Raw genomic sequence first — 120,305 nt, 5'->3', positions numbered from 1 at the left:
GGTGCTGGGCTGCCCCGGGCTGGGGGTGGCCTCTTAGCCTCCTTCTCGGACTGCCGCCCTCTCTCCTCCAGACTGTGAACCATCCCCACTGCCCTTGGGAGCCATCTAGTTAAAGCCGCAGACACACAGCCCGGCGGCGATCGAGCGCGCGCACCGCTTCGCTCCTCCCTGCGCCAGCGCGAAGGATGGGCCCCGGGGCTGCCCCAAGCCAGGTCAGCCATTCACCGGGTCTTCTCGGCCTCTCCCCACTCTCCAACGCACGCACGTGTGCCCAGAGGGAGATCTGAGCAAGGACTGGTTCCCTGAGTGTCTTCAGGCAAGCTAATTGCACCTTCTTAAAGTGTCAGTAATACCCATCAAGAGGCAGCACCCACCTGACGTGGAGTAGGCACTCGAATCGTTACAGCTGTTCTTGACAAGCTGGTTCACAAATCTGACCCCTCCAATCCTCTTTCAAGTGCTGCTGGTTAAGTGTGTTCGAGCTGGACCCTCTCAAGTTGCTCCCTGACCTCAACTGGGTGTATTTCTCTGGCCTCACCTGCCAACAATGCTGGACAAAACCCGATTGCTGGCAGCCCCCGACCAGCCACCAAGCAGCTTCAAGCCAGCATGCTTTTTGCAACCTGGGGCTGTTTTGCACCAGGCTGGTCCCTTTGCTTGGGATCCTCCCACCCCCAGCCCAGCCTGGTTTATCCTCCTTATCCTTGAAGGCATTGTGCTGATGTCGCATGCTCCAGGGAGCCTCCTTGACCTCCTAGCGCGCTGGATTATGTTATGCGTACCCCTGGGGCATGTTTTTTTTCATGTAGTTTGCCACATTGATTTGAAATGATCTGTTTAGGGGTCTCTTCCCCGTTGGACTGTGAACCCCAAGGACAGACATAGTCTAGCACATCTTTTGATCCCCAGCACCTACCTCAGTGCCTAGCACGTAGCAGGTGCTCAATAAACGTGTGGTTGACCCAAATGGGATTGCCACATCGCCTCCCTGAGCCTCAGCATTCTCATCTGTAAACAGACGCATACACCACCAACTCTGAGTGACCATGGGAGCAGCTGGGACTGGATGTGGACGGGCTGTGGACACCAAGTGCTCACTGCCACTGGGCGAGCCACAGACACCACTCGGTCACCTTGCCCAGTCATCTGAGATCTGCTCTGCACGGGTCAGGAGCTCAGAGAGGCTGCCTCCTGGATTCGAGAGCTCTGTGGCAGGAGACCCAGTTTGGTTGGGGTACCCAGGTTGTGCCCTGTGGACCTGAGTTACTCCAGCAGGCTGGAAAACACGGGCTCAGAGAGCAGCCTGTGACACCACCCATTAGAAGGTTGGGGTAGGGAATATGCACCCCACTGTGGGGGGTGGCTGACACAGCCTCCTAGAGAAGGAGACCCTGGCCCAGAGGCAACAATGCCACAGACCCCACTGGGCTCAGCAGCCCCTTCCTCTCCTCATTCCAGACCCTTTTAAAAATGACTAGGGAGACTTCCCTGGCGGTCCAGTAATTAAGACTCCAAGCTTCAAATGCTGGGGGTTCGATCCCTGGTCGGGGAACTAAGATCCCACGTGCCCATGTGGTGTGGCCAAAAAATGAAAAGTTAAAAAAAATTTTTTTAATTAAAAAAAAAATGACTAGGGCGGCTGAAGTCTGGTATCTGCTGAGATGAGACATGCACCCCTGGGAGGCCCATAGAAGAGAAGCCGTGAGTTTCTTTCTTTCTTTAAAAAAATTAATCAATTTATTTATTTTTGGCTGCGTTGGGCTTTTGTTGCTACATGTGGGCTTTCTCTAGTTGCGGCGAGCAGGGGCTACTCTTTGCTGCGGTGCGTGGGCTTCCCATTGCAGTGGCTTCTCTTGTTGGAGAGCACGGGCTTTAGGCACGCGGTCTTCCGTAGTTGTGGCACACGGACTTCCGTAGTTGTGGCTCACGGGCTCTAGAGCACAGGCTCAGTAGTTGTGGCGCATGGGCTTACTTGCTCCGCGGCATGTGGGATCTTCCCGGACCAGGGATCAAACCTGTGTCCCCTGCATTGGCAGGCGGATTCTTTTTTTTTTTAAGATGTTGGGGGTAGGAGTTTATTAATTTATTCATTTTTGCTGTGTTGGGTCTTTGTTTCTGTGCGAGGGCTTTCTCTAGTTGTGGCAAGCGGGGGCCACTCTTCATCGCGGTGCGCGGGCCTCTCACTATCGCGGCCTCTCTTATTGCGGAGCACAGGCTCCAGACGCACAGGCTCAGTAGTTGTGGCTCACGGGCCTAGTTGCTCCGCGGCATGTGGGATCTTCCCAGACCAGGGCTCAGAACCCGTGTCCCCTGCATGAGCAGGCAGACTCCCAACCACTGCACCACCAGGGAAGCCCCGGCAGGTGGATTCTTAACCACTGCACAACCGGGGAAGTCCAAGCTGTGAGTTTCTTCAGGTTTCTTTGAGTCTGGAGTTTCATTACCTGGAACCCGTGTGTGGACCTTGGGGGTCCATGAACCATTTGAGATCATGTGCAAAACTCAAGGTGTATCTGACATTGGAATGTGGATTTGCTGGCCAGAGGATCCTTCCCTTACACTGAATTCCCAAATGGGTACTGGCCCCCAAAGGGTTAAGGAGCATTGTACTACATATTAATTTTATAAAAAAATAAAACAAAAAACCCCATTGTCTCATTCTGCAGCCTTAGGGCCAGAGTGAGCCCGGTATGTAGTGGAGTTTCCTTCTGCAGGCTTTGCCAAATAGCTGAGGTTCCTGGAACAGGATGGAGAAGCCCAAGAACCTCAGACTGCACCTCCTACCTGCCTGTCTCATCCTGTGGCCTCTGGCAGGCCAGACTTGCTCCCTCATTAGTTCAATCGTTTATTCATTTAACAAGCATTTAATGGGCTCTTATGCCAGGTGCGGGGATCCCCAGAGGAATGATACACACCACCTGCTTGCTTCACGGAGCTCAGTTTAAACCATGGACCTCCAAAGCAGGCTGCATATTCTCCAGGGATATGCCACGTGATCCACTATATTTGCTTGACAATGTACATCACTTATTGGCAGAGTGGTACCCATTTCTATAAATAAACAACTTAAATGATAAATAGACAGTGGATGTGTGACCAGAACAGTTTGGTGAGCTGTCTAGAGACCTTGTATCAACCCCCACTACATCTGATTGTTTTATCTTTCTTACTCCTAAAACAGTCTTTCCCCGACCCACCCACCCCCCAAAAAATTGACCTTTTATTTTTTAAAAATTAATTAATTTATTTTTTTGGCTGCGTTGAGTCTTCATTGCTGCACGCGGGCTTTCTCTAGTTGCGGCGAGCGGGCGCTACTCTTCATTGCAGTGCGTGGGCTTCTCATTGTGGTGGCTTCTTTTGTTGTGGAGCACGGGCTCTAGGTACGCAGGCTTCACTAGTTGTGGCTCGCAGGCTCTAGAGCACAGGCTCAGTAGCTGTGGTGCACGGGCTTAATTGCTCTGCAGCATGTGGGATCTTCGCAGACCAGGGCACGAACCCGTGTCCCCTGCATCGGCAGGCGGACTCTCAACCACTGTGCCACCAGGGAAGCCCTGGACTTGATTTTTTAGCCTCCTGTAAACTGGAAGTTAAGTCTAAAAGCCTGATTAGATTCAGTTTAAACTTTTTTGTCAAGGATGGTCAGAGGTGGTGCTGTGTTTCATTGGGTGGCGTGTGATGTCAGCTGCCCCCTATTAGTGATGATTGAGGAAGTGACCACCATCTCTCTCCACTGTAAAAATACATTTTCACTTTATGATTAAGAAGTAATTAAGAGGGCTTCCCTGGTGGTGCAGTGGTTGAGAGTCTGCCTGCCGATGCAGGGGACACGGGTTCGTGCCCTGGTCCAGGAAGATGCCACATGCCACAGAGCGGCTGGGCCCGTAAGCCATGGCCGCTGAGCCTGCGCGTCCGGAGCCTGTGCTCCGCAACGGGAGAGGCCAAAACAGTGAGAGACCCGCGTACCGAAAAAAAAAAAAAAAGTAATTAAGAGGGGGTAATGATGTTTTGTCACCCCGCCCGTTTCCCAACAGACTTTCAACTGAATGGGTTTTAGCATCCATTGTTGATCCTTGCTTGAATCAATTATTCTTTGGGGGTTGAAGAGTAGTGATATTCCATTTCTACGTTTAATAGAAGGTATCCTTCTAATTTAAAAAAAAAATAGGGCTTCCCTAGTGGTGCAGTGGTTGAGAGTCCGCCTGCCAATGCAGGGGACATGGGTTCGTGCCCCGGTCTGGGAAGATCCCACATGCCGCGGAGCGGCTGGTTCAGTGAGCCATGGCCACTGAGCCTGCGCGTCCAGAGCCTGTGCTCCACAGCGGGAGAGGCCACAGCAGTGAGAGGGCCGCGTACCGCAAAAAAAAAAAATAGAGGTTTCCTTCATCAACTGGGAATGAATTATGTGCCTCCAAATACACATACACAAAGGGTAAATGCTTCTTTTCTTTTTGAGTTACACAACTTTAAAAAATTACAATGATTGCTACAAAGCAACCCCAAGGGACTTCTTCCCTGGTGGCGCAGTGGTTAAGAATCTGCCTGCCAGTGCAGGGGACACAGATTTGAGCCCTGGTCCTGGAAGATCCCACATGCCGCGGAGCTACCAAGCCCGTGCTCCACAACTACTGAGCTTGTGCTCTAGAGCCCGCGAGCCACAACTATTGAGCCCGTGTGCCACAACTACTGAAGCCCACACACCTAGAGCCCATGCTCCGCAACAAGAGGAGCCACCACAATGAGAAGCCCACGCACGGCAACGAAGAGTAGCCCCCATTCACTGCAATTAGAGAAAGCCTGCATGCAGCAATGAAGACCCAACACAGCCAAAAATAAATAAATAAACTTAAAAAAAAAAAAGCAACCCCCAGAAATGTTTTTACATTGTGCTAAAAACATAACATATGGACTTCCCTGGCAGTCCAGTGGTTAAAACTCTGTGCTTCCACCACAGGGTACACGGGTTCAGCCTCTGGTCGGGGAACTAAGATCCCGCATACCGAGCGGCACGGCCAAAAACCCCAAAACAAAACAAAAAAACCCACCATTACATAAATGTTACCATCTTAATTAGTTTTCTTTCTTTCTTTCTTTCTTTTTTTTTAATGTTTTGGCTTGCGGGATCTTTGTTCCCTGACCAGGGATGGAATTCAGGCCACCACAGTGAAAGCGCGGAGTCCTAACCACTGGACCACCAGGGAATTCCCTTAATCTGTTTTAAGTGTATAGTTCAATAGTGTTAAATATGTACACATTGTTGGGCAACAGATTTCCAGAACTTTTTCATCTTGCACACTGAAACTCTATACCCATTAAATAGCTCCCCATTTCCCCCTCCCCCCAGCCCCTGATTAATTATCATTCTATTTTCTGTCTCAGTGATCTTGGCTACTCTAAGTGTCTCATGTGAGTGGAATCATATACTATGTCTTTTTGTGTTTGGCTTATTTCACTTAGCATAATGCCCACAAGGTTCGTCTGTGTTGTAGCATGTGGCAGGATTTCCTTCCTTTTTAAGGCTGAATAATATTTCATTGTACGTATAGACCACATTTTGTTTATCCACTCATCTGTTGGTGGACATTGGGTAGCTTCTGTCTCTTGGTTATTGTAAATAATGCTGCTATGAACATGGGTGTGCACCATACCTTCCAGACCCTGCTTTCAGTTTTATCGGACATAAACCCAGAAGTGGTGGATCACACGGTAGTCCTATTTTTAATTTTTTGAGGACCACCATGCTGTTTTCCATAGCAATTGCATAATTTTATAATCCCATCAACAGTGTGCAAGGCTTAATTCTTTTAACTATGAATTTCAGAGTAGAGTTGATATATTCAACTCAAATGGTGGCAAATACATTTTTTCCTTTCTTTTTTCAAATACGATGCATGCATGGATTTTCATTTATTCAATAGTTTGCAATTGTGATGTTGCGATATAATAAGTAATACCTATTTGGTCTTCGTCCACGGTTTTTTCCAACAGCTCCGGAGCAATAAAGGTGAAAGGAGAGTCTTTGTTATTCATAACAAGCCCCTTTCAACCACACCAGAGTTTATGTTAATGAGGTGACTTTTGGAAAGCCACTAAGGTTGGGGGGCACTGGTTGTCAGGGGAACCAACCACGTGATTAGAGAGTTGAAACTTTCAGCCTCAACACCGCCCCACTCTCACCCCAACCTCCACCCACCTCCAGAGAAGGGGGATGGGCTAGAGATGGCGTTTCATCGCCAATGGCCAACGATTTAATGAATCATGCCTAGTAATGAAGCCTCCATAAAAATCCTAATCAAAGTGGGTTCAGATTGCTTCTAGATTGCTAATACATGGAGTGCTGGGAGGGTAGTGTGCCCAGAGAGAGCACGGAAGCTCCACACCCCTTACCCCATCCTGTTCCCTATGCATCTCTTCCTTCTGGCTGACCCTGAGTTGTATCCTGCTGTAATGAACCAGTAATCTAGTAAGTAAACGGTTTTCCTGAGTTCTGGGAGCCATTCGAGCAAATTATTGAGCCCAAGGAGGAGTCATGGGAACCTCCAATTTATAACCAGTTGGTCAGGAGTCGGGGAGGCCCAGACAGGCAGTTGTCCTCTGAGTAGGGAGCAGTCTTGTGGGACAGACCTGTGGGGTCTGGGCTAACTCCAGGCAGCTGGTGTCAGAACTGCTTGGTTGTGGAAAACCCATACATTTGGTGTCAGAAGCGTTTTATGATGTTGTGAGTAGCAGTGTATAGGAAGCAAGGGAGTTTTTCCTTTTTCACAATAATTGGCCAGTGGGAGATCTCTTCAAACCTGCTCCTTTGACCTTTGAAACACTCCTTGCAGTCCTCCCTGCTTTCTGGGACAAACTGGCCCAGTCCCACTTAGATTTCTAGATCGGCCATTTCTCTCCAAGGAGCCCTGGCTCCTTTTAGTGGGGAATGGTATTAGATATCAAGATTTGGGTGCTACATGTGCTCATTCCTACTGGCGGCCATTGCTTCTGGGTCCTTTCAAAGGACATAGCTGGGACTTTTTTCTTATTTTTGAATCGTGAGTTCATCATCTTTTTTTTTAAAAAAATATACTTATTTAATTTATTTATTTTTGGCTGCATTGGGTCTCCATTGCTGCGCATGGGTTTTTCTCTAGTTGCGGTGAGCGGGGGCTACTCTTCGTTGTGGTGCACGGGCTTTTCATTGCGGTGGCTTTTCTTGTTACGGAGCACGGGCTCTAGGCACGCGGGCTTCAGTAATTGTGGCATGTGGGCTCAGTAGTTGTGGCTCGCAGGCTCTAGAGCGTAGGCTCAGCAGTTGTGGTGCACGGGCTTAGTTGCTCCGCGGCATGTGGGATCTTCCCGGACCAGGGCTTGAACATGTGTCCCCTGCATTGGCAGGCGGATTCTTAGCTCCTGCCAAGATACTTAGTCCCTGAATCATGAGTTCATACTGATGTTTCCAATTCAAATTTAAAATGAAAGATTTTTCTTGTGTTTCTTTCCTCTATTTTTTGTTTTGTATTTCTTCCCTTTCTTACACAGAAGCATATTCTATGTACTGTTCGGCACATTGCCCTTTTCATTTTCTCTCTCCTGAATATCACGCCAAATTTGGCCACAGAGATCTTCCTCATTCTTTTTTTTTTTTTCTAATTTTTTAATTTATTTATTTTTGCCGTGTTGGGTCGTTTCTGTGCGAGGGCTTTCTCTAGTTGCGGTGAGTGGGGGCCACTCTTCATCGCGGTGCGCGGCCCTCACACTGTCGCGGCCTCTCCCGTTGCGGAGCACAGGCTCCAGACGCGCAGGCTCAGAGGTTGTGGCTCACGGGCCCAGTTGCTCCGCGGCATGTGGGATCTTCCCGGACCAGGGCTCGAACCCTTGTCCCCTGCATTAGCAGGCAGATTCTCAACCACTGAGCCACCAGGGAAGCCCCTTCCTCATTCTTTATGGTTCAAAGGGCCTTACTTTTTTAAATTTTTTATTATAGAGATTTTAAACATACATAAAGGCGCTCCTCCTCATTAGGGAGGACGCCCACACCCTTTCTCTCTGGGTGTGTATCTCTGCCTTGTTTCTGTCTTAAAAAAACAGTTTCTCTGTGTGCTCTCCAAAACAAAAAAACCCACAAAATTAGACAGTACCCATCACTGAGCCTTATCAACTGCCAACATGTGGCCAATGTGCAGCGGGATGCTGTGAGGTTGGCACATGGGTTTGGAATTTTCAGTCCAGTGGCCATGGGGGCAGGGACCACTGCTCCCTCCATCCCTCCAAACACCTGGGCACTTATCTCACACCAAGCACTTGGGACACAGCTTTGTTGGATTGTGTTGTTTCCGCTCATAAGAGAACCGTGTCTCAGCCCAATGTGTGGACAGAAGAGTTAAGGCAGTAGTGTTATCAGAGATGTGGGAGCCCTGAGAAAGGAGCAACTAACGCCCAGGAGAGTCAGGAAGGGGTTAAGAAAATCTGAGCTGCATCTTGAAGGTATCTGTGCACAGGTAGGGAGTGATACAAGGGCAATGGTGAGAAAGTTGGGAGAAGCCAAGGATGGGGGCGTGGGCAGGGTCAGCGGTGGGAGGGGTGTGGAGGGGGGAGACTGGCGAGGTGATGAGAATGCTGGTGGCCTTGCCTGCCAGGCTGAAGTGGAATCTCCTGAGGACAGCGGGAGGGCACATGACGTGGCCAGAGCTGGGGTGCAGGAAGATGCTCCCCAGAGCCGGACTGGAGCTCGGATGGGAGTGGGAGAGTGAGAAAGACAGCAGATGAGGCTGAAGCAATCAGTGAACTGAGGCAGCAATAACAATGGTGGGGGAGGGGTTTCTGAAGTGACCCATTGGTTGTGGGGTAGAGCACAGGGGTCCAGGATGCAGCTGTGAGCCCTGGATGATCATGATGACATCACCCAAGATGAGGACCACAGGAGGAGGGTAGGGGATGTATCGGTGGGTGGGAGTAGGGTTCAGCTTGGACAGGCGGTTTGCAAGCAGGGACAGAGGACTTTGGACCCGCGTGCTGGGGACACACAGTCCCTAGGGAAAGCTGATAACCCGCCCCTGTGGCGCCCTCAGGGGAACTAAGGTGGGCAGGCACCAATCCTGTTTTACAAAGACCTTCACCCCACTCACAAGGCTTGTAAGTGCAACAACTGCCAACTCTGGGCTGACCAACCCCAGACTGCGTTCATTCCCCAGGGCCCCAGCGGCTGGGCCCCGCGGGGGAAACAGTCATTACTGATCCCACCGGACAGCTTGACGGCCAGGATGGGGGTGCCCAGAGCACAGTCAAAGGCCAGGAGCCTGGCCAGTTTTATCACCTCTCGAGTTTGCTTCCCTCCTTGGTCTAAAACAAGAGGAACTGGGTTGGCCAACAACAGACACGTGTGGAGTACTTTATAGTTAATACAACTTTTGCATAAATCATGTCATTGATTCTCCACAACCACCTTAAGAAGCTTTATTACCGTGATCTGACAAAGAAGGCTTACAGAAGTAAGGGCCCAAGACGACTCAAACTCGTTTTAAACTGGGATCCAGAGCAGAGGTGCTGACCCCGCTCCTGCTGTCTCCACGGTCCCACGCTGCCGCCCACACAAGCTCCACGGGGCCCTTGTGGAATGAGGGGCCCCTGTCGGAGGAGGCTGCAGGGCAGGAAGCCCCTTCTGACCCGGGGCACAGCAGCCCCTCTCTTCAGGGTTGCGAAGTCTTCACAAAGGAGGAGAGGGGGAGAACCAACCTCTTCTGGCGCCGAGTGTTTGTGGGGAGGGGGCGAGTGTGACTCGATCTCTATTTTGGGGACCACAGGGCAGGGTTGTCACACCCCTCTGGTCATGCAACAGTATCGGGCACAACTTCGGGACCACCTTTCTAACCCCCCGCCCGCCCCAGGGAAGCAACCCTGCGCTTCACAGCCCCGCTTCCTTCTCTGAACGCGAAGCCCTCCCGCTGGAGGAGGGAGCTGCCAAAGCGCAGGAAAGGCAGACCTGTTCTCTCCGGCCTCGGCCTCCAGGCCTGGCAGCGGCTAGGAAATCTGTTTTGGCCCCAGAAGGAGCCCGGCGGCCACTGGCGCTGCCCGGGTGCTGCTGTGGGGCAGAGATAACCGGCACAGGAAGGGTGGGGTGGCGGGAGCCTCCCAGGAGCCGGGTTTCACGTAAACAATGAGCGGCTGCCCAGCCGTGCCAGGAGGTGACTCATCTCCCCACACTGGGCCTGCTCACACCTCGCCCCCTCCCTGCATGGGCTGGGGGTCAACCCCCGCCCTCCTGGTCACTGGCTTGACTTCAAAAGCTGGGGTGTGTCCAAGAAGTGATCTGAGGAGGGCTCAACTGCGCCCAAGGGAGTAAAGGCCTGGGCTCCTGCCTGAGGACTGGCTGAGTTGCAGGGTCAGGGTAGCAGACAGTGGGAACCGGGGCCTCCTCGCTCTCGGGACCCTGCCCGCCCACGCCAAGAGGCGTTCACTGGGAATGACCTCAGTGACTTCCTGGGCCACCTCCTCTGAGCAGCGCCGCGGGCTTTGCTCATCCCCGTCAACGCTGACAATCCCGGCCAAGAAGGTGGGGAGGACGCTTGAGCTTTCACGTTCGCCTGAAAACAGACTGTAGAAGAGGCCAGCGCATCCGAGATGCTGAGACGTAAGGATACGGTGCTTTTAACAGGGGGCAGACCCCACAGCATGGAGGACACTGTCCACAGTGCCCCGCTCTGCTGCAGCAACGTCTCTTCCAGCTGGAAGGCTGCATGGAGTCTCCTCTCGGGGTGGCACCCGGGGAGCAGGTCCCAGTCCTGAAATATACAAAGTGGCGCCTCCCAGTGGGCATAGGTCACCGGGCTGCACAGTCTCGTCAAGCCCCAGAGTGGCTCCTCCCCTTGAGGGAAAGGAGAATGTCCGAGCCACCCCGAGCTGGTCCCTCAGGTCACTGCTTGGCCTTCTTCACGATGGTGCCCACGGCAGAGATAACGGTGGTCTTGGAGCCACTGGCACTGGTGGTCACTGTGACGACAGCGGGCAGGGTGGCCGTAGTGGTGAGGATGGTGGGCTGGGCTATCGTCGTCACCGGGATGGCCGAGTCCCACTTGCTCTTTCTCTTCTGGGCGTCTGGGGTAAGGCAAGAGAGAAGCCAGATCAACTCCAACCACAAAGCAATGGCCCTTCCCAGTAGGCCGGCAGTCAGAGCCCAGGAGGCAGACACTGCAGGGCCCCTAGCCTCAGAAAGCCAAGGGGGAGCCAGTGAACGGGGACCCCACCCCAGGCTCCAAAGCGGCTCAGCACAAACCACAGCGAGGCCAGGCCCTGTTCCCCAAAACAAGGGAGGGAAGCCCTCGCTCGGTCTGTGGAGCAGCCGGGAAGCGGAGCCGCCGTCTACCTGCAACAGCTGTGCTGGCCGTGGCGGTGGTGGCGGCTGCGGCGTTGGTCGTGGTCCCTTTCTTGGTGCCCGTCACAAACTCTATCTGGAGGGCGAGAGAGAGACAAGCGTTAAAACTCGTGTAAAGCTGTGTGTCCACACCATTCTGCCACCTGTCTGCTCCCAGGGGACAGGAGATTGGCACCACACAGGAGGCACTGAGAGTCAGCTCTGCTCTGACTGTCCAAGGGTAGGAGAGGTGCAGGGGAGGCACTCGAACGGGGTTTAATCCCCTGAAGAGAGCTTCCCCAACAGACATCGGGCCCCTCCCAGCACCACTGTGTCTCTGCGCTCGGGCACCCCTGCCCGCCGCCCCACCTCAGGCCCAGGCCCCCGCCCTCACACTCCGTGGGAGGCGGTGCTGCTTGGGAAGCAGTGTACTCAGGATCCTAAAAGGAGGGGTTGCCAGGCCATGAGACATGGGACCTACAGGGAAGCACTAAGGCAGGCTGCAGAGGTCAGCTCTGGAAGCCAAGAAAGGCACAGCAGAGCGCCCTGGGAAGGAAATCTCTGCCTTCGTTCAGGCCAAGAACACCTAACCTATGACGACAAAGGGAGAAAGCCCCCAGGGGTCTATGGCTGTAACGTGTGTGTGCGTGTGTGTGTGTGTAATGCAACTAACAGAAGATGCCAAGAAACCAAACGGAAGCAACTGGAAAGCGTCTTCAAGCTGACTTAGGGAGGCTTCAAATCCAGCACAGGGCACACCTAAGGCTGCTCAGCGCATCGTCAGGCGATGAACCAGTGGTTGTGGGGAGAGCAGCCTGGACGTCCCAGGGCTTAGCCAGCAGGACCCGTGCGCTCCAAACAGCTGCTCTCTTCATCAGGACTGCCGGCCACCACTTACTTTGGTTCGCTCCTTTTTGGCCTTTTCCAATTTGTCCATTTCAATCTTCTGGGCTTTGGCTATGAAGACAAGACGGGCAGTTACACAAGCAGCCGAAACAACTCCCACACGAGGAGGTACTTCAGGCTGAAGGACTAGCACCTGCTGCTTCCCTGGGGCTCTTGTCTGAAGCATCCCTTTGTGATGGGCACAGTCAAGCGCCGGCCAGCAGGAAGCAGGGGCCTCAGCCTTAAAGGCCCCGAGGCTGGGGCTGTGCATGGCCGTCTGGAGGGGTCAGCCGTTCCCAGCTTCGGCTGGCTGGGAGTGCTGGCCTAGCGTGACTACCTTCTCAGCGACCAAGAGCAGCCAGAACCTTGGATTTTTATTTTTTAATGTATGCATTTTTTATGCATGTATTTTTAAAAATAAATTTATTTATTTTTAATGTATTTTTAGCTGCGTTGGTTCTTTGTTGCTGCGCACGGGCTTTCTCTAGTTGCGGCGAGCAGGGGCTACTCTGTTGTGGTGCGCGGGCTTCTCATTGCGGTGGCTTCTCTTGTTGCGGAGCATGGGCTCTAGGCATGCGGGCTTCAGGAGTTGTGGCACGTGGGCTCAGTAGTTGTGGCTCGCGGGCTCTAGAGTGCAGGCTCGGTAGTTGTGGCGCATGGGCTTAGTTGCTCCGCGGCATGTGGGATCTTCCCGGACCAGGGCTCGAACCCATGTCCCCTGCATTGGCAGGTGGATGCTTAACCACCGCGCCACCAGGGAAGTCCCTTAATGTTTTTTTTAATATACGTATGTATGTATTTATTTGCTGCACCACGCAGCCCATGGGACCTTAGTTTCCTGACCAGGGATTGAACCCACGCCCCCTGCATTGGAAGCTCGGAGTCTTAACCACTGGACCACCAGGGAAGTCCCTAGATTTTTAGATAAAACGTTGTCAACTAATTCAAATTAAAGCAAGACAAAACTCATATGGGCCAAACAAAATACACCTACAGGCCAGATCTGGCTCACAGGCTGCTGGTTTGGGACCAGGCATCCGAGGAAATGGGCCCTTTGAAATTCCTCCCAGTTCTCCCAGATGCGCCCCTTCCGAGATTGCTGCACTCCCACTGGCCCCTGCCTGGGACACTGTCTACACCTGCTCGGCCAGTCTCTGCACCTTCAAACCTCACCTCAGACCTGGTTTCCTCAGTGAAGCCGCCCCACCCCTGGCCCAATTAGGTGGCCCTGCCTGCACGCCCACCATCCCCACACCTGTCATCACTGGATCACTCCTTTAATCCTGTCTTCTGTGCTGTACTGTAAGCCTCATAAGTCAGGGATGGGGTCTGGACCTTTCAAGGCTGTATACCCAGCTCCTCAGACATGGCCGGACATGGAGGAGACCCTGAAATCTCTGCTGCCTGATGACTGGATGGATATACAGACGGATGGGTGAGCAGGCAGACGGACAGCTACGCACCTAATGCCTCATAGTAGGAGTCTTCAGACCAGCCATGGGGGTCAAACATATCCTGAAAAAGAAAAGGTTAAAGCTGCAGCAAAGGTTAAAGTGCCTTCCCTGGTCTTTCCATGGATCTTCCTGGCCTGGAGTCTCCTGCCTTCAAGGGCACAGGGGCTCAGCTGTTATCCCTGGTCTCTGGCCAGTCCTCCTTAGGATTATGAGGGCAAAGATGCATTTGTGCACAGGCTGTTCTACAGGGCACAGCGAGTCCATGCTCAGGCCCTAGCCAATCAGAGGCCCCGGGACTCAAACAAGAGAGACGGGGACTGCGCTCCTCAGCTGGCAGTGCTGCAGTGTGGACCTTTCAGTGGTGCCAGGCTGGATCCAGCGGGATGAGCACAGGGCCCTGGGTACCCTCTCTCACCCTCAGCCTCTGCGGGTGTGACATACCTTCGGGTAGTTGGTGCCGAGCTCATCAATCGCACAGAACTGGATGAGTTTCTCATAGATGCTGAAAGAGGAAAACCACAAGGCGCTGAGCAGGCCTGAGACCCGGGGCCCTGTGTGGCACCAGATTTCAAGAGATCAGAACCATTTGGTGCCTGGGCTCAGGTGAAGCCTTTAAATCCGGCCGAACTGTTCTAAGCAAGCTTCTGGATGGAAGGGGAAATGTCCACTGGCTTGACATTAAAAGTCACTTCTGGCCCTCCAGCCTCCCAGAGAGATGGACTGGGGCCAGTGGCCAGGAAGAATCTGGTGTCGAGGTGAGGGCTGCAGTTTCTGTTCTTAACCAGACATCTGACCTTCAGTGTGTGTGGTTTGGTCGGGGCCACCCCACTTAGGCCCACAGGGGCCAGGGCAGGTCTCGGCTATCCGCACACGAGGCTCTTTGCTGGGTGTGTCACTTGCTTGAGCACTGGACGGAGTAAGACCCAGACACAGTTCTGTTTCTCAAACCTCTCGCCTGCGCACAGAATCAACCACTTTCTAGAGGTGGGAGGACCTGGGGTGATCATCTGGTCCAATCCCCTCATCGAGCAGCAGCGGACACGGAGGCCTTGAGAGGCCACATGCTCTAGGAGCAGCGTGGGAGCGAGAACCCAGCCAGGCGCCCCCGCCCAGCCCAGGCCTCTCGGCTTCCATTCTGCTTTGCGTGTTCGATCTGGCTCTTCCACGGTAAACGGTAAGCCTCGGCGAGGGGAATGCCGAGTGGGTGATGGCGCTTTTGGGCTCAGGTGTGATCTGAGCTGGGCCTCTCCCTGCCACCTCCATGGTGGCACCCCCGTCCCCCGTCCAATATCAACCACCCAACTGACCCTGCAGGCTCGTGGGAAACTCACCTGGGATTCCGAAATTCCTTCTTCCTTTGGATAATGTAGTTCATATCCATTCCCTCCTTTATCTTCCGCTCATAAAGCTTCTGGATCTTGTCCTGTGGAAGAGAAACAGAAGGATGACTATGACAGAACCCCACCGCCTAATGATCCCAGTTTGTGGTCACACGTGCTGTGTGGACATGAGGACCCAGGAGAGCCACAGAGCCACGTGAAGCCCTGCTCTGGCCATACGGTCTTTCACCACCCAGCCTGTGACCAGCACCGAGCACAGATAAGATAGATGGAGACCAGTCTGCTTTTGCTTTGCTCTCTTCTGACCCCCTTTGGGTGGTTAGTAGAGGGAAGAATAAGAAGCTCAAGGCAGAGAAGCCACAGCGAAGACAGTGAGCAAATCCCCACTTGGTTAATCAGTTCCTGAATCACCTGAAGAGGTTTCAGGCTTCAGTGCTGATGGGCAGGGCTGAAGGCTGGTATTTAATTTTACCATGGGGATGAGTCCTCAGCAGGAGATCCAGGAAGGCGGGAGTAGAGGTGTCACAAGCCTCCCCAGTGTCCTTTGAGGGGCAGCTCACAGATGGCCGGTCCCCACCACTCTATCAAGAGGCACCGTCAGGGGTCAAGAGGTCGTTTTTCATCCAAACTCCCCTCCAGGCCCCTACCCTGGCTCAATGGGAAACAGAAGAACCACCTGGCAGTGATCTGGGCCAGTGCCACAAGTGTCCCCAGGCCCACAGAGATGAAGTCCACAACAGATGGCATCAGGGCTGTCTGGCGCGTGAAGAGGCCCCAGGAACCCGGGTCTCAGGGCAGAGCCACCTCTGAGGAGCAGTCTTACCCAGGAAGGCTGGCGCTGGCCCAGGTAAGGGTCACTCGGCCGCCTCCCCCACTAGCAGCAGCTAAACACAGACCGTCCAGGAGGAAAACATTTGGGGCACTCTTCACCTGCAAGAGGAGGCGGGCAGGCTGGGAGGGCCTGAGCGAGGCCCTTTGGGCACATCAGGAGAGGTGACCCACTCCTTCTGTCGGAAGCCAAGAATGGCTGGAGGAAGCACTGAATTGCAGAGAGAAGTTCGTGACACATTTACCAGGGCAGGGAGAAGCCGGGTGCGCCACGCCTCCACATTATGTCTTTAAGGGTGACGGAGGGCAGCCTATCCAGAAGGCTTGGCAGATGGAGGAAGATCTGTATTTTACACAAGACTTTTCTGTGTCTCCTGGGCCGTCAGACGGGTCCTCCTGTTTCAGATGAACTAAGACGTTTGCTCAGTGTCATGGTTTCTACCACTAGGAGGATCGAAAAAGGAGAAATACTCTGGTCTTGAAGGCTGGGCCGCCTGTCTCCGCCTGGTGGACTGCTGGAGAGTTCTTACAGGCTGTGGACTGTTGCCTGGCGCAGGGGTGACTCGATGCTGGGCGGGTGGTAGGTGGTGGTGGTGGGGGACGACCTCAGCAAAGGCAGGAGACTTCCGGGAGGAGAAGACACAGTGAGCCGCATCTCCAGCCCCAGGTTCCTTTAGTCACCCGTCCATCAGCGTGCTGCGGGGGCTTGGGGTGTGGCCAGAGGCACCAGTAGAACCTACAGGATCAAAGGTAGAGCAGGTGGACCGGGCACCACTCTGGGGGCAGCCGTGCATGTCTGCCCTACTGTCACAAAGTCTCCTTCACAGCGGAACGTGCAGAGGGACAGGGAGAAACAACCACCGAGGCTGACCAGGAGGTGTAATCCCGCTGTCCCCTGAGGTCCTGCTCCCAAGGGAGTGACCGCACTCAACGTTCCATCTCCTCAGGTCAGGTCTGCACCAGGTTTCGTCAAACAAGAAGCCAGTGAACTGGCATTTTAGGAAAACGAGGACTGAAGTTTATGCATATCCGTGCTTGTGCTTTTGCACTTCTATTTGTTTATTTTACATTCTGACAATCCCTCAGTTTCTTAGCAAAGTTCCTTCCGAGACGGTCCCATTGGCTCAGGGTTGCCCAGAAGAGGCATGTTGTTTTCTCTGGTAAGGACATCACTTAGGGCAGCTAGCGGCCCCGGCTGAAGCAGCAGAGGGTGGCGTTGTGTACAGTGCAAACTCCTGAGAGCAGCCTAAGGGAGGTCACCAGGACTGCAGGCTCCTTCCCACTCGGGCCATCCAGAAGCTTCTTAAAGTCAGACCGAGCCAGACACCTGTCCCAGGCCTCCTGGGCTACATGGGCCTCAGCAGTCGAGCACTGTGCTTACCTGTAAGTGATTTGAGCATCTGCCGGGGGGCTCGGGCGGGATCTTGATTTCATCAGGTGACATGTTCCGGACTCTTTCAGAAAAGGAGGCTGTGGAAAGAACAGAGAAGAATTCTGTGGGTGGGTGGGAGGGTTAGGGTGGGGGACAGACATGGACAATACCCCCCCACCGCAAAAAAAAGGCCGATAAAACATTTTCAAGGAGGGATACACACTATGAAACAGTAGAACAGGGTGTTTGGAGTAGCACTCCGAGGGGGTGCATGTGAGTTGAGATCAATTGACCAGAAGGAGCCGGCACGTGCCAACCCAGGGGAAGAGAAGGTCAGGCAGAGGGCACGAGCATAAAGATGGCGTGTGGCCAAAGGCTATGTCCTGGGGTGCGCTGGTGGATGTTTAACACCCAGCTGGGAGGTGGGGAGGGGCACAGCCACGACCTGCAGCATCTGCCCATTTCTGTGGTGTAAATTCTCCCCACGGCTAATGTCAAGCTACCAATGTGAAGTCGCTGAACTTGAGGCTGGGAAGAGATGTGCACACCGCTGGCTCATAACGTGACCAGGTCCAGCCCCCCAGGGGCTCTGCCCCTGAAACACCCTCCCAGAATTCCGGAAACTCAGAGTTGCTTGGCACCATCCTTCTCACCTCAGGCTCTCCTACCGACGCTACAGGAGCAGTTCAGGGTTCCCTAGGCTTCGGGACTCAAAGCACTCAATACTGCCTTGTGCATAAATGACATTTACAAAAGGACCTGTTGGTTATTAGCTTAGGGCCCTTTAATGTTTTCTTAAATTAATTAATTTTTGGCTGCAATGGGTCTTCGTTGCTGCACAGGCTTTCTCTAGTTGTGGCGAGCAGGGGCTACTCTTCGTCCCGGTGCGCGGGCTTCTCATTGTGGTGGCTTCTCTTGTTGCGGAGCTCGGGCTCTAGGCACACGGGCTCAGTAGTTGTGGCACGTGGGCTCTAGAGCGCAGGCTCAGTAGTTGTGGCGCACGGGCTTAGCTGCTCTGCGGCATGTGGGATCTTCCTGGACCAGGGCTCGAACCCATGTCCGCTGCACTGGCCGGCGGATTCTTAACCACTGCGCCACCTGGGCAGTCCATGGCCCTTTAATGGTAAAACCAATCAACCCGCTCTTGGTCCACTTCGTTCTTGGGAACAAAAGGTCTGATTCTGAAGTGAAGAACCACAACTCCCAGGGGGCAATTCCCTTGGAGATCCGCCCCTGCCCACCCAAGCTTCTCTCTCTCTCCACTCCCCGCCGTGCTGCCTCTGGCCACCCTTGCGACTGCAGAGCTGTGCTCTGGATCACTCAGACAATGCGCTGTTTGTTGTAAGATTCTGTATGTGCTTTTAAAACGTTCTCTCATGAAAAGGACTATACAGTGAGCAAACAGCAGGCGGAGTGGGGTGGGGCAGGATGAAAGCAAAGAATGCAGAATCCAGCACCAGTGACACCCGCAAGTACTGACTGGGTACCCCGTGTGCCTGGCCCCAGGCGAGACTTCTAAGCCCCAAGTGGCTGCCTGGACTGCCTGGGGATGGCCTAGCGAGCCTTCCCATTCTCTCCCAAAGCTGGGTTAATATTTTCTTAGCAGATAAGGTGCTTTGATTTCTGCTTTGAGCTTCACTAGCCTCAGCTGCTGCCCAAGGAGCCTGCACACACTGTAAACACTGAGGCTGGGGCCCAAGCCCAGGGACAGTCTCCTAACCTGGATACACGTTTCGATTCTCACTGTTGGTGGATTCTCACTGGACGTGCCCCAGGAACAGAGTACTAGATCTGCCATTTTGAGTGAAGGGAAGAGGACAGAGACTGGGTGACATATCCTGCTGCGGACTGAGACACCAGTGCAGCCCGGGAGCAGTTTTCACCACAGAACCATGCGCTTCTCTTTGCCCAGCACCCTCCTCCTGTCTCCTGTCTCCTGAAGCAAGGGACACCCAGATCTGGCAGGAGTTCAATCTCATCCTCACTTCCTCCTTCCTCCCAGCTCTGGGAGAGGCAGGAGGTCAAAGCCTGAGGCTCAAGCAGGCTGCAGAGGCCGGCGGAGAGCGGAACCAGCTGGGGTGTGCTGGTTCTCGCATTTCTTAAGCATCAGCAACAGAAGCAAGGGGGGCTGGGGCAGGCTTTGGGCCGCAGCAAAGAGGGTTAAGGCTTCCCTGGGGCGGAGAGTGTGTGTGCATGTGACAGAGAAGACAAAGAGTGCCCTCTGGCATTTGCCAGGAAAGCCTTTTGGAAAAACAGGGTGTGGCACTGTTGCCATTAGCAACCCAGCCACACTTGGGCTCAAATGGTATACAGTGTGACAGGGAGAGGGAGAGCCCCTCCTGAGCTTGTGGGCTTGGAACTGGGCTAGGAATGAGAAAATTCCTCGGGAGTAGCCGGCAAATGAAGAGATACTTTCAGGAAACTCGGTACAAGTTTACCTCACAGATTTCAGAAGCAATCTTTCTGTGATTCTGCCTCTCCTAAGTCTCAAAATGAGTCGAAAGCAGAAGACATCAGACCCACATATATGGCGACTGAGCAGCCAGCCTCAAACCACCTTCCCTGGAAACACACCGAGACGTGTATCCAGGCACATGGGGGCAGCTCGCGTCTGCGGCTGCTCCAGGTCCGCCTGGGGTGTTCTCGGCAGGCAGCCACACTCAGGATCCGAGGAGCCTGCCGTCAGCACGCTTCACCCCAGGTGCGTGCGTGCCCAAGTCCCAGAACAGTGCTGGTATCCAGAGTTGCCAGGTATAAATCTGCGAAGGAGCAGCTAGTCAGCTGGGCTTCTGGAATGGCAGGAGTGAAGGGACGCCTGGAGGTATTGTGGGGCTGGAAGCAGGAGGCAGCGGAGTGTCTCTGGCTCACTAGAGACCCAACTGGCTTACCACCCACGGCCACTGTTCCAGGCCCACCCACGGGGCACCAGTGGGGCAACTGGAGGGGATGGCAGGACGCCCACGCTCAGCTCTGTCAGGCAGCTACAGCGCTGGGGAGCCCTGGGCCAGCTTCTCTGCTTTCCTTTGCTCCATTAAACCTGGGGCTGTCTATACATATGAAAACGCTGCCCACACCAGCACAGCAACCCAAGTCCCACATCCAGAGGCATGAATAAAAGGAGCTGGGAAAAAAAAAAAAAAAAAAGGAATAGCTGAGGGGCCTCCCTGGTGGTGCAGTGGTTGGGAGTCTGCCTGCCAACGCAGGGGACACGGGTTCGAGCCCTGGTCCGGGAAGATCCCACATGCTACAGAGCAACTAAGCCCGTGAGCCACAACTACTGAGCCTGTGTGCCACGACTACTGAAGCCCGCGCACCTAGAACCCGTGCTCCGCAACAAGAGAAACCACTGTGATGAGGAGCCCGCAAGCAGCAACGAAGACCCAACGCAGCCAAAAATAAATAAATAAATAAAATTTAAAGGAAGAAAAAAAAAGGAGCTGAGTTCAGGCAGAGGGGCTGACAATGACGGTCCCATGAGCAGAAGCCACTCTGCACAGGTCAACTACTACCTCCTCAGTGAGAAATGGGAAGAGGAATCCAAACTCTGAGGCTTAGAGCTCCACCTGTGTCCTCTGTGGGTGACTGGATTCAAGAAACTGCGGTGGAACTCTACAACGAGATAATATTAGCAAAAAAAAAAAAAAACTATGGATATTCTCAAGGACGTGGATGGGTCTCAAAAACACTATGGGAGGGACTTCCCTGGTGGCGCAGTGGTTGAGAATCTGCCTGCCAATGCAGGGGACGTGGGTTCAAGCCCTGGTCTGGGAGGATCCCACATGCCGCGGAGCAACTAGGCCTGTGCACCACAACTACTGAGCCTGCGTGTCTGGAGCCTGTGTTCCGCAACAGGGGGCCGCGACTGTGAGAGGCCCGCGCACCGCGATGAAGAGTGGCCCCCGCTCGCCGCAACTGGAGAGAGCCCTCGCACAGAAACGAAGACCCAACACAGCCAAAAATAAATAAATAAAAAGGTAATGTGAAGTTCTTTAAAAAAAAAAAAAAGGTCTAAGAAGTTTATAAAAAAAACACAGAACACTATGGGAAGTGTAAGAAACTAGAAAAAACAAGCAAACAAACAAAAAAGCAACAGAAACCCCCCCAACAAACTGTGATTCCATTTGTATCAATGGTTCTCAACCAGGGGCAATTCTGCCCCCCAAGGCAATATCTGGCAGTGTCTGGAAACATTTTTCGTTGTCATATCTGGCAGGACGAGGGGGTTGCGATTGGCACCTAGTGGGCAGAGACCAGGGATGCTGCTAAAACACAGTACAGTGCACCGGCCAGGCCCCCACTGCAAAGAATTATCCAGCCCGAAATGTCAATCGTGCCAAGGCCAACAAATCCTGATTTATAAGAAATCCTAAAAAAGACAAAACTACAGTGAAGAAAGTAGATCACTGCTTGCCTGAGGCTGAGGGAGGAAACGTCTGCAAGGGGAGGGGTACGGGGGAGCACTCTGGAGTCATGGAAATGCGCTACGTCACGACTGTGGTGGGAGTTAACACTAAAAGCTGACGAATCTTACTCTATGCAAGTTACACCTCAACAAAGCTATTTTCAAAAAGTGACAAGGAGAGGAAAAGTGAAAGCTGGTTGTGGAAGAAGTCGGGGCTGAGATGGCTGGTGCCCACACACATTCCACCGCTCGCCAAGCGCCGCCTGCAAGAGTGGAGGGCGCTGCCTTGTTGGGCTCCTGGGCCGGCGCCCCTGACCCCACGCTCCACCCCCAGCGTCCTGGTGGTGAACGGCAGGGACTGGAGGCGAGAGGAGGCCGAGGCTCCAGTCCATCACCCACTTGGAAAAGGCCACGGGCTGCCTGGTGAGGCTGTGCTCTGTTCTCTCTGCCCGTGAAGCCAATTGGGCCACCCCTACAGCGCCATTTTCCAAGAGCAAACTCTAAGGTTTTAGGAAAATTTGGGTTTTTATAGGGTAGGCAAGACTCATACCCCACTCATCAGAAAACTCGGAGATAAAGGCAGGATCCCACAGAGCACTTGGGCTGCTCAGTGTGGTCACGCTGCTACCCAATCCTTCCTCAGAAGACAAATATAATGAACAATTTTCAGTTCTTTCAGTCCGGAAAACCAGAATGGGTCCCTATCTCCCATCACCGGTGAAGGGATCCTATCCGGAGAAAGGTCAGGTTGGAGGGGCTGCAGGAAGCAGCATTTCCAGGCGGAGTCCAGGGCTTCCCAGGGCAGAGTAAGCACGTCTCAAAGGCTCCGTCTGGAAGCAGAGGAGCGGGCTCTGCAGGCCGCCTGAGAAGCAGGAACCTGCTTTGTGAAGACAAGTGGAGCAGGTGGAGAGAGGCGGGCACAGTCGCCACAGAGAGGGAGGGCCAATGCCCTCGCCGTGAGGCCGGGCCAGGCCCTGGGAGAGCCCCTCACAAAGTCTGCCGCCAAACTGAAGGGGCTGAGAGGCTTCCTAAAAGGATTAAGAGGCTGAGGTTAACACGGAACCTGGGATGACACGTGTGTCATTTTCCAGAAATGTAACTGCCCTGGCCAGTCCCACAAAGGGCCCCAGACCCCAGGGCTGTGAGGCATGTTCCCTCCTGGGGACAGAGCAGGGTGCCAGCAGAGGCCACATGTTTGCTCCTTGAGCCCGTGAATATGCCAGCAGAGGGGGATGTGGGGGGGCAAGGCCGGAGGACGGACGCAGGGCACAAGGGGAACGAGCTCCCAGCTGAAGGGGGCCCTGAATCCCTCTTGACAACGCTGGCAACTGACCAAAGCCCAGTGAAACGCACCGTGAATCTGACTGTCAAAGAAGAATTGTTCCCTGGGTGTCTCATCCAGACGTCTTAGAAAATGCCAAAGGCCCTGTGAGAGCAGCAGAGCAGCTGCCTTGGCCGAAGCAGAGAGAAGCCACCTGCGTGGCTGGAAGCCGGTTGGCTCTGCGTGAGGCTCCCCGCCCCCCGCACCAGGATACTCACCAACTAATTCCTGGGGATCTCGCTTTTCTACTTCTGGGTTATCCTGCAAAAGAAAAACAGAAACACAAGGAGTAAGCCCGGGCCTCCTGACCCACAGTCACTCTCCTCACTGACACCACTCAGGACTTTTAAGGAAGGAGAAAAGGTGAAAGCACCGTGAAGAGCCCCAAGAGTGAGCGGACACTTCGGGGAATCCTGGGACCCCTGAACCTCCGAATACCCCTTCTTCCTTTATCAGAGCAGCTGGGGTGCTCCACACACCTGCTTCAGTCTCTCCTCCACGGCCTCCAGCAGTGACCGGTACCCCTAACGCTGAGGAGAGCAAACACCAGCCATGCGACAGCTGCCCATCTGGATGGACCCTGCTCGCTGCTCTCCCGGGCCGGCCAGCCGCCCCAGAGCACCAGCGCCTCCAGCTGGTGCCCAGGAAGCAAGAGGCGGCTACTTTACAACACGAGAATCCAAGACCAAAACGCAAAAGACTGCCTGCTCCCAAGAGATTTTCTTACTCTCAGTTTCAGCAAAAAAAGAGAGGCTTTATCGCAAGGGGGTAGCTCGTGGAACCCGGGGGCAGGCAGGCAGCGAGACTTCAACAAGTCACGGCACTGGCCCCAGGAAGGCCCGGCTTGGAGGCAGCCTCGCTCTGGCTCTCGCTGGCCCACCTGTCAGCCCTCCTTACGCTGGCTCACGGTCCTGCCAAAGAAAAGCTTTCACTGACCCTTCCTGCAAACTCCGGTCCCCAGCACCCACTCCCACACGTCCTTCAGTTCTGGCGGCGTGCAGAGCCCTAGGAGCAGATGTTTCTCATCGGACTGCTCTGGACTTGCTCTGGATTTCACCGCTCAGAGCAAATGCTTCATCTAAACCAAATCAGCCCGGAGAAGGCACCGTCCCAGCCGTGGTCACACACCCGGGCACCGTGGGCAGGAAGGCCTTTCCTTGCTTCTGCTGCCCCAAATGCAATGGCAGGAACGTACCTGTTTTCCCCATTTCTGGGGAAACCGAGCCCCTCAAACACAGTTAGGTCAGGGGTCTCAACTGCCATAACACGGTAATGATCACAGTGGCAGAAGCTGTGCTCATGAGATTGTTGGATCTCACGCCCCCCCCCACCCCCGCCTCTGGCTGGTGAGGGAGGAGATAAGACAGTAAAAACTCTGGACCCGACGGGCACGTGGAAACGGCCGTGGAGCTCTGTGCACTCCGCTGACACGAAGCAATGTTACACTGAGGTGACGTCTCAGAAGGGAAGGGGCAGGAAGACCACCCTCCCACCCCGGGCTCCACGCCAAGACCAGAGCAGCAGTTCTTAGCCCCCTTCTCCAAAAAGTCCCTTCTGGTTCTGGGACAGGCCAAAAGCCCCTCATTCTTCGGCACACTGCAGTTATTCATTCGACCTGGATGGGCATAATGCCCAGGCCAGGTTGCTTAGCAAACGTCTCCTCCAGCCACCCGCCCCCGCCGATCAGGTGGGCAAAGCGGAGGTGCACCCGAGGGCTGCCGTGCCGAATTCAGGCTGGTTATCCATCAGCTGCTCTCCAGAGAGAGCCGCTCTCCACGCGTCCCACGACAGTCCCTTCGTAGCTGTGACTCTGGAGGAACCAATGTTAACGAGCATGGCAGTAACAAAACGCTGGACGGTAAAAGTTCCTTAAATTTTCCCTCTAGGGGACAGCTTTCTGGGTGCTAATTGTGGGAAAGCATCAGTTGGGTACATCCTTCCTCCCCTCCTGGGCCATTTGGCTGGTCGTACAGGACTGACCCATTAATTCTTCAAAGGCCCCCTAGAGCTCTTTCCCAAAGCACTGCCCCAGCCCCTTTCGTGGCCAAAATGCAAAGCAGCGAGGAAAGAGGCAAGATATCCACGTGGGAATTCAGCACATCTGCTCCAGAGGCACAGGAAGTTAGTCGCCAAACAGGCAGCTTCTCTTCAAAGGGGAAAGTACTTGTTCACACCAGGGGCTCCTCAGTGAGATTAAAGGGTGTGAGGCTCCCTGGGGCTCTCCTGTGCCCCAGCGAAGGGAGGGGGAGGGGTAGGGAGAGGTGGGGATTCCTGCGTCTCTCAAGGCCCTGGCCTGGCTTAGCTGAGGTCTGTTTAGTCACGTCTCTGGGAGAAAAAGAAATGATGGGGCAGAGTCACAAACAGGAAGTTCTCTCCACTGCTTTCAGTGTTTTCTTTTCTGGCTCAGCTCCTCATTTCCCCCCAGGTTTATCTTTCTACACACGCCACAAAACAAAAAAAAATTAACTGGGTAGTTGGTTTCAATCTGCCAACTAGTCTAGTCTCTGGTTTTCTGCCCTCACAGGGTGCACACACACACACAGACACACGGACAGAAGGCGGCGGGTAGTGCCCAGAGTGCACCCCAAGTCCCCTGGGGCTATGGCCTCTTATTCAATCCCAAACCCAGCACCCACAGAAAGAAGTCCCACCCCACCTTCCCAGCAGCGGAATCCAGCTCCACACTATCCCCAAGCAAAGTATCGACCAATGGACCATGGACCCAACCGCGAGAAGATTCTCCTGCCTTGAGAGACTCCTGAAAGCTAAACGTATAAATTAGCCTCCACAGACTGGACGCCATACAATTCTGCACAAAGGTCTCCTGGAAAGACTTTGGAATCTGTCGCTGTCCAGATCCCCCATTCGTGTCACGTGTACCCGTGTGACTCCTAAGGCCCTGGAGAAACAAACAATGGGACTCTGTGACTCCTGGTGGCCACACCTCGTTACACTTTAGAATGGAATTCCTCCACCCTCTGACGTGAACAAGCTGGCCGTGGGCCTGCTGAGCTCCTGGGCATGTGGTGTGGTACGGTACTTCCGGATCCTAAAGCAGCCTAACCCCCCACCCCCTGCCCTGACCCCGAGAAGAAGGGCTTGGCTCTGCCCCACACCAAAGGGCCTGAGCCACAGCATCACACGCTCTTGGAATGGAGCTGGGTGCAGGACTTGAAGTGATGCTGATGAAAGCCCAGCAACGAAGGAGCGTCGGGGTGTCCAGTGAGACCACTGAAGACAGGGGTCCAATACCCCAAAGATGCTTTTTAGAACCATTTATGCTCAACTGTCCATTGAAACAAGTTTCATCCAATGAAAGCAGCCTTGCGGGGAGGAAAGGGGGGTCCACATTCAAGACAAAGACTCAGAGAGACAGTCATGCCTCAGATACCAGGAATTCGGCACAAAAATGAACAATGCACCCCATGATAGTTATCTCGGAAGCCAGCCATGGTGTCAGAAAAAACAATGGATGAAGTATTTAAAAGGACAGAGCTAAGGAGATGGAAGGTTCACACCATTAAACTGCCAGTAGTTCAAGAAACTGGTTTTACAAAACCTGCTATAGAGAGAGTCTCAGTATATCCTTAAAGAGGCAGAAAGGGAGCAGCAAAGCGGATACAAGTAAAAAGGAACAAGAACCCACTCTTCCTATTCTTCCCCAAAAGCGGTGTTTCCGAAGGCACACAGGACACCTGTCCTGACTTGCGTGAATCCACCCTCCCTGGCCTCCAGGTGGATATTCAGTTCTTCAAAGAAATGAACTCAGCCTGGAGATCTATTTACCAGACGGCTGGATGTCTGCGTCAGCCGGGAGGCATGAAGCCCACAGCCCAGAGACCTGGCCAGACCTGGACGTGACAGCACACGCCCCTCAGACACAGCAGGCTGAGCGCTTTTCTTGCCTAGGAGAGCATCTCACGTAGCAGTTCCTAGGAGAAAATACCAGGCAAATCGTTTCTGCTCTCTAGTTCAAGTCCAATTAAGACACAAGGAAAAACAAAGCAAAACAAAATCCACATCTTCCTAAGAAGCCTAGTGAGAAGACGGGAAAGGGAGGGGAGGAAAGAGAGCTCTGAGGCTTCTTCAGACTGTCTGCACCCCTCCAACCTCCCTGGGCTTCATTTCAGTCCCACCGACCGGGGCACGAGTGGCTGCTGCGGGCTGGGGGTCGTCCCTGGAGGACTGTGGTCTGAACCCAACACCGTTGACTTCTTAACCAACTGTGCCTGAGATGTGGAAGAACCTAACGGCCATGGCAGGGGCCTTGTCCTCAGGAATTACAGAATCTGAAACGTGGTTCCCCTGCAGAGAATATAAAAGTCCGGCCACCGGCAAAACTATGACTGGAGCAGAGGAACGAAGGAAAAACAACACGGCTCCATGAAGCAGGACAAGCTGCCATGTGAGCTGGGAGGATTTACTCAGCAGAGGAGTAGCAGCTTCTAGTGGGGAGAACGGACGTTTATTTACAGCCAACAATGCTTCATCAACCCTTCCTGGAACCAGCCCCACCAAGTGCACTCAAAGGTCCGGGTCCAACTTGAGACAAAGCAACATAGCTTCTGGCAGCTGGATTCTGCCAAACCTCAATGTCGCCTTTCCTCCCCAGTTCTGGGAGCATTAGGCACAGAGAAAGCATTCTGAACAGAGGGCAAAGGGTAGCCTCTCCCCGCTCCAGGGGAAAGAATGCTACAGACTTATGTTTTCTGTTGGATGATGTAATCCTGCATCTTAAAACTAGGGGACAGCTGGGGAGGCAGATTAGCAAAACAAAGCCTCCCAAATCTTCTGTCCTCTCAGACCTGGGGCTGCCCCAGGAGTTATAACACCCTAATGACATCTCACTTCATGAGCAGGGTACCCACTTAAAAATGAACCCTCACTGTGGCCTGAGGCGCCGGGGGCTCCCTGCCGGCCATTTCAGCACTCTGCCCCCACCCGGATCCTGGCAAAGCTGCTCCCTGGATCACCCCCTCCCCACTCCTGCCTAGTAAGCCCCATTCAGACTTCAGACCGTGGTTCAAGGAAGCTTTCCTCCACCACACCCGCATCTGGCCAACGAGACATCTGCCCTATTCTGTGCTTTCACTGTCTTGTTTACCACTGTGTTCCCAGCACCTGCAATAGTCAGTGCCCTGCCCACAACAGGTGTTCAAACACTGATGACAGACAGACACACAAACTTTCTCCCTCTCTCTCTCCTTTCTAATCGGTTAACTGCCCAGTGGTCAGTTTTTCTCCAGTCCAGTTTAGGGTTTCAAAGCCACCATCATCTGTAGTGCATTAACCCCCAGACTCCAAACCTTTTCAAGTCCACAGTTAATTTCAATGTGTGGACTCGATATAAGAAAGGGAGGCCATTGTCGGGCTTCCCTGGTGGCGCAGTGGTTGGGAGTCCGCCTGCTGATGCAGGGGACACGGGTTCGTGTCCCGGTCCGGGAAGATCCCACATGCCACAGAGCGGCTGGTCCCGCGCATCCGGAGCCTGTGCTCCACAGCGGGAGAGGCCACAACAGTGAGAGGCCCGCATACCGCAAAAAAAAAAAAAAAAAAGAAAAGAAAAGAAAAGAAAGGGAGGCCAGCGGAGGAGCTAAATAAAGGGGCTAGAGCTGCAATAAAGGTTGATATGGGACAAGCAGGAAGGTGTGCATGTAGAGGCACCAATGCTGAATTAAAAAAAAAAACCCTTAAATCTACCTTGTTGCTCCTAATCTTAAGACAAAAAAAGAATTACCGTATAGTTCTTAAATAACTTATCAAGCATTTATTATGTACCAGGGAATCAATGGGCCAAATACTGGGCATGTGGAATGAACAAAATTCAGTCTAGGGGGATAATTTTAGGTATCACGCTAAGCACTTCAGTGAAAGGTCTCATCTAATTCTCACAACAGGCTCATGAAATCGTGGGCAGACAATCCTGCTGCTCCAGAAGCCACTGGTGCGCCTAGGAAGCCCTCCTGAAAGCTTCAAGCTGATGGTCAAACGAGGTTTTCGGAGGCACATGTGAGTCACTTCAGGTTGCCAAGAAAGCAGCACTTTTGTTGCTTTTGTTGGAACTTTTGTTGAGATACCTCCAAGCTCCAGAATAAAATTACTGTCGTTTGACAGACACGGTTGGGGGCGTGGATCGAGAGTGGCAGTAACCCAAGACTTAGTGGAAGTCACTGAACCCAGTGCCGCGTGGGGGACAGCCCACCCGTGGCACAAATGCCTGGTGTGGGTTGTTCTACCCACACACCCAGGAGAGCCCTGGAGAAAGCCCATCACCCGCACATTTCCTTCGGCTGTATCCTGTTGGTCAGGGTTGGGCCACTGCCACGGCAGGCTGCCTGCCTGGGGATGGAAACACTCGACTTATCACAAAAATGGGCGGAAGTCGGTGGGGCCACTCTGGATGCAGTGGACTCGCCTTCACTCCCAGCTCACTGCCGGGAAGGCTCAGCTCCCCAAGCAGAAAGGTTTCTACAGGAAAAGCGTTAAACAGGCAGCTAAGCCAGCTCAGACTGAAGCAAAGGAGGGCAAGGGGAGAGGAACAGTCTCTCTCTGAAAATCCTGCCTCCAGCGATGCCCACAGGGCTCAGCATGGCGCTGATGCTCTGTCATATGGAACCAACCAGAATTCACGTGAAGGCAAAGCTCTGGCTGGAGCCACTTCTGAAGGGGATACTTTATTATCTGACTACAGCAAGCGTAACCACAGAGTTGATTCAAGACCCCTGAAGACCCTGAGTTTCTTGAAAGCTGTAGCAGATGCTCAGAGAGGGCCATTCCATTTCTCTCTCTCTCGCCCAGGGTGTCAGGTGGGTCGTGCCTGGGCAGAGAGGTTACCTCACGTCAAGGATTTGAGTCAAGTCCTCAGTGGTGAGGCCAGGTTGCACTTTCTTCTTAAGGGTTTTCCACAAAAACAGTGTCTCTATGCTTTGAGTTGGAGAGCTTGGAGCCAGACAAGGACAAAGAAGACAGCTTTGTGAGGCTGAGGACAGCAAAGCCAAGTTTTTTCGACAGCGCCACCCAATTACGAAAGCATTATCTTGCCTGGGGGGTCAACTGCCAAGCTGCAATGTTAGATTAACATCGGGGCAAAAAGCAGTGAGATGCCAGAAAGCCAGGAGTGTGGACATGCACACTGGTCCTCACGTACATACTGGTAGGAAGAGGATTAACTATCTGCAGGGCCAGAGGGAACGCCAGAATCTTTAAGGCACTGCTTAGGGAAAATTTAGTTTTCAATTGTATCCCAATGTTAAGAATACAAACGAGTAAATTCCTGTCAAATCCAGAAATCACACAGTAACATCTCAAGGGACATGGATTGAAACACAGAACGAAGGTGAGAAGTGCTGGATCCCTAAAGACAGGCAGCTTGCCTTCTGCATCATAAATTTCAAAAAGATAAATCATCACTGGGGAAGGCCCCAGCCACGCCTTGGTTAGTAATCCGTGGCATGTAGTCCCGTAGGGAAGGAAGTCTGTCAGGGCTTGCACGGCTGATGGGCAGGCGGACTGGGCACGTAGCGGCTCCTTCTCGGAAGGAGAACCGCACAGAGGCGGGGTGGGGCTTCTGGGGCTTCAGTTAACTGGGAGCGAGTGCAGGTCAAGAAGGCCCTGATGGCAGCTGCGGTGCAGCCAAGAGTAGGGGTGAGAGGGAGAATAATGGTCCTTCTCGCTCTTTGCAGGAGACCACAACTTCCAGCAATCACAACATTTCTCCCAGCGGTGTTCAGCTACAGATATAGCCAGGCCTTCTTAGGGAGGTGTCAAGACAAAGGATCTACCTTGGGTTTCTTTCAATCTGGACAAGACAGCTACTTCCACAGCCCGCCCTGTCTCTGTCTTTCTGTCTGCTGCTCAGTTCAGATCACCACGCAGACAGACTTGTAGACCCCAGCCTGGGGTGGGTGGGTTCTCCCCAGCATGGAAATTCTATGTCACTCACTCTGCAAGGGCAACCCCCGCCTTGCTAAAGACCAGGCCTAAAGAAGGCCACGTGGCTATTCACTGCGGTGAGAGCAAGGAAATGCCAATGTTAAATAAGCCTGGGCATTTTCAACAGTTCAAAGGCCTAATTACAATAGCCAGAAGTTAAGAGTGGATGTGGCTCATCTGTTGCATATTGGCTGAGTGCAGCTTTTTCCATAAATTTCGCACACGCATATGCACTAAATTGAGTGGCTGTCTAGCAGTCACAGGCGAGAAGATGTTCCACTGAATGTTCAGTTGTTCCCAGGCGCTTTCTGGGCTGTTGCCAGGATTCTGTAGCCTGTAATCTGGTTGGCTATCTCTTTGTAAATGTACATATAACTCAATCACAATAAATATATAGTACTTTCAAAATTCGAAAAAAAAAAAATGAGTGGATGGCTCACAAGCCAGCAATGGTCAAGGGCCATTTCCTTCTCTGGTCCTAGGTGAGTCATGCTGTCATTTTTTTTTTCTTCTAATAAGTACTCAAAGGATCATGGGGTATGGAGGGTGCGGAACATGGGGGGCAGATAGGAAAATAAAACCAAGATGGAGGGACCAAGCATATATTCCCACTCTAAACAGAACTCAGTAAAAGCTAACATACGTTATTCAAGTCTCATAATAACCCCATGAAGCAGATTTTATTATTTCCCTTTTACAGACGAGCAAACTGAAGCAAAATACAATGAAGCAGTTTCTTGCCCAATAAATAGCAACGTTGGAATTCAAGCTCCAGCCTGACCCCAAAGCCTAGAGATACCACTTCCCAACTTCTCACCTCCTCCCTTGAGACCAGGAGGCTGTGAATAGTCACAGTTTCTTCGAAGCCCTTGGTTCAACCACTGGGGAAGCCAACATCGAAGACCAAGGAGGTAAAAATTCCTCTCCAGGAATGACTCCATAGCAGATCACAGGCAAAGCAGGTGTTAAACCCTTGACTTAAGGGGAAGACGGCCAGATCTATTACCTTTTAACTGTACCGATCAGGGGAAAGAGCTCAAGAATCCATGGTGCCCCAGCGAGTAATGTCTGAGTTGACTTGAACGGAAGACAAGGTCCTGAGGACTTAATCATATACACAGTGGGTGCTGCCACCCCTGTCCTTAGCCTAGAGATTTCCTGGGGGCTTACAGAAAATATGCTACCAAAACCGAATCCTACGAAGCCAGCCTCCCTTACTGGGCGAACAATCCTGCAGACTTCCAATGAGAACTCAAATTTTAAAGAATGAGTTCTTTCTTTTGACTTGTGTAAAGAGCACGGCACACTTCCTGTCCATCAGGGAATCTCACTGGAAAGAAACTGCCTACATAACACTTTATTCGATAACAGTTACAAAAACATACATTTTGCTACTATAATGTGCCATTTTTGGATTTTATTTTAGCTAGCTGAATATATGAGAAGAACTAAGGGAAGTGATGTGAAGAAGTGTGTTGCTACTGACTGGTATTACTGCTAGAACAAAAGCTGGTGAATCTCAATCTTTTCTTCATCATTCCCCATTTGGAGGTATTTGGAAAATCACACAAAAAATTTCCCTACAGCAGTTTTATTGAGATATAACCCACCACTTAATTTTCAAGTGTTATTTTTTTCATTTGTGTCATGCTATTATATAATTACCCAAACTATAGCAACAGTGAAGATGTTGATAATACAAATGAGAACAAAACTGGCTACAAAATATATATGCTATTATACAGGTAAACCTAAAAAGACGGAAGAATGAAAATGGCTGCACTGTTAGGATCATGGAATTAGGTGATTTTTTTTCTTTTCTTAAATATTCAATCTTGCTTCTCTAACAGGCTGACAATAAAATAGGCACAATACAAAAACAACAAAACCCTGACAAGATAACCACTAGAAAAAGTGCTATATGACCCTTTCCATGTCAAAGACCTCTAAGAAAAAGTCCAAGTTTAAGCTCTAACAAGATAACCTTTGCTGTCCCATCCTGAAAAATAATTCTCCATAGAACATTCCTCAAGTGAGGGTTCCCCAGAAGCTCACCAAGCAAAGGCACACAACGACCCATCTCCACTCGCTGGAAAGGGCCTTGGTTCCTCTGCTGCACCCCCCAACCTGCCCTCTGAAGTAGAACCCACGCTGCTTGTCTGTGAAAAGCTTAGCATCTCCTTTTCCGATTCCAGAGTCCTGGAGGTATAGCAAACACACCCAAAGCCCAAAGAGGAAAACATTTTGCTCTGCACGGATCCTGCGGAAACTGGCAGCCTCTCCCCTTTCGCGGTGAATAAGAGAATGGCTGGCAGGCTCCCGAAAGTTCTTCCTAGAATCAGTTGTCAACAACAGACTCCTGTTGTTGAAACAAGCTCCTCGGGCTGTTTTCGGTCTCCAGATCTTTGATTCTGACATTTTAAAAGATCAATAATAGTGCTGGGTCGGGGCAGGGGGGTGGGGAAGGGCTGGAGAGGAGAGGAAGTTTGGGAATTACCGAGTCAGTTCTTCCCGAGGCAAATCCTTCATCTAAACTCTGAGTCAACTAACAACACATGCCGATGAAGACGCTCGACCTTCTTGAGGGAATTCAGGTGTGTACGTGCAGCCACCGAAGGCAGAGGCCCATTCACCGCGCTGAGCGAGGCCTTCACCAAGCCCCACCGCTCTGGGACTCTAAGACTATCTACCAGAGCAGTTCCCAAGCTGTCCATCAAGGCCCCCCAGGCCACCCCACCCGACAAAATTAAAAATTTCAAGGGAAACAGCATTACTTGACATCTGTCAGATACCACACTAATTTATGTATTAATTTTTTCAAGTGGCTACTAAATTGTGAGGACACGGATGCTGACTACAGGCAGCAAATTACTCAATAAACAGAATTGTTAGGTCATTTCTTTGGGCCTGGGAGTTCTGTGAAAACTTCCTGTGATACCAAGGGTGCCGTGAACTGACAAACTGTAGCAACTTCTGACCTCCAGGATGAGGGCGTAGAATCAGACTGTATTTGGGCGAGAAGGCTGAGTACTGCTCACAGCTGCATCTTAGGCTGAGAAAAACTTGTTCCTACACGTTCTCTCCTATCAATGCCACAATCACCTGGAACAGTGGGTATCATGGCCCGGACTTCAGCCGAGCTGAGCACAGTTTAAGTTATGTGCCTGTTGGCCACAGCTGGAGGGCAGCTGAGCCAGCGCTCAACCCAGGTCTTCTGACTCCAAACCCACTAGACCGGCTCTGAGTTGTGAACGCCACATTTCTGCACTACTTTTGGGCTCGAAGGATTTTTTTTAAATGTTTTCTTTGAGCTGGGGTTGTACACGCCTTTTAAAAAATGCTGGCACAATTTTTTCCCCACCCGATGTCACCTCTTTGACCCAGAGACACTTTTATTTTGACAGATGTTTGCTCCTTGGGCTGAGAGGATTCTTTCCCTGGGTCAAAGCCTGGACCACAGCGCCTTAGGGGGCCGGCCATCCCACCCCGCACCGGGAAGCCGGGCCTCCCAGTCAGCTTGGCAATGGGCTGCTCCAGCTTGCCCGTGCCAGTTCATCAGTGCCCGTGTTTATTTGCAAAGGAAGAGTGTGTCAGGGACAGTGAGTGAGTGTAAATACCTTTATCCACGGAAACTGTGGGAGTGGGGAAAAAAATAAACAAGGGGAAAAGTTCCAGGGCAACTGAGGTAAAACAAGGACAAAGGAGAGTGGTGAAAAGGGAAGCTCACAGGCCAAGGGCAAACACATGGAGGAAACACTTGAGCCTTCGGGCCCCTGGCCCTGTGCTAAGGAGCTGGACAGACGACTGCCACTCCTAGTCCGACTTTTTCTAGGACAGCAGTGCCACCTTCTGCTGAGTAACTGAAACATCTGAGTCGGGCTGCTTACTGAAGAGATGAGACCAGAAAGTTGAAGTCAGAGAATAAGATATGGTGGAACAGAAATGCTGAAGCACTGTTTCCTGTGGGACACTCTGCCACGTCCTCCAGCTCCTTTTCCCTAGTTTAGGGCAAACTCAGCAACCTGAGGGCCCCATCCCTGCCACCCCGGGCTGATGGATCAGGACCAAAGGCTCCCTACAGAGGGGGGTCTGGAGTTCTCATCTCTTCCTCCAATTCCCAAATATGGGACTTGGCACTCATAGGTAACCCCAAACATCAGAGTGATAAAAATAAGGGCAATTTCCAGTCTTTGTACTCTACATTTGTACTTCCTAAAGTCAACAGATGATACAGTTGGAGAATACTCAACTTTGCTTATCCACAATGCCAAGTCCTTTCCCAGAAACACCCTGGGGGTCTTAGTCCAACCCCACCCTCACATTTCTTTTAGGACATTCGTTCCTGAAAAGGCCAGAAACAGAGCGTTCACTACCTCCTGTGGCACCTCGACTCACTCCTGGCCAGAGACGAAGGGCAGCTCTTCATTATGCGAAGGCAAACATCACCTCATTGCTTTGAGTTCTGTGTGGGGCTGCCACCGCCCTTCCCTCACCAGAGCTTCAAACAGCAGACAGAACTTCCCACTCCCAGCTCCTTAACTTTCCCCCACGTGACGTGGCTTTAAGTCTCCTCACCTCTGCTCTCCTTGGAGCACAGTCCGGTTTAAAATGCAGAATCCAATACCCCACAACAGACCCACTGACATGTACGACCAGCCTGGGAAGCGTGCTGAGGGGGCACTGGTCGTCGCAACTAACGCTACTGAATGCAGACGGGCCAGACACCAGTAAGCTAAGTATTCGTTACACATGCTCAGTGAATCGTCACAAAACAAACGAGGCAGATTTGATTATGCGGTCTCGGTGTCCTCCAGACGCTCTACTGCCTCCAATACGGCTCAAGACCCCATAAGGCTAACAGCTCAATGGACAAGTACAGGGCAATGAAAGCAGCTATCAAATAGTTAATTAATATTACCAACCCAAGAGTTTTGTTTTTGAAGAACAGTAGTTCTTGAAGTTGATCTGTGGACCCCTGGTGGGTCTGCAAGGTCAAAACTATTTGTGTAATACTAAGACATTATTTGCCCTTTCGCTGTGTTACATTTACAGGGGCAACAATGGGTAAACTTCTTGGCCCTTTAGAATAAATCAAAGCAGCGGCACCAAATTTAGCAGTAGTCATACTCTCGGTTTAAAAAAAGCAAATTTCACTTAAGAATATCCTTGAAGCAGTAAAAATGATTCACCTTGATCACTGAGTACATTTTAACATTTTGTGTGACTGAGCTGCAAGCTGAACTAGCTGCTTTCTTCATGGAATATCACTTTTACTTGAAAGAATAACTGACAAACTATGGTTATTCAGACTTACATAGCTGGCAGGCATTTTCTTAACAACAAAGCCCGCAACTTCAGGGAAAACTCTCATGGTATTACTTACTGGCAACGATAAAATTCAAGTCCTCAAGCAAAAATTAGACTCTGGGAAAATACATACTTCCCACTGTGAGCATGACAACTTTCTGATACTTCATGGCTTGTTTGATGAGATCAGAAATGTCACTAACAAATAAGATTTTTTTTGGATACTACAGAACAAAATGTGTCAACATTTAGGAGACCTGCATAACTCGGTGAACCAACATTGTCCAAATCTCTAGTGTCTGATGATGTAATATCATATATGGGCAAAAGAGCCATTTAAAGTGCGAGAGACCCGTGGATTTAAGTGAAGCAGAGTCCAAAAAGTTCATTGATTCACATTTTCGTTGCAACTAACCTTTAGGAAACTACCACCTGTTGAGTTATGATGAAGCATCAAACATCCACAAGTACTTGAAGGGCTATCAAAATACTCTCCTCTTGGGCTTCCCTAGTGGCGCAGTGGTTGAGAGTCCGCCTGCCAATGCAGGGGACGCGGGTTCGTGCCCCGGTCCGGGAAGATCCCACATGCCACGGAGCGGCTGGGCCCGTGAGTCATGGCCGCTGAGCCTGTGCATCTGGAGCCTGTGCTCCACAACGGGAGAGGCCACAACAGTGAGAGGCCCGCGTACCGCAAAAAAAAAAAAAAAAAAAAGTTATGTGTAACTTTAAGATGAAAGGCATCAGCAGCTGCTTAGAAGAGGATAATCCAATCTTCTGGAGACTTAATGAGATGTAAGTCACTGGAGCTTCTGACTTGGTCTGCTGTTAATTGAATCAAAGTCAATGACAATCTGGCTGCACTTTGGTGTGAATTTCCTGAAGGAAACCCTGGCCATTTCAAACATGAGCCTCGCGGCTATTGTCTCATTGCTGTCGTGGTATTTATCAGACATGAAAATAACTTCTTTTATCCCGGCCTGGATGATGAGCTTAGCACATTCATTACACGGGAACAAGGCGACATACATGGTACAGCCTTTCACGTTGGCTGAGTTTTTGTTCATAATGGCATTCAGCTCGGCGTGGCACACCTAAGGGTATTTGGTATCCAGTATACTCTCCGCTGTCCTCCTCCAAGGCAAGAGGTCATCACTGCATCCATTTGGCATTCCATTGAACCCCATGCCCACAATCTTGTTTTCTGCATTCACGATGCAGGCTCCCACTTGGGAATTTGGATCTTTGCTCCTCTGTGCCGATAAGAAGGCCACTGCCATGAAATACTCAGGCCATTCCAAATAGTCATCACGTTTTTTACAGGGAAATTCGCTCATGCTGGGTCCACGCGGCCCTGCCGCCCACGTGGCAGCTCCTCTCGGACGCCCCGGAGGCCACCGCGTGCCCCGCGAGGTTGACCAAGCGCCGCCGGCCCCACGCCGCTTCCCCAGCAGCACGTTGGACCGGGAGGGGGCGTCCCCGCGGCCGCCCGCTGCCCTGGCCGCCCCTCCACTCCCGGCCCGCGACCTGCAGGCCGGCGCCCGTCCCCGCTGCCGCCGCCGTCCCTCCCAGGAAAGAGGGCTGGATTTTGTGTTCTCATTTCTGAGGGCTCCCTAACAGGAACAGAAATTGTTCCTTGAGGACTTTTCATTTCACAGATTGGAAATTCACACGACTGAATGAAATACAGTAACGCACCTCAGTCAACCTCCACGTGGGACCAAGAAGGGGGAGGCTGAACACAAAACGACACTAACCAACTTCCCCATCCTACCCCCTCTCTTTCTTGGCCATTCTTCCTCTCTCATACAGGAATGTCATTCCCAGGGGATTTGCTGTATTCCAGAAGGGGTGACAGTTAAGGGCATGCACCCTGCTCTCCAGCCAACTTCCCCAGGAGGCTTCAGCTTCAGGCGAAGGCTGGCAGCTGTACACATAAAGGCTCCAGGTCCCACAAATCCTCCTTTCTGTCTACACCTGAAGCCCTGACACTTGGCGACCCCCAAGGCTTATTTTATGCACAGGCTCCAAGGCCCAAATACCCCAAACACTAAGACAGAAGATGGACACTAACACTACTGACCATTTTCTTTCTGTGAGCCCAAGCAGAGCTGGACGGTCCTTGATGCAGGCCACGGGTCTACCCTCCTGCTAGTAACGCTTGGCCAGGTTCTGAAGCCTGCATTCCTCACTAGGCACAGAAAGGAGCTGGCATTTGTGGTTTGTAGGGCAACATTTCTTTTTTCTCCTGCATGCTGGTGCCTAAACGTTCTTTCGCGGTAAAATTTCTTATCTGCATCATCCGCAGCTCTTCGTGGGTTTATTTCAATGGTTGGCACAGTTCTAGCCAATCACAAAATCAGCTCAAATTTGGAACAGCTCATGCTATATTTTTGGATATACCCCTGCTTTACCTTATAATTGGGGATAGTTCTCCTAAATTCCACTAGGACACCTTAAAGGCCTCAGCTGGTTTTAAAGCAGTTTTTAGACACAAAACTTGGTCCCTATTCCCCAGGCCCAGAGTAATGGAATTACTCTTTTTCTTTGAAAAAAAAAAAAAAAGTTTGTCCCCCAAAGAATGCTTCCTCAACAGGCACATTTGTATTAATGCCCAGCACACAGTACCCAACACTGGGGGGACAGGGTGGTGGTGGTGGTGGTGGTGGTGGTGGTGGTGGTGGTGTGTGTGTGTATGTGTGTGTGTGTGTATGTATGTATACGTGTGTGCCTTAACCTTCATCACGATGGGGTCAAGGATATGTAAATTACTCTCAGCTGCTACTGGGATGGAAACAAAAGAAGAAATGACTATGTTGTTTCAAAACAAGCCATTGTGTGTGGTTTACCCGAGAGTGGAAGGGCACAAGCCTGGAAAAACAAGGCTGAGGCTCAGCATCCCCCGTAGCTGGGAGAGGGCTCATTTCGTCTGGCTCTCTATGCCCTTCTTCACATCTAGACGACTAAAGAGAGCCCATGGTACATGAGGCAGCCCTTACGGCTTCCTGATTCTAAACACATTCCCACACCTGACCCACCTGCAGGGGCAGTGACCCCCAGAGCCCACCTGGGTTTGGAGCAGAGGTGGGCTGCTGCACTCAGCCCAGCCTTTCACCTTGGCAGCGAGGCTGGAAAGTGAGCTGCCTCAGGACAGTCCAGGGTAGCCTCCAGGCTTCTCTCCCTCGACTTACACATGGTTACACAGTATGTTAGTGAGACAGATCTTGACTAGACACACGAACTGAGCCATATTGTTAAAAATGCCTTGTTCGTATCCAGCCACCCCACCACAGCCAACACCAAATACCTTTGGGTCATCAGCCTCAGGTTTTTCAGTCTCTGAATCGTCATCTTCCTACAAGACAAAGAATTTAGAGGATTAAGCTTAAAGGACTGGGCCTGAGGTTCTCACATGCATAACAGGGTTTGGAGCAAATCTACCCAGCCTGGGTTGTCCCACCAAGAACCCCTCCCCTACCATATGACCCAGGCTCTAGAGAAAGAGAAGGGGAAAAAGAGATGTTGCGGGGGGTGGGGGGGAACGACAACGGCAGCTCAAAGTTGTTATGCCAGCAGTGCCATAGCCTATATTAATGAAAATGCCTGAGATTAAAAACCACAAACACAAAAATGGAGAAAGGTGGCAATATGCTTGAGAAAAGGATAAGATCGGGCGCCACAGGATAAAACAGAAATGGCGTTTCCAGTGAAGTATCGGTGATTTCAAACCCGGTATGAGTCTTTTTTTCCTTCTTTGTCTTTCATGTACACAAATACATCAGATTCAGAGCTCCAATAACATTGTTCGCCCCCGGAGTGCCATGACCCCCACACGCTATACCCCAACGCTTCAACCAGCAACACCTGCACCAACACGAACAGTAGGAAGGTAGGCATCAAACGACCAGGGCGAGTGAGCGGGGAAAGGCAGGACTGAAGGGCAACGCCCAGCCTGTCCTGGGTCCCAGCTGAGTGGGCCCTGCCTCCATGCAAGCGCTCACAGAACTGCCGATGACCCGTTCCATCCAGCCTTGCTCCCTATCCAAAGGGCCTGCCTGACACAAAGCACCACGCGGGCAAGGCATTTTCCAAAGTGTGCCCTGACCTCACCCAAGCTAGCCCACCATTCCACTAAATGCTAATGAAGGTCAAAGATCAGCTACCCTGTTAGGTAGCTATAATCCACATCCGTTCCACTACCCAGCACACCCCAATACGCGGGAGCCATGATTTAACATCCAACAGAAAACTGTTTCATTTGAAACTGCTTTTTTCAATCACTTTAACCCCCAAATTAAAAAGCCTGCCAGATGTTAATATAAACACCACCTGAGAGACCTGAACTACACTGATGGCTTTGAGATTTAATTGTCCTGCAAGGCATCAGTGAGCCACAGGTTTTAAACGCGATCTCCAAAATCTCCTCCAAGTGAAACCCATCAGGCCAAATAATCAGAGATGTAGCTCAGCCAAGGACAATCACATTTTAGAATGTCTATATTGGGATTGGATGCGTGGATTTTACTAAAATTTGAAATAAAGCTTAAATCTGGTAAAAATTCTATGCAAAGCAAATACAGAATAACACTTCAAAAACACACATCGTGCAAATTTGCTGAAGAAAATAGTTATGGATGTTAAGCCACTATGTACGCACTTAAGAAAAGCAAAAAAATGAAATAACTTACAAAGCTTTTCTAAACAATTTTAGTCAATTCTGAATTATCAGCAATCATGGGGGAGGGGAGGCCTAAGGGGATAAAAAGGTCTTCCAAAACAACAGAAAATACAAAACGCGTTTTTGTTTAATTTGTAAAGCATTTTATCCCCGCCCTCCCCCTACCCCCCGCTTTTTTTGGCCGCACCTCACGGCTTGTGGGATCTTAGTTCCCCAACCAGGGATTGAAACTGGGCCCTCGCAGTGAAAGCACAGAGTCCTAACCACTGGACCGCCAGGCAATTCCCTGTGAAGCATTTTAATGTTAACATTTAAGTATCAACGAGTAACAAAATTTTCAAACAAATAATATAGAACACTGAGCGTTTTAATTAGAGCTGTTGCTAAATAACCAGATTTTATATTGAGATTCAACTTTGTATGTCTCTGTGTTAAGCACCAGCCTGAATCCTTGTTTTTCTCCAAACTTTAAAATTCTGGCCCATGATGCTCAGGTGACAGTGTACCTAAAGTCTTTCTGATTAATTAAGATGCAAGTTCTCTTTCCTTTGATAGTCAGCACATACTAAACATCAGGCAAGATTTGTGATCAAGAACACTTTGATAAAAAGTGCCAAGTAAAAAGTCAAGAAAGGAGTTAATAAGGATCAAAGCACAAATAACTGTCCTTCCTCGTCTTTCTAATAAACCGAAAAATTTGAATGAACCCCAACCAAGATTACAAATAACACAGAATTGAGTGCAGATATAAATGATACACCAATTAGGATGAATGCACTGTTACAAATGGAATAAATTATCTAAACAGGGAAAACCAACATAAAACACCCATGGATATCTGTGTTAAATAAAATTGTCCACTATCTTTTCCCCCAAGTTTCAATTCAAAGGTTAATACAAAATGGTTCAGGTGAAAACGAACTTGATTTTCAAATAGAACTACTGATATCCAACCCAGTTTCCTCAACTGATACTTAAGAAAATAAAAGTGGGGGAGGGGATGAAATTAGGCATGAAATGGAACACTGTTGGTACAGGTCAGGAAGTTTCTGATAAATGGTCCTCTGAGCAGCTCTGGATTTGGGAACAGACTTACTTACCGACTGTTTGCTATTCTCATCCTCCTCTTCTTCATAGCCATCTTCATCACCCCCGAGGCGAGAAAAATCATCCTCTCCATAGGCTTCAGATACCAATCCGCCCTTCTCCTCTTAAACAGAAGAGAAAAATAAAATGAATGAATGGGGAAAAGAATGCAAAAAAACCCCACCTGAGTTGCCAGGACTATCTCTGAAGAGAAAAGGAAACCTAAATCTCATGTAAGTGACCTTAGGCCCAGATTCTGCTTTTCGGAAGATCACAGAATTTAGTGCATGAATTCATTAAAAGAACAGGGAAGAAAACCAAGTAATATTAAATTCCGTTTCTAATGCTTCCAATCCGCCTATTATGCCAACTGAAGCCTTCCCTTCTCTGAACAATTATGCCATGTTGTTTAAACATCTCTTTTGAACAAACGTATGGACACCAAGGGGGGAAAGTGGTGGGGGTGGGGTGGGGGTGGGTGGAGGGGGTGGGATGACTTGGGAGATTGGGGTTGACATATATACACTAATATGTATAAAACAGATAACTAATAAGAACCTGTATAAAAAATAAAATAAAATTCCAGAAAAAACCCCATCTATTTTTATCTGCATATGTCTACCTTGTATCATAGGCACCAATGAACTTGTCTTCTCATCAAGACAAGGACTCTGTCATTCTCGATTTTGTGTGTCCTCCCCTAGGAACAGGACCTTAAATGGGGGCACCTGGAGAGGTTCCCAATCATACCTACTTGAGAAACAAAATCTTTTCCTACGTTTAAAACAAAAACAAAAACAAAGCCCCCCAAAAAAACAAATTACTGGGAAACCACCAGAGAACTTCCTGACAGGCAGAGACCACAGAAAACTGAGAGGAGTTAACCCAGTCCAAGGCCCCCCGACCCCCATCACTTTCCAAATGAGGAAACCAAGGCCCAGGCACGTTGGGTAACTTGCTGCCTCTCTACGTCCCCATATAGATCTGTTCCCATTTCTTAACACTGTGATTCTCAACCAGGGTGGAGCAACAAAATCACCGATGGGCTTTAACAACTCACAAAGTAATGGAATCACCAAGAAGCCTTGGAAAGCTCACAAATGCCCAGGTTCTTCTCCAGATCTACTGAATTAGACTCCCTCGCAGTGGAGACAGGATGGATGTATTTTTAAAAGCTCCAAGATATGGCTAAAGCATATTGTTAATTAAAAGTTTCGCTCTCCCCCACCAAACAACAAGGCCGGAGAAAATAGGTGGTGGTTCAGTAGCCTTGGACCCTCTCCATCCTTCGTCCATCCTTCTGCCCAGCACGATACCCAGCAGGGAGAAGACTTTCAGTAAGTTTCGGAAGAATAATCCAATCAAAAGAAGGAGACGGTCCATTCTTGCTACAGAGCATCTAACGCTCCGACTATCCCAGGACCCTGAACGCCCTTCGGGGCTCCAGAGCCCGATACTTGGGGCACAATGACCATCTCTTTCCCTCCCGCCTGCTAGGGGAGCAGCATTCCGAGCAGACATCCGATTCTCCCCTTCCAGCTCCCTACTCGGGCCTCACCAGCTGTGCCGCCCGCCGTTTCAACTCCTGCCTCGCCGTCAGACTCGGGCTCTGAATCTTCCGCGTAAACTGCCAGAGACGACAGAACACTCTTCTTCCCCGCCATCTTATTCCCACAGCCCCGGCGTGGCTCACTCCTATGACTCCGAAGAGCCGACTTCCGGGCGGAAAGGCAACTACTTCCGGATCGCAGGAGACCCCGCGCCCGTTTCAGACCTAGAACCAATCAAAACGGCCGTTTCCGCGTCTGGCTCCGCCCCTCGCGCCAACGCTTGCGCAACGTCATCACTGCGCGACGGATACAAGCTTGTGTGGGTTTACCTGACGTTGCGTTCCCAGCAGTTTGGCTTTTGAGAGTTACCTGTGGCTTATGGGGGTCTTCGAGTAGTTCCCGAGCCAGCGGGCAGCAACTGCCCGACAAGAGCCCCTCGCTCCTTGGGGCCCACGGCCGGCTCTGATATCTTGGGGTGAAGAGAGGGAGGCTTCGGCTGGGGAAGGGAGGAAAGAACAGATCTAGGGTTCAGAGGAGGAAAAGGGAAGAGCTCTCCTCTGGGCGCGGGGGTCGTTGGGGGGGAGAAGGGGTCGGGGTCCTGGGGGGAAGAATGGTCGTCATGGCTGTGCTTATAGAGCAGAGGGTGGATCTTAGAAGAAAATTCCATCTTCTCCAAACTGTTCTGAAGACATTTGTGTTTTTTCTCGTGATCTGATTTCTAGCTCTGCGCTATACCGTGGCCTGGGATAGTTGGGTGTTTTTATTTTCACCGAGCATAAAATTGGAGATAATTACCCAGGAATGTATTGCTTGAGGCTGTTCACCTGGAGCTATATTATTAGAAAATAATATAGTTTTGAGTGTAATAAAGCAAACTTATAGAAAAAATAAGTAGGCTTTGAAAAGCAGAACAGAGGGTTCTCCTTGCAACCATATATGATCATCACCTTTGCCTTAACCTTTGGCCACTGTCGTCAAGATGAGTACCAACTCTTCCTCTCCTTTTGACCCTGAGCGTCGAGTCCGGAGCACGTTGAAGAAGGTCTTTGGGTTTGACTCTTTTAAGACGCCTTTGCAGGAGAGGGCAACCATGGCTGTAGTGAAAGGTAATGTTGCCAAACTACCTGCATTTATGTTTGTGCTGGCTATACCATAGCGCTGCCACTACAGAAGGAAGAACACCTTCCTTCTGACCCTTCCTTCCTCCCCACCCTTGGGCCATATTTGGTTTTGGAGCTCTTGTAGATCTGTCACCCAAAACTTGCAGTTTTATTGACAGAACCACCCAGCTGTTCTGGTTCTGATATTTCGTAGACAAAGCTAAGGTTGTCTTTGAAAACAGCTCATAAATTTCCATTCTCCTTTTTGTGTAGGCAGTGAGGTGGAGGTGGGGTGGGGGCATGGCAGGAATAGCCGAAACCAGTCACCTTCTAGGTAATTCCTGTGTTGAAGATTGAGTGGTCTGGGTCCCAAATAGGGAAGGAAGGAGTAATAATATTATAAAACTGAGATATGTTGACAAATGGTTGTTGTCAAAGGGGAGCAGCAGTGCCATGTTAATTACATTATAACACTTATAAACAAAAGCCCTCTAAGTGACGTTGTTTCCATGTCTATACAGATATGCCCACTCATCCAGGAGTATTCAGCTTTCATGGATGTTCAGTTCAATCATCCGTAGCCCAGCAGACTCAGACTTCTTACCCTTGTAGTTGTTATTGCCACTACTGGAAATGGTTTGTGTGCATTGCCAGATCTCCCTGGACCGCTTCCCTTTTCGTAGAAAGGATGGGAAGAGAATTGAGGTTATATTGAGACCCTTGTACGAGCCAGACACTCTGCGAGGAGTTTTTCCTACATTCTTGTTTAATTTTCAACAGCCTTGATGAAGGGGAGAGATTAAAAGGCAGGAAGCATTGAGATGTTGCCTTCTTGTATTTTTGCAGGCGACAAGGATGTCTTTGTGTGCATGCCCACAGGGGCAGGAAAATCCCTCTGCTATCAGCTCCCTGCTCTGTTGGCCAAAGGCATCACCATCGTGATCTCTCCTCTCATTGCTTTGATTCAGGTGAGGCTCAGGGGAATGAAGGTGGCAGCCCAGAAAGTTTAGAGGAAGGTGTTTTTTTTGGGGGGGTGGTGGTTAATAGCTGGAAATTTTACTTCTCCTTTCTTTGGTCTTTTTTAAAAAATTAATTTATTAATTAATTTATTTTATTTTGTGCTGTGTTGCATCTTTGTTGCTGCACGTGGGCTTTCTCTAGTTGCAGCAAGTGGGGGCTACTCTTTGTTGTGGTGCTTGGACTCTAGGCGCGCGGGCTTCAGTAGTTGTGGCACGCGGGCTCATTAGTTGTGGCTTGCGGCCTCTAGTGCATGGGCTCACTAGTTGTGGCGCACGGGCTTAGTTCCTCTGCAGCATGTGGGATCTTCCCCGACCAGGGATCGAACCTGTGTCCCCTGCATTGGCAGGCGGATTTTTAACCACTGCACCACCAGGGAAGTCCACCCTTCTTTGGTCTTTTGCCTCTTATTTTTCTTTGATTTGCCTATATCCCTCTCTGTATTGGGTTTCTGAATCACCCAAATGTGGGGTTCTCCACTAGTGCATATCACTCTGGTGGGTTATGAATGAGTCTTCTGTGTTTTGATGGCCTGAGGTCTCTCACCCTCCTTTGTAACTTTTTGCCTGGAGGAATATGGAACTGTATGTGTATGCACATACACACTCTCGTATGTACACATGTGCACTCTTTTTTTTTTTTTTTCAATCTTCATAAACTTTTTTTTTTCCCCCTTTTTGCGATACGTGGGCCTCTCACTGTTGTGGCCTCTCCCGTTGCGGAGCACAGGCTCCGGACGCGCAGGCTCAGCGGCCACGGCTCACGGGCCCAGCCGCTCCGCGGCATGTGGGATCTTCCCCGACTGGGGCACGAACCTGTGTCCCCTGCATCGGCAGGCGGACTCTCAGCCACTGCGCCACCAGGGAAGCCCACATCTGCACTCTTGATGTTATAGAAGATGCAGGTGGATAGAGAGGTATAAATCAATATGGGGGAATCCCTGGTATATTCTGCTTTATTCTGGCGAGAGCACAGCCATGAGACAGAAAAAAAGATGAGAAACTTATTGAGATGTTGTTAACATCTGTTCTGTGCTTCTGACTATATTTAAGGCCTGCAGATGGACTGATAGAATCAGAAATGAGGAAGTGTGGCCGTTGGTTAAGAGCCATCCACCATGAAGAAAAGGAGAGAGAGAGAGAGAGGATAGAGAACAACAGTAACAATGCTTAGTGAGTGTGTACTAGTCTCAGGCTCTGTGCTAAGTGTTTAGGGGCATTAACGTACCTTCCAAGTATAAATTTTCATTTAATTCTTAAAACAATCCTATTAGGTAGTTTTACTCTTTTTATAGCAAAGTGAAAGAATGAGAGTGAGAAAATTGAAAGGTTAAGGTTAAGAACCAGCTGAAGAGCATGTGGTAATTGAGCCGGGATTAAATCCACATCTATCTGGCTCCACACATCAACCACTCCACCTTCTGTACTTCTTTTTATGCAAAGAGAAGACACGTTAGAGGGTAGGAGAAGGATGTTTTATGGCTGTGAAATACCCCAGGGAGTCACAGTGACGTTTACCACTGAGGCCTGAGGGCCACTTATAGTCCCCTCTCCCGCTTCTGCCCTCAGGACCAAGTGGACCACTTGCTGGCCCTGAAGGTCCAAGTGAGTACCCTGAACTCAAAGCTCTCAGCACAGCAGAAGAAGGAGCTGCTCTGTGACCTGGAGCAGGAAAAGCCCTGGACCAAGCTTCTGTACATCACGCCAGAGATGGCGGCTTCTGCCTCCTTCCAGCCCGCCCTAAACTCCTTGGCGTCTCGCCACCTGCTCTCCTACCTCGTGGTGGATGAAGCTCATTGTGTTTCCCAGTGGGGGCACGACTTCCGTCCTGACTACTTGCGTCTGGGAGCCCTGCGCCCCCGCCTGGCCCACGCCCCCTGTGTGGCTCTCACTGCCACAGCCACCCCGCAGGTCCGAGAGGATGTGTTTGCCGCCCTGCAGCTGAAGCAGCCAGTTGCCACCTTCAAGACTCCCTGCTTCCGGGCCAACCTCTTCTATGATGTGCAGTTCAAGGAACTGCTTCCTGATCCCTACGGGAACCTGAGGGACTTCTGCCTTAAGGCTCTCGGACAGAAGGCTGATAAAGGGGTGAGGGCATTGAGGTTGGGGGGCCGAGGTACATCAGGGGCGGCGGGCTGCTGTGTGCGGCCTAGAGAAGGATTCTCATTTCCAAGCTCTTTGCTTTTCTAGCTTCCTCAGCCAGGACTAGCCATAGCTTCTTAAAACTCGTGCACAGAGTTGTCCCTTTGGTTTCCTGGCCTTGTCCCCTTTACTGGGGTTCCTGTGTCCCGGAGTCCTCCTGTGGGGGGGCCTTTGCAGACCTATCCAAGGCTCGTGGGGAGGAGGCAAGGGTTAGAAAATTTGGGTTTTGAGCTGCTTTGGTCCTGCCTTGTTAGAAAGTAGCAGGGCTGTGCTAGGTGGTCTGCCTCAGAGGAGACCGTGAGCCTGACGAGAGAGAGTTAGAGCTGCTTTTAAAGCAGGGACTTCCCCGGCGGACCAGTGGTTGGGACCTGGCTCTTTCACTGCTGGGGCGTGAGTTCAGTCCCTGGTCAGAGAACTAAGGTCGAACAAGCCGCGTGATGCGGCCAATAAATAAAAAATAAAAAGAGCAGGCTGCAGTGCGATGGGTTGTCTTGTTCTTCCCCATGCTTATTTTCTTCCCGTGTCTCCCCTTTCAGTTGTCCGGCTGCGGCATTGTCTACTGCAGGACGAGGGAGGCCTGTGAACAGCTGGCTATAGAGCTCAGTTACAGGGGCGTGAATGCCAAGGCGTACCACGCAGGTAAGGGGCACCTGGGCCACGTGGCCCTCCTTACTCTCAGAAGCCTCTTTTTTTTTTTTTTTTTTTGCGGTACGCGGGCCTCTCACTGTTGTGGCCTCTCCCGTTGCGGAGTACAGGCTCCGGACGCGCAGGCTCAGCGGCCATGGCTCACGGGCCCAGCCGCTCAGCGGCATGTGGGATCTCCCCGGACCGGGGCACGAACCCGCGTCCCCTGCATCGGCAGGCGGACTCCTAACCACTGCGCCACCAGGGAAGCCCTCTCAGAAGCCTCTTAGCTGGTCTTTTGTTCCTTAAGAATCCTGGATAAGCAGGTGGTCCATCATCTTTTTCCAGATACCCAGGCAGAGCTAAAGTGATTCACTTAAATTCACAAAAAGGAGTCTAGACCCAAATGAGATCTAAAAGGAGAATTGTGACGCCTGAATTCTTATTGTCACCCTGTGCCCACCCAGCAGCAGATGATGAGTTTTTTTAGCCCAGGTATTGGTATCATGGAAAGAGCACAGGCTCTGGAGGCCAATGGACTTGGGTTTGAATCCTGGCTGTCACATTTATGGAGTGCTCTGTGCCACACACAGGCCTGGGTCTCTATGTTTACTGGCTCAGGCTTGGTGGGTTAAGTGCCTGGCCTGAGGTCATACAGCTGGTAAGTGATGGATTCAGTGTGTATACTGTGCCCAGCACAGCGTCAGACTCAAGGTAGACCTCAGGGGAAACCCAAGGGAAATGCAAGTTCCCTTCTTCACCTTCCCCTCTTTTCTAGGACTGAAGGCTCCTGAAAGAACGCTGGTGCAGAACGAGTGGATGGAGGAGAAGGTCCCTGTAATTGTTGCAACTATTAGTTTTGGAATGGGAGTGGACAAAGCCAATGTCAGGTGAGCCCTTGTTCTTGTCTGACTTTGCCAGTTGGGGCCTGGCTCCGGGGGGGGGGGGGTGGGCCTCCTGGTGCTCTGTCTGGGGAGCCAGGTCTGTGTGTCCTTCTAGGGCCAGAGGGGAAGGAGGCCCCAGGATAGGGTCCCTGGTACATAGTCCAAACGCTGACAGGTTCTGTGCACAGTTCCTCTGCTCCCTGGTGATGGCACAGCACGGTTCTTCCATCCCCCAGAAGAGGGGGCAGCATGCAGACCATCAGGCTCACCCTTTAACACAGCCCCGCTCACTCCCACCTTAGCATCTGGAGCCTGTGAGGGGGTGGAATGAACTATCTTAAAACTGCTCCCTGTGCAAAACTGAAGGCAAAGATCTCGTTCCCGTCACTCCTTGTTACTGTTTACTGGACAGTCCAGAAGAGATGGGTACATCCCAGCCTCCTAGCCCCACACTGGCCACTGTTGGGAAGTCTTTTACCTCCAGGCATGCTTGACCTTCTGGAGACATTTTGGGCTGCAGCCTGAAGCCCTTTGCTCTGATTAACACCAACAGTAATGCCTTGTGTGATTTACAGAGCACTTTTGCATACGTGGTCTTGTTAAGCCTCATAGTGACCCTGAGTTGGTCAGGGTAGGAATTAGACTGTGAACTATACTTGAGATAACGTGGACTTTGGAATCAGGGTTTGAATCCTGGGTCAGCTGTGTCTTATAATGGATCAACTTTGGAGTCAGACACTCCTAGGCTCAAATCCTAGCTCTGCTGTCCCCTTGTACAAATTTACCTCTCTGAATCCCACATTCATTGTCTATAAAATGAGACTACCTCACATGATGGTGACTGTAATGATTTTTTTTTTTTTTTTTTTTTTTTTGCGGTACGCGGGCCTCTCACTGTTGTGGCCTCTCCAGTTGCGGAGCACAGGCTCCGGACGCACAGGCTCAGCGGCCATGGCTCACGGGCCTAGCGGCATGTGGGATCTTCCCAGACCGGGGCACAAACCCGTGTCCCCTGCATCGGCAGGCGGACTCTCAACCACTGCGCCACCAGGGAAGCCCCACTGTAATGATTTAACAAGACAAATATATACACTGGCTCATAGTAGGTACTTCATAAGTATTATCCTTTTTCCTCTTCAAAGATGTTATAAAGGACTTACCCAGCTCATAAGTGTCCTAATCTTGTTTCGTTAAGTCCGCTAGTTTTTCCATGAGCTGCTCCATGGCGAGAAGGCCTGCTGAAGGACTGCAAGGTCCTAGCCATGCTTACTCTGGGGCCTATCTCTGCCTCTCTGCCTGCCAGCCTCCTACTCCTGATCCCTGTGGAGACCCCTGCTCCGCTGACTGGGAGTCACTTCTCCCCTCAGCTTTTCTGCCACATCTCATGCTGCTTGACCCTTGGATCTTACAGATTTGTCGCCCACTGGAATATTGCCAAGTCTATGGCTGGGTACTACCAGGAGTCTGGCCGGGCGGGCAGAGACGGAAAGCCTTCCTGGTGCCGTCTGTATTACTCTAGGAATGACCGAGACCAAGTCAGCTTCCTGATCAGGAAGGAAGTAGCAAAACTCCAGGTAAGTCCTGGGCAGTAGGAGCCCTTCTTGTCCGAACCCACCGCTCTGCAATTTCTGAACCCAGATGGAGATTCTGTAATCTGGAGGGCTGCTCCTGAGGCTAGAAGGTACAGCAAGGTGGGGAATGGGGTGTTGGTGGATAGCTTATAACTAGGTTAGACTTTTTTCTTTATACTTAATTGATCTTCGTACAGTCTGTTGTGTGTGTGTTATTTTACATAGTCAAGATCAATCCTGCCTTGTTTTAAATTAGCATTGTTACATAAGCACTTTCCATATTGTTGTAAGTTCTTTGATTTTAGCCTTTTTTAAAAACTGGTTGCATATTCTTTGTAGAGAACCTAGACACAGACTCAGGAATATAACAGAACTTGGTGTATGATAGGTGGCATTAGAAATCAACAGGAAAATGACGAACTGTTGAATAATTTATTCTAGAAAAAGATAAAATAGAACACTACCTCCCATGCCATATACATATGAATTACAGGTGGATTAAAGACCTCAAAAAACTGTAAAACTGGGCTTCCCTGGTGGCGCAGTGGCTGAGAGTCTGCCTGCCGATGCGGGGGACGCGGGTTCGTGCCCGGTCCGGGAAGATCCCACATGCCGCGGAGCGGCTGAGCCTGTGAGCCATGGCTGCTGAGCCTGCGCGTCCGGAGCCTGTGCTCCGCAACGGGAGAGGCCGCAACAGTGAGAGGCCCGCGTACCGCAAAAAAAAAAAAAAAAAAAACTGTAAAACTGGGGAGAAAATATTTCATGGCCTTGAGGAAGGGAAGAGTATGTCAAGATATTTTTTTTTAAATTAATTTATTTATTTTGGCTGCACCGGTCTTGGTTGCAGCATGTGGAATCTTCATTGCGGCATGTGAGCTCTTAGTTGTGGCATGTGTGCAGGATCTAGTTCCCTGACCAGGGATCGAACCTGGGCCCCCTGCATTGGAAGCACAGAGTCTTACCCACTGGACCACCAGGGAAGTCCCTATGTCAAGATTTTTAAAAGCAGAAATCATCAAAGAAGACTTGATCTGTTTGACTAAATTCGAGCTAAAATTTTCTTTATAGTGACAGACACCATAAACAAAGTGAAAAAATGAGCCATTTGGGGATTTCATCATGATAGACATCATTGGCTGGTTGTATAGAACTCCTGCAGGTAAAACAGTAAAAGGCAAACAGCAACATAGCAAAAAGGATGGATTTCACAGAAGAGGAAGCCAGAATATCTAATAAACATACAAAGAGAAAAAAAAACATACAAAGAGATGCTCAGTCTCACTTAGGAATCAGAGAAATGCAAATCAGGTGACAAGCTATCATTTTATACCCATCAGACTGGCCAAAGTGTAAAACATCTTCATAGTCACTGTTGGCAAGGATGTGGGGAGAGGGCAGCTCATGACATGGTCAGGATTATAAGCTAGAACGGCTTCTTTGAAGAGACGAGGTGACACGTGTACGTGGAGGGGCCTGGTGCACTGCGACTCAGCAGTTCCACATCTAGGTAGACAGGGTGTCAGTGCACATGATGGACTGTATGAGGGTATACAGGGATGTTGGCTGCAGCAACACAGTGGGGAAATAAAACTCTTCCTCTGTGGGGTGTGGGGTAAGTAAACAGTGGGCTAGTCACACAGTGGAATGGTCCAGAGCAGTTAAAAATGAAGCAGTAACTCTACATGAATCAACATGGATTAAACCCCCCCAAAACACAATGTGTGACGTTGCAAAAGGATGCACATCGACTTTTCCTTATAAGAAAGATTGAACACAAGGGCTTATTCCTGATCCCCACCAAAAGGACGATAAAAGGATGAAAAGTATATAAACTCACAGGGACAAGGAGAAAAGACACCAGCAGAAAGAAATTTTAACAAATGTCTGCCTAGGAAACCCCAAAGACTCTACTAGAAATCTACTAGGATTCATAAGAAAACTTGGCAAGATGGCTGAACATAAGAGAAACATTACTGTAAATACCTAGGAATAGAAATGAAAACATGTTTAATTTGCAAGAATAAAACTTATAAAATACCTAGAAGTAAATGTTACAGGTTCTTATCAAGAGAATTTTTTTAAAACCTCCCCAGTTGATGTTAATATGCAGCCAGGGATGAGAGCCACTGATTTAGATGAGAAAACTAAAACCTCATTGAAAGAAAACAAACTCTGTACAGATACAAAAGTGATTGAGAAGACTTAAAACTGTCTTTTCTCCTCAAAGTTAATATAAATATTTCATGAAGTCCCAATTGAAATCCCAAAAGACTTCTATTGGGAAGTAGAATCTTAGAATTTATGTGCAAGAATAAGTGCTCAAGAACAGCCAGGAAAAGTATGAAAAAGGAGAATGATGAAAGGGGTGTGCTTAACCCAGCATCAGAATATGCTGTGCTGCTACCCCGATCAAATCCATGTAATACAGTAACAGTCATTGGAACAGATGAGAGAATTAATAAGAGAGAATTAATAAGTCCTAGAGAAAACAACAAATAACATACAAGGGAACTCCCATAAGGTTAACAGCTGATTTCTCAGCAGAAACTCTACAAGCCAGAAGGGAGTGGCACGATATATTTAAAGTAATGAAAGGGAAGAACCTACAACCAAGATTACTCTACCCAGCAAGGATCTCATTCAGGTTCGATGGAGAAATCAAAAGCTTTACAGACAAGCAAAAGCTAAGAGAATTCAGCACTACCAAACCAGCTCTACAACAAATGCTAAAGGAACTTCTCTAAGTGGGAAACACAAGAGAAGAAAAGGACCTACAAAAACAAACCCAAAACAATTAAGAAAATGGTAATAGGAACATACATATCGATAATTACCTTAAATGTCAACGGGTTAAATGCTCCAACAAAAGACACAGGCTTGCTGAATGGATACAGAAACAAAACCCATATATATGCTGTCTACAAGAGACCCACTTCAGACCTAGGGACACATACAGACTGAAAGTGAGGGGATGGAAAAAGATATTCCATGCAAATGGAAATCAAAAGAAAGCTGGAGTACCAATACTCATATTAGATAAAGTAGACTTTAAAGAATGTTACAAGAGACAAGGAAGGACGCTGCATAATGATCAAGGTATATGTACCCAACATAGGAGCACCTCAATTCATAAGGCAAATGCTAACAGCTGTAAAAGAGGAAATTGACAGTAACACAATAATAGTGGGGGACTTTAACACCTCACTTACACCAGTGGACAGATCATCCAGACAGAAAATTAATGAGGAAACACAACCTTTAAGTGACACAATAGACCAGATAGATTTAATTGATATTTATAGGACATTCCATCTGAAAGCAGCAGATTACACTTTCTTCTCAAGTGCACACAGAACATTCTCCAAGATAGATCACATCTTGGGTCACAAATCAAGCCTCGGTAAATTTAAGAAAATTGAAATCATATCAAGCATCTTTTCTGACCACAACACTATGAGATTAGAAATCAGTTACAGGGGAAAAAAAACGTAAAAAACACAAACACATGGAGGCTAAATAATATGTCACTAAATAACCAAGAGATCACTGAAGAAGTCAAAGAGGAAATCAGAAAATACCTAGAAACAAATGACAACGAAAACACGATGATCAAAAACCTATGGGGGAGCTTCCCTGGTGGCACAGTGGTTGGGAGTCTGCCTGCCGATGCAGGGGACACGGGTTCACGCCCCGGTCCGGGAGGATCCCACATGCTGCGGAGCGGCTGGGCCCGTGAGCCATGGCCGCCGAGCCTGCGCGTTCGGAGCCTGTGCTCCGCAACGGGAGAGGCCACAACAGTGAGACGCCTGCGTACCGCAAAAAAAAAAAAAAACAAAAAACTATGGGACGCAGCAAAAGCAGTTCTAAGAGGGAAGTTTATAGCAATACAGTCCTCCCTCAAGAAACAAGAAAAATCTCAAATAAACAGTCTAACCTTACACCTAAAGTAAATAGAGAAAGAGGAACAAACAAAACCCAAAGTTAGTAGGAGAAAAGAAATCAAAAGATCAGAGCAGAAATAAATGAAATAGAAACAAAGAAAACAGTAGCAAAGATCAATAAAACTAAAAGCTGGGGCTTCCCTGGTGGCGCAATGGTTAGGAATCTGCCTGCCAATGCAGGGGACACGGGTTCGAGCCCTGGTCCAGGAAGATCCCACGTGCTGCGGAGCAACTAAGCCCGTGCGCCACAACTACTGAGCCTGTGTGCTGCAACTACTGAAGCCCGCATGCCAAGAGCCATGCTCCACAACGAGAGGAGCCACCACAATGAGAAGCCCGTGCATTGCAGCGAAGGGTAGCCCGCGCTCACCGCAACTAGAGAAAGCCCGCTTGCAGCAGTGAAAGACCCAACACAGCCAATAAATAAATAAATTAAAAAATAAAAATAAAAGCTGGTTTTTTGAGAAGATAAACAAAATTGATAAACCTTTAGCCACACTCTTCAAGAAAAAGAGGGAGAGGACTCAAATCGATAAAATTAGAATAAGAAAGGAGAATTTACAATGGACACTGCAGAAATACAAAGCATCATAAGAGACTACTACAACTCTATGCCAATAAAATGGACAACCTGGAAGAAATGGACAAATTCTTGGAAAGGTATAAGCTTCCAAGACTGAACCAGGAAGAAATAGAAAATATGAACAGACCAAGCACAAGTAATAAAATTGAAACTGTGATTAAAAATCTTCCAACAACAGCAACACAAATCTTCCCACAAACAAAAGTCCAGGACTGGATGGCTTCACAGGTGAATTCTATCAAACATTTAGAGAAGAGCTAGCACCCATCCTTCTCAAACTCTTCCCAAAAATTACAGAGGAACACTCCCAAACTCATTCTACAAGGCCACCATCACCCTGATACCAAAACCAGACAAAGATGTCACAAAAGAAGAAAATTACAGACCAGCATCACTGATGAACATAGATGCAAAAATTCTCAACAAAATACTAGCAAACAGAATCCAGCAACACATTAAAAGAATCATACACCATGATCAAGTGCGATTTATCTCAGGGATGCAAGGATTCTTCAATATACGCAAAGCAATCAATGTGATACACCTTATTAACAAACTGAAGAATAACCATATGATCATTTCAATAGATGCAGAAAAAGCTTTTGACAAAATTCAACACCGATTTATTATAAAAATGGTACAGATGAACTGGTGTGCAAGGCAGAAATAGAGACACAGATGTAGAGAACAAACATATGGACACCAAGGGGGGAAGGTGGCAGAGGGGATGGTGGTGGGATGAATTGGGAGATTGGGATTGACACGTATACACTAATATGTATAAAATAGATAAGAACCTGCTGTATAAAAAATAAATTCAAAGAACAAACAAACCAAAAAAAAAAAAGGTCCTAGAATACATCGTTTAATATTGATGAAGCTGATAATTCAGTTTAATGGGAAAAGAATGAATTGTCTAATAGCTGGTGCTGACACAGCAGGAATAAAATAAAAGTGCCCCATTTGACACCTTATATAAAAGACAGATTAAGGACCTCATGTAAAAACTAAACAAAATTTAGTCCAGTGTGCCACCTAGGGCTGGAGATATGGTGAAGATATTTTTGTAATGAAAATTAAAAATCCAGAATGCTGTCTTTTAAAAAAACAAATATTTGAATATATAAAAAATCTTAAGTTTCTATAAATCCTGAACCTATGGAAAAAATATACGTGGTGAAAGATACCGTAAACAAATAGACTGTAGATCTGGAAAAATATTTAATATAAAACGCAAACAAAAGGTTGAAGTTGAGAATAAATAGAGAGTTTTCACCAACTGACAAGAAAAACAAAGGATATGAAAGGAAAGTTCCCAGAAAAGCTCATCCAAATGGCTCGTCTAAAGATGTTCAAATTAGGTAGTAATCAGGTAAATGCAAATTAAAGTAAAATGATTTGACACGTGTGTAAAAGAGCTCAAACTCCTGTTGCTAGTGGGCACGTGAAGGAAAGAGTGCCTGCACTTCGCCAAGAGAAAAATGCAGTGTTACAGTCTTTTGTGGGGAAGCAATCTAGCAATATCTATTTAAATTTTAAAATGCAGATACCCTTTGACCTAGATATCCTATTTCTGGAACCAAATCACCTGAAATAAGAGTGGCAGTGGGGACTTGCCTGGGGGTGCAGTGGTTAAGAATCAGCCTGCCAATGCAGGGGACGTGGGTTCAGTCCCTGGTCTGGGTAGATCCCACATGCCACGGAGTAACTAAGCCCGTGTGCCACAGCTACTGAGCCCACGCACCCTAGAGCCTGTGCTCCGCAACAAGGGAAGCCCACGCACTGCAATGAAGAGTAGCCCCCGCTCGCTGCAACTCGAGAAAGCCTGCATACAGCAAAGAAGACCAAAAAATGCAGCCAAAAATAAATACGTAAATAAAAGTGGCAGTGTGCCCTTATGTGCTCAAGGGCTTGAATGGTAGAATTGATCATGAGGACAGAAAATCGGAAACAAACTAAATATCTAGCAATAGGGAGTGAAGAAGAAATGATAGTAAATACTCCCCATAGGGTAATAGGCATAGCTGGGGGCCCAGGAAGTCTCGTATCTTCCTTTTTATAAAAATCATATTTATTACTGTTTCACTTTATAGGTTTGCTATATTGAAATGTAAGTTCCATGACAGCAGGAACCTTTCCTGTGTAGCTGTAATTAATGCCTAGCTCAGTGCTGGAATGTAGTTTAGTGCTTAATAAGTGTTTATTGAATAAATGAATAAATTTGAATGACGGGAGAGAAGGTGGATGCAAGTAGCGATTGGGAATGAAGAGTCTTGCGAGGACCAAGGATGATAGTTTGCCATGACCTAAGGGAGTGTGATTAACTTGTCTGAAGTTCAAATTAGACAAGGAAAAGATTTCGGTAAGGTGCCTAGGTATAAGGTATTTATTTAAAACTTACTAACACAGTGAATTACAAGAACTCACACTGGGCTCATCATTGAGACATTTGAGATCATTTGAGATAAAGAGATGATCCAGGGGCTTCCCTGGTGGCACAGTGGTTAAGAATCCACCTGCCAATGCAGAGGACACGGGTTCAAGCTCTGGTCCGGGAAGATCCCACATGCCTCAGAGTGACTAAGCCCGTGTGCCACAGCTACTGAGCCCGCGTGCCACAGCTACTGAAGCCCATGTGCCTGGAGCCTGTGCTCTGCAACAAGAGAAGCCACCGCAATGAAAAGCCCGTGCACTGCAATGAAGAGTAGCCCCCACTCACTGCAACTTGAGAAAGCCTGTGCATGGCAATGAAGACCCAATGCAGTGGAAAAAAAAATTTTAATAAAAAATAAATAAAAAAGAGATGATCCAGAAAGCTTCCAGAGAGGTGTTACATGGAGGACGGGGAGTCCAAAGAGCACCAGTTTTCACCATTGTAATATTCGAAACGAGAAACAGTGCTTCCAAATGCTAAATAAACCATCCCATCTAGAATTTCCTACCCAGCCAATCAGTTAGTGTGAAAGTAGGATAAAGACATTTTCAGACAGACGATTTTAAGAAACTTTCTCCTTTGGAGAAGCTACTAAAGGATGTTCTCCACTGCAGAGGCTGTCAACTAGGAAAGGGAGATGGAGACCTGACCCAGGAGCGAGACAAAGGGAGTGTCCTAGGACGAGAGTGAAGGGTAGTCTCGGCTGTGCACCAGGTCTGGAGAGCAGAGGCCCAGGTGGAACATGGGGATGGAAGGCACCAGGAAGGACGTTTCCAAAGATAGAAGTGGACCTTGCCATCATTGGCCCCCGCTTCCTGAAGTGAATTTTTCATTACATCAGAACATTTGGGGGGGTATTCGTGATGCACTGAAATCTAAGGAAATGAAAAAACAGGTCAGCTGCTAATTTCAGGAGAAACAACGTTGTCGAAGGATATGTGATCATGGGAAATAGTAAAAATATAATCAAGTGGTTAGCTCTGAAGAATCACCTTAAGGGAAATTGTGATGTAATAAGAAATCGTGATATAAATATATTGGGAGAATGGAAGTAGAGGAAGTACGTGGATTTGTGTGGTTGGGAGATGGGAGCCATTCAACTTCCGGAAGCAGAAAGAATAGAGAATGTCTTGGGTATTAGTGTCTGCTATATTTTCTTGGCTCTTCTGTATTTTAAACTTTTTCACAATTTTTTTTTAAGATTTTTTTTTTGATGTGGACCATTTTTAAAGTCTTTATTGAATTTGTTACAATATTGCTTCTGTTTTACGTTTTGCTGTTTTGGTTGCGAGGCATGTGGGATCTTAGCTCCCCGACCAGGGATCGAACCCACAACCCCTGCATTGGAAGGCGAAGTCTTAACCACTGGACTGCCAGGGAAGTCCCTTCACAGTTTTTTAAAAGGAAAATTTAACAAATAGCCATGTACCAAAAGGCAAATAACGTATAATCCCAACACTCAGAAGTAATGACTGTCAACGTTTAGTGTATGTCCTTCCACACATACAGAGGTTAGTATGTTCCTTCACACACTCGTGTATGTATTTAACCCCTATTAAATTAGGTCATATTATACAGTGATTCCCAAATGCCATTCCCCGGGCCCTTTGCATGAGAATCACCTGAGCAGCTTTTTGAAAATATAAACTCCCTGGAGCTCCAGGTTCAGAAAGTTCAATTCAGTAGTCTTGCTGAATTGGGCCGCAGGTCTTTTAAAGTTACCCAGGTGATTCCGATGCATGGTCAGGTGTGGGGACTCTGTTTTGTGAATGGCTTTATTAGTGTCATTTGATATTTTTCTCTCTCACCATTTGTTGGGCTACTACATTTGTAGTCCAACTATGTAAGACTTTTACTGAATGGTCGTTTCTTGTCTCCAGGAAAAGAGAGGGAACAAAGCATCCGATAAAGCTGCTGTCTTGGCCTTTGATGCCCTGGTGGCCTTCTGTGAAGAATCGGGGTGAGTGACTTATCTTGTGTGTGGAAACAAGTGTTAGTGAGATCTTTTCCTCTCCCAGCACTGCTAGTTAACAAGCTAACATAGGACAGTTCTTGGGCCACCAAGGGACCCCTGCCTGCTGAAAGCCATCGTGTGGGAATATTTCCTGTCGGAGCATGGAAGTTGGTACCCTCCCACCTTTCTGTGGAAGGCCCCAGAAACTCTGGCACTGTGAGGATTCGTTGAGTATTTTGGGTGGTCATCCACCCATCCCACTCCACCCACTTCTGGAGTGGCTGGCACCCTGGGTGACTCAGTTCCGAGAGATGTGACCAGTTCTGAGCCATTGGCATTGTGGTGATAATGTGCCACTGCGCTGTACCACTGCTTCACTTGTGAAGTAGTCACTCTCATCCCAGACCCAAGCAGAGACGTGTGGCCCAGTTTATGTCTTGGGAGGGCAGGGGCGGTAATGTGCTTGGAGAGAAACCAACTTTTCTAACATAACACCAGCCTGCCTACTTGGAACCCACTTATCTATTTGATCTGAATCTGCTGGCGGTGGGGGCCATGAAAGAGCCTGATAGCTGCTCAGCAACAGGCAGACTGTGGCCGGGAGAGCCCTGGGCACGAGCAGCTGTGGGCGCACTGTATGAGGGGCATCCAGAGCATTCTGGACAAGCTGGGAGCACTTGCATTTGTGTAGCCCTTTGCTCGAAAAACCTGTTTGATTCCTCTGCTCTCACTGGTCAGATCTCGTTGGACAACCCTGTAAGGTAGATGAGGCAGAATTGATTGCTTCAGACTTAAGAGATGAACAGACCACTGTCCAGAGAGGTCGTGGTTGGGAGTTCCCTGGCGGTCCAGTGGTTAGGACTCGGTGCTTTCACTGCCGAGGGCCGGGGTTCAATCCCTAGTCGGGGAACTAAGATCCTTCGTGGATGCCACTAATCCCCCATTTCCCAGTTTGCAGTGATAGCACATTTTCATACACACATGCCATCTTGGTTTTTGTAAGACTGGATTCTTGAAGCATGGAGTTGATTAGGTGCATGGTACTGGTGGTGCCCACCAGATGTTTGGGGCTTTCTTCTGGAAACCAGAGAGGCACTTATTTGGGCCATGTGTTCTGAGTCCCACCCCCTCCTGTTCACCAAGTCTGTGGCTCCTAGGCTGAAGCTACTTGCTTCTCTAAGCTGCCATGTCTCATTTGGCCTCTGTGGCAAGACCACGCCCAGCAGAGGTGGTTGGCACCCTTGCCCACAGCCATTGCAACCAGAGCCCTTTTCAGGCACTAACATAGTGAGTTGCTAAATTAGGCCTTCTTTGGTTCCTTGAGTAAAGCGCTTGTCATGAAAGGGCTCAGTGTCCTTGCTAGTTGTCAGAGTCCCCTCTGCTTGGAGTCACCCTGGCTGGACTCTTGTTTGGGGTGAGTATGAGGCTCTGTGGAGCTGTCTGGAAGCTTAGCTCTGCCGTATCCCTCTGGGCTGCAGCAACTCACCAGGCAAGAGGACAGGTCCTCCCAGGGCCCTCTGCTTTCTGTCTCATACCAGAGACCTGGGACCTGTTAGAGTGTCAAGGGTCTGGGCATCAGTGGGCCTCCTGTTGCCCCGTGTGCAGCCTCATCTCTTCTATCTCATTTGCTACACATGAGGGCGTCAGATTCCAGGACTTCCAGACCCTGGGACGGAGTGAACACAGCTGGTATGGCTGGATTTGAAATTGCTCTTTGAGTAGAAAGGAATGTTTCTTCATTGCATAAATGGTATATAACACGAAGGCAAAGCCCCTTCCTCACCAGATACTTGCCCTTTTTCTGAGAATAGCCTGGTTTGAGGTTGACGTTGAAGCAGCTATTTGCAAAGGGAGGGCACTTGGCAGCGAGGGACAGGCCTGCTTGATGGCTTCGGCAGAGGCGGGGACATTTCTACAAGGGCTGTGTTGTAGGGTCTGGGGTGCATGGGGGCTGGGGGACCCTGTGAGGGATACCTGGGCATCTCTGGGACCAAGAGAAAAGACACTTGGGTCACATGAATGAGGCCAGCGTGGGGCGTCCAGATGGCTTCCTCTCTTCTTTGCGTGCAGCTACTTTCTCTGAGCGTGGCCGTGAAATGCATTTGATTATTTATGACAGGGCCAAATTTACCTTTGCGTGTAAAAGGAACAGTAATTAGGTTCAAAGCAACCTTCCTCCAGCCTAGAGGCCTCTGGACCCTGAGATGGGAAAAACAGCTTTGGTTTAGGCCTAGATTGTACTGGGCTCTGTCAACTCCTGGGGTCTCCAGGCTGGGGGAGCCAATGGCCCAGCATCCCTCTGTTTATCCATTCATTTGCTCATTCGTTCATTCATTCATTTATTCAACCAGCAAATATTGATTGATACTGACTCTGTGCGAGGGCACATCAGAAAAGGGGGTACAATTGGGAACAGAAAGAGACCCAGCCCCTGCTTTTTGTTGCTTGGACCAGTGGGGAAGACAGGCACTTATCAGATAATCACATGAAAAATGTATAATTCCAGACTGTTAGAAGGGCTTTGGAGAAAAGGTACATGGCGTTTTGAGAGTGTATAACAGTGGCCCCCTTCTTGGCCCACAGAAAGTCAGGTCACGACTCTTCACACTCGTTGACCCTATCGAGTGCGGGGAGTGAACCAAACACAATAGCAAACAAGATGAGAAACAGGACCGTAATGATGAACAAGCAGATCACTACCAGGCCCCCCTGGTCGAAGGGGTTCTGCCAGAACTCATCCTTCCAGGTGCGTTTTGTTAGTAGTCTGTCCATGTGAACCTGGAAAAGTGGGGACAGAGGCCCTGAGTGCAGGGGCTTCTCCAAGGCCCTGTCCCAGGTGCTACTCCCTGCCCCCAACTTCACCCTCTGGTGCGATCTCAGAGAACAGCGGCCACCTCTGTAGCTAGCAGGCATTGAAGGGATGGTGGGTCATTGGGCTCAGTGCCTCCAGCAAGCAACAAATGGGCTTTCTTCCTCCACAGAAGCAAAAGCAGGGACTGGCACCAAGAGAGGGGGGTCCCTTGAGTTCTTCCTGGAGGCTGCCTCTGTCTTCTCCAGTCCTTTCCTGAACAGCCCTGCTGTGAGCAGGACTTTCTCTCCCATCCCTGAGAACTGCTCAGCCAGGATCTAAAAAGCAGCGCTCTAGACCCTTCCTGGGTTTCCTGCCTCGGTTGCCAAACATTTGGGAAGCATTTTGAGAGATCAGCACAGGAGCCCAGGAGTGGATGGTCTCAAGCTGAGGCCTCTGTAGGCTTCCTTAGAGGCAGGTGAAAACAGAAGGACTAACTAATCTTGAAACACAGCTGAGATGGGCAGGCTGTGAGTCTGTAGCCAGTTGAAGGGAGTAAAGGCGGAGAAGGAAGGAGCCATTACCGGGGTCTGCTGTTTGTACTCCTGTGTCCTAAGCGAGGGCAGGCAGGTCAGGGTAATCCTTCAGGCCCCACGCCTTGGGGGCCTGAGCTGAAGAAGCCACCAGGTGACCAGAGCTGCACTGTGACTCAGAGAAGCAACTCGTGGGAGGAAAAGGTGGCCGCATTGCTGACTGCCCCTGACCAGACCTGCTTGCTGTCACCAGAGCAAACAAAGGTGGGCTAGGGCCCATTGCCTAGCAACCGCGTTCTCTTTCAGCCTTTCACACTTACCCCCTCCGCCGCGTTCTGCCCTTTTGTGATGCTGTTTTGGGGGGCTGCTCACGGGCGTGGGTTGAGGTGTCCTGGCTGAGAGAGGTCAGACTTGGGGTGGGTGGGGGAAGAGACTGGATCCGGGGCCCTTGCCCCAGGCCTCCCGTCCACCTCACCTGTGGCTGGGTCCTGCCCCTCCTCTCAGTCCGGATGACCCGTCTACTGAAAGGACCTGCCCAGAGCTCGGGAGGCCCCAGGGCTGGGGCTGCCATGCATGGCCGCTCACTTCCTGTGGCGCCGGGTTGATGATTAACCACAGCTCCAGCTGGCACCTCCTGGAACCAGCATGTGGGTGTTTATCACCATTGAGGCCCCAGGCTCCTGTGGAGGCCCAGCTTCCCCCTTGGTGTCTTTGTGTGCCGCTTAGGCCCGGCCGCAGCTGCTTCGTGTGGCTTCCCACCCCCTGGTGTGATGAGGCAGCCGGGAAGCAGGAGTGGGGCCTGTGTCCCTTCTCGTGGAACCTGGTGGCTGCCATTCCATCCTTGAAAGACGGGAGTCGAGTGCCCATGGTGGCCAAGAACTGCGCCAGGTGCTGCGTGTCCAGTCGTGAGCGAGAGAGGCAGGCCCTGCCCTCCCAGGGGTTACATTATAGGGTACTGGTCCTCAACCCTGCCTGTTCCAATCATCCGGGAGCTTTTCTGAACGCCGGTGCCCAGGCCCCACCTGGTAGCACAGAGATCAGCCTCTGGGCGTGTCAGAGCCCTGTGCTTGGTAAACCTTGTTGGGTGATTCTCCTTTTTTTTTTTCAATTTAGTGGGGGTTTTTTAAAATTTATTTAATTTATTATTTTAATTTTTGGCTGCGTTGGGTCTTTGTTGCTGCACGCGGGCTTTCTCTAGTGGTGAGTGGGAGCTACACTTCGTTGCGGTGCGCGGCTTTCTCATTGCGGTGGCTTCTCTTGTTGTGGAGTGCGGGCTTTAGGCACGCAGGCTTCGGCAGTTGTGATAGGCAGGCTCAGTAGCTGTGGCTCGCAGGCTCTAGAGCTCAGGCTCAGTAGTTGTGGTGCACGGCTTAGTTGCTCCGTGGCATGTGGGATCTTCCTGGACCAGGGCTCAAACATGTGTTTGAGAATCCACCTGCATTGGCAGGTGGATTCTTAACCACTGCAGCACCAGGGAAGCCATCATCGTGTGATTCTGACATGCAGCCGGGGCTGGAGGAGATGATGGGCAAGTTCCTTGAAGTCCTTAACTATCCTGGCTTAATCGACCTTGGCTTACCTGCCGCTTCGCATTTCCTTCTGTAAAACACTCTGACTAATGCCCTTGGCCTGCTGAATGCTCAGAGCCAGCAGGCTGGTCTCAGCACACCCTCGGACTTCTGCTCCATTAGCTTAGTTGGATGCTTATTAAGCGTCAGCTGCTTGTTCCCAAACCTGTTTTGTGGCAGTTGTACTTGTAATTACGTAATTGCACTTAACATTACCTAAAAATGAAGTGGTGATAATAGCTGAAACCCCAGTTTTACAACTGGGGAACAGGCACAGAGAGGTTAAATAACTACCCAGGGTCACACAGCTAAGAAGTTACTGCTTTGGGGTTTGGACCCAGCTGTTCCTGTCAAAAATAGATGTGGACAGGACAACTGTAAACATTTCCTAAAAATGCAGAAGTATTTCACACTCAGGTTTCCTTGCAGATGTCTTCAAGTTCTTATTCCGCCTTAAAGAAATCAAAATTAGCAAATAGACAATTCAGGAACTCTGGTCGGCAAACCCACACTTGGAGAAAAGACCTCGGCCCTGCATCAAAAAGATTGACCAAGGAATGTGCGTCTGTATGTTTCCATTTCAAATGAGAGGTGTAGAGAACGTACATCTCGGGTACACAAACGTTGCTTTAATTGACTTTTTCAATTAACTTCTGGCCCTGATCGGAAAATCCTTCTGAAATGATCACCACGAAGGGAATGATGTGATGGGAAGAGGTAGAGAATGCTGTTGGTGTCCATGGCATAGTCTGGCCTGGGGCCTGAGGAGACTCCCCTGGGAGGAGCGATGTTGAAGTTGAGATGGGAAGCCGACGTAGGAGTTAGAATGAGGAGACAGTGTTCCAGGGTATGCAGCCGGTTCCCAAGGAGAGCGAGGAGACTTTTCCTAAGGACAAAATTAATTTGTCTTCAGTTTTTTTTTTTTAACTTTTATTTTTTTAATTATTATCTTGTTATTGCTGTGCGGCTTGAGGGATCTCAGTTCTCTGACCAGGTATTGAACCCAGGGCATGGCAGTGGAAGCCCAGAATCCTAACCACTAGGCCACCAGGGAACACCCTGTCCTCAGTTTTTTATGGTCTGTAATTTGTTATTACCCACAAGCAAATATGTCGTATTGAAGATTGTTATCTGTAGATTGCTTTCAAATGTTAATGTTTGGGAAAACAGGAGAAAACTGTTTTGTCTGCTCTGCCAAGTTTTGCTAATAAGATTCTTGCACCGGTGGCTTTACTGTAGTTTCCAATAAGGCGTAACATATGTACAGTAAACTGCACAGATCTGAGGTGTAGAGTGAAACCCTCGTGAGGGACCGCGAGACCACAGTCGAGAGACCGGCTGGGACGCTGGGGCAGTGACCGCAGGCAGGCGCTGCTGGTAGCTTGTTCCAGGGTGGCATGGTGGTGGGAACAGAGAGCTGTGGCGGCCAGAGTCAGCCAGATGTTCTCTGGGGCTCAGACGGCCTGATGGCCGCCCCTTCCATGGTCACCACCTGCCTTGCTGTACCTGTTTATTCTCTGCCGTGATGGGGGAATTGCTGCCTCCTCTCCATGCCCATCTTCCCCAGAGGACCAGCCAGAGTATGTCAGGCTGCTCTTGTGCTGGGGCAGATCTGGCTGGTTGATCCGAGTGGGATTGGAGCCTGCCTGGGACCTGGCGTGACAGCTTCAGGAGGGGAGCCATTGGTGGTGGGGCTCAGCGTGCCCCCGTAAGCCCTCCAAGGGGAGGGACAGAATCTTATTTGGGGTCAGCAGTTAAGTACTGCCTGGCCTGGAGGAGGAGAACGCGAATGAACCTCCTGTCAACCTGTCGGTGCCCAGGTCTGCCGACTTCCTGGCAGCTGGACCAGGGAGCCTGAATCTTTTCTAGAAAAGATGCTCAGCCTCAGCCTCACTGAGGAAGGATGTTCTTGATGCCGACGTACCTCACGTAAGGAAAAGTCACATGGGGATCAGGCTGCTGCACCGTTGGAGCTTCTCCTGAACTGAGGGCTTCCTGGGGACCCGCCAGCTGTTGGTGCTGGGACTGGCAAGGGCGGGGCTTCACATCCTCCCACCCTCCCTCTGTTTTTCTTCTGGGTGGGAGACATAGCTGGGCCCCACCCCAGCTCTTAACTCTGAGGGCACACCCGCTTATAGGGAGGTTACTTTGAGAAGAGCTTGGGGTGCAGCTGTTTGGGATCTAGGGTTGATATTGTAGGTGGTGGATAATGGAGTGAGAGCCTTATCAGTACTACAGCTGGAGGCCTGGGGCCCCGGGTGTGGTGAGCAGGGGCTCTGGAGCCAGGTGGGGGGTGCCCAGAGGCTGGCTCTGCCACTTTTCAGCTGGTCAAATTTAGGGAAGTTACCTATTTCCTCATCTTTAAAATGGTGATAATAATGGTACATTTGGCATTGAGGTTGTCATCATGACTAAATGAATTTATCTGCATCAAAATGCTTAAGACACTGCCTGAGCGGGGATGAGTCCTCAGTGAATTTTACTTATATCTTTATCCTCACCATTGTTGCAAGTATTATTATGGTTATCATTATTTTTCCGAGTCTCATTCTTTTGTGGTGTGGTGGGGGTGGTAGAGAGTACAGACAGATTCTTGAATTTCTTTTATTTTCTATGGAAGCACTCTTCTCTGGGTCTTCAACCCAAACCAAACCCGTCAGAGAAGTCCCTGGGCACCAGGAAGTGAAACCAACCAGAGAGAGAGCTTCTCCTGCCTGCCTGTCAGCTGGAGATGGTGGGGCCGCAGGGGAGTGGCAGGGCTGGCATCCCCTCTCCACTCCCTGTTTTCTGAGTAGATGGAGCTCTGCCTCAAGGCAGGCAGAGCATGGGCTGCACAGGCCAAGATGACAGAGGCGTATAAAAAACGCAGACTTCTTTATGGCCCCGGCGGACCAGGGTTGTATGTGTGTGTCGGGGCGGGTACCGCGTGAGCCTCTGCCTCCCCTGCCCTCGTTCCTGGCTTTGTAGCTCTACCTGGAAAGTTCTGTGGGAGAGAAAGTAAACTGAAGGGAAAGAGGCCAAGCAGTGTTGCATGTCAGCAGGCCCAGTTTTTAAAATGAGTCCACATTGCTCTGGCTTGGCGCCCTATTTAGAGGGGCAGATAATGATGCTTCATATCAGTGGAGGTCTTAGGATATGCCCAGCACTGTGCCAAGGTCATCTCGGTTTATCCTCACAGGCTTAGCCCAGGAGGTGGGGACCAGGATTAGCCCCATTTCACAGGGGAGGAAACATGGCTTGAAGAGGTTGAGTCACTGACCTCCGGTTTCGTAGCTGGCGGGGGTGGGAGCGTGAGGATTTGAATGCAGACAGTCCGGCACACGGTGGGGAAAGGACGGAGCGGTCAGGATGCAGGTTATGGACAATAGTAGGGGCCTCACCTTTCTTATTGCAGAAGTTTGGGAAGACCCAGTGGCCTGAGCCTGGTAGGACGGGGTGTGCTGGCTGCGGTTAATGGCAGTGGTGACCGTGGCGTGGCTTTCCTGAGCCCGGCACCTGCCTGGGGCAGACGCAGCCTCCGCCACTGCCGAGCAGGTGTCTGGGGAGGGCGGAGCTTGTTAGCAGCTGGTGCTCGGCAGGAACGGCGCCGCAGCCCTCCCCTGGTTCCGCAGCCTTCCCTCTCGCGTGGCATTCCTGCCTGCTTGTTTTTCCAGCTTCCGAGAGCACAGGGAGAGCAGAGGCCTGGCAGGGACGGTCACTGGCCATGTCCCTGGAATTCTGGCACGCTGCCCACCTGATGCACGTAACCCAGCCCAGGGAGTCTGGCACCACAGACACACATAACCAGAAAGCTTTTACTGGGAAAGAAACAGGCAAATACTGGAATGGAACACAGACGTGTGCGTGCTCGGGGGGAGCTTGGGACACAGGAGCTGCCGCGCAAAGCCCCTCTCCGATTGGCCTGCTCCTCTTTGGCGTGGGAGCCTTGAGCCAGCTCCCCACACGTGCGGGCTGTTCTCCAGGTGTGGGGACTCCACTTCTTTGTTTTGTTAGAAAGCGCAGGTAGGCACAGAATCCCCGGTGGTTTTCTGTCTTAGAAACAGTCGAGTCCTCCTCGGCACCCTGTGTTCGCTGTCAGGTGAGAGTTTTGTGGTCGGCACAGCCCTTATTTCCTTGACGAGCCTCCAGCTTTCAGTCAGTGTCTGGGTTCCTGGGCTAGGCCAGGGCTGGGCCCGTGGATCTTTGTCTTGAGGGTTGAGGGCTGCAGGGCCAGGCTGATGCCCTGGGTCATGGCTTTGGCGGTCTCCTCTCCGGCTCCTCCTCGGCCGCCGCCCTGGCCCTCACGGTGGGGTCGTGGGTCCCACCAGGGCCCTCCTGCCTCCCCGCTTAGGGCGGCAGCACCGGCAGCAGCAGTAGCCGACGGCCATCAGCAGCAGCAGCAGCACGGTGGCTGGGGGGTTGGGGGAGAGAGCAGAGAGCGCCGGAAACTCAGAGGCGAGGAGGAAAAGAACGCCCGCCATACTTCCAAAGAGGCCCCTCTGGGGGCCTGGAGGACCTTCACCAAAGCCCTGGCTTAGTGGTCAGAAATACCCGAGAGTCTGGGAAGAGGTGTGACTGTCCCCATGCCGGCCCCCAGAGCTTCGCTCCCTCCATCTGTGGGTTGGGGTGCCGGAGGCACCTCTGGGCCCTGGTGCCCAGCACACCTGTTTCCTAGAGCAGCATGTCAGGATTAGGGGGGATCCCCTGGCTCCCCCCAGGGGACATCTGCTTCTCCTCCTCTGTATGGGGGACCACCCAGCCACCTCTGCCAGCCCCGTGGCTGGTACCATGGTCTCGTCTCTCCTGGATGCCAGGAAGAGCCATGGGCGCTGAGGAGACTCTGGGAGCCCCAGCTTACCTGTGAAAATGACAAGGACCGAGAAGGCCACGATCTCCACGGGCTCGGCCTGGGGCAGCATCTGCAGCTTGTGCAGCAGCCTCTCCCCTATGGAGCGCATCTCCAGCGCAAGGTTGGAGGCTGCCATGTTGTGCCGGGTCCCTGCCGGGGTTCCTCCTGAGCTGCAGAGCAGGGAGAGGACCTGGAGTCCCCACGGAGCTGCCTCCAGAGAATCTGCCCTCTCACCTACCCCAGCCTGCAGAACGAGTTTGTCAGGTCTCACCCCTCACAGCCCTGGTGGCTCACAGCTCACGAGGGAGGCAGGGAGCCGGCAGGGCCCCTTGCTTACCGCTCCGCTGTGGCCCTCAGCCCCCACCTAGCTGGCACTGCTCGGGCGAGGGAAGCTGGGGATGACAGTGAGCCGGAGACCCTGCCGCAGGAGGGGTCTGCCAGCCGGCCGAGGTCAGCCACGGTTGCTGACCGTGAAGGAGACTGTATGCTCCTTTGTCTTAGACACCACTCCTAGGTGTTGCCAGGGTGCCTCGGATGGGCATGGCTCCCCTGGCGGCCCCTGAGTGCCTCCCTGGTGGGGACATGGGGCTCCAGGATGCCAGCCTGGCACCCTTGCTTTTCATCATATGTGGGGACAGAAGGGTCGGCTTCTTCCGAGAGCAGGCTCATGGGGGCTTCTGGCCGGGGTCGACCGTAGTTGAGAGCTGACTGGGGGCAGTGGTCTGAGCCCCCCTGGGGCCCCCCACCTCTCCCACCAGCCTCATTTCTTTACTCATACCGTGTCTTCCTGTGAGAAGGTGGAGGTGACACCGTGTCCTTCTAGTTTTCCCCAAGGGGTCCTCTCTCAGGATGGGACCAGGCGTCCCAGGGGGCGTTTAGCCTCCCTCTCTTGCTGGCTTGGACCTGCCTCTCTGGCTGACCAAGAGAGTCCCCTCCGCTCCCCCCTCCCCCAACACCCCCTGCCCCCGGCCCCAGGTGAGGGGCAACTGAGCCTACAGGCCCCAGGACCGAGAGCCTCCTCCTGTCTGTCGTGCCCAAGGGGCCGAAGGTGAAGGTCCAGGCCGGGTCAGTGAGTCAGAACACATTATGCCACAGACCTTCTTTCCCCTTCCGCCTCCCTGGTGGGCACGAGGGAGCCAGCGCCTCTTCAGAGAGGGATCAGGGACAGCCTGTGCCAACCCAGAATCAGCCTGTTCCCCGAGGCAGCTCTTAGCCAGGGCAGGGCTGCAGGCGGCCAGGGGCCTGAGCCAGACTGTAAGCTCTCATTACCTCCGCCTCGTCCCTCAGCCAGGCACATTCGCCCCCAGGTGGCTGCGGTCTGTGAGGCTGGTCACTCCTGGCGCCGCCATCACAGCGTAGCGTCCTTAGAGCCGCCTTGAAGGTCATCCGCTCCAGTCCTCTGCGCCGCACTTGGCTCCCTGCCCTCCCTCTGGCATGCGGCCTTTGCTCGAGTGGGGAGCCCCCCTGCGGCCCAGCCCGGCCCATTCCTTCTTGGGCAGCTCTGATCGTTAGAAGATGGGATCTCCTGGTGACCTCGTCAGTCCCACCTGTGGTCACTCACGCCAATTCCGCCCCCTTCCGCCTCACGGTCCTCCAGGGCCTGGACGGCCAGCGCGGATTCCTCCTGCATCTCCTTCCCCACAGGATAACTGCCCTCGTCGGGTCAGGTGCCCCCCCCCCCCATAGAATAGCATTCAAATCATCCTGGGTTTGAATACTGCCAGCCTTCTTCCTGCTTTTGTGACACGGGAGTGGCTCCGTTTCTCTGAGTCTGTTCCTTTTCTCGTTTTCCATGAAGATGAGGTGCCCGTCTCTCGAGGCTGTTGGGAGGGTTGAGCACAGGGCCGGGCTCCGGGAGTACCCAGCCCATGTGATTCCCCTCTGGGCGGGGTCCGGCCAGCGCAGCAGAGGCCAGGCGGCCTTTGGGGGTTGTCACACCCCGACACATTCGCTGTCAGTGACCTTCCTCCAACACCTTTGGGGAGTTCCGTCTGTGTCCTTCATGCCCGGGATGTTTGTGGTGTATGAGGTGAAGGAGAGTGGTGGGGGGCCGGCTGGAGATGGGGGGGCTATGTTTTAAGTGATGATGGGGGGTAGCAGGCAGGTGATGGCTCCGTGGAGGATTAGACGGTCTCCTGTCAAAGGGCGAGCTCCTGAAATTAGAGCCTCCCAGCTTCTCCCATGCCCCACCCCAGGGCCTGCACATTGCTGCCAAGGAGATCAGGATCCCAGTTTTCCAATGTACTAGGAGGCATAGAATTCTAGAATGCCATGGGTCATCCACTCCTGCCTCCTTTCTTTTGCATATGGGGACACTGAGACCAGAGAGAGGAAGGGACTTCACGGTCACACTGCAGGAGTGGGGCCTGGCAGCGCTGCCTCCGCCATCCCTCCGTGGGCGCCTGTCTCAGGCAGCCTGCTCTTCGACGGGCAAGATAAGTCGGCCCAGGAGCAGCCCACAGAGGGCCTGGCCCATGCGATGGGCTCAGCACAGGGACCAGGGCTCTGCGTGATCAGCCCCACCCCACACGGGAGTCTGGAACACAGCTCTCATCACTCACCAGGCCACACTTGCTCTTTGAGAACCTCCTGTGACTTGTCACCAAAGGCAGATCTTGCGAGTCTTTCCGTCTCAGGCTCGTGAACTCCTTCCCAAGCATAAGACCCCTCTCCTCAGGTCACACCAAACAGACCTCCTCCCACTGACCAGTGGAGCAGGTGTGCACAGGAAGGTGGTCCCCTCCCTTGTTCTGGGGCCTCCGGGCATCTCGCTCCCCGGGTTTCCAGGAGGACGGGAGCCCGCCCGCTGGTCCCATTCCTGGAGGAGGGACCGAGGGACCGGTGGGCCGACCGAAGCCGAGGGCGAGCTTGCCCCGGGCTCAGGAGCTGGGCTGCTTTCCCCTCCCCTCTTCGGCTACTTGGCCTGGCTTTTTCAGCCTGATTGGCCCAGGGCCTGCACTGCCTAATGTAGCCATCAGAGACACTCCTTCACAGAGAAGGCGGAGGCGAGCGGGTCGGCGGGGGGCTTTTTCACCTGTGCCCCCCACGCCCAAAGACCCAGGAGGGATTGCAGAGGGGCGCGCCTCCGCTTGTGAGTGAGAGGTTGCGTGGAGACCCTGGTCAGTTGGGGCGTGATCTCCAGAGCAGGGAGGGGGAAGGTGGGGCCGGGCTGAACTGCTGTGCCGGAAAGGCGGGGCCTGTTGATCCGAAGCTTCGCCTTTAAAGTCAGCCGTCCTCCAGGGGTTAGGAAGTCTGAAAGCTGCAGACTCACGCCCAGGGGACCCGGGCCCCACTCTGGGGAGAGTGTCGGTCCACTCCAGCGGGCCACGGACGTGGACAGCCAGGGCCTCTAGGGACTTGGATTGGCCCCAGGGCTGCTCACTGCATCCTGTCTGCAGGAGTGGGGCTGCTGGACACGGCTGTTCTGCCCCAAAGGCTGAAGCCCCCTTTGCTTTTCAGTTGCTGTTTTATCATTTCCAGCTTGGCCTTGAGCAGAGGAGCCTTAGTGGGGACTGTGGGGGGCTGGGAGGGGCCTGTTCTCCTAAGAGGGCGGAGGCACATTCCAGCAGGTCCCAGGCGGGCTTTCCAGCACGCTATTTAAAGCGAGGCCAAGGGGTGCCTGACGCCTGGTGCCCGATATAACCAGCCATCGTCAGGTGACCGTGAGGCCTGTGCCCCAGCTGTTGCGTTGTAGGGAGCCCTGAGTGTTCCCAGCTGTGGCCCAGGGAGGGTGGGCATCCTAGGGCTGGCTGCCTCTTGTTTTCTTAACCTTCCCAGGTTTGCAGAGCGGAGGGCAGGGAAGCCCATTGGGGCTACTGGTAATTCTCTATATATTTTTCCAGTCTTTCTATCTCAGCTCCACCACACTCCTTCCCAAACTGTACTTTCTGCCTGTGAATGAGGATCTCCCCCAACCCCGTGCTCAGTAGCACCTCGGTTAGAAGCAGCCAGAGCAAGTGGTGGCTTCCCCTGGCCTGGCTGCCTGCATGGCCCTTCTCGACACCTTCGGAGGGTGCTCCCCGGCTGGAGTGGCAGCCAGTGGAGGGGGAAGGTGAGCTGGGCTGAAGGGAAGGCTGGCAGAGCTGGAGGGACTAGAAAACATGCCTTTGTGTGGCACCTCCTGGCACAGAGAACCTTGCAACAGAGCAGGCAGGCCGCCTGCCGGCCCGACAACTGCCACTTGGTACTGAAGCGTCCCTGTTTCCTCTTTGCAGAACTGACACTCCAACTCCAGATGCAGCTGCGTGGGGAGATCCCAGGCAGCGGATGTGTGCTGTCTGATAAGGGTGTGTTGATGGCTCAGGGCCCAAGGGCTTCTTGCCTTGCCCTGTTATTTTGTCAAGGTGGGTTTCAGCCACCCCTGCCCCCTGGGCAATGTCTTGTTGGAGAAAGGACTAGAATGAGGCATAACTGAAGGTTGGGGGAGTCTTGCGGGGTCCGGTGGCCTAACCAGCAAGGCAGAGATGCCCACTGTGCGCCGCGCTTTCTGCCTCGGCCCCGCCTTCCAGTGGGGTCCAGTGACACTTGGACCCTCGGCAGCCCCCGCTTCCCCAGCCCCTTAGCTTTTCCCGGGCAGGAGGAGGCACTTCCTGTTGCCGCTGATTGCTCCTGCAGCCCCAGAAGCTGGGCATCACCCTTCTGTCCCCGCACAGGGATTGTGTTTGGGGGTCCCCATCCACCTGTGTCCTCTGGATCTAGGGACTCTGATCCCTGCCTGCCTGCCTGGGCCATCTTACAGATAAGAGCCGGCAGGGGTAGCCATGGGCTCATCACTGCGTCCCTCCCTCACCCGGCGTCTGTCCCCTCTGTGCCATCACTGCTCATCGCTGCCGGGCTTTTAGTCTCCCCAGCCACCAACCCAGACCAGATCCCACAGCCTCTGCCGAGCCAAGAACACGTCGACTGATCCCTGGTTTCCACTTTAACCTGGGTGGTTGTTTTTCTAAGTAGACACTAGCTTGTTCGCTTTGGGGAGAACATCTGGGGGGTTGGGGAAGGGGACTGTAACGCTGGCGTGAGGACAGGGAGGCAGGAGGGGTAAGCAGCCAGCCTCGGCTCGAGACTCTCGGGGCCCTGCCCACGGGAGCTGATCTCAGTGCGCCGAGAACTATCAGCATTCTGATGGCGGCGGAGGGCCAAGTACAGGGCGGGGCAGTCCCTCCCCAAGCCTCACTTCCCCCCCCCCACCCTGGGTTTAGGGCCCTCCTGCTTCTGGCGTGGCATTCAGGGAGATCTGGGGGATCCTGGGGACCTCTGTGGGCCCAGGGAGGAGCACCTGGGCCTAGCTCCGAGCTGAGAACTCCGAGACCCCCATGAGAGGCGGCAGCTGCTGCTTTTGTCCAGGACACGATGGGCAGAGCTGCCACAGGTTCGCATCCTGGGAGGTGCGAGGTGGCCGGGCAGACCCTGCCCTGAGCCTCCTTGCCTGGGAGAAAGCAGGGACTTGATCCCCGGAAAAAGGGAGGCTCAGTGGGCAGGCGATGGTTCTCCCCTAGGCCAGGCCAGCCAAATCCCTCGTTTAAGCCCCCTGAATAGGAAAAGCTTAAACTAACTTGCCGAGTAAGCAGGCACTCCAGGCCCCTCTGCCTGCTCAGCAAGCCAGCAGAGGGCTGCAGCCTCGGCCTGTGCCCCGTGCTGGGTCCCAGCAAGAGAAGGGGGAGCCTGAGTTCGAAAGGGAGGCTCTCCAGAGACTACAACCAAGCGTGTCCCCCAGGACCCTCCTCTCCGTGCTTGTGGTAGATTGTGGCCCTCCACCCTTGAGACAGGGGACCCTGGCGGCTCCCTTCCCTTCGTCCCCGCCTCATCTGTGAGCGGAGCCACTCACCTGGGAGCTCAGGTGCTGGGGTTGGGGGGCAACCGCAGGTGCTGGGGAGCCCAGCAGCCTCCGCGTGCCTCTCCTCCGGCCTCCCCTCCAGCGGGGCTCACACCTCTTCCTTCCTTTGCGGACGCCTCTTTCCTGACCCGCGGCTGCTCCCCGGGTGCCTCTGCTCAGCGCAGCGGAGCTCCTGGCTGCTGACAGCCAGCTGCTGTCTCGGCCTTAGCTTTTTTGTTGTTGGTCGTCCTGGAGATTCAAGTGTCACATTACATGGGGCGGCTGCCGAAGTAGGGAGCCAGTGCCACCGCTGCCCCCGCAGGCGAGGGAATCCCTGCTGGGAACTGGTCCTGCGGCTGCAGGTTCCTGCCCGCTCCCTGCCCCGAAGGTCTGCACGGCCCTCCTCTGTTCCTCCTCCTCTTCTCTCCTCCCTCCTGGCGGGTGTGGGCTGGGCCTGGGCTGTGAGCTGATGAAAGAGGAGGTCGGCTCTCACGTTCCCTGGCAAAGATGACCCCTGGGAGGTTCCACCTGAGCGGTGGAGTCAGGAGGGAGGGAGCGAGGGAGGGGGCCTGCACCCCTCCCAGTTCTTTGCCTCCCGCCCCGCCCTCAGGAGCACCTTTGGGCCCATGTCCCTCAACCCCCAACCTGTCCCTCAGGCAACTCCCTGGCAGGTTCCTCTCTGTTTTCTCCTGGGAAGGAAAGTAAATAGTGGGGGAGCTGCTGGACCACCCAAGCAGTCAGCCCTCTGGGGAGGCATCTTGGGGAAGAACTTGGGAGTCTTGGGAGTGGCCTGGCCTTAGCCTGTTCCTGGGGGCGGCCCCTGGAGGAGGAGAGAGGACACTGCTGATCTCGTTCTTGTCAAAGAGTGTCGGCTGGGGCTGTCTCCACACTCCGGGCCCGGCTGTCCGGGCCGGGCTCCAGAGCCCAGGGGCTGGCTGCTTTGACATTTGGCTGGTCGTGCCACCCCAGCAGACCAGGCTGTGCCCGGAGCAGGACAGGAGCCGACCCCAGCCCGCATCTGCGAGCTGTCAATGGAGCCCTTTGAGTGTGAGCACAAAACGCCAGTGAGTTGGGGCTTGGGGGAGGCGCGGGGGGAAGGAAGCCAGCCTTGTGGCCGCACCACTTGGATGCCAGAGCCTCCCAGAGGCCGGACAGGCAGCCACTGTGCGGTCGCACAGGCTTGAGCCATGGAATGAGTTACACATCGGTTTTGGGTGTGGCGGGAATAGCGCCCTCTGGTGGCCTCCATGCCCTCCTTGCCGGCTCCAGTCGTTCTCTCCTCAGCTAAACAAGGCAGCCAGCCCGGGCTTCCTGGGGGCTGTGTCGCAACCTGTTGTCATTCCTGGAGGCTGGCCCTCGGGGTCCTGGCTCCTCAAAGTGTTTCTTGCAGCCCCAGGCAGTGCTCACGTTGAGAGGTGTTCTGGTTAGAGCAGTGACGCCCACTCTTCTGGTCTTTGGGATGTGGTGACTAGACAGCCCTACCTCTGCTCTGGCATCTCCCCTCGGGTTCCCCCACCCCGTGCCACATTCCTGCTGCAGGAATGGCTGTTTGTAACAGCCCTGATAGAACTGTGGCCCCCCGGGCCTCTGCATCTGCCCCGGTGACCGACTGTGCCCCCAGCCTGGGGGGGTTCATTCTTCCAGCCTGGAAGGTACGACGAGGAAGACTCCAGCCACGGCTGCACCTCCTCGCTGCCCTCACCAGTGCCGGCTCTACGGTGCTGGCCCTGAGCTGCCCAGTTCCTGCTCTCAGGCAGTCCCCCTGGTCCCGGGCTGTGTACACTGGGCTGGGTACACACAGGCTTGTTGGGGACAACAAGGAAGAGGTCACCAGGAGACAGAAGTAGAGCAGAGTGCTGAGGTGGGGTAGGGCCACTTCCTGCTGTTCTCTCCCTCCCTCCCCGTCAGAAAAAAGTGAAGAGTGATAATAAGAGCCGTGTCCTGGGCACTGTGCAGCTCACTTCAGAGCGTCATCCTGGCCCTTATGCAGCCCAAGGGGCCAGTGCTCCTCTTGCACCGGCTTGTAGGCAGGAGTACGTAGGCTTCAGGAGGTCAGATGCTGTCCCCAAGGACACAGCCTCAGCAGCAGAGTCAGCGTCTGCACCCAGAGTCCGTGCTCCTTCCAGGGTGCCCCACTGCCGAAGGATGGAGAGGGGGCTGGGGCCCGGAGGAGTACTCCATAGAGAAGCAGGACAGAATGGGGTCCGTGCCCTGGCTCCTCTGGATACGTGTGTTCCATGACTTTGAGAAAGCTCTCAGCTCACTGCCCTCATCTGTAAAATGGGCACCCCAGCGATGCCTTGTGAGGCTCGCATGAGATGCCTACCACAGTGCCAGACATGTAGCTGTGCTCAACCAGAGTTTCGGGATCGGGTGAACGAACGCTGGCCAGCGTGCGTCCCTCACCCCTTGCCTGTGTTATGCTGCCTGCTCCAGGTGCCGCCATGCTGCCATTGCTAAGTACTTCGGGGATGCGCCCCCCGCCTGCACCAAAGGCTGTGACCACTGCCAGAACCCTGCAGCTGTGCGGAAGCAGCTGGACGCTTTGGAGCAAAGCTGCAGCTGGAGCAAGACCTCCATTGGGCTCTCCCAGGGGAACGGCTTTGACCCTGAGCTGTATGAGGGAGGCCGCAGGGGTTATGGGGGCTTTAGCAGGTGAGAGGCCATGAGGCCAGGGGCCCCCAACCCACTGGAAATAGTCTGGCATTCTCTCCCTGATGCTAAGGCCAGACCAGAGGCGACACAGTGCCGTAGTCCACCCCCCAGCCCTGAGGGCCACACTGGGGCCAGGACTTCGGTGTTGCCCATGAGCTGCCAGGGCCTCAGAGACATCACTGTCCCAGCAGACACGTGACAGGAGGGCAGAGCCCAGACGCAGGACTGCTCATGCCCAGCCTGTCTTCTAGGTACAACGAAGGCTCTGAAGGCAGTGGGGATGAGGGCAGAGACGAGGCCCACAAGCGGGAATGGAATCTCTTCTACCAGAAGCAGATGCGCCTGCGCAAGGTGAAGGGGATGGGGGCTCAGTGGGGTCCAGGTGGCCCCCTGCTCACACCCTCTCAGCCCCTTCCCTGGGGCTGGACTGGGAGCTGTCTTGCTGCAGGGCAGGATGCCTTACGGGCCCTCATGTCATCTTCCAGGGCAAAGACCCCAAGATAGAAGAATTCGTACCCCCAGGTCAGTACAGAGATGCCCCCTGGGCTGGTCTCAGGGTATGGTGGAGGATGCCTCGCTGGGGGGTTGGGGATGCCAGAGAGCAGAAAGTAGAGTGGCAGGACTTGCCTCTGCTCCCCCCAGATGCAGACTGTCCCCTGAGAGAGGCTTCTAGTAGGAAGATCCCCAGACTCACTGTGAAGGTAAGAGGTGGGCAGCTCGTCACACCTGCCCCCCCAGGATCCCCCCACAACCTGAGACTGTTTGACCAACTTCCCTCCCCTGTGCAGGCCCGTGAGCACTGCCTGGGGCTCCTGGAGGAGGCTCTGAGCAGCAACCGCCAGGCCGCAGGTTCCACTGATGGGTGAGTGTCGTCAGGGCCGAGGAGCGGTCCCCGGGCTCCTGTTCCTTTGGAGGCCACAGGAACCCCAGCCCCCGTGGCTTATTTGGGCACCCCTCCCCAAATTGGGACTCATCTTACTCCCAGGAGGTGTGAGTCTCCACAGCCTCACCAGGGGGCAGGCTTGGCCACAAGCGAGGGGCTGCCAGGAGCTGCTGAGGGACAGTAAACCACAGGGGGCGCAGACAGTCCAGGTCGGAATCCCTGTGCCCAAGGCCGTTCCTGCCAGGCCGTTCCTGAAGCCATCTCCAGAGTCCCCAGGGGGGATCTAACAGGGAGGGGGCCTCAGGTCTACCTGACACCTTAACCTCATTCCTACCCTCAGATCTGACCTCCAGGCCAAGGCAGTGGACCTGGAACACGAGACATTCCGAAATGCCAAGGTGGCCAACCTGTACAAGGCCAGCGTGCTGAAGAAGGTGGGCACCGGGCGGGGTGGGTGGGGCGTGCTCCGGGCTCTGGGTGGGAGAGGCAGCCTGCCACACAGGGCGCGCTTATTCCCGGGGGAGCCCGACTTCCCTCCTTTCCCGGCTGGAAGTATTTCTAGCCAACCCCGTGTGGACTAGAACTTGTCTGGTGCCCAGGTGCCGCGGAACCCACTCGTGGGAAGCCTGGGCTGGGGGCTCTTGGGAGCTAGGGGTGCCGACCATGGCGTTCCCACCTGTCCCTGCCCCAGGTGGCTGAGATCCACAAAGCCTCCAAGGATGGGCAGCTCTACGATGTGGGAGGTGGTGCCAGGAGCTGCAGCGCCCAGGCCGAGCCCCCAGAGCCCACCGAGTATGACATCCGGCCGGCCTCCCAGGTGTACTCGGTGAGCGGCGTCCTGGTGTCCCCCCCAAACCTGGGTCCAGGAAAGGCGCCACGGCCCCTTGCCCTCAGCGAGGGCATAGTCCTTGCTCTCCTGGCATCACAGCCCTGGCCCTAGGGCGCCCCAGGGCAGGCCTTCGCGCTTCCGTACTCTGCCAGCTACGCCTCTGCAGCCCCCCACAGCACCTGTCTCGCCAGCCCGACCCCCAAGCCTTGTCCCGCCCAGCTTTTCCCGCCCCCACTCCCAGGAGCCCCACCCACGCAGCCATCCCTGGGCCCTCTAGAGAGTGCCCTGGAGGCACCTGGGGTCAGAAGCCTCTCTCCTCCTCACAGCTCAAACCCAAGCGGGTGGGAGCTGGTTTCCCGAAAGGCTCCTGCACATTCCAGACGGCCCCTCAGCTGACGGAGAAGACGCGGCTCAAAGAGCAAGACCCCCGGCCGGTGCAAGGAGGCGAGCAGGAGCCGCCCGGCCAGCCCCGTGGCCGCCAGGATGAGGACCGCGCTGAGCCCCTCCCTGGGCCCAGAGCAGAGGCCCCCGGGAGCGGTGCTCATTGTGGGGCGCCCTCCCCCGAGAAGAAGGCAAAAGGCCCTTCTCCGGGCAGTCCTACTGCCAAGGCCCGGGTCGGCAAGAAGCAGCAACTCCTGGCCGCAGCGGCCCTCAAGGACTCCCAGAACATTGCCCGCTTCTTCTACCAAAGGACCGAGAGCTCTCCTCCGCTCACTTCAGCGCCAGGGGCAGACGGTGCCAGCCCTTCCCGTGACGGGGCGCGGGGACCCCTGACGGCCCCAGAGAAGTGCACAGGGGCGGAGGATGGAGCCATGGGACATTTGGCTGCCCACCCCCAGACCGAGGAGTGCTCCGAGGAGGGGCCAAGGTGAGGTCACGGGCAGTCCTGGAATCCTCTAGAATCCCCTCTGCTAACTGGGCCTCTGAAGCTCGGGGCCTGTTCCCACGATGGGCTTCACTGGGCCACCTGGGCTGAGGGCGCGGCTGGCATCTGGAGCTCTGACGCCTGCTCTCCCTTCCGGCCAGTGCCTGCCTGCTGCTCAGAGACCAGAGGCCCCCAGAAGGCCAGCCCACCCCCACAAAGGAGGCACAGAGAGGCAAGCGGCCCAGACCCCAGCAGGTACTGAGAGGGGGGAAGATACCTGTCTACCAGGCTGGTGTCTGCTCTGGGTAGGGGTTTGGGAAAATCATGTCTTCTTTCCACATCCCAGGGCAGATGGGCTGGGCTAGAGGGAGCCAGGAGGTACTGAGGCCCAGTCTTCCAGGAGGGGAGGGGCCAGTAACAGGGAGCCCAAGAGTGACCCTCCACTGTGGCCCTGCCCAGGAGAACCCAGAGAGCCAGGCTCAGAAGAGGCCATGCCCCTCAGCCAAGGTCCCCATCTTAGCTGAGACCAAGGGCAGCGTCTCAGCCAGCGATCGGGGCAGCGTGAAGCCTCAAGGCTCCTGCCAGCTCTTGGCTCCTGGCATCTCGCTGAAGGAGGCTGCGAACATCGTGGTCAAGTGTCTGACCCCCTTCTACAAGGAGGGCAAGTTTGCGTCCAAGGTAGGGTAGGTGCATGGGCTCTGTTCTCCCCTGAGCCTGGGGCACTTGGGTGCAGTGCGTGGGTGGGTAGGGAGCGTGAGCCCCAGTGAAAAGCAGGGCGGAAGCAGGCCAGTCCAGAGGCCCGCTCCCGCTCCCTGGGTCTGCCTCGCTCTTGGGTCGCAGCTGTGGGTCGCTCAGAGCAGGGTGAGGTTCTGCGCACTCTGCTCCTCTCCACTCTCTGTCCCCAGGAGCTGTTTAAAGCCTTCGCCCGCCACCTCTCACACTCGCTGACCCAGAATCCGTCTCCGGGAAGGAGCGGTGAGTGCCTGCGTCACCGGCCGGGAGGTGCTTGTGGGGGCCCTGTAGTGGGGAGACTGGCTCTCACGCTCCCCCATCCCGAATCCAGTGAAGGAAGAGGCCCAGAACGTCATCAAGCAGTTTTTCCACGGCCGAGCCCGGTGCGAGAGTGAAGCTGACTGGCACGGCCTGTGTGGCCTGCAGAGATGACCGAGAGCTGCCCGATGGGGCCGGTGTCCTCCCCGGACTCCACCGCGGCCCAGCCCGGGCCTCGCTCAGTAACGGGGAAGGTGGGCGGCCTGCTGCTGCTGGGACATCGTCTGCTCTCAGGCTCTTCACCCTTCCAGCCATGCCTTGCTTTGGAAATGGGCCTGGACACCTCCCAAATCAAGGTCAGAGGTCAGCCCACTTTTCTCTTTGCTCGCGAAGCCTGAGGTCCTCTTTCTCCTAGCCTCCCTGCCTCCCCGGCCCTCGTGGCTGGGTTTTCTGGGCCAGATCCACAGATCAGAAAGTGACAGGTGGTGTGGCTGCTGCCAGAGGAACAGAAGGAAGGAAGGTCCCTCCACCTCGTGTACTTAGCATGTTTTCAGCGGGGGGCGAGGCCCACCAGTCCGAGGCCTTGGGGCCTACTCAGAAAGAGCCCGGGCTGGCCCCAGGTCCGCCCCCACCACCGTCTTCCCTCGCGATGCCAGCCTCCAGCCCGACCCAGGTGCAGAGCTCATGGGAAGACGGGCAGCAGCCAGGCCCTGCTCCCTCTCAGCCCCTGGCCGGGAAGGCCAGGCGGGGCTTCGACAGTTACCAGGGGAATAAAGTCCTGTTGGTTCTCGTGCACACGCACACAGCCCTGTTCTCTCAGGAGTTTTATTTCCTCAGCAGCTGCTGCTCCCGGGGCTGGGCTCATACTCGTGTCACGCCAGGGCCCAGGTGGGCATCTCCCCCAGACTGGGCAACATCGGACGCCCAAGCCAAGTTCCTGCAGCGCCCACCCCAGGCTCAGGCCCAGGCCCACCCCAGAGGGAGTCTCATGACTCTTTCCCAGTTGAAGTCACTATAGCAGCCCCTCCCCGTGGGCCAGCTGGGCTGTGCTGCAGCAGGTTCCAGAACCAAGCGGTGAAGTCCAGGCCAGACTGGCCTGACAGCACCCAAAGGAGACTGTCCGGGTGAGACTTGGCCAGAGAGGCTTCCTGTCCTCGTCTCTGCCCCTCCCCCACTCCTCTTGGGTGAAGCCCGGCCACTAAGTGGAAGGAGAGTTGCGGTCCAGCAGGAAGGTGATGGTGTGCTTCAGCTCCTGGGCCTGCGCGGGCACAGGCATGTGAGGCCAGGGCTCCCCAGCCAGCCCCCTGCCTCTGCCCCCAGCCCCACCACGCCGGAGCAGTGGGCAGAGGCCTGGGCCCAGGCTCCCGGGCACACCAGGCCTGGGTGAGGCGCTTGCCGCCTTCTCAGGGCGCAGAGGCCACCCACCTGCGGCAGCTCAAACCAGATGGTCTGGGGGTTGTCAGCCGAGCCATAGTTGAGTTCCAGGCCAGGGGAGTCCTCAGGCCCCAGTGGGCTCAGCACGCGGAGCTGCTGCAGGTCCCTCAGGGCGATGGAGCAGCACAGGTCCTGGGGGCGGGGAGGGGGGACGGGGAGAGAGAGCGGAGCTTGGTTCCTCTGGGGGAGGGGTCGGTGGAGGTGGTGGGAGACAAGTGGCCCAGGAGCCTGGCCCACCTGAGAGCTGGGGTCCATGAGGATGAGGTGCTGGCGGTTCAGCCCCAGCAGGCCAGGGCTGGGCAGGGCCGGCTTGCTCACTCTCAGCACCATGTAGACAGTGTAGCCAAAGAGGGGCAGCTCACTCACGGCCTCTGCGGATGGAGGGGTAGAGCAGGAGTTCTGACCCCTGGGGCCCTGGGACCTGCCGGACTTTGCCCCCAGGACAGAGGAGAGGGCAGGGCAGGTGGAGAGCTTCCTCAGCCCCTCCACCCTCTCCCCTTCCTTGCTGGGGCTCCCGCCTCTGCCCCAGCTGCCTCCTAGCCCCAGACCCACCTATGAAGCTGATCTGCGCTTCCTGAGAGCTGCATCCTTGCAACTGCCGCAGCTCCTGGCCCATCAGGCTCTTCACAGCGGCCACGTTCATCTGACATTGCAGCCGCTTTGGCAAGTAAGCCAGTAGGTCTTGCCTAGGACACAGCCTGGTCAGTCAAAGCTGGGCATACAGCAGGTGCTAAGTAGATGAACCAGTGGCTACCGTGGGTGAGACCGGGGATCCAGACACATGAATGAGGCGTGGGTTCTGCCCTTGAGGAGCGTGGGGGGGTGGGCAGGTGTACCCAGCCCCCATTTGGTTAGGGCCACAAAGGGTACAAGTGGCCTTGACCTTGGAGGAGGGGGTAGGGGTGGTGGGGTGACAGGAGGCGTGAGGGCTGTGTTCACACTCACTCTGAGGGGGGCTCCTCGTGGTTCCTGCTGAGGTGCTGCAAGGCAGCCAGCCTGGCAAGTCGGGCATCTTCCTGGGCGCTGACTAGCAGCTTCCCCTGCAGGTAGTCCCGCAGCACCTGAGGGGGGAGCAGTGAGGGGGCAGCTGTGCCCCAAAGCCCCACCTAGTGGGTGGCTCCTGGGCCTCAAGCCCTCCCCCACCCAGGGAGGGACTCTCCCTCAAGCTGCAGCCGAGGTTCCAACTACCAGCGGCGCGGCAGCGCGGGGCCGAGTGGGGCTGACCTGGCCGTAGTGGGTGCTGACGTAGGTGGGATTATCGAAGTGCAGCGGGGTCTCCCAGCCGAGCCGCCGGCTGTGCAGGCTCACGTCCAGACCCACCACCTCGCTGTTGAGGTACTCCCGGGGCCACAGGGGCCGCACCAGCTGGCCTGCGCGGGGAGCCTGGGTCCACAGCCTGCCCTGCCGCCCGGGGCCAGCCCCGCCCACAACCCTGCCAGCCCCAGTGTGGGAGCTGCCTCCCCCGTGGCCAGAAGAGCAGACTTGGCAGGCAAGGCCACGTCCCTGAGTCCAGCCGGGCCACGCTTCCTCCCCAGGCCAGGTGGCCTACCTTCCCCTTTGATGAGGAAGAGGGCAAATTCCTGCACTTCATGGGGGTCCGTGATGCCCATCTGCCCACACATCTCCTCCAGTACTTCTGCTGCCACCTGGACATGCGGACAGGGCCGTGACGGGGGTGCTGGGGAGGGAAGGAGGCTGCAGCAGGGGAGGGATGTCCCCAGAACTGATGCCCATGGCTTCCCTGGGTCTCCCCAGCCCCACCTCTGTGTCCCTGTGCTCACCGTGAAAGTGTGGGTGTTGGTCTTGTACTCCACACCCCCGGGCAGGTGAATTAGGAGCAGGTGGACTACTTGTCCTTTCTGCCAAAGTAGGTACGGGGTCAGCCCCCCAGTGGGCAGAGGCCCCGGCCCCCCCACCCAGAGGGAGCCCCAGAACACCCAGCCGCCTGCACCCCCCGTACCAGGAAAGCCTGCATTTCGCCTGGGGAGGGCAGCTGCCGGCGCCCCCCGTACTTGACTGTGTGCTGGAGGTGCCCCTGGCAGCGCCGGGCCAGCTCTGCAGAGAGGAGCCAGGCTGGGGTCATGAGCATCCCCAAACCCCTCCCCAAGCAGCCGAGACCCCAGCCTGGAAGCCCCTCCCCCCGGCACCTTGGCTCAGGGCTGAATGCTGCAGAAACTTGGTCACGTAGGGCATCAGCGAGGTTGATGGGGGAAAGTAGCCCGTGAGGAGGCTGAGGAAAGTCCACCCTCGAGCGCAGAGTCTCCTGCAGGGCAGAGAGCCTGGGCTTTGGGCCGGCCGGGCAGCAGCACTTTGGGCTGCCCCTGAGAGGCCCGCCACCGACCCCCGCCCGTCCCCCACTCTCACGGCCGGGGGTGTCCTGTGATCTGCTTGATGGCCTGGCAGTAAATCTCATCCCTGAGGTTCTCCTCCTGGCACAGCTGTGGGGAGAGGAAGGGCAGGGGGCAGCGGGTCGGGGGCAGAGCTGCAGTGCAGTGCAGTGGAGTGAGGGATGGCGTGGGATCTGAAGTCGGAGAAGTCCTGCCAGTGGCGTGGGCTGGGGGCCAAGTCAGGGTGACAGAGGTGACAGGGTGACAGAGGTGACAGGCTACCGTCATCTCTCGGCCTCGGTTTCACTCGGCTTAATAGCATCTGCACAACTGGCCACTCAACTAAGTCGCCGTCTTTACCTGCTTCCAGGCCGTGCTCGGCCCTGTCCTCTTTCTCTGGTCCCTCTGTCTTAGTCATCTCTGCTGACCCTCTTATCTCCTTGACTCCTAAGGGCTGCAGTGCCCTTGGGCCTCTGTCTGCTGATGACTCCCAGTGCCTGCCTCCAGCCCAGACTTCTCCCATGAAGCCCAGACCTTCCACTTGGAAGACTGGGACTTCAGACTTCATGCATCCCCAACAGATTCCTCCACCAGGCTGGCCCCATCCTCACTCAGGCTTCCTGTGGCGACCAGCATTGCTCTGGCCTAGGCCCCCGTGTCCCCCTCGGCCCCTCGCTCTCACACCCCACGTGCACTTCACAGCAAACCCTGCTGCTTGGGGTCCTTCTTCTCCCCTCTGCTGCTGCCTCTGGGCCTGGGCCAGCCACGTCTCACCTGGGATTGTGGCAGGAACCCTCTCCTTGCGCTTAAACTCCCAGAATCGCAGACAGCCGCCAGAGCGACCCCACGAGATGTAAGCCACGTCTCTCCTCAAAACCCTCCAGTGTTTTCCCAGATCTCGAAAAATCCAAGTCCTGACAGTGGACCACAAGGCCTCCCGTGACCCGGACCCTCTGTCCCTCCTGGTCCTCGCCTCCACTCTCCCCCTTGCTCACTGGGCTCCAGCCACACTGGACTTGCTGGGGCCGAGGCTCACCCCCGCCTCTGCCTGTGTGCGTGCCCCCATGCCCTGCCCCCATGCATACGTGCCTCACTCGCTGGCCTTCTTCAGGTCTGCTCCAGGGTCACCTTGTCACCAAGCCTTCTGCACTGAAGCAGCCCCTCCCCTGCTTTATCACTCTGCACAGCACTCTTTGCCCTGGACACGTTGCCTCAGGGTTTACTGAGTGTCTCCTCTAACCAGGCTGTAAGCTCTGCAGGGACTTGGCCTGCTTGGTGCACTGCCCTGCCCCCAGCACGTAGGTGCTCGATAACTAATTTTGGATTCTTTGAATGTATAGTGACCAGGGGACACGGGGTCCCATGGAGGCCCAGGCAGGAGGACAGGAAGGGGCCCTCAGGGCTCATTGACTCCCCACAGCTTCCGGCTCACTTTCCTACCTTCAGCAGCCCGTAGAGGAGATCCAGGTCGTTCTTGCCCCGGGGCTTGGACTGGTCCCCCATAAACTGCATCAGAGCTGCGGGCAGGATGAAGAGCACGGTGAGCTGGGCTGGGGGCCTGGCCCTGGCTCGTGCTGTCGCTGTGCAGGGCCATCTCATGCCTTGCTCTCAGAATGCGTGTGAGCCAGGCGGAGCAGCAGTCTCAGCTGTACCGACGAGGAGACAGAGTTCAGAGAGACCCTGTGGCCACCCAGGGCTACACCAAGCGCACAGCAAGCCAGACCTACCGCTGCCTTCCAGCCCAGACTGCACACAACCCACACCCCCTGGGCATGAGTAGAAGTGGGTGAGGGCCACGTGGTATAGGAGACACCGGTGAGCTTCCCCGAGTCGGTGAACTCAAGGACAGAAGGCGACCAGGTGCCTGGGTCCCGGGCACTGCAGACATGGCGACCCAGGACACCGTGGCTACTTACCCTGGAAGCTTCCCACGGCCCGCCTGTTCACGTCCTCGTCACTGATGCTGATGAGTGATGCCTGGATGGGAGCCTGCGGCCAAAGAGGCTGCCTGTGGGTCTGGGGCCATGGGGGCCGGGGGCCAGGTCTGCTGTCCCGGCTCCTCCCCACCGTCCCCCTTACCTTGCTGTACTGCACCAGGCTGGCCATGGCCTTCCTCTTGGCATCTTCACTTGTCTGGCCCAGCCTGAGGGGGCGGAGGGGAGGACAGCCCCGCTTGCTCAGCCCTCCCACCCCCATCCCAGGCTGGGTAGGGAGGGTGCTAAGAGCCCTGGCCCGGTGACTCTGAGCAGGGAGTGTCCCACTTCAGGGACACTGAGGATGGGCAGGCATGGGGCGGGCCCAGGGCACTCACAGAGTCTGGGGCTTCCGGAAGTAGCGCAGGGCAAATTCCTGCATGGTGTAGTCGGAGTCCGTGGGCAGGGTGACGCAGGCCACAGACGGGGACCGGCTGGTGGCCAAGTTGTCACTGTGTGCCTGGCTCCAGGGGTGGGTGGGGAACTTAGGAGCACAGGAGACCTAGCGCCACCTGAGTGTCCCCTGGCCTGTCCAGCGGCCCTGCCCAAGCCCCCGCCCCAGCCCAGCCCAAGAGAAGCAGGCAGAGTAGCTGCAGTGAGCACACCACCAGAAGCCGGGACAGTCAAGAGCTGTTTATTGAGCACCTTCCAGGTGGCACTGAACTAGCTACCACGAGGGCCACACGAGAGGCAGACCGCCCAGCCCTGCTGGGGAGACAGGACAAGACATCGGGAGCGGGCAGAGAGGCGGCATCAGACCAAGCGCTGCCCACCAGGCGTGGGGTGGCCCTCCGCCGCTCTGGGGCAGTCGAGCCCTTTCTTTCCTCGACTCCTAGTTAGGCCTCGCCTCGGCGTCTCCCGTCTTCCTCACCTCCGACGCCTTATCCCACTCTCCGTGCCGCAGCTGACTCTTGTGCCGGCCATTCCTCTGCTCCATCGAGAAGGAAAAGTCCGGAGCAGCAGCCGGCTGCACTACGTTAGCAGGAAAGAGTCCGGATCGGCCCCCGGTGGAGCCAAACTGCCAGCCTGCGGGAAGCATCCAAGGACGGTGCCTCACCTCCTGGGCCCTCTGCCCGCCCGCCGGGTGCCAGCCGCCCTGCTTGCCTTGGGGATACCTGGCTCCAGAGCGGCCACCGGCAACAGCTTGATGAGGTCCCCCCGTTGGAAGCTGAGGAGGCTGTGGTCGTCAGTGAGGTAGCTTCGCAGGGCAATGACGTAGCCGGAGTCCTGCAGGCGGGCGGGTGAGCGGCCAGCCTGCTTATGACTCCGTCCTGCCCATCCCACCTGCTCCCCCGTTGGCGTCACTCTCCACCAAGCGCCCCCAAGTTCCAGCCCCACCCCAGGCAGCTTGAAGGAGCTTGGCTGACATCACGGGGTACGACGCAGCGGTGCTGGAGGCCCCCCGCCCGGCGCCCTGCCGGCCCGCACTTGCCTTCCTGAGCTCGCTCAGGAGCAGCTCAACCATGGCCTTGACGGCTCCCGCCTGGACTGTGTGCAGCAGCAGCCGTTCACTCTTCAGGGACAGCTCCAGGGTGGAGCCAGCCAGGCACTCCACGCCCAGTACCTCAGCAAAGCTGTGCAGAGGGTGGGGCGTGAGCTGGGGGCCGTCTCGCCGGCCCACGCCACACCCCAGCCCAGGCTCACCTGTACGAGCGGAGAGTCTTCAGCTGGCCGGGGTGGAAGCTGGGGCCTTGGGTCACCTTGAGCAGTCTCAGCCCCCGGTGGGACACGGCCAGCAGCTGCACGTCGCTGCCACCCTCGCCCTGCCCGGAAGGTGGTTGGCTCACGGACAGGCTCCGGGCTCCCCGCCACCGGCCAAGACACCCTGGGGCTGCTCAGGCCAGTGCTATTCTTCGTTGGTTCCACTGGGGCCCAGCCCACCCCCAGCTCTAATCCTGCTGCGGAAGGCCAAGCTGGCCTCCAGCCCTGGGCGCTACCATCCCCAGCCTCACTGACCGAGACGGGGAAGATGCGGGAGAAGTAATTGGCCCAGTTGTCCCTGGCGGCCACCACGATGCGCTTCTTGACACTGTCCTCAGCTGTGTCCAGGGAGTCCAGGCCCACCTCCAGGTCTCCTGTTGAGCAGAAATGGCCCCAGGCCGTCCTCAGGCTCCCTCACAGCGGGGACCCCGGAGTCTACTCCCTCCCTCTGGGCAGGCCCAACCCCCAGCACTCTGGCTCCCTGACTCCAGGGTCCCTGGACCCTACGCAGCAGGTCTTTCATCCTGTGCCTCTCGTCCTGGGAGATCCGGATGCAGGACTCCGCAAAGGTGTCCCTCAGGATCTGGGGGCAAAGCCAGGCGGTCACCACCAGGTCCTGAGGCCACAGCCCACCCCAGAAGCAGCCACGCATGGAGGAAAAGCTAGAGAGCCCCATAGGCACGTGGGTGGAGCAGGGAGGGATGCCTGGCCTTCCAAGCCCAGGGTCACGTCCACCCGGAGCTCCCACCTGCCTCCCCCAAGCTGCCGGCACTAGTTGGGCTGCTGCTCCTCTGTCAGCTGAGATAAGCTTCCCTGAAGGAACACGGGACTTGGGGGAGGGGGAGGGGGGCAGCTACTGTAGAACTGGGGAGAACAGACACAAGCATTGGGAGCATCTAGAGGTGGCAAAGGGACAAGCACGAGCGAGCACCTGCTGTGTGCCAGGCCTGTGTTGGGTGCTGTATACGCTTTATTTTTAATCCTCGTCATAAGTCAAAAATGGCCCTTATTCTGAGGGTTGTTGGGAGGATTAAATAAACGAAGGCAGGGCGGAAACACACCAGCGTCCCCCGCAAGCGGGGCTGCTCTCCTGCCTGGGGTGGGGGCGGTCTGCCGGTACAGGTCCCAGGTGGGCTGGGCTCTCACCTGCTCACAGAGGAGCCTGAGGCAGTAGGGGTGGCTGAAGTTCTCCCGGGGGTAGAACACCTGGGCGAGGGCAGGGGCGAGTGAGAGTGCGCCCGGACGGTGCCCCCGCCAGCCCCCCTCCCGCCCCACCTCTGCCTCCCGGGCCGGAGGAGGTGGGGCTGGGGAAGTAGTCCCCAGTGTCTGTGTGTGGAGAGGAGATGCTGGGGCCCCAGGCTGGCGCCCCTACAGCCAGCGCCCCGTCCCCCACCCAGGGAGGCCAGGCTGCGGCCCGCCCTCGCGCCCACCTCCTTGCGCAGGAACAACCTCCAGGGGGCGCTGGCGTAGGAGAAGCACACGCTGCCCGAGGGCACGAGCAGCTGGGTGGAGATCCCCTGGTCCCCCATGGTCTCCACAAAGCCTGGCGGATAGAGGGGCCGAAGGGCATCAGGCGAGGAGCTGCCCAAGCCGGAATGATGCAGGCACGGAGAGAGAAGACCCTCGGCCCACTAGGGCCCCACGTGGCCCAGCTCAGTCCACCTCCGCTGCCTCCCTCCCCCCGCTCTGTCCCATCGCCGGCCTCCATCTCCAGCTTCCCACGTTCCCCACTGTCCCTGACGTGCGTGGGCCCCCCCCGACCACGTCAGCGAGGTCACTAAACTCCCGACGAGGCCCACGCCCCGTGACGGTCCCTCCGTGCCAGACAGGCCCCAGGGGTGCCCGCGCCCTGCCCCCCCAGGAACGCGGAAGCTGGGGCTCCTCACCCACGGCTCCAAAGTCCGGAAGCGCGAGCAGCTGACCTCGGCCGTGAGCGCTGAGAGGCCCTTAGGAATCCTGCCCCCGCCCCCCACAAAGCCCACCACCCGGGGATATGGGGTTTCTCACCGTGTGGCTCAGCTGGAGGGGTCGCTGGGTCCAAGGGTGGAGGCAGTGGAGGTGCTGGCGGAGGCGGGGGACTCCGGGCAGTGGGTGGGTTTTGGCCAAACAGCTCTTGAAGGGGCCCCTGCTTCTCCTTGATGGAGTTGGAGGGCACACGCCGTGGCTGGCCCTCGGGTCGAGGGGCCACAGCTGGTGGGGGGCCCTTCCCTGGGCTGGGGGACAGCGTCTGGGGAGGCACGGAGAATACACCCAGGCTGTGACTAGCGGCCAGGTCTCCCCCGGGGAGCCTCAGGAGGGCTCTGGCGCGGAGCAGCGTGCTCTGGTCGGGACGGGGCCTCACCGAGGGCAGCGAGGAGGCACCACTGATCCCCAGCTTAGCCAGAGCCTCATCCTTAGGGTTGTTTTTCTTCAGGAAGATCTGGGGGGGCTTCCTGAGAGAAGGAAGAGGTCGGGAGTCCACACGGTGACTCTGGGCAGCGGGCAGTCCTGGCCGTCCTCCCCCTCCCCACCACCGCCGGGGTGCACCTGGGCGGCTGCACGGGCACGGGCACGGGGCCTGGGCGGCTCTGGTATATGCGGATGATGTTGCGGATCTCCCTGCTGGGCTCTGCCCGCCGGGGCTTAGGGTCCGAGCTACGCACCACGGCTCTGCCCTCTGCCGGCCGGCGACCACCGCCAGGCCCCGCCTCTGTGGCTGGCTCCGCCTCAGCCTCCTGTGCAGCTTTGGCCCCATCTCGTGCCAGTGGCTTTTTCTCTACTGGGGGAGGAGGAGGTGACGGCACTGACCAGAAAGAGAGGAAAGATGTGAGACCCTGTGCAGAACCACAAAGCCTGCCCCCCCACCCTGCTCCCCACCACCTGCTCTCGGTTCCTCTTCTTCCGGCTCCTCCTCCTGCTCCTCCCCCTGGGGGATCTTCACCTTGGCCGGAGGCCTCATCGTCTCCACCTTGATCTGCTGCTGCCCTGTAAACGCCCCAAATGGCCCTCGCTATTACTCTCCACCTGGCCCGCCCGTCTGGGCTCCTGGACAGGCCACACTGACCTAGAGGAAGAGAGTGCACCCCGCCGTCCCCTGGCCAGGCGGGGGCGGTGGCTGAGTTTTTGTGTGGGATTGCCACCCCAAGGGCCCTCACCCAACTTCTGGAAATAGTCCCGTTTCTGCTGGAAGCTCTTGGGCCGCCGGGGCCTGTTTTCAGCCTCCTGTGAGGTGTCCTGTGGCAGGAGGGGAAAGAGAAGGAGCTGCCCTGCCAGACAAGTTGCCACTCACAGAGCAAACCCGCTCGGATCCGTGGGGCTGGAGCCTGGCAGCATCTTTTCTGCATCTCCCCACACCCCCCATGCCATGTCTCCCACTTCTGGGGCCTTGGAGCCTGCTGCCCCACCCCAGCCCTGCCACCTGCCTGACCTCGCCTCTTCACCCTCAGGCAGGCACCTACCAGTTCCAGGTCACGCTCTGGCTCCTTCTGGGGGGTGGGTGTCTTCTTGGGCTTGGGGGTGATGGCTGGGGGTGGAGTCAGGGAGGCAGCTCCAGGGGCCTGGGCCTGGGCATGATGCTCCAGGGGCTGGCTCTGGCGCTGCTTTGCCTGCTGCTCAAGGGACAAGGTCATGGCCTGGGTGGTCATCTGCTGGGCCTGACGGGGGAAGGGTGGTGTGCCAGGTAAGAGCTGGCCTAGCCTCGCCCCACAGGTCTGTACCCACTAGGCAATCCATGGGCCCTGCCCACCCTCACCAGGATCAGCGCCTGCTGGTTGATGAAGTTCTGCTGCTGGACTGCCAGCTGCCTCGCGTCCACACTGGGAAGCAGGGGCTGTGGCTGTGGCTGCGGCTGCGGCTGTGGCGGCACCACAACGGCTGCGAGTATGGCAGGCAGTCAGGGTGGACGAGCGCCATGGCTGAGCTCCCAGCCCTCTGCCCACTGTGCCCTCTAGGCCCCAGGCAACAGCCTCCCTCCTCCAGTCCCTACCTGAGAAGGGACACAGTGGCTATAGTCCAGCCTTACCTGGCATGGCGGGGACCGCCCCCATTGCTGGCATCATGGGCACGGGTGCATGCATCATGGCTGGCTGGTATCCGGGCATCTGCATCATCCCTGAGTACACTGAGGGAACAAGGCCCCCCCCCAGGTCGGTCCCTGCCTGGGCCCACAGACAGCCTCCCTTCAGCCCCAGGCAAAGAGAAGAGTACGGGCCACCAGGGTGCTAGCCAGAGCTCTGATTGCAGCTGCGTGGGGATCCCAGGCCATGCTTGCCTGTGTTGCTGGGCAGGGAGGCCCTGGGTGCTCAGCCCCGCACTCACCCACGGGATAGCTGCCTTGCTGCATGGGCCCCATGGCGCCCCCTCCCTTCATGCGGCCACTCAGAGCCCTGCCTTGCTCCAGATCCTGAAGGGACAAAAATCACAGGTCCCAAGGTCAGAGCTAGAGCCCTAGGAGGGATGGGAGGGGCAGCAGAGGCCCCAGGGGCGTAGGGGCAGCAGTGGGGTGGGGTCTGCGTGCGGGACACTCACGCTGAGGCACGGGGAGAAGAGGTGGTCCAGGAAGCCATCCAGACTCCCTGAGGTCCGGGACTCACCTGTGGAGGGTTACTGTCACCTGCCTGGGGCGTGGGGCTCTGGCACCCCCATTCCCAGCGCTCTGCCAACCTCAGTGTGCCCACTCCCAGCCTTACCTGTGTGACCCCTGCTGGGCAGAGCTGGGGCTGGGCCTGGAGGGGGACCTGGGGGCAGTGAGGGGGCCTGGATGCCAGGGGCCGGGGGGATGTCCTCGGCTCTGCAGGAGATAGTGGGCCCAGCTGAGGAGATGCCCTGGCCGGGGGGTTCCCAGGTTGAGGCAAGATGTAGAAGCTGCTGTAGGGGTCATCCCCCTGCGGTGGGCGGAGGCTTGGGGGCGGGCGGGCTGGGCCTGTGGCAGCACCTGTGAACCCCCGCGGATGACAGGGTGGCTGAGGGGGTCACCTACGACAGGATAGGGACAGGAGCAGGCCAGGGGTGCTGTGGGTGGCACCTACAAGCCACGGGGGGCGATTGGGTAGCTGTGGGGACCGGCCGGGTCCCCCAGATCCTCGGTCTGGCCAATCAGGTCCAACACGAAGTCGCAGCCAGCCAAGTCCTGCCAGGAGTCCTTAGAGTGCAGTGACACAGACCAGCCACGCGGGGGCGGATCCAGGCCTCTGGGTGAGACAAGGGCATGGAGCAGAGGGTGGTCAGCCAGGCGGACGACCATCCGGAAGGGACAAGGACCTGAGGGTGGGCTGGGGGGAGGGGGTTGTGGAAGGGGACAGGAACCTGGCTGAGGACCCAGTGCAACTCACAGCCCTCTACTTTATCTGCATCTCACAGCCCTCTACTTCTACAGTGGCTCTGATGCATTTATTCATTCAATTTGATGAGAACCTGGACCAGATCTAGCAGGTATACTCTCTACTTGCTCTCTGTCTTGAATCTACTGTCTGGACCCTGCCCACCCACCCCGCCCCCTCGCTCCCATCCCGCCCCCCGGGGAGCAGGTTTTGGCTTTGGAGCAGCCGCAGGAGGTGCTCGGCGGGAGAGCGGGCTGGGAGCATGAGGAAAACCAGGAGGCGGACGGGACAATGGCCAGTGTGGGCTGCGCTCGCCCATCCCAGGCCCTGCACACCTGCTCTGCAGAATCCGCCCGGCGAGTTGCTCCCCTGTGGTCCAGGACTCCACCTCGGCCGAGAAGCACTCCTCTGCAGGGACGAGGGGTAGGGGCAAGAGTGAGGGACAGCAGGGTCCACCCGGACGGGAAGGGAATACTGTCCCGTGGCGGTTCCGAAAGCAGGAGAGCAGGGAGGTCAGGGTCACATGGGGAGGGCTGAGGAGGGAAGGGGGCCGAGGGAGGGCGAGAGTGCCGGGCAGGCTGCAGCGTGGGCCTGGGGAGGCCCGAGAGTAGGCAGGCGTCACCGGTGAAGGTGAAGACATCCAGCACCATGCGGCCCTGCCTCCATCCGGCCGTCCACTCGAGCTGGGTGGGTGGGTGGGCCCGCTCGGACCCAGGGGCCCGCTGCGTCTGCTGCAGGGCTCCCAGCAGCCTGTGCTGGCACAGTGCTGCCATGCCCCCGGGGGCCTGGTCGGACACGAATCTGCGGGCACAGCACAGGGCTGCCGTGGGTATGGGGTGGCCCGCTGAGCACACCCACGGGGCCCCCACCTGCCGGGGCCCTTACTTGAGCAGCGGCTTCTGCAGGGTGGACACTGGGGGGAAGGCGCCGAGCAGAACAGCCAGGAGGGCCCAGCCGCGCTGCCTCTGCTGCTCGTCCGGCTGGTGCCAGAGCTGGGCTGCGAGCTGACTGAAGATCTCGTTGCGCAGCCCCGGCCGGCGCTGCCCCTGCCGCACCAGGTACTGGCCCATGGTCTGCTCCTGCCAGGGCTCCAAGGATGCGTCCCCCAGGAACCGCAGCATCTGCAGACACAGAGTGAGGGGAGGCAGGACGTGCGGGGCTCCCGGTGCCCGGCCAGCACCCCTTGCACGGGCCCACCCTGCCCCTCCCCAGTGTGTCACTCACCACCTTGTTGATATCCAGGGCATGCTGAGGGTTGTCACTGTCCAGCCGGGTCAGGGGTTTGGTCAGCAGCTGCCCAGGTCTGGGCAGGGATGGCTCCTGCAAGGAAGGAGGGCGACACGGTGCCTGAGCAGGGGCTGTTGTGTGCTGACCTGCCAGACACAGCCGCGGGGGAGCCCCAAGGGAGCACGCGCCCTGCGAGAGGGAGAGGGGCTAGTGAGGAAAATCATCTTAAAAATACATCTCGGGGGGCTTCCCTGGTGGCGCAGCGGTTAAGAACCCGCCTGCCAGTGTAGGAGACACGGGTTCGAGCCCTAGTCAGGGAAGATCCCACATGCCGCGGAGCAGCTAAGTCTGTGCACCACAACTGCTGAGCCTGCGCTCTCTAGAGCCCGCGAGCCACAACTACTGAAGCCCGCGCGCCTAGAGCCCGTGCTCCGCAACAAGAGAAGCCACCGCAATGAGAAGCCCGCGCACCGCAACGAAGAGTAGCCCCCGCTCACCGCAAATAGAGAAAGCCGCGTGCAGCAACAAAGACCCAATGCAGCCAAAAATAAATAAATTTATTAAAAGAAAAATACATCTTGGGACTTCCCTGGTGGTCCAGCGGTTAAAAGTCCACGCTCCCAATGCAGGGGGCCGGGGTTTGATCCCTGGTCAGGGAACTAGATCCTGCATGCCACAACTAAAAAGGGTCCCGCATGCTGCAACTAACGATCCTGCACAGGCAACGAAGATCCCGTGTGCCGCAGCTAAGACCCGGCGCAGCCAAGTAAATAAATAAATATTAAAAAAAAAACAACTCTCAATCACTCCTTCTGATTAGAAAACTAAAGCTCGTGCATGCGGAAAACTCAGAAAACACGGAAAAGGATGAAGAATAAAAACCACCATTAACATTCCACTGCCAGACAAAACCACAGTTAACATTTTCGCCTCTTTGTTTCTAATCTTACTTTCTACGTGTCGGTACACACGTCATCTCCCCACCCTCCCTGTTAACAAAATTGGGATCGTACGCTACGTGCAGTTTTGAATCCCGCTTTTGCCGCCAACACTGTAGCCTGGACACTTTGCCTTGTCATTCAACATGCTTTAACGACATGGCTTCAATGGCAGGGCAGTGCCACAGGTGTAACGAAGGTGTGGCACTGCAGATAAGTAACCAGCAGCGCGTTGAGGTTCAACCGTTTCCGGTTTCCGAGCAACGCAGTTGCATCCACAGCCCCGCGACAGGAGAGGGAGGAGGGGACTGGAGACAGGACAGACACAGCTTCTGCCTGACGGGGGCTAACGTCTGGGGAGATGTGGGCGTCAGCCGTGTAGAGCTAAGGCCTGGGGGCCCACCTGAAAGCCGATGGAGATGAAGCTGGAGAAGGGGAATTGGTCGATGTCGGGTGGGAGGGTCAGGCTGGGCCGTGCGGGAACTTCCGGGGGCATGGCCTCGGTGATGCTCTCGGCCAGGGTGTGCCGATGGCCTGGGATGACGTAGGCAGGCGTAAGCGGCAGCCCAGAAACGCCCAGGTAAGGCGCCTGGCTTTGGCGCCGCCTCCACCTCTCAGCATCAGCCCCCAGCTCCAGTGCAGAGGGAGCCGGGCAGTGAGCTGGGGGGACCCAGAGCATCAGAGGGAGGGACCACAGGGACAGAGCCTCCGCCCAGGAGGGGGTCATGGCAAGAGCAACGCCCATCAGGACTCACCTTCCGCTGTCTTCAGCATGACAGCCAGCTCAGCCGGGATCTCCAAGTGCCCCAGCTCCTAGCAGGGAGGAGCAACTGACCAGGAACTAAGGGAAGGGGCATGGGAACTCGGGGGCCCTCCTCACCCCCAGGGCTGTAAGCTTCCCCTCCAAAGCCCAAGGATTCTAGTCCTGGACACTCAAACACATAAAGCCCCCAGAGGGAACCCAAGAGCACCCCAGGCCTCTTCTTGGGGGACAATGGATGGGCCTGAGGAACAGGACCCATCTCGGCACCCCTGGAACCCCACGCTCCCCCTCAAGCCAGGCCAGGTTCAGCGGGTTCACAACCCAGCTTCCAGGCCACCTACCATGCTTGGCCCCTTCTTGGAGGCCCCGACGCCGTGCCAGCTGCACCGATGCCCAAGCTGTTGGGGGAGATGCAGGAGGAGACGATGCCTCCGTGAGGCGCCACCGGGAGCTCCCTAGAGGCCCCTCCCCCACGCAGCAGTGCAGCTGCCCCTCCTCCTCCCAGGAGGACCCCACACCAGTGGAGGAAGGGGTGCAGACCCAGGGGGCCAGCTGTCTGCCCCCAGCCCTCCAGAGCCCTCACTAGCCTTAGCGCTGTGGCTGTCTCTGCCCGTCTGCCAGGGCACCGGGAAGAGGAGGGAAGAAGGGAAGGAATGGTCCCAAGGGACAAAGTCCAGCCAGGGAGGGGCCAGAGAGTGGGGCATTACGTGGGCATTGACCTTTGAGCTGTTTTATGGCCCTCAGATTGGAGTCACAGGGCAAGAGGGGAACAGTCCAAGGGAGGCCTGGAGGGGATGGGAGGCACCCCCAGCCAGCAGGGGAGAGCCAGGCCCTGGCAGTGGGCAGGCATGAAGGAAGGCGACAGCCTCCTGGAGGCCCCAGGCTACCCTGGCCAGGCAGAGGGGGACGGAAGGAGCTCCACCAGCAATGGTCTCCGAGGCCTCGGTCCTCGTGCGGCTGCACTTGGAGGGTGGACACTGTCGGGATTTGGCCAACGTGGCCGGCAAGGCTGCCTGGCTTCTCCCCTGAGCTGCCCTGGGCAGGACCCATCCATGTGCTTCACCTGCCCTCTCCGCTGTCTCCAGAGCAGGCGCCGGCCCGCCAGCAGGACGGTGTTCAGCTGCCCCAGAGCTGCCCGCCGCCGGAGGTACCACTTCCTGGAGGCCGGGAAGGGGGTTGGTGAGGAGTCCAAACTCACACCCGATACCTGAATCCTCCAAGCCAAGACGTGAATGTAAAATCGGACCCCAGTGAAGCCCCCGGCTGCCGAAGGGCAGCAACAGGGAAAGGACACGACACTTCGAAAGACCAGCAGGTAAACTGAGAGGCTGCTGTGCCCGAGGATCGAGATCTGGGACTCTGGCGCCGACCACGCGGGCTCGTTCCCCTACCGGTTAGTCACTGCCGTCTCGGATAAGTTACTTTACCTCTCTGGGGTTTATCTGCTTTTGTTTTTTGGCCACGCCGCATGGCATGTGGAATCTGAGTTCCCCGACCAGGGATCAAACCCGGCCCTGGCAGTGACAGCGCTGAGTCCTGGACTTCCCTAGTGGCGCAGTGGTCAAGAATCCGCCTGCCAATGCGGGGGACACAGGTTCGAGCCCTGGTCCGGGATGATCCCACATGCCGCGGAGCAACTAAGCCCGTGCGCCACAACTACTGAGCCTGTGCTCTAGAGCCCACGAGCCAGAGCTACTGAAGCCCGTGCGCCTAGAGCCCGTGCTCCGTGACAAGAGAAGCCACCGTAATGAGAAGCCTGCGCACCACAAGGAAGAGTAGCCCCCACTCGCCGCAGCTAGAGAAAGCCTGCACGCAGCAACGAAGACCCAACGCAGCCAAAAATAAATAAATTTATTAAAAAAAAAAAAAGAAAGAAAGAAAGCGCTGAGTCCTAACCACTGGACCGCCAGGGAATTCCCTACTTTACCTCTGTGTTTTATTTTCATCATCTCTAAATTGAGAAGTATTGTAATGCCTGCCCCACAATAAGATGAAATGAATTAAAAGGTGTGTTTGGAATAGAGTCTGACATATTATTATTTAAGAAGCAGAACTTCTAAAAAATGAAAAAATAACATTCACTGGAAGTCTAACAGGAGATCCTGGAAGAGACAATATCTTTGAGAATTTTCCAGATATAAGAAAGACCAGACTCCTCAATGAAGGAACCCTGAGCATGATAAATATTTAAAATAAATCTATATATACTATTAGACATAACATAGATAAACAACAAGGATCTACTGTATAGCACAGGGAACTATATTTAATATCTTGTAATTACCTATAATGGAAAAGAATCTGAAAAAGCGTATATATATGTATTATGTATGTATGTATATATTTGTAACTGAATCATTTTGCTGTACACCTGAAACATCGTAAATCACTATACTTCAATAAAAAAATAAATCTACAGCTTTTGTACATAAAAGGTCACTTTCAAGAGAATGAAAAGAGGGCTTCCCTGGTGGCACAGTGGTTGGGAATCCACCTGCCAATGCAAGGGACACGGGTTCGAGCCCTGGTCCGGGAAGATCCCACATGCTGTGGAGCAACTAAGCCTGTGCACCACAATTACTGGGCCTACGCTCTAGAGCCCGCAAGCCGAAACTACTGAGCCCACGTGCCACAACCACTGAAGCCCGCGCGCCTAGAGCCCATGCTCCACAACACGACGAGCCACCACAATGAGAAGCCAGCACACCACAACAAAGAGTAGCCCCCGCTTGCCACAACTAGAGAAAGCCCATGTGCAGCAACGAAGACCCAATGCAGCCAAAAATGAATAATAAATAAATTAAAAAATTTTAATTTAAAAAAGAGAATGAAATGACAACCCACGTAATGGGAGACTACTTGCAAATCACACATTTGATAAAGGTTTAATATCCAGAACATATAAAGAACTCCTACAACTCAATGAAAAAAAAAAAACCCAATTAAGAAGCAGGCAGAGGGGGACTTCCCTGGTGGCACAGTGGTTAAGAAATCGCCTGCCAACGCAGGGGACACGGGTTCGAGCCCTGGTCCGGGAAGATCCCACATGCTGCAGAGCAACTAAGCCTGTGCACCACAACTACTGAGCCTGCGCTCTAGAGCCCACAAGCCACAACTACTGAGACTGCAAGCCACAACTACTGAGCCCGTGTGCCACAACTACTGAAGCCCGCGCACCTAGAGCCCGTGCTCCGCAACAAGAGAAGCCACCGCAATGAGAAGCCTGCGCATCGCAACGAAGAGCAGCCCCTGCTCACTGCGACTAGAGAAAGCCCACGCACAGCAATGAAGACTCGACACAGCCAAAAATAAATAAATAAATAAATTCCCAAAGGAAAAAAAAGGCAGGCAGAGGACTTGAATAGCTATTTCTCCAAAGAGATACACAAATGGCCAAGAAGTACATGAAAAGATGCTCAACATCATTAGTCATTAAAGAAATGCAAATCAAAACCACAATGAGATACCACCTCACACCCACTAGGATGGCTATCATTTAAAAAGCAGAAAGTAGCAAGTATTGGCAAGGATGCAGAGAAACTGGAACCTTCACACATTGCTGGTAGGAATATAAAATGGTGCAGCCACTGTGGAAAACAGTTTGGCAATTCCTCAAAAAGATAAAGACAGAATTACCGTATAACTCAGGATTTCCACTCCCAGATAGAGATCCAAAAGAACCAAAAGCAGAAACTTGATCAGTTACTTGTACACTTGTGTTCATAGCAGCCTTATTCACAATAAGCCAAAAGGTAGAAACAACCCACGGACAGATAAATGGATAAACAAAATGCGGTCCGTCCACACAATGGAACAATTTTCGGCCATAAAAAGACATGAAATTCTGACACATGTTACGACAGGGACGAACCCTGAAAACGCTATGCTTAGTGCAGTAAGCCAGGTGTAAAAGGAATTTGTATGAGTCAACCTAGACGTCATATCTAGAATAGGCAAATTCACAGCAATGGAAAGCATACTGGAGGTTACCAGGGGTGGGAGGGAAGGGAGAGTGAGGCATCATTGCTGAATGGGTATAGAGTTCCCGCTGGTGATGAAAACGTTTTGGAAACATATAGTGGTGACGGGTGCCCCCTTCTCCGAGGCTTCCCTGGTGTCCATGGCACTGCCTTCATTTTGTTCTCAGTCCTTAAACAATCCCCTTTGGGGCGACTGGAAGCTGGTTTACTGTCTGCATCTGACTCCCCAGCTAGCCTGGAAGGCACCATCCCTGTGCCTGTGTGAAGATGCTTGCACCTTCCTCCCTGTGTTGCCAGCACCTGGCCCAGGGTAGATGGAGAAGATGGTCAACCAACAGCTGTTGGATGGATGAGTGAAGACGGGCAGTGCAGGGTGAGTGGGGCTGGAGCTAATGAGGCGAGAAGGGCGAGGGGAGCATCATAGGACCACGAAGCCCAAAGAGCCTGGAGTGTAAAAGTCCGGGCTACGTCGAGGCTGGAGAGGTAGGCAGGGCCTCACACAACCTGATTCACGCTTTTAAAAGAGTATTCTTGCTGCAGAGTGGAGAACAGACTAGAGAAAAGAACAGTCAAGGGGTCAAGACCGCAGGTTTGACTGGCCTAGCAGGTAATGAGCTTCTCGTGGCTGGGGGTATTCAAGCAGAGACGGCATGGTGGGGATGCCAGCAAGGAGAGTCCGGTGCTGATGGGAAGCAGGCAGACTAGCCTTGAGGCCCTACGCCCCCCCGACCCTGCCCCGCCACCGTGAGGAGGCCTACAGTCTCGCCCCACTCTGCACACCTGGCCTGGAGCCCACGCACGCGAATCCGTGGTAGGAGGCGAAGGCGTTGACAGGAGAGGCTGGCGCAGAGGCCTCGGTGCAGGGTGAGCAGGGCCTGGGCGCGCTGCTGGGCCCGGTGCCGCTCCAGCTGCTGCCAGCCCAGCTCCTGCAGTAGCACCTGGGGGCAGAGGTTTGGGCTGGGGGCAGGCCAGGTGGCTGGAGACCACCCTGCCCTTCTCCCGAGGCCTCAGCCTCCTCCTTTCTGCCAAACTATTGATTCTACTGGGGTGCCCGGGACACCCGGCCCACTCCATCTCCCCACGACCCAGAAGGACCACCAAATCATGAGTTGGTCCCAAAATGTTCCTCCCACTTTCCAGCCATACCTGCTGCTTCCCTGCTCATACACACCACCCACCTGGGTGGCTCCCAGGTGACAGAGGGGCGACTCAGCCCCAAACACCTGGTTCAGGATGGTGCCACATCTTTCCCGGTCAGAGAGCTCTTCCTGTCCCTCTGTCCCCAGGGCCCGGAACCTGCCCCAAGGACAGAGAATCTTGCGGAGGTCGGAACAAGCACAGAGGGGACCTCCCTCCACACTCATTTGACCCCTGAACCCCTCGGGGTCTATTCAGTCTATAAGTCATTCAACAATGATTTGGAAAGCACCTACTATGTGCCAGGCACTCAGGAGAGTTTTGCTGAGAGGACGAGGGGCGGGTGAATGCACAGAGGCGTGGAGAGGTGTGCGGGTGACGAACAGTAAAAGGAGACGCAGATGGAGGGAGAGAAGGAGAGACAGAGAGAAAGGAAGGAGGGAGGGTTGGACGTCAGGCCCAGGGTCCCTGGGAAAGTGTGTCCATCCCCCGCTCCCGAAAAAGCCCCAGGTCCGCCAGCCACTCCAGGGGGCCTTCCTAGTGAGCCCTGGCCCTGAGGTGCCTGCGCCCCGGGGCTGCCCGCATCCTGGGCCCCTACCTGGCCAGGAAGGTCTGGAAAGGCACGCGAACGGGGAAGTTGGCGCTGCGGGTACACACGGCCTCCAGGATGCCCGCCTGGCGCAGTTGCTCTGCCACGTAACCCACATCAAAGAGGCCCGGAAGCTGTGGCCACGGGGCAGAGCCAAGGAGAGCTGAATTGAGGGGCTCAGAGCTGTGGGGAAGGTGGGGCAGGGCCGAGGAGGGCTGAGGGGGGCGGCCAGGGGTGGGAGGGCTCTGGCGCCAGGTGCTGGGAGAGCTCACCTTTCCCGGGTTGGGGTTGAGGCACTGGATGAAATAGATATGGCTCCTGGTGGGTGGAAGGGGCGGTCACTTGAGCACAGACTGGCCCCTCCATTCAAACTCCCTGGGGTTGAGTGTGGGGGGCCCTATTCTCACCTGCCCAGCCGGGCTAGGAGGTCCCCCAGGGAATGCTGGAAGCGAGAGGTCAGCGTGGGTTTGCCTGGTCCGTCCCCAGACTCGGGCTCTGCTTCCTGGAACAGGCTACCCACCAGCTGTGGGGTGAGAGGGGGCCAAGCCAGCTCACCTGGGCCTGTCCAGCCTGCCCCTCATCCCGACCCCTGGGGAGCCAGGGTGGGCCGGCCAAAGGTTCAGGTTGCCAGGGGCTTGAAGACTAGCTCCTTGGGCAAGGCTGTCAGGGTGGAGAGGGCAGAATGGGGGGACAGGGCGTCCGGCAGGGGTACCTGGAGCTGGCTCTGGGCAAGCATTTCCACCACAGCAGGGTCAAGATGATCCTGGTTTCTGTTTAAAAACTTGTGAACCTGCAAGAGATAATGTGGGCGGGGGGTGGGGGTGGGGAGCCAAGGAGAGAAGGCTGGGTGTGGAAGCCAGTCCCTTTGCAAAATAATCCAGCCTCTCCCCTCTGAGTTATAAGGCCACCTTTGACACAACACTGTAAATCAACTATACTTCATTAAAAAAAATGTTTTACAAAGCCCCCCTTTGAAGTTGGACTCATCTCACACCACGTACCAAAATTAACTCAAAATGAATGGATCAAAGACCCAGATGTAAGACCTGAAACTATAAAACTCTTAGAAGAAAACAAAGGGAGAAAGCTTCATGACATTGGACTTGGCAACGATTTCCTGAATATGACACTAAAAGCACAGGCAACAAAGGAAAAATAGATAAACTGGATTTCATTAAAACGAAAAACTTTTGTGTATCAAAATACAGTACTAAGAGGGTGAAAAGACAGCCTACAAAATGGGAGAAAATATCACATATAACGGTTTAATATGCAGATTATGTAAAGAACTCCTACAACTTAACAACAACAAAAAAAATAAAACAACTCAATTCAGGACTTCCCTGGTGGCACAGTGGTTAAGGATCCGCCTGCCAATGCAGGGGGCACTGGTTCGATCCCTGGTCCAGGAAGATTCCACATGCTGCGGAGCAACTAAGCCCATGCACCACAACTACTGAGCCCACATGCCACAACTACTGAAGTCCACACACATAGAGCCCGTGCTCCGCAACAAGAGAAGCCACCACAATGAGAAAGCCGTGCACTGCAATGAAGAGTAGCCCCCTGCTCGCTGCAACTAGAGGAAGCCTGTGTGTGGCAACGAAGACCCAAGGCAGCCAAAAATAAATAAACAAACCCCAAACCAACTCAATTCAAAAATGGGCAAAGGACTTGAATAGATATTTCTCCAAAGAAGAGACACAAATGGCCAAGAAGCACATGAAAAGATGCTTGACATCGTTAGTCATTAGAGAAATGCAAATCAAAACCACAATGAAAAAGAAAACAAAAAAAAAAACCCAATGAGATACCACTTCACACCCACTAGGATGACTATAATTTTCAAAAACGGAAAATAACAAGTATTTGCAAGGATGTAGAAAAACTGGAACCCCCAATACATTGCTGGTGGGACTATAAAATGGTGCAATCACTGAGGAATAGTTTGGTGGCTCCTCAAAAAGGTAAACATAGCATTACCATATGGCCCAGCAAACCTCTCCTAGGCAGACACCCAAAAGAATTGAAAGCAGCGACTCACACAGTTACTTGTACACCCATGTTCACAGCAGCGTTATTCACAATAGCCAAAAAGGTGGAAACAATTCATGTCCATCAGCAGATGAATGGATAAACAAAATGTGGTCTATACATACAACGGAATATTATTCAGCCATGAAAAGGAAGGAAATTCTGACACATGCTACAACATGGATGAACCTTGGAAGCATTATGCTCAATGCAATAAGTCAGACACATAAGGATTGTGTGTGTGTGTGTGTGTGTGTGTTATGATTCCACTTACATAAGAATAGGCAAATTTATAGATACAGAAAGTAGATTAGATATTGCCAGAGTCTGAGGAAGGGGGAATTGGAGCTTAATGTTTAATGGGTAAGTTGTTTCTGTTTGGGATAATGAAAAAGTACTGGAAATGGATAGCAGTGATGGTTACACAACATTGTGAATGTACTTAAAGACACGGAAATGTACCCTTAAAAATGGTTAGAATGGGAAATTTTATGTTGTGTATACTTTACCACATTTTTTTAAAGGCCGCCTTTGTCACATACCCAGTTCTTTGTTACACTTTTGGGTCTGTTTATTGGGTTTTCAATTCTGTCTCATTGATGGGTCTGCTCCTTATCAATACCATAATCTTTTAATTGCTAGAGCTTTAAAATATGTTTTAATATCTGATAGAGCAAATGCCTCCATAATCATTTGCTTTTTATATCTTATTAGCTATTCTTATGCATTTATTTTCCATATAATACTTCAGAATAATTTTGTTAAAATCCACCTCTCCTTCTCTCATAAAAGCCCCATTGGAGTATTGTCTGGAATTACATGACTTTTCTAGATTAACTGGGAAAGAGTGAACAATATAGGGCTCCCCAACAGAAATGTGGCTTTTCCCTCCATTTTTAAGTCTTCTTTTGTGACCTTCAATACAATTTTATAGTTTTCTTTAGTCAATCTCCTTCTGTTTCTTCCTTTTTTTTTTTAGATGTGACTTTTTTTGAGGTATAATTGACATATACTCCTTGTGTTTCACGTGTGGATAACTCCTGTGTAGTTTGTATGTTTTCTTCTACAACCAGAGCATGTCACCTCCTCCAGGAAGCCTTACCTGACTTGCCCCACCTCAAACCAGTCACCTGGTCCTAGCCTTTAAACCAGGCCCCCTCCCCTCAGCAGCTCTCCTCCTGGGTAGGTGTGCAGTAGTCATGAAACTCATAAAGGGGAGAGGAGAATCCCTTCAGTGAGCACCTAGTATCTGCCAGGCCCCTGACCCGCCATTTCCATGTAATTGCATTAATCCTCAGGACAATGCTATAGGCTGGACTCCCATTCCCATTTTACAGATGAGGAAATGGAGGTTCAGAAGGAGAAGTAGACTGCCTGAGGTTATCAGAGCCAGGTCCCATGCATACACTCTGCCCCTCTTGGACTGGAAGGTCCCAAGGCCTTGACCCTCCCCACCCCATGATGCCCACCCAGAACTCAGTAAGTCATGCACTAGGTGAGGCCAAGGGCCCAGGTGGGGACAGATGGCCAAGCCTTGGAAGGGGCCTCCCCACACCTACCCCTCTCACCCGTCAGGTGACTCCCCAGGGTCACACTGCCCTCACTGATTCACCCTGATACCTGGTAGGTGACGGTCCCAGCGTAATGCCGCACGGTGAAGATGGGAAGGGGCAGCTGGGGCTTGGTGTAGCGCGGGTGGTCGCCGTGGTGGTAGTGGCACTTCTGCAGGAAGGTGTGGTCCGTGGCCTGAGAAGAGGAAGAGCTTCTCAGGCCTTTGCAGGTGCCATTCCCCTGCTGGGACTGTGCTTCCCTCCCCTGCTCCCCAAAACCACACGCACTGAACAGAAGGTGAGCTTTGGTTTTGGTCCCCAAACTTCTCTTTCAGGAAGAGTCACTCCACATCTGAGTCCTTAGAAAGGGCACGGCTTCTATCCCAGGGACTATTTTGGACAATTGGCTCCCATTTGAGAAAAAACACAGTAGCCTTGTACACCTCAGTCAATAAGATTTGGTGGCTTAGAGGACCCTTGACGAAATCATTTAAAAGAAATGGGGCTAGGGGAACTTTAAGGCAGATTTAGCCATCACTCCTGGGAGTCTGGTCTCACAGTTACATGTGTTTCTGAACAAGTCTTTCCAAGATACTTTTAAAAAGCCATCCGGTAAGAGATTATTTTATAGTGCTAAGGAACTTATAACAACGAATATTTGGGGAAAGCCTCACAAGCCCCTCATGGGGCCTGCACAGTCCCCACCACCCTGCCCCTCAGGCACAACTGTCCCCCTCTGCAGCGAGGACTCTTGGAGAAGTCGGGAATCGCACTCAGGATCACCCAGAGACAGGATTTGAAGCCAGTGTGGCCGCTGCTTTCCCAAGCTGTGCTGAGGGCCTGTGGGCAGGGTCCCAGGACCTCAGCACTTTATTGCTCCCCTGGGAGTTCCTGCTGGCTCTGGCCTGGCCACCAGGGCCCCCACTCCTTGTCCCCGACACTGGGGGCTCACCTGGGACAGCCATGTCTGGGCATCCAGGATACTCAGGAGGCTGTGGGGCTGGTCCACCAGGAGATCCAGGCAGGACTCCTGCGGAGGCTGGGGGATGGGCACCCAGGGCAACAACTCCCTCCGACACTCCTCCTGGGAACAGCCAGCATTTGGTTTACAGAGACCACCCATGTTCGTGGGGGGACCTCATCTGAGCCAGAGCAAGGATGGCCCTCCCACTTTACAGATGAGTAAACTGAGCCTCAGAAGGACTGAGACGGCCCATAGCAAGGGGGCTTTGGGGCAGAGCTCTCGGTGTAGTGCCTTCTCTTTACCAGGGATGGCCTCTGTTCTGGGATACAGCTGGGTGTCCCCCTGCCGCCTCCATGCCCAGCTCCCCATACCTCCTCCTGGGCCAGAAGCATCTGGCTGGAGAAGAGCTGCAGGCGCTCACTGGCGAGGTTGTTGCACAGCTGCTCCAGGCCGTTGACCCGCAGTGCCTGGGGGGGCGCGTGGGCAGTGAGGTGGGCACCCACACGAGGTGGGGGCACAGGGCAGCTGGTCGGGGGGCTAGCACACAGGCCTGGTTCCCTTCATCCCCCTCCCACGGCTGCCCCCATTCTCCCCAGCACTAGGCGGGAGTGGTGCCCTAGGGCTGATGCTTCCTCCTCCAGGGACAAGTCCAAAGATCCTGGCACAGCATGCAGGCCGCCTCAGCCCAGTCCCAGCCTCGATCATGCTTCCTCCCTCCAACGACCCACACCCCTGCCTTCTGCCTTAGCACCACTGTGAGCCTTCGGGCCTCTGATCATAGCCATCCTGTGGTCTAGAAGACACCTCTTGCTACAGCCTAACTCGCTGGCTATCAGAATGCCACATCCTCGTAAGCAGAGCTCCAGGCTGCCGCCTCCAAGAAGCCTTCCAGCATCCCTCCTGTTGGAATTACAGGCTCCTTCCTCTGTGCCCCTCAGCACTTTCCTAGTAAGCCCAGCAGAGCCCCCGCTTCGTGTAGCTTTGCACAGAGTTTTGACATGTTCTAAAATACACACAAGAGCACGCATGTGCGTACATGCACGCGCGCACACACACACACACACACACACACACACACGGGCAACGGCCATCCCCTCCTCAGAGAGCAGATAGTCACCAAGGACACGCTGGAGAGGAGGAGAGAGCAGGGGACTGGGCACAGCGCCCATCCAAGGACTGAGGTGGGGGCCACCTCCTCTTGCTCTCGCCCCTCCTCCCTGCCTTGAGGAAACAGGATGTTCTGGAAAGGGGTGAGGAGCTTATGAAAAACTCAGTGTGATTTGGGGGATCCCCTCTCTTCCCTCTCCTCTGGGTACACAGCAGGCGAGGCTGACCCATCCGAGGGTCTTTCATCGTCTTAAGGGCTCCTGTGAGACTCTGCAAGGCCAAGCAGGCAGAACTCTCCAGAGCCGACGGCAGGGCTGGACAGGGCAGGTGGCTGTACCTATGGAGCACGCAGCTGTCTCGTGGACCATCTTACGGTCAGAAAGGCAGGCAGCGCACGAGCGCCCCCACAGAGGGAAGCTGCTGGGGTCCCCAGAAATAACCAGGATGAGGTGGGCACCCCGTCCTGGGCCCCGCCCCCGGGGTGACCTCAAAGCCGTAGACATCGACGACAGTGACAGTGGCCACGCTGCCTCCCTCCCCGGGGGGTGCCAGCCGCACATTGGTCCTCCTCAGAAGCCAGGTGAAGAGCCGCGAGTACAGGGCCTTGGCCAGGGCGTCCCTGTGGGCAGGGGGAGTGAGCCTCGTGCAGCAGGGGCCGGGCCTGCTCACAGCTCTCTCCTGTCCCCAGGGCCACCTGGCGCTGATGGCACTTTCCACGGGCAGGGATCTCGAGACCCGGCCATAGGGCGTCTCCTGAGGGCAGAGGATGTGCATGTGGTACGTCAGGCCCAAGGCCCACACTCGTGCTCCCCAAGCCTTCGGGTGGACTGGTCAGGCCCCCACCTCCCCAGGACCCCCGAGCTCACCATGACCCTCCTGGTGACAGCCCCCTCCAGGCGCTCGGGCGGCACCTGCAGCAACCGGGCTGCTGTGTGGATCTCAGCCCAGCTGGACACGGCAGCCACCTCCTGTGACTCCCTCTGGACAGGCGGGAGGGGGCAGGGAGAGCTCTGCTTGTGGACTGGCTGCTTCCCATGGGGCAGGGGCAGGGCCTTGCTTTGCCTGGCAAGGTGCCCTGTTACCCAAAGGTAGATCTGGGCAGGTAGGAGCTGGCTCCGGAGTCTGAGGGCCTGAGTGTGAATCCTGACTTTACCTCTCCACTAACTGGCGGCCCTGACAAGCCTCTTTCCTTCTCCGAGTCTCCACTGTCTTATTGTTAAAGGCGAAACAACAATTTTTATGTTATGGTGTTCTCAGGAGCAATGAATTAGAAAATATATGCAGGGAATTCCTCAGCGGTCCAGCGGTTATAGGACGCGGCACGTTCACTGCCGGGGGCCCGGGTTCAATCCCTGGTCAGGGAACTAAGATCCCGCAAGCTGCGCGGTGTGGCCAAAAAAATGAAAAGAAAATATATGTAGAGTGATCTACACAGTGCCAGGTACATAATAGCTGCTCAATTAATGCCAAGCATCCTCCTTAGAGTGGCACTTTAGCGGGACAGGATCGGTATAGATGCAGAAGACCCCGGTTTCAGTTTTCTCATCTGTACGATGGGAGTTCATCTGCTTTCGGGGGCAGTGGTGAGGCCCTGATGGTGGCCCGGGGCCTTACTGTCTCCTGCACACAAGTGTTTGGCATTGTGATTTCTGCCCTCGTGATGGTGCAAACAAGCCGCCACCAACCCAGCGTCTCAGAGGGAGCTCACCTCTGAGGAGGAGAAGCAGATGTTGCCCAGCTGCAGGACAGAAGCCAGCACAGCCCAGACGGCAGTCAGCTCCTCGGTGCCCAAGCCCAGCACCTGCAGGGCCTTCACCAGTCCTGTGAAGTCCTGGGCGTCCTCCTTGCCCCGGAGCCTGCAGGCCCGGCCCTGCAGAGCACAGCAGGGGTGAGGGGTGAGGAGTCTGGCCGCCCGCAGCTTCCCTCTCCTCAGACCCTCCCCTGGGCGGTCCCCGTGGTCCAGCACCGAGGGGGCCTTCCCCCACCTGGTTGAGGTAGTGGTAGGTCTCCGGCCCCTGTAGGGAGAGCCGTTCCCGTGCCATGGGGTCCAGCCCCGCCAGCAGCTCATAGAAAACATGGAAGCTCCGCTCAGCCTGGGCCTCAGGGGAGAAGGACTGGCTTAGGGGGAGCAACGGCCTGGTCCTGTGCCCCAGGGGAGCAAGGACAAGTCCTGGGGAAGGCAGGCTTGGGGGCTGAGGGACCACAGCCGCTCGCAGCGGCCCCTCCCTCTTTCCCACTCTGGGAGCAGCGGGCCAGGTCATACCTGAAACACCACCCTCGAGGTCTCAAGCAGGTAATGTGACACAGAGGCTCCCAGGATGACCCCTCTGTGGACACAGGACACTGAGTGAGGGACCCACCGTGGGCTGGACCCAAGGGCAGCAGCCTCAGCTTCCCAGTAAGGGAAACTGATCCTGGGTGACCCCGCCCACCTGGACCCCCGTCACTCACTGCTGCAGGCAGAGGCCTAAGACCTGGCCAAAGCGGCTGGCGTTGGAGTTGAGGACTGTCTTGGCGTGGCCAAAGCTGCTGAGCATGGGCAGCACATCGTCCAGCTGGATGGGGGAGGGGCATTCAAGTACCCCTGGGAGCAGCAGTGGTGCCCACTGATCAGGTATCCTGGCCGAGGACACTATGTACCTGGCAGCTCTGTTGGTCCACGGAGGGGTCAGTCACCCCAGCCCTCCCTGTCCTCGCAGTAGGCAATGCCTCGGGCTGACCCCGAGGGGAAGCCAGAGGCCTGAAGACCACCCTTCTGGCCCAAAGGAGTAGCATGGTCCCTCTTGGATCCCTGGGAAATGGCGAGCTGCCCCTCACCCGACATCCTCTGTCCCTTGTCTGTCCCTGCTCCAGGCTGCTTAGGAACTGCACAATCTTTCTGGAAGCTTCTGTCTTCCCAGAGCCGCTGTGCCCACTGCAGGAGGGAGGCTGGCAGGGTCTCCAGGAAGGGGCACATAGGACAATCCCATCGAGCCCGAAAGTGGGGATATGCCCACCTGGAAGTGATACCTGCCCTAAAGGAGACTCCCAGAAATGCAGAAACATAGACCTGGGGCATAGAGACCAAACAGAAAAAAGTCCCCAAGATGCCTCGTTCAAGGGGCACAGTCTCAGGAAGTCCAGAGCTGTTGCCCAGCAGTGGACCAGACAGGCAGTTTCAAATGCAGACCTCACATCCCCTTCCTCCTGGCCTTCAGCGCGGCCTGAAGGTTCAGCCAAGCAGGGCAGCCACCACTCACCCCAGGAGGATGCAGGTGCCCTGCCCGGTGCTCTGAGACAGGCTATAGGCTGCTGCCACGATGGCAAAGATGTGTCTGGGGGAGGAGGGTGGAAGCAGATGAGAAGGTTACCAGAGATGGGCATCTGGGGCCTCCTGGGCGTAGGCAGGTCGTGCCTGCCATGCCTTGGACCTCAGTCAATGGGACATGCTGGGGGTGAGCAGAGGGCTGGTGGGGCAAATTCACGTACGGGGTGGTGTTAGGGGTCTTCCTAGGGTGGTAGCTGGCCAGGACCTCAGGTGAGAAGAGAGGCAGGGGCCGGCGGGGGTTCAGAGCGAGCAGGAGGGGCCCCCCAAAGGTCTGGGAGGAAAGTGGAAGCTCTCATCAGAACATGGAGGGAGCAGGTGATGCAAATAGAGTGGAGCTCTGATGCCCCCGGCCCCTCCCCGCTCTGCAGGACCCCAGAGAGGGTTCAGCACCCAGCCCAGGGAGGAGAAAGATGGAGGGGAAAGCCCTCCAGGGGTGCCCGGAGGGCCCTCTGATCCCTGAGGAAAGGGAATCCCGGCCCACCATCCCCTCTTGGGTCCCCCGTACATAGATTCGGCCCAGGTAAAACCTCTTCTTGAGGCACAGCAGCAAGGAGCTGTCGCACACCGGCCTGTAGGGAAGCAGGGTGGAGAAGCAGGGCGTTGGGGGCAGAAGATCCTGGGTTAGCGCTGCCACTGGCTGCAGAGACACTTCCACCAAGTCATGCGCCCTCTCCGAGCTGGTCCATAGTACAGGGGTCCGGCTGCTAAGCAAATTACCAGCGCTGTGGGCGCTACAAGCAGGACCAGGCTGCTGACCCAGAGGGAAGCTTTGTGCCAATTAGAGAAGGAAGGAGCACCTGATTCTCACCCCTCACCTGCCCCTTCCAACCAGACAACCTTGCGTGGCAAAATCCCATGTAAGGATACAATTCATAAAAGAACGGGGGTAGGATGGGATACGAGCAAGTGTGACCCAGGCATGGCAGGTTTGGGACCGCGCCCGCTCACCGCAGCCGGGCCAGGTCCTCGGTGTCTTCCAGGCCTTCCCCGAGGCTCCTGTCCTCGGCGCCGGGAAAGGGCGGCGCCTCCAGGCCCGGCCCGAGGCTCAGCTCCAGGTCCTTCTCCAGCGCCTCCTCGGTCTCATCCTCCGGCTCCCATCGATCCCTCAGGAACCTGCAGGGGCTCGGGCTCCTCTCCCGCCGCAGGCGGGTCTCCAAGATGAGTCGGGGCAGCAGTGCTTCGGTGCCAATCCCAGGGTCCTCGCGGGGGTCCTCGCCCTGCGCCCAGTGCACCGGAGCCTCGGCTCCCAAGGTCTCCGGCTCTGCTTCGCTGCTGGAGCCTCTCTCGAGTGGGGGCTCGTCGGAGGGAGTCGGGCCGAGAGAGCCGTGGCGGCGCCCGGCCACCCCTTCTCCACTCGCCCTGCGCCCCTCACTGTCCCCTGAAGCCCCCGCACAAGACGAAAAGTGCCCCTCCCCAGCGGGGGCGTCCGCGGACGCTTCCTCTGAGCTCTGGCTGCTCGAGGTCCTCCCTGCCCTGTGGATCCTGGGGAACATGACCGCAAACTTGGGATCTGGAGTCGGGTCCGCGTCCTCAGAAGGGTCGTCGGGGGCTGGCCTTTCCGCAACCTGCGGGGAACTCGAGCCGCCACCAGGGGGAGCCCTCGGTCGCCCGCCCAGCCCCTCTACGCCCGCCAGGCTCAGCACTAGACCGCGGCTCAGCCCCGACCCGCGGCCCCGCGCCTCGCCCGCCGCCCGCGCCTCGCCCGCCCGCGGCCGGAGCCGCAGCCACCGCAGGAGGCCCAGGCCCCGTGCCACCCGCAGGAGCCGGTCCTTGAGGCCCGAGCGGCAGGGACCCGCGGCCTGGGGAGCGGGCCCTGGCGGGGGCCTCGCGCGAAGCCTGCCGAGCGCCACCAGGGCGACTCCTGCGCCCGCTTCGCTCACGCCCTCCTCCTCTTGCACCTTCCCCACCCCCTCTCCGACCTGGGTACGCTGACCCCGGGCGGTCGAGGCCTCGGCTCTAACGGCCTCGGGGCCCCTCGGCTCAGCCTCGGGCTGCACCCCACTGCTTCTCGCGTCCCGGGCCGGCCTGGGGTCTCGAGAAGCCCGCGAGCTCCGGGGAACGCACGCGCGGCTGCCCTCGAGGGGACTGGAGGCCGCAGCTTTACTGGCCGGGTCAGCCTCTTCGGCCTCAGTGGACCCGCTTGTCGTTCCTGAGGCTGCCCGTAGGCTCCGTCCAGGCCCGGCTCCCTCCAGACTCAAGCCTGTGTCCGTCTCGGAATCCTCGGTCTCTCCCTGGGGCCTCGCCCCCGACGATCCTTCCGGGCTCCGGGGCCCGGCGGGGGGCTTGTCACCGCCTCTGCCGTCGCTGCCCAGGCCGTCGCTGCTCGGGCGTTCTCTCGGCGCCTCCAGCGCTGACTCCGGACCGGTTTGGGTGCTTCCCGAGCCCATGTCCGTTTGCTCCGAGTTGGGCCGCCGCGCTGGGGCCCCACCGCTCTGGCTGCCGCTCTCCAGGGCCTCGCGGACTTCACTGTCCGGGCAGGAGTTGGCCCCGTCTCCATCCGACGTGTCCCCATTGAGGCTGCGGGTCTCTTGGCGGCCCCGCTGAACCGAGCGTCCCCGCCCTTTTCCTCTTCTCCTGCGGCGGTCGCGCCCGCGTCTCCTTCTTCCTCCGAGGAGACTCTTCTCCAGGCTCCCCCCACGGCCGTCCCCAGGCTTGTGGTTCTCCTTAGGCCCGCAACCCCGACGCCAAGCGCTGCCTCGTCTCCCCGCAGCCTCCGGTGGCGGCCCAGCCTCTGGCCGTCTGCAGTCGCCGTTCTCCTCTACGGTGGGCTTCCTGCGGCCACCGGGGGTCTCCTGGCCCCCCGCGGTGCAGGGCTCCAAGCGTGGTCTCGCCCCGTGGGCTTTACCGCGGCCCTGTCGGCGCTCCCGGCTGGGCGCGCTGTCGGCGCTGGCCGACCCGGATTCCTGCTCCCGGGAGGTCGGCCTCCCGGGTCCCTCCGGCCGCTGGGGCGTTTTGCCCTTGCTCCTGACCATGGTTTGTTTCCCGGCGTCTCCCTCCTGTCCTCTTCCCTAGGAGCTGGCTGCCCGCAGGTGCCCTCGGCAGCACATCACAGGTTGCGGCTACAGGCTCAATCTACCCGCCCCCGCATCTCCCGCTTTATGCGTGAGCATCAATAATGCAGGTGGCTGCGGGTCCTGACCTCCCCGGCCAACAATAGAGTGGAGGCCGCCCAGGAAAGAGGAGCTGCAACTGCGGACAAAGGCCGTGGACAGGGCGACCGTGCCGCCTGGAGTTGTTGACGGCCAGGTCAGCCTGGCACCACGCCAAATCGAGGGGGCCCATGCTCTGCTCCCGCCCCACTGCTTCTTCAGCAGGGCGTGAGGGGTGCCAAAAGAACCGTCCTCCTCGTCCTGGGGTCTCTAGGGGAATCCACCCTCCTCCCCTGCATTGGCAGGCGGATTCTTAACCACTGCGCCACCAGGGAAGTCCAGGTTACCCATTTCTTGTATTGCCTTCAAGAGCTATCCACGCACAGAAAAGCAAGTATTCTTTTTCCCTTTGAGCACAGGTGGAAGCTTTTCTAGCTCATGGCTCTCCACTCTGCTTTTTCCAATCTAACAGATTAACTTGGAGATTTCATAATAGTACATAATGATCTTTTTCTTTTCTTTTTACAACTGCATAATAATCCAGCAAATGAACGTGCCATAGTTTAACCAATTCTTTATTGATAGTGTGAAAATTAATCAAGGGAAACCTTACTAAAATGGAGTCCAGAGGCCAGAAGGGGGAGCTCTTACACGCTTACCCCTCCACCTCAATGCAGATCCCAAGGGAAAGAAATGTACTTTGTACTACAGCCAGCTGGAGGAAAAAAGATTTTCTCCTTGCCTGGCACAGCTCAGCCAATGAGAAACTGTCAAACTAAGACAATGAAAAGCCACTGTGCTTCAAATTCCCAATTTCCTCCAATGGTCTTTTTGTTTATAACAGCCTTTCCCAACTTCCCCTTCTCCTCTATAAAAAAGTTTCCTCTCCTTTGCGTTAGCAGGGTTGTGTGTTGCTGGCCATAGTTGCTATCCTGTGTTGTAATTCTTTGCTGCTCTTGAATAAACCTGTTTTCCTGGTAAAATAACTGACTTTTAAAAATTGCTTTAGGCTAACAGACTTTTATGTCTGAAACGGAGGATGCCTTCATCTCAGCTTTTGCTTCAGTTACAAACAACATTGACTCCACCTGTGTCCAAGCAGAATCAATTCCTAGAAGTAGAATTGCTGGGCCACAGGGTATGTGTATTTGTAATTTGGAGTGCTCCAAATTTTCCTCCACAGAGGCTGTATCAATTTACACTCCCACTAACAAGATAGGAGACCACCCATTTTAACATGGCACTGAGGCATGGTGTTACCTAACATTTTTGCCACTCTGAAACGTGACAAACCTCAGTGTCTTTTAAATTCATTTCTCTGTGAAAATAAGCAGCTTTCCTCCATCTTACAGCCTTTTTTTTTTTTTTCCTGAGACCTGTCTTTTCTCATTCTTTACCCATCTTTGTATTGATGCGGATCTGTTTCTTGATGGTTATGCTGTAGTTAAACCCAGGCAGGATTCATGAGCCCTTTTTGGATGGCCCCAGGGCAAGGCAGCTGCTGCAGGGTAGGCTCCGGGGCACCCAAGATGGAGTCAGATGAGATCTCCAGCCAGGGCCTGTGACCTGCCCCGCAGGGCTCCGTGCCCCTGCTGACCACTCACTCTGGCCTCTCCTCACCAGCAGCCCTGCCCAGAATCAGAGTGGGGGAGGTAACGTTCCAGATTGTGGCCCTTTCCTTGGTATGCTCTCCAGTTGGCTTGTACCTGCCTTGTACCCACCTCTCTGCACATCTCCTGGAGCCAGCCTCAGACCTGGGTGGAGCTGCTGCAAGCACTCACGTTACCCAGGAGGGCCGCTCACAGCCCAGAGGCCTGGTTTGAGCAAGGAGTTGAAAGTGACTTGGCCTTTGCCAAGGAAGCAGCCTTCTAGTGAAGGAAGCGGCTGTCCCAAAGGAACACAAGCTCATGGGTAACATCAGTCACCATGGAGCTCATAAAACTGGTGTCTTTGTGAAAGTCTGTAAGCTGTGCTTCCCCACCACCAATACTGACCAAGGCAAAGGGCCATGAGACTCACAGGGCTTGTTTCACCTGCAGAAAGCAGGAAGTGGGGTGATGTATTCACACAGTGGATGATTACACAGCGCTGTCGGCAACATACATGGGTTATTTCACAAACGTAATGGTGAGTGAAGAAGCCAGAAAGAGTTATAGAGTCACTGTATGAGTCTATTTACATCAAGTACGAAAAGAGGAAACTGAGCTAGTTATAGAGTGGTGCCTGGGGTGGGGGGTGGGAGGTTGGTAGTGACTAGAAGGGTCACAAGGGAGCCTCCACGGGTGATACTGTTTGTTCAGTTGGCGGAGGTGTATCAGGTTGTACTCCTATGACTTGTGCTATTCTGTATGCGTTTTATAATTTAAAAGATAACACAGAGAAAGAGCTCACTGTTTTGCCCTGGTCTAATAATAATGATGATGATGATGTGCTAGGTACTGTTCTAAGCACTACAGTTAATTTTTTTTTTTCTTTTTGGCCACGCCCTGTGGCCTGTGGGATCTTAGTTCCCCAGCCAGGGATTGAACCCAGGCCCTCAGCAGTGAAAGCACGGAGTCCTAACCACTGGACCGCCAGGGAATTCCCTGAATTCACTTAATTCTTGAAAGCACTCTAAGAGGTTGGTGCTGTAAGGATTCCCATTTTATGGACGATAAGACTGAGGCACACAGCTGAGTGTCAGAACTGGAAAGCCAGGAATTCCCTGGCAGGCCAGTGGTTAGGACTCTGTGCTTTCACTGCTGAGGGCCTGGGTTCAATCCCTGGTCGGGGAACTAAGATCCCAAGCTGCACAGCGCGGCCAAAAATAAATATATTATTATATATATTAAAAAAAAAAGAAGTGGGATGCCCACTCAGGCAGTCTGGCTCCCAAGACCTGGCAAAAGAATATGTGTGAGGAGCTACCATCAGCTACACACAGAACTTCCATTTGTCCAGCCCATTACAGTGTGTCCTGTGGGCTCTGGGGGCAGAGGGAGAGCTCCACACCTGTCTCTAATCTCCTACCTTCTCCCCTGCCCTCCTCTCCCTCTGGTTGATCCAGGACAGAGCTCGGATCTCACTCAGCTCCGTGGGCATGGCCACTTCTGATCCTCTGAGTCTCAGTTAGTTCTCTTCCCAAGCTTCATTTCATTCAAACCCCCCAAAACCCTAGGAAGGAGATATGGTCTCATTTCACAGATGGGGAAACGGCTCTGAGAGGGTAAGTGGCTTAAGGACACACAGCCAGTAAGTGAGAAATTGGGGACCCAATTCAAGGGTCCCGCTATTCTTTTTCTTTAATTAATTAATTAATTTATTTATTTATTGGCTGCATTGGGTCTTCGTTGCTGCACGCGGGCTTTCTCTAGTGGCGAGCGGGGGCTACTTTTCGTTGCGGTGCGCGGGCTTCTCATTGTCGTGGCTTCTCTTGGTGCAGAGCATGGGCTATCGGCACGCAGGCTTCAGTAGTTGTGGCATGTGGGCTCACTAGTTTTGGCTTGCGGGCTCTAGAGCACAGGCTCACTAGTTGTGGTGCACGGGCTCAGTTGCTCCACGGCATGTGGGATCTTCCCGGACCAGGGCTCAAACCCATGTCTCCTGCATTGGCAGGTGGATTCTTAACCACTGCGCCACCAGGGAAGCCCGGGTCCCGCTATTCTGCTCCATGACACTTCTGCTGAGAATTGGCTTCAGAACCAGACAGGCTTGGTCCCTCCCCTGTCCCACTTCCTGGCTGTGTGATTTCCAACAATCTCCGGGGAACTCCCCTGGACAAACCTGATAGCAGGGCAGAGGGGCCCCAGCCCCAAGCCCAGTTCTCCCCTTTGCCTCCTCCTTCCCGCTCATTCCTTCATCTGCTTTGCTCACGAGGACTGTGAGCTCCTCCTCCGGTCTGTGCAAGCCCTCTTCTCACTCCACTCCACACTCCTTCCCTCCCTCCTGATCCATCTCCTCCTCTCCTGGCCTCACCCACCTCACAGTAACTTTCACCTCCTTTGGTTGGGTGTTTACTGGGAGCCAGCTGCTGTGGGCTGTTACAGATTCTCATTTAATCCTTTCAGTCCTCTGAGGTCGGCCCTATTATCACAGCCCATTTTGGAGATAAGTAAACAAAGGCGCAGGAGTGAGGTCATCTATCCAAGGTCACACAGCCGGTCACAGGCAAAGCCAGTGATGGAGGGTTGGATCCGCCCGACTTTCAGATGTAGGTGAACACTGTCTTCCACCTCCGGATGCCGAAGGCCCTCAGATCTAAGTCTCCAGACTGGCTGCCTGTGGTAGGTCTCCAGGGACTTTGGTTTTTGTTTTCTGTGGTACGCGGGCCTCTCACTGTTCTGGCCTCTCCCGTTGCGGAGCACAGGCTCCGGACGCGCAGGCTCGGCGGCCATGGCTCACGGGCCCAGCCGCTCCGTGGCACGTGGGATCTTCCCAGACCGGGGCACGAACCCGTGTCCCCTGCATCGGCAGGCGGACTCTCAACCACTGCGCCACCAGGGAAGCCCCCTCCAGGGCCTTTGGAATTGGCAGTGACCCCTCCCACTCACTCACCGGTCTATCTGGCAGCCATCCTGGTCAACTCAACCTCTCAATACGTCCGTTTCACCACTCCCATCACCTCTCCCTGGACACCCCACTTCTCCCTCGGGGCCAGCCCAGCTTCCGTCAGTCCCCTTTCTAGAGCACGCCTATCCATAAAAATGGCTGGTCTCACACTCCTAATATGAGAACTTTTCTTCTGAACTATTTGAACCACCAACGTAAGCTAACGCTTCAGAGCACAGTGTACTTAAGGCAAATCTCGTCCTTAATGCGCGTGGGGTAACTCCATTTTCAAAGAGCCCTCTTGGTATTTTCAGGTGCGTGTGTGCGCTTGTTGACTTCTTGTTCGAGCTGATTAGCCGGATCATTGCGGCAGCCACGAAGCCACGGAGGTATTGGCTCTGCCATTTTCTTCTCATTTGTTGGCGTTTGCGTTGTTACCGTGATCTTCAAGTCTTGGTTTCTTGGCAGGAAACTTCGTGTCGCTTGTCCATTAGTGTGAGGTAATTTAGGCCAACTGGATAAAAGACATGGAAGCTCCCCTAAACTGGCAGTCACAAAACCATACCTGTCTCCCTAGGTGGGGAGCCCAGCTCTCTGGGTGTGATGTTCCCACTCCTTCCTTGGCACCCACTTTTGGCGCAGGATCCTCTGACCCACAGACTGAGGACCCCAGTGCCAACCCGAGTTAGAGAAGACATCCTATGCCTCAAACTCTAAGATGTTCTCCCTGACCCTGACAGAGGGCCTCCCCCATCGTTAGCCCATTGACCTCGACGTCTCATAGGAACCTGGCAACAGATCACGAGGGAATACTGTTATCCCATTTCCCAGGAGAAACTGATGCAGAGCAGGTAAGTAATTTGCCTGAGTGGAACTCGGTTGC

The 120,305-nt window shown here is 54.5% G+C and overlaps 5 protein-coding genes across 7 annotated transcripts; 1 reads left to right on the top strand and 4 right to left on the bottom strand.

Moving 5' to 3' along the window:
• Positions 1-9,407: 9,407 nt before the first annotated feature.
• On the bottom strand, positions 9,408-43,609 carry SAP30BP (SAP30 binding protein). The gene is made up of 11 exons (XM_082679952.1): positions 43,487-43,609; positions 41,943-42,052; positions 39,472-39,519; positions 23,147-23,189; positions 17,215-17,303; positions 14,997-15,088; positions 14,107-14,167; positions 13,675-13,726; positions 12,225-12,283; positions 11,339-11,423; positions 9,408-11,070 (listed from the first exon to the last, which is right to left on the bottom strand). Exons 1-11 carry the CDS (start codon positions 43,590-43,592, stop codon positions 10,889-10,891), a joined length of 927 nt encoding a protein of 308 aa, XP_082536078.1. The 5' UTR covers positions 43,593-43,609; the 3' UTR covers positions 9,408-10,888.
• On the bottom strand, positions 36,841-37,501 carry LOC309838232 (deoxycytidylate deaminase-like; the record flags this gene model as incomplete). Its single annotated transcript, XM_082679262.1, is given in 2 exon segments — positions 36,841-37,258; positions 37,262-37,501. Coding segments are annotated over 2 exon segments (534 nt in total). The 3' UTR covers positions 36,841-36,964.
• Positions 43,610-44,428: 819 nt separating the features above from the next.
• RECQL5 (RecQ like helicase 5) lies at positions 44,429-82,238 on the top strand. 2 transcript variants are annotated; one of them, XM_082679117.1, is made up of 19 exons: positions 44,429-44,584; positions 45,425-45,546; positions 47,164-47,682; positions 48,273-48,375; positions 49,139-49,250; positions 50,656-50,818; positions 59,654-59,733; positions 77,693-77,911; positions 78,163-78,262; positions 78,397-78,433; positions 78,554-78,612; positions 78,700-78,773; positions 79,135-79,228; positions 79,486-79,620; positions 79,950-80,491; positions 80,650-80,743; positions 80,948-81,166; positions 81,394-81,463; positions 81,552-82,238. In XM_082679117.1, exons 1-19 carry the CDS (start codon positions 44,458-44,460, stop codon positions 81,650-81,652), a joined length of 2,970 nt encoding a protein of 989 aa, XP_082535243.1. In that variant the 5' UTR covers positions 44,429-44,457; the 3' UTR covers positions 81,653-82,238. The 2 variants fall into 2 exon arrangements, with proteins under 2 accessions (XP_082535243.1, XP_082535242.1); XM_082679116.1 differs by lacking the exon at positions 77,693-77,911 and having other exon boundaries at positions 44,454-44,584.
• Positions 68,420-75,465, bottom strand: SMIM5 (small integral membrane protein 5). Of its 2 annotated transcripts, none has more exons than XM_082678870.1 (3): positions 75,269-75,465; positions 69,454-69,688; positions 68,420-69,006 (listed from the first exon to the last, which is right to left on the bottom strand). In XM_082678870.1, exons 2-3 carry the CDS (start codon positions 69,578-69,580, stop codon positions 68,897-68,899), a joined length of 237 nt encoding a protein of 78 aa, XP_082534996.1. In that variant the 5' UTR covers positions 69,581-69,688; positions 75,269-75,465; the 3' UTR covers positions 68,420-68,896. The 2 variants fall into 2 exon arrangements, with proteins under 2 accessions (XP_082534996.1, XP_082534995.1); XM_082678869.1 differs by lacking the exon at positions 75,269-75,465 and adding an exon at positions 70,714-70,919.
• An 82-nt stretch (positions 82,239-82,320) lies between the features above and the next one.
• MYO15B (myosin XVB) lies at positions 82,321-114,778 on the bottom strand (the record flags this gene model as incomplete). Its single annotated transcript, XM_082678772.1, has 64 exons — positions 82,321-82,736; positions 82,904-83,044; positions 83,150-83,283; positions 83,465-83,598; positions 83,858-83,973; positions 84,137-84,282; positions 84,462-84,558; positions 84,694-84,771; positions 84,873-84,967; positions 85,060-85,175; positions 85,277-85,350; positions 86,680-86,756; positions 87,156-87,228; positions 87,319-87,382; positions 87,551-87,672; positions 88,084-88,238; positions 88,328-88,439; positions 88,645-88,786; positions 88,857-88,975; positions 89,169-89,287; positions 89,421-89,496; positions 90,060-90,119; positions 90,344-90,456; positions 90,921-91,140; positions 91,255-91,345; positions 91,440-91,695; positions 91,758-91,877; positions 92,048-92,126; positions 92,351-92,545; positions 92,644-92,765; positions 92,914-93,012; positions 93,210-93,294; positions 93,420-93,484; positions 93,581-93,681; positions 93,920-94,081; positions 94,546-94,618; positions 94,833-95,011; positions 95,096-95,331; positions 95,435-95,530; positions 96,779-96,909; positions 97,131-97,188; positions 97,480-97,536; positions 98,202-98,295; positions 101,899-102,056; positions 102,297-102,414; positions 102,854-102,978; positions 103,117-103,162; positions 103,252-103,367; positions 103,557-103,634; positions 106,499-106,624; positions 107,381-107,512; positions 107,764-107,859; positions 108,986-109,118; positions 109,194-109,252; positions 109,366-109,479; positions 110,208-110,369; positions 110,485-110,598; positions 110,763-110,826; positions 110,951-111,054; positions 111,317-111,437; positions 111,739-111,813; positions 111,968-112,077; positions 112,312-112,375; positions 112,755-114,778. 64 exons carry the CDS (start codon positions 114,776-114,778, stop codon positions 82,677-82,679), a joined length of 9,081 nt encoding a protein of 3,026 aa, XP_082534898.1. The 3' UTR covers positions 82,321-82,676.
• Positions 114,779-120,305: the final 5,527 nt, after the last annotated feature.

The sequence above is a fragment of the Grampus griseus genome, assembly GCF_964374135.1.
Source record: "Grampus griseus genome assembly, chromosome: 20".
NCBI lineage: Eukaryota > Metazoa > Chordata > Mammalia > Artiodactyla > Delphinidae > Grampus > Grampus griseus.
This window is presented reverse-complemented; position numbering and strand designations above follow the sequence as displayed.

Bases quoted from the DNA above. Each gene is read 5' to 3' on its own strand.
- RECQL5 (XM_082679117.1), top strand. From the start codon at position 44,458: ATGAGTACCAACTCTTCCTCTCCTTTTGACCCTGAGCGTCGAGTCCGG. The intron at 48,376-49,138 runs GTAAGGGGCACC...CCTCTTTTCTAG, and splicing joins TGCCAAGGCGTACCACGCAG to GACTGAAGGCTCCTGAAAGA. The intron at 78,774-79,134 runs GTGAGTGTCGTC...TCCTACCCTCAG, and splicing joins GCCGCAGGTTCCACTGATGG to ATCTGACCTCCAGGCCAAGG.
- SMIM5 (XM_082678869.1), bottom strand. From the start codon at position 70,830: ATGACCTTCAAGGCGGCTCTAAGGACGCTACGCTGTGATGGCGGCGCC. The intron at 69,689-70,713 runs GTAATGAGAGCT...CTCGTTCTGCAG, and splicing joins GGCTGAGGGACGAGGCGGAG to GCTGGGGTAGGTGAGAGGGC. The intron at 69,007-69,453 runs GTAAGCTGGGGC...CCAACCCCCCAG, and splicing joins GGTCCTTGTCATTTTCACAG to CCACCGTGCTGCTGCTGCTG.
- SAP30BP (XM_082679952.1), bottom strand. From the start codon at position 43,592: ATGGCGGGGAAGAAGAGTGTTCTGTCGTCTCTGGCAGTTTACGCGGAA. The intron at 13,727-14,106 runs GTATGTCACACC...TTTCTTTTTCAG, and splicing joins TCGGCACCAACTACCCGAAG to GATATGTTTGACCCCCATGG. The intron at 11,071-11,338 runs GTAGACGGCGGC...GCCTTACCCCAG, and splicing joins GGCCAGCACAGCTGTTGCAG to ACGCCCAGAAGAGAAAGAGC.